Below are 131,054 nucleotides of genomic sequence, written 5' to 3' on the forward strand. Positions count from 1 at the left end.
GGCCCGGATCAAAAGAAAGACGCCATACTTGAGTTTCACTCTTGTACGATAAATGACTTTGTTACATTAGTACTTTGTTACTCACAGATTACTGTTACTTTGTACTCACAAATGTCTTCTTACTCAGAGCCTGAAATGCTTTAGCTAATAATAATCCTAAAACATGCTACATGCGACCTAAACTCCCGAAGTTAGTCGCGTCACAAATTCAATACTTGAATTGGATATTTAAACATAAGACGACTCGTCGACTCAACAACAAAAGATCACCACAAAAAGACATTTTAAATGGAGTGCAGCAGCACTGCTACAACATATTGTATGCTGACCAAACAAAAAGGGTGTTCACCAATGCACAAACAACAAACCCATGAATAACTAATACAAGTACGTTTGTTTCTCTGCAGTCGAGTGTGGTAACTGGTAAGTACGGTTGAATGAAACATGTCTGCAGTGAGGCGCCCAGTGTCAGCACTTAGCCAAAATATGGCTCTTTTTGTGCTGATTTAATATCTGTAGACGTTGAATCAATGGAAAAAGAACCGATTCCATGGCTGAGCAATAATCCGTTCAGTAAAAAGAAAACTGGCATGTGTTTACTGTGAAAAGAAAATTAAACTGGTAATTGTAGACGCAAGGCAGTGGACACAGCACTCCATTAAAACAAAAATAGTTGGTTATTCAAACAACGCAAAATCGCTAAATAAATGGCATCGATCTCTTTTTCTCCACAAACAGCAAATCAATCGTTTTTTACATTAATTCAACGTCTGCAGATGAGAGTATTGACCCAATGCAGACGCTGGAAAAATGTTTTACAAGATAGCTTTCCTAGCTGGCTAACGTCTGACAGCACTACCTGCAGTATCTAAGCATATAACTCACAAAAAGTCCGAGGCATGGTGCCCCAACACCAAGTACACGGAAAATGTAGAGACCCTTCTTTACTTAGGCTACATTCTACTTAACATTGACACTATAGCACGTTGACATCAATGTTTTGAGCAATGTGCGTATTGCAGTTTTGTTTTGTCTTCCTGTACAAACCTCTAGTCAAGTTAACCAATGACAAATACTTAATACCTGGACTACATTTAGTACTTTTACAATGTAATCATGAAGTATAACCACATGCGATATCACAAGAATAATTTTCAACTGCACTGCTTTAGTTAAAGTATTTTATACGACGGCAGCGGGTTTCTTCTACTTTTATCAGATTGAAAGTTAGACTTTACAGTGCTATGCCCGGTTTCTATCAAGACCTTAAAACAAAACCTTTCGATTTTCGCTGAACTGACAAACAAGAACACAGCAAACAACTGAGACTTTCACAACTCAAGTCTACATCCGCGTAAAACGAGTGCTAACGGTGCTACATGCGGGTACGTATGCCACAGCACTAACAGCATGCCTCAAGCCATTGCGCTTAGTCAATGTTGAAAAAGAAAATGACGTATGTCAACTATACGTCATTCACTCTCATCTCATTGTTAGTAAGCTTGGCGCTGCCATGCGGTGATGGCACTGCTTGAAGTTGTTGGCTTTTTGAGGCTTGAATATCTGGATAACAGTTGTGCTGTGTCTTGAGATTTGTGTGTCACGAACTTCTTCATACACGATGTCTATTTATTAAAATACAAATCATTAAGACTAATTAGACTAGTAAGCGAAAATAGCCTTGGCAAAGCAGGTTGTAAGGTTGGCCATAAACGAAATATCGTGCAAAAGTTGAAGCTGAGACTACGAATCGCTTGTTTTCGTTTTGGCTAAAAATAATTAGGAAAGAGAGAAAATTTTTATTTCGTCTGTTGCAGGAAAGATTAAATTGTTGTTATCTTTGTTTGAGCTTCTTGGAGGGATTGTAAATTCTTTTATCAGTCTAGATCAGATTGATCGGAGTTTTTCAGACTACACTAATAGTCGAGGCCCACTAAGCGGCCAGTCACTTCCCTCATCATTCCCCAAACGGCAAAATCCGTCATTTTTACATTGATTCAACGTCTGCAGACGTTGAATCAATGTAAAAATGACAAATTTTGTTGTCTGAGTCAGACCTTTTTCAAAACACGCAGATCTTCGGCTTATTTTTTGGAAAACGGAAACAATAATAGTTGATGATATGGTTTGCAGTCTGTTTCTTCAGCCCCGAACTTACGGGAAGATGCTACTTCTTATTGATGTACCGTACAGTTGAGTAGGCTACAAAATAACGACGCTCGTGCAAAAATAGTTGATGAAATTAGCCTCAGAGATTTTTTCCTTGTCATCTTCATTGTACCATTGACTGAGAACTTTCAGTTCAGTTATTTTTCCGACGACCAATTTTGAAGTGGGACCTTAACTTAGCTCTACGTGAATCCTACCGAAAATTTGCGTTGCTAACCAAAGTTATAGGCCTACTTTTGCGATTGTAGCTCTAAGAAGACAGTAGTTATCCAAATGAATCAATACGGTAACTTAGGTTGCATTGTACTTGTGGGCCAGCCGCTCTATAATGTCAAGCTTGCTATAGTCGTGAGCCCTTCCACGTTCAGCTGAAGGATTCGGAAAGACCCCTGCTGAATCCTCCTCTCTCCGGTCTTTGTCCCAGCTGGTACGATCGTAGCCTATGCTCTGAAAAGGGCTGTTTTCGATGTGAAACGTCGTGAATGTAGTTTTTTCTCTGACTTGTTGATGAGCTTCGTTTCCCCCTTTCATTTGTAATTGAACTCGGCTACTCACAGGAAGGACCACGTGAAGGTGCTCATCATCCATCATCTATGCTCGGATGCGAGCCTTGTCCTCCTCCAGCTGAGCTAATCGCTTTTCTTGCTTGGCAAGTTTTTTCTTAAAGAAAATCGCACCACATGATCCTTCCTGCATCATTCTTCCACAAATTCCATGACATCGCCAATCATCACGACTGGTCATATAGACCCATCATGTTGCAAAAGTTAACTTTTCAGGCCAGATTTTATTGCCCACGTATTGATTTCAGCTCGGCTTTAGGCTAATTTAAAAAAGTTGGAAGCTTATGGAAGCAGAGATTCGTATCGCATCCCTTGCTTTCGTTTTTGCTATACGAAAAAACAAAGGAAAAAAGCAGCGCAAAGCTTACGCGATTTACGTTTCTTTTAACTAATCTTCCAGGGAGCATGCCCCTGGACCTCCCTAAAATAGCACGCTCTAATCCCCAACGAGTTTTATTGCTTCTCTTGCTCAACCCACCAGGATACGCCACTGCTGAACTGTGGAAGATTCCAACACCACTTGAGCAAGATATATCCCGAGACTTCACCTTCGAAGAATTCCAGCATGCTCTAAACATCCTAAAGCCAGGCAAAGCACCAGGTTCAGACCATTATATCCTCAGAATTCGTCATCTACGACGGCAAAGCACTGAAATCTTGGCTGCACGCTTTCCTCTCTTCCTGTCTGCACCACCTAAAAATACCCAAAACCTGGAGACGAGCTGACGTCATAGCCATGGCCCATACCCAAGCCCCTGGATGACGCTAGGAGCTACCGTCCAAATTCGTGTGTTTACTTTATCGTTTATTTTATTTTTGCGCAAGCAATGAAAAATAAAATTGCTTGGCAGAATGAAGGTTCGAATTCTTAAAGCGTTGTTATCTGCGAGCTATTTCATTCACTCATCATCAGTCGTTATCTCCGCCTGCGGCAGATTGCGCATCAACATGGGTTATTTGTTTCCAAGAGTGGCGATTTTGAGCCAACTCGCCCAGTGTCGTCAAGTGGAGTCCGGTCCATGATTGGATGTTGTCTTGCCATCGTTTTGGTTGTCTGCCACGTTTTCTTTTTCCTTCTACTTTGCCTTCTGTGCAAACTTTGCTGATTCCGAATTGTGATCTTTTAGTGTGGCCGAACAGTTTTAAAACTTTTGATTTTATTATTGCTGCAATTGGATGTAGTTTTGTCATAGTTAGAAGATCTTCTATTTTTGTATGATCAAGTAGCCTTTTGTTGGTCATGCTTCTCATGCTGTGATTTTGGAAGGTAGTGAGTTTTTTCATTGTTGATGATGTCCAATTTACGCATTCTAGACCGTACAGCACGACTGGTAAAACGTAGGTGTTGAAAATTTTGCTTTCAGTTTGATTGGGAGTCTATTGGATGTTAGAATCTTTTTGTTCTTTTCAAATGCTGCCCAGCCTAAGCCAATTCGGTGTTGCACTGCAGTCTTTCCATCGTTGGTTGCGGATAGTCGGTGGCCAAGATATATGAATTCTGGTACTTGTTCTATTTGTTTTCCATAGAGAGTGAGATTGAGTGTGTTGTTAGTTTTGTCGGTTGTCATACATTTGGTTTTGGACACATTTATTTGGAGGCCGAATTTAGCAGCATTTTTTGACAGAGCATCTAGGTATTCCTGCATTTTCAGTTTAGAATTATTCAAAATGGCCATATCGTCTGCGTAGCTTAAGTTGGATATTACATGACCGCCGATGGTGAATCCAGTTGTACACTTATTTTCTGTTTCTGAGATTATTGCAGCCGCTACGATGCAAAACAGGATAGCAGACAAGACATCTCCTTGCTTAACACCTTTTATAATATCAATTCGTCTGGTTGTTCCGATGTCTGTTTTGATTAGTGCTTTAGAGTCGTCGTACGTTGCTTTCAAGAGGTTGATGTATTTTTTGTTGATGGAAGTTTTATCTAGAAGTTGCCAAAGGTAGGGTAATTTAACACTGTCAAACGCTTTTTTGAAGTCAATGAAGGTGATATGAACGGGATTGTTGAATTCAATAGACTTTTCTATGATTTGTTCCAGCGCTAAGATTTGCTCGATTGTTCCTCTTCCTGGTTGGTAGGCTGCTTGTGTAGGGGGGAGGGATGCATATAGGTCATTTTTTACGCGTGCCGCAATGATAGTGATAAAGAGTTTGTATACATGACTGAGTAGACTTATTGGACGGTAGTTGCTGCAGTCGAGTCTATTGCCTTTCTTGTAGATTACAATTATTAGAGCTTCTTTAAAATTGCTGGGTATCTTTTTCGTTGTTAAGATAGAATTGAAGAGATGAAGCAGTGCTGTGATTAGAGGTTCGCCTCCTGCTTTGAGGTATTCCGAGTAAATGCCGTCTATACCGGGAGATTTGTCATACTTTAAGTTTCTTATAGCATTAGATATTTCGCTTCTTAAAATAGATGGGATTTTGTCAGAGGCAGAGTCATCGATGAGTATCTGTTGCGGATTGTCGTGATAGAGTTCTTCATAGAATTTTGCCCATCGTTCGAGGATACAGCTTTTGCTCGTGAGGATGTTTCCTTTTGCATCTTTAATTCCCCAACTGATATTTTTAGGTTTTGTTTTAAGTTTCTTTATGGCAGCATAATAGATTTTATGTGGAGGTAGAGTGTTGAGTTCATCGATTTTATCTTCTAATTGCTTCATTTGGTCTTTTTTCACGAGCTTCTTCGACTCAGATTTAGCGATTTTGTATTGAGTAGATGAGGATCCATGTTGTTTTCTAATTTTATGTTTAGATTGGATGGCTTTTTTAGTTTGTTGCGACATCCAGTTCGGTTGGTCTTGGTGCATATTTCTGGGAAGAACAGCTTCTGATTCTTCCGTAGTCCTGCGGTTATAGCTTCTTGAATGGACTCTGGGTCTGTCATTTGCTGTAAAGTCGCATATCTGTTTTGTAAATTTACTTGGAAGTGTTCAGCGACTTCTTGTTGTTTCATAAGGTGGGGTCTCTGGATTGGTTTCCGCTTCTGCTTCTGAGGCCATGAGAAGCTTATTCTGAATTTTGTACGTATCATTCTGTGGTCTGATATGTCGGGAGTGTTCAAGGTAGAGCTGTTCAGGACGTTTAGTCTAGAAGACGAGGTGCGTGATAGGATAAAGTCTATTTGGTTTTTTGTCTTCCCATCAGGAGAGGTCCAAGTAAACAACATTTTCTTTTTCTTTTGGAACCATGTGTTAGTGACTTGGAGGTTGTTTTTTTACGCAGAACTGGCCCAGTAGTTCGCCTCTTGTATTTCCGGTCGCCAGATTGTGTTTTCCAATTGATGACGGGAATGTTTTATGTAGTTGACCTAGTTTGCAGTTGAAGTCTCCCATAATGAAGAGGTGATCTCTTTTTGGTACGTTGTCAATGATAGCTTGGATTTTGTCATATAGTTCATGGACTTCCTCATCGCGGTGGGATGAGGTAGGGAAATAGCACTGTATGAGAACTAGTTTTGAGAATTTTCCTTGAAGACGTAACACAGCAAGTCTGTCAGATATAGGTTGGTATCCTTCCACAAAGGGAGCATAGGATTTGTGTACCAGGAAGCCGACTCCGTTAGATCGAGAGGTTTCATTACTTGATAGGAACAGTTTGTGATTAGAGGTGTTATGAGTTGTAATTTGGCTTTTCATGACTTTGGTTTCAGCTAGGCCGACCACATCCCAATTCACATTTTCGAGCTCATGGAACATTGTTTCAAGTGCGTGACTGTTTAAGTCATTGATTGTCCTTGGGTTGTATGTGCAATTGTGCATAGGTTGAAAATTTGTTTATTTTTCTTCTTGTTTCCTCTGTTCACTTGTCTTACATCAGTCCGAGGCTGCTGATGCAAACCCCTGGTCGTAACTGTCACATCAGTCCGGGGCTGCTGATGTGCCCTCCTGGTCGACATGCGAGGATCCGGAGGTAGCCTCCTCTTAGTTGCGATACTATTGGTTGACATATTATTCCATGTGATTTCACGAGCCGTACTGCTTCCATGCTGGCTCATGGCAGGTTGGAAGAGAGTGGTTTGATTTTGTGACACCATCACTAGGAAATAGTCTTACTGGACTAGAGGGCTCTCCTGCCCTGGTCGAGGGACTACGTTTTGTCTGGCCTCTACCTTTCGACCAACCTGGCATGGGTGACCCTACCAGGAGCAGATGCTCCTGCCAGTACAGCTCTAGAGGTCATCGAGGCACTGAAACTCTCTCACCGCGTTAAGGTAGTAGGCCTAGTCCAAGAGAGAGTAATTCATTCACTAGGTGCCACTAAATGGGGAGAAGTCATGAAATCAGCACATAGGCGTAGCCAGGGGGGGGGGGGGGCGAACGGGGCCATGGCCCCCCACAAATTTTCAAAGTTTGGGTTCCGAAGTTGAACCCTTTGTTGAAAATATAATATAATTTGTATAAATTTATATCGTTTTCCAAGACATCTGGCTTTTAACACCCCCCAGGACTTCTTTTAGACACACAGAAAGACACCAATAAATTTTGCAAATCGTAAATCGCGCAAAGTTTACGCGATTTACTCTTCTTTTAACCAATCTGTGGAAGCAATTTTAGAATCGCTTACTCTGTTGGGTTTTTGTGTTCTCTAATTTTAGCCGCAGTTTTACCCGTTCGTGTGTAACAGCTACCTTTAATAAGTTAATAGCTGTTTATCTGTCTATATATTTCATACAAATATTACCCTGAAAGTGTTTCCAGAAAGCGCTATAATCCATTATTTGAGTGCAATTTTGCAAAAATTTTCCGGGGGAGCATGCCCCCAGACTCCCCAAGAATACGCGTGCCTTCGGCACGCCCTAACCCCCACCAGCTTTATTGCTTCCCTTGCTTAACCCAACAGGATACTGCCACTACACATCAGGTGGCGATGTCGTGAATCAAACACTTCGTTGTTCTCTTCAATTCATTAACTATTTGGCCCCCACCAAATTTTTTTTCTGGCTACGCCACTGATATCAGCACACTCGAGAGCCACTTGACCTTGAGTCGAGCGCGCAACCACTGAGTTAACGGAGCAAGCTCTTCAAGAAGTTTCCGCATGAGGGCAATCATGTCATACTCTGATGGCAGAATTGAGTTTACAACGTCGTCTCGTACCAACGCTATCGATTAATTGATTGGTCCCTGCACCAACAAACACAAGGCAACACAGGTGATAACATAATATATATTTTCAAGCACTGAAAGATGGTCAAAGTACGAAATGCAAAAGCTGAAAACAATCAAGTGACGTCATTCAAAGTGAGTAAAACTTTTTGATTTAAAATCGATTCAAATTCGTCGTGTAATTCCACGCCTACAAAACAACCACTTACGGAGTCACAATTTATTTCTCGTGATAATACCAAACTTAGAAATAAAAATATGCGAACTTACCCTGATCCATCGTCAGCAGACGATAAATTAATACAAAACGATGCACTTTGTTAGCTTGGTAGCCACGAGCAGAGACACATGATGTGCAAAAATGATTTATCAAAAAACTGAGCGTAGTTCGTTGCAAGTCAGAACTACTGTATATTACTGCAACTTGTTTCTTGTAACCGTTATGTCATTGTTAAAAAATCATCAAAAGAAATCGAAGGACATAAAAAATAAATAGACAACATAGCCTCCACTATTTTTTAAGAAATTGAACGAAATGCTACAACCGTGTAAAATCATTACATTGCAGGTCTCCTATGGACGGCCATGGTTAAGAACACACCAAAATCAAACAGCTATCTGCTTTGGAGGTATTCACAAGTACATAGGTAACTCAAGAAAAAATGTATCACAGCTTCAAAAAGAGCCAATGGAAAAGTGATTTATTATAACTCCTGGATAAAGCCTATATCTATTGTTCCAGCAAACGCAAAACTGTTGTTTCGTTGCTGATTATAGTACACAATAAAATATAGCACAAAACAACTTATTCGGTATTTTAGATTTGAGGTCTGTTTTGACTTTACAGTCATCACAACGTTTTCGTGATTAAAAAGAAAGCACTGGAATGGTGCCATCTAAAAGCATGGGTAATTGGGTAACAGACTCCATAAAGATTGGTTAAATGGGTTCTATATAAATGACTTCATTCCAGATTTCATAATCGCACTTAAAAAGCAGCAAAACATCGTTCCTTCGTGAGTGGTGGAACTGGCGCCACTTGTAAACGATGCAGTTTGGCAACAATTAGCTTTCTATAGAGAAACAAGAAAGTTTCATCACCCCAAATAAAATAACGAATCTACGCGTGGAAATGAAGGCTCTCCTGGCACCACCCAATACGTCATACAAATATGGCTTGCCATCTTATAGAAACCATGAATGGCTAACGGGAAGGCATGTACCAACAACATAACAGTACATCTATATGCGGGTAGGCAAAGGATGCGGATATTTGTTGTTCACTTAACTACTTATCACTGCCATCTTGTGGGGTTTTTAAAAATACAATTATTCGATCAAGTGCAATCCATATTTCATTAGTTCTAAATCTATCAAGAATATTACGAGTCTCGCCGTGTTAATTCAGTACAATTGCGTGAATTTGATCGTAAACGTAAAGCTAAAATATGGGAAGGCTCTGTTACAACAAAAAGTGAGTATCAGAACCAGATTGAGATGCGCGCGTTTCCCGATTCCCGCTGCATTCCTCAGCTAATATTATTGTGATCGGACATACCGTTATTTGCTTGGTATATTTGCATCGCTGTATGAAAATTAAATTATCATGATACTTGGCACTTTTAAGCCGCCGTGTGTATTACGGCACAAGGCACGCTACCGGGCGGATGCAATGGCTTCTGTGAAGTCACAGTCGCTGTTTGAGCAAGCCCATTATGATGTTCATCAACATATCGCCCTCGTTGGATCCGTCGCTCTGTGAAACGCAAGTTGTGTTGTACAAGGTGATGTTGGAGACGCATTTCTTTGAAATTTCATCAAGGTATTTCGAAGAGACGATTTTTCCAACTTTACAGGCATTCTCAAGATCCTAAAAGATATGCGTTTGAAAAGCACAACATAAACCAACTCGATCAACGAAAGATAATAATAACAATGCTCTCATGTTTTTATAAGCAGACAATTGCAGGTCAGTCGCATAGAAGCGCAACCGAATACTTTATCACCCTGAATCTATTCCTTTTCCGAGTACCAGGTAGGAATAATATTCAGTACCACTTTGGTATGGCCCGAGTGGGTATCGAACCCACGACGAGCGAATCAGAGACGGGCATTCTAGTAGTCACTAAGCCTAAAGTCTCAAACAAGTTAATGTTGGGCGCCGTAAAACAATATTTTGGAAAATGAATGCATTTCTTTACATATGTAGAAGGAATTCTGAGTTTTAAATTGAAAACCTTGCAGCATTTCAGATCAAACAGAACAGCCCTTCAACAAACAAGCAATTGCATGCTTGTCGGGTTCCTGCCCGGTTGTGCTTACAAGCAGGTAGGGAAATGCGAAATAATTTATTCGAGTGGAAGCTTTTAATGTTGATAAATTTATGTTGAGGATCTCCGGGAAGTCGAAAGTGTTTCATTAGTTTTGTAGTATATGCGAGTACTCAAGTAAGATTATACAAAACCATATGTGTTACAGTAACACTGTTAACACATATGTAACACTGGTAACACTCATCATCATCATAATCCATCGTCGGTTTGTTCCCCACTAGTGGGGGTGGCCGATCTGTTACTTGATTTTACAGTTACTTGATTTGTTACTTGATTTTACAGTTTGATCCTTACAAACTAAACCGTCTATCGAAAGTCTTTCGCTTTATTGTAACAACTCTCAACAAAATGGCAAAAGCGAGTTAACCCATTTTTACACACTTTCCTCTTCCATACATGGAAGACCTTAAACCTAAGCAATAAATGGTAGGCTACAATGCTACATATTTTACCTGTTTATTAGCTACAAGCAGGAGGTCAATATTATCTAATTCAGAGTTATCCAAGACTTCTCTTAATGCCAACTTGGCTTCTTTAAATCGCTTTGTGTCAGCTGAATCTATGAGGTAGATGAGCAAGCTCGTTTCGTTTGTAAAGTTTTTCCAATAACTTCTGGTCGCAAATCCGCCCCCAACTGCAATGTCATGTTATTAGCGTATTATTGTTAATTTGTCGACGCTCTACAATGCCATGCAGTTATTACTAACAGTAAAAACTAAATCTGTCTTCACTTCTGGCATGCGATAGTGGTGGAACTGAAAAACAGCTAAAACAATAGCATCGGGAAATAGTACAGCAAGACATCACAATGATCCCTTGTTATAACAAGAGCCGTCAAATACAGTGTGGTCATGCAAAGATATGTTCTGTACATAGGGCGTCACCATTTCAAGCATATGTGGTGTCATCACCAGTGCAGTGAACGCCTGTATTATGGTTTTATATGTAACAGTGACTTTCAATTCGATTTGAATAAGGACCTTCTGATGATCCTCCTTTTAGGCTGTCAAGGGTTTAGAGCAGTGGTTCTTAACCTTTTTTCTATCAAGCCCCCCTTCAATAATGGTCATGTGCCTCGCGCCCCCCTAGATTTTAAATAACTATCATACCAAAAAAAAAATGCATCTTTGTCTGTTTATTGTACACATCAGTGAGATACTTGACACTGCTTCTTAGCGACTAGATTTTTAATGCGAGGTTTAACTCCAGAGAGTGAACAACGTAAGTCTCCTTCGACTCTCAGCCTGTTTCTGTACTTAGTCTTGATAGCAACAAGAGCAGAAAATGCAAAGAATAGTAGGCTACCACTTGACTGCAACTAGGCTGGGGATAGGCCACTGAGCTAAGCACTCATGTGACCTGATAAGGTGATCAAGCATTAAATAAAAGTGTAAAAAAGCAATTGAGCATTATGTTAATAACCATAAACAGACATAGCTCAGCAACAACACTACATTTAACATTATAAAAACAAAAAACAAAAAGCGAACGTTTTCGGCTAGTCATATAGCCCTTACTGTAGAAAAAGCCACGAAGACTATACCTTTTTTGGATGTAGAAATCAAGATAAATGGTAATGGATTTGATACTTGGGTCTGGCGTAAACTGACAAACACTAAAAAAAGGGCTATATGACTAGCCGAAAACGTTCGCTTTTTGTTTTTTGTTTTTATAATGTTAAATGTAGTGTTGTTGCTGAGCTATGTCTGTTTATGGTTTAAAAGAGTTACCTCTCTACCCAAATTGTATTATGTTAATAAAACTGTAAAAAAGCAATTTGAACAAAAAAGTGAAAATGAAGCAGCGTCGAGAAAATTTGATACATCTGAAGGAGTTCATTGTAAAATAGTTTTGTAAAGTTTTAGTCTAACTAGCCTAATAAAGCAAGAATTACTGAACACAATATAAAAATAGGAAGTGGCTATTTTTCCACAATCAAGTGTTGCCAGAGTTAGGAAGGGTTAAGGTAAGGGTTAGAGTTAGGAATAAGATTAGGGTTTTGATCTTCCCAGGACTAAAAAAAATTTCCAAAATACAAGTTTTTGTTTTCATCAGCTTTAAACTTTTCTCAAATTAGGGCAGAATTCCTTATCTGGCAACACTATTCAGGCTATTATTACACTATATAGTGTAAATATAGCCACAGCCTATAAAATAAGATAAAATACAAAATATGACAAACAGCATAGGTCCTAGGACATTAAAGTAATTTAAAAAAATTGAAATTGTTGTAGAGCTCGCGCCCCCCCTGAGAGATGCTTCACGCCCCCCTAGGGGGGCGCGCCCCCCCGGTTAAGAACCACTGGTTTAGAGAGTAATAACTATATTTGATTTAACAGCCACTTTCAATATGGAATATAAAATCAAAATCTATTCAAAACACATTAAGTACGATACTACCTTCCATGATGCTTAGAGATATATCTTCCTTTTCTATCTGTACAGTGTTGAAGCCATTAGTTGGTGTGTACGCATTTGATCTTGGCTGATGTGCCAATATATTCAACATACAAGTTTTTCCACTACCATCAAGGCCGAAGACTAAAACTTTCATAGATTTCAAGATCGAGCGATCAATGTGCAAATTCAAAACTTCCCGATCGGTTTCAATTTCGCTCTGGGAAGTAATTCTATCATGATGATTTTCTGTTACTTCCACAGCTGTGGTGTCAGACAATGCAAGACGAGCGGTGCTTGATGAATTTCTAGACAAATGTTCACCTTCAACCTGCATAAAAACAGCATCACAAATATTTAGAATATTTTTTATGATTTACCACACACAATATATGAATCACACAGTTCATCACATTTTTATATATACATCATTAAAAATGGCAAAGTTACTGGTCATATGCTTATGTGAAAAATACATAATATGAGGGCTCCGATTCAAGCATTATTCTTGCCACGGAAAGGCAGGTCAGCCCCTGACATTGTCAGATTCATTGATTGTGGAAAACTTTATCCTCGGACTGGGAAAGCTTCTTTACAAGCTTAATCCTGGCAGTTAGCATACTTGCAAATACTTTAAACAACTGACGCAAGCTCGGCCATCGACATAGACAGAGTGAAGTTTCCTCTTGTTGTTGTCTGAGACATATTCCATGCATTAGTTGCCACTGAATGGAGAGGTGTCCTTGAAATTTGTTGCTCAAGCTCACACATTACAAAAGTCAAACCAACATTACTTGGTCGTGCGGTTTGTTTATTTGTGAAGTCGAGTGCTTAACCAGCTGAGCTATCAACGCAGACAAAACATACAAAAGTCTACGCTAAGATTCGAAAGTTAATGGCAAGATAATACCATTTCCAATTGAACAATAATTATATTTAAATACTGATACTTTATATATGACATATATATACTACGACAATTGAAAATGCACAACCCCACCAAAAATAGTTTCAGCAATACTGATTGTGGATTTGTGCTAATTGTTGCGGGTGAGTCGCTATAATAGCAACGTCCACAGGTGAGTACATAAATATGATGCTGGTGGCAACAAAGTAAGTGTAGGCTACACATCACAAGAACCTGGCATTATCAGAAAAATAGTATCGTTGAACAATCAAAGATTCAGCATCAAAGCAGCATATCAGTAATTTTGAACATAACATTGAAAACAGGTTTGTTTAGAGCAGCTTGTACAGTGTAGGCTACACGCAACTTTGAATTACAATGAAAGTATATAATATGTTAAATAAAAATAGCAAATACACTTCCCTATATTAATAGAAACAACGCAAACATTATGATACATATTTGTAATTTGAAAACCAAAATGAATGCTTGACAGCTTATACAATTTACTTAAAGATTTCTTTTTTTTAATTAAAAACGTATGTATATTTTATACATACAAAATATTACAGTACACATAATTGATATGATCAGTTGGTCAACATGATCCTGTGAAGCAGTACACATTTTCTTGTTTCATCAAGTTACGAGTCTTAAGAATATTTTTTAACTTAAAAAGTCTGTAGGCCTACTAAAATTACCCATAGAGATGCAAAAATTTTGTACATTAAAAGCATAGTCACATGATAATAACTCACTTCTCCATCAGATATTATTGAATCAACATCTCCGATCCCTTCATCAGGATCATCACTCAGCTTAGAACGTTGTTTGCGATACAAATAATATCCTATTGCAGCACCTAAATAATAAAAATTTTCAAGAAAATGAAGTATCTTCTGACTATATATATAAGTAGGCTATAATAAATAAATATATATAGTAAAGTAATATATATATATATATATATATATAGTGTGTATAGTGTGAGAATAAATTTCTTTGCATTAAAAATTTTCAATAAATTTTGTTTAAAGGTGGTTGGATATATATTTACTCTTGCAATGTTCATCCAATACCGTATACATTAATTAGTAAAGCAAACAAAAGTACTTAAAAACAATTCTGATCGAGTCAAATGATACAAGCCCAGCAATCACATGTTGTCAATAAACTACAAATATTCCTGAGTTTGATTTTTTCCATAATATTTTTCCATGACAAAAAGCATTGAAGTTAATGCTATGCAAATAGGCTAGGTACTGTATGCTTATGCCACTGTACACAAAGTTAATCCAATGGGACTTTTTAACTTTTACATTTAAATGATGTTTGTGTAAGCCTATTAGTTAATTATGCGGTCTGAAAATCAGTCTACAAATTGGAAGAAACCTCCTTTAATTCACGTTTTTATTACTTACTGATTGTAATGCCAGCAGCTCCTGCAACAACCACAAACGCTTTCAAATTCAATTTCCCCATTCAGCAATATAGTGATAGTCTTTCAAAATCAGCTCTTAACAGAAACAACATTGACAATGAGATAGCTGACCTAGCTAGATCAATTGATAAACAGTTATTAAATTATTCCGATAGAAAGAATATAATCATTAAGCTATTAGCTGCTGGTAGACAAATATAGTTGTATACCGGTAGGCCTTAGGCCTAGGGTGACCCAAAAAAAAAACTAAATTTTATTTTTTAGACTTTTTTTTGTTTAGACCTCTGCATTGTGGTCCAAAATGACACCTTGCCAAGTTTTGTAGAGATTGGTCCACAATTGACGCCCTAGCAGTGGGCCGGTGCCGTGGGCCGGTCAAAATCGGCCAATCTGGCCGGGTCAAAATCGGCCAATCTGGCTAAATCTCAGCAACTGGTAGACCTAGACAAAACAAACAAAATAAACTGAACTAGAATGCTCAAACTTGGCTTTGAAGAAGCAGAATGCAAGTGCAATCGCAATCCATTCATTGCAAGTTGCAACGCACTTCAAGTTTAGCTGTTAGCTAACTGCTCTAGGCTGCTGCTGAGCTGAGTCGGAGTCTGCCTCGCTTTCTGACCTAGTTTTGTTCTGGCACGATCCCTGTTCCATATCTCGAAAGCTAAAACCTCAATTGCTAAGGTAACAGGGATCAGTAGTCAGTAGATGTAACAGAAAATATATTTCGCACATGCTAGTGCAGGGGTGGGCAAACTTTTTATCTCGAGGGCCGCATTCAGAATCTGAATTGGTCCGAGGGCCGCAGTATAGCACAATTAAGATTATAAGCCAAAACGTCAAATCTAAAATAGTCAAAACACAAGCTTTTATTTATTTTTAAAGTGACGAAAGAAACGGAGATTTTATATACAGTACATGTATTACATAAAAGATATAAAAAAGGTTTGTCTCAATTATTTATTTGAATACAATCCACATCAAAGATAACACTTTGCCAGACGCACTTTGAGCGAATTAAACAGAATACATCTGTGAGCGAATTAAGATAATCAGAAAAACTAAAACGAAAAAGAAAGTCTCATGATGCGACAGGCTGAAGTCAGAAATTTCAATTGTGACGTAACCGGCTGTTTTTGACACTGATACAGGGATATCTAGAGAAGGGGATACGAAGGCTCGCAGCGATTGCCTTATTCTCATGACACTACCAGGGCGGCAGTTTGTAGTGCTTTAAACATGTGGTTCTTTTTAAAATCGTAGAAGGTTTTGTAGTGCAGCTGGTACAATGAGCTACAGAAGACAGTTAGCAAATGTTACATAGAGCATATTTAAAGAATACTTGTTTACAAAGACAGTTGAAAAGTTACCAGTAAGCTGTTTTTTTTTTAACAAAGCCTTTGCAGTAGGCTAGATGTAAAGCAAGTAGGCTATATGGGTACCGTAGTTGAATTAACAAGCAACCATGAGCATGCTGTGAATATCCAGGCCTGATGCTAAGAGTGCAATGCAAGTTATCATAACAAGATTTATTAAATCACTATCGGTGCCAATTGTCGTTTCACGATAAACGCAGATTATTTACGAAAAACAAAAGCCCTTCTATTGTCAGACGTAATAAAAGCCTTCGTATCCCCTTCTTTAGATACCCCTGCACTGATATTAGCCATCCATTCATGCAAGATCACAATGTGGCTAGGGAAACAAACTACTACAATGCGACAAAAAGACTATAATTTAATTTTATCAAGATGAAATATAGGAAGAAAAAGTTTAATTAAGTCATTGTAGTAATTAAAATTTTCAAGCAATTTTAGGATTATTTTATTATATATTTGCTTCAGGCTTTCGCGGGCCGCACAGAAAGTAGTCACGGGCCGCATGCGGCCCGCGGGCCGTAGTTTGCCCATCTCTGTGCTAGTGCATACTGCATCGTCAGTTCTGATCTTCAAGACTTCAAGTTTAAGAAAAACGCTATCTCAGTGTTGCCAGACGACACTAGAGAAGCTTAACACATCTCCCAACATTTAAGAATGCGAAGCATTAATGCTGAAGAAGAGACAATGTAATTGTGGTGATGAAAAATGAAAACGAGAGCATCAAAAGTGGTTTCTGTTGGTCGTTGGATCAAAAAGCGTTGCGCGAAAGAAGCAGTTAATGTGATGGAGGCTAGGAAAAAATCGATAATATTTGCTATATGCTACTTGTAGGCTAATTAAAACGCATTGCAATACAGCATACCATTAAGATTTTGTAACAGGCTGAGGCTACCACTGTTACCTACTGGTAGTATTTAAAATCATTTTATAGAAGTGATATCTTGATGATGAGCCTTACCTCAAAAGAAAAGAAGAATATTAAAGACTTCAGCAATTTGTTTTGTAATGGCCAAGACACAGCACTGACGAAATGCAATGTTAAAGGTGCTTGTATGATATGTGTTCAAAAACATTCTCTTGCCAGATGCAAAATCCTCTCACTTTTTATTATTATTATTTATTTGAAGTTATTTAGTTGGCTTTAAAGCATTCAATGATCACCAGAGCAGTTAATGTAAAGAACACGGTACCGGTACCTTTCAATCTAAATTTTAATTACACCTGAAAGAGTGAAAGTAGATGCTAGGAGTGGCTTCTTTAATATATCTGAATCATTGTTTAATAGGGAATATATATACATGATAAATTTCTGGAAAATAATTAATTGATTGATATTCTGCAGTGATTTTGCAACAATCACCCAGCCACTACATCATGCTGTAAACAGTATTGTATAATGCTATAGCTTATTAATTGCATGATTTACGGTAGTTTTAGTTCATCTGCTGTTTATGAAACTCAGGCTCAATTCCTTCTTGGTTGAGTGGTCAACTGCTACGAACTGGACCAGGTGAATTTGATGTTGGTAAAGAAACCTTCAGGCACTGGTTTGATGGACATGGCATAATGCACAGGTGATCTATTTCCCTTGTAGATCAAGTAGCACTAGGTTTAATATTGATTATTAGCTGAATGTATCATAGAGCTTCTGTATAATGCTCGAAAGGATATCAGCTCGATAACATGTTTTTAGGCACATGTGTCAAAGTCCTGCATCGTGGGCCAAATTCTGCCCATGATGCAACATCTTTTGGCTTATAGGATGACATGATATTAAATTTTTTGTGAATCTGATCCGCCGATATGAGGCACCATAAACAACTTGAAGTTATGGGCACGTTAGAACTGCTCTGCATTCAGCGACACCTAATGAATGGAATAACTTCCTGCTTCAACCAACAGAAATGGTATTTTTCAGCAAGGCTTCAACAATTGAACAACAACAATTAGTTTTTATAATTATATATACCTTTGTTTGCAAACTATAGGTTTGACATTGCCGATGGAGAAGTGCACTACACCAGCAAATTTCTTCAATCGGAAAGCTATAAAACAAATAAAAAACACAACAGAATAGTTGTCGGAGGGTACGGCACTCCCTCTATACCTGACCCATGTAAGAGCATTTTTGCCAGGTGGGAACAGCAACATAACATTTAATTATTCGTATTCATATCTGTTTGAATGAGAGAGTGCTGACTCAACGAACTCTCACGCCTACCCTGGGCTATGGTGTTTCGCACTCATTGAATGCACACTGTGTGTTTTTATTTTTTTTTAATATATATATATATGGTACCGGTACTGTACCTTTTTGGCATTCAAACAAAATAAATAAATGACTAACTGAATTATGTATTTTCATATTTTGATTTTTGCATTGAATTGCACTATTAATGACTTTTGGAATTTGTGTTGTGAATGTGAATAACACCATTAGTCCAGTACCATCGATCAATAAACTAACAGTGTTTGTTTTTTTACTCAGTAAACTCAAAGGTTTTGGTTGAAAAGCAAATGCCTCTTTGTTTTTGTTTCAGATTTTTTTCAAAGTTTTTTTCAGAAGCTCCGCCCTTCGACAATTGCAACGTAAATGTTGCCAACTTGGGCAACACCTTTTATACCTTGACAGATGCCAGCTCTGCAAATCGCATTGACCCTCAATCTTTGGATATAATAAAGTTCCACAATTCTGATGCTTTTGCTGGTCTGCCCATTGTCACTGCTCATCCCCACTATGGTACTTTACATTTGCTTTGTGACAATGATAAAGCTGCAGTCATCCTGTTTGTATTAAACATCATCAGATGTAATGTAATGTGCATTATCGGGGCGTTTAAGTCATGTCTTTATGGAGCAGGCATTTCAAGAACTGCTTTGATCAATTTATTGTTTGATGGCTCGTTATTGAACTTATTTCTATTAAAGGTTTCTTAATATAACTCGAACTTTTTAAGTACAAACATCGATTGTCTAGGGCTCTAGGCCGCTTTCATAATATGCAACCCATGTGATTTTGTCTGAGCGGCAAGTTTAAATTGCCATTAGCTCAAACTATTCTTTCATTTAACGTTTTTTTTCATCTGCATGATTAATTTTCACATGCATTTTAAACTTAACAAATAACATAAGATTAGAGAATCGTTGACTTTTTCATGAAATTAATTTTCAAATTTATGTTGAACAAGACACTACTTCTCAGACAGGAATGGTGACTATTACAACGTTGGCCTGCAGTTTGGGCGACACGCATACTACACGATAGGAAAGGTTCCAGCCACCAGCATGCCCAATGATGATCCTCTCCCAGAATATGCTGTAGTCGCTAAGATACCCGTAGACGAGACTTGGAAGCCCAGTTATTTCCACAGGTAAGCCCAATTACCTTCCTTACTTGTTAGTTGAAGTGGGATGGTGCAGCGGATAAGGCGCTCGCTTTCCAATCATGCAATCCTGGTTCGACTTCCGGCTTAAGCTGGTTGTTGACAAACACTGCTCACCTCCACCCATGGTCTAAAAATTGGGTGGTCGTAGTTGCTAAAGGAAAGGTGGCCGAGAGAAAGGAACTGGCCACTCTACTCTCGTTAGTGTCGAAGGCTTAGTGCAATGATAACCTTATCTTTTCATCTTCCAAAGTTTGGATCAAGTATGGGACCACCTTTACTTGGAAAGTGTGCGCTTGATTTGTTAAATGTCGACTGGCCTATTGTGTGTGAGAATGTGCAAACAAATAACCTGAAATATATATATTACAATGTTAAATATGAGGTGTTGTTTATCTTCCTGTTTCTGTCTTGTCACATTGATTCAACGTTTCTTGATATTGGACCATTGAAGAGATAGGCGGATTTACTGATTGCTGGAAAACACTGTTTTTTTGCTCATGATAGCAATTTTGTGCGATATTAAGTTTTATAGTTTCGGGAGAGATTTTGCTTTTTGTACCAAAGACAGGCAAGACGCAACAATACCACATGCTCAACCCTGTGGTATTGTTGTCTTGTCTGTCTTTGGTGTATTAAGATTTGTATACTACAAATTTCTTCACGTTTTCACCAAGTTTTTGTGTTGTGCCAGTTACTGCCAAACAGCTGTTTTCACCTGTTTCAGCCCCTTGATAAAGTCAGTCGACAGTCATGCTGACTGACGAAACGCCGGAAATAAAAATCTAGTCATTATTTCAACATCTTGTGGTAGCCTAGTTAGCAGTCAACAGAAAAACGCAGAATATTATTTGTAACAAGTGACAGTAGCCCATTGCATTTATACAGTTAGTAGGTATTTAAAATCGTACTTGTTATAAATCAATTTACCCTAAATATTGTCTTATGCTTACTGCAAATAGAAATTATGTTTCAGTTTTGCGTTGTCTGAAAACTACATTGCTGTCCATGACCAAAGCGTGCGTTACAATGTGGCCAAGCTACTGAAAAGCAACTTCCTTTGGGATGCCGTCATGACTGCGTATGAGCACGACAAAACACGTGAATCAAAGGTGGGTAGATTGAATTCTTTTGTAAGTGAAGATCAATGCTGTCGAGAGGCATATGGTTATTTTCGGTACCGTAAAACATCAAAACTTTGCCCAAAATTTGTGGAGTTAAAAGCATAGTAAATGAAATTTTCAAATGGGAATTAAGCATTAAAATGCGTAAACTGAACATTCAAGAAGACATTTCAAAAAAAATTACCGAAAAAAATTTGTTTTCAATGGTGCTGGCAAGGCCCAAAGTCCAATGTTTCATTTATTTTCATTTTTTTTCAAAATGACCAAAAAATGCAAACACTGCTCGAGATACGTCACAAAAGACAGCAATAACAAAAGCCACGTTACCACATCTGATGTTTTAACATCAGATCTGAGGTTTTGAGCAAACTGTCTGATGTTTTGATGTTGAAATCTGATGTTTTGATGTACATACATACATAGCCTACAGTTAAATCGCCAGCAGTAACAACTATTGCGCGATCAACTGATTGCTCGCCTATAGTGACGTAGACTGTACAGTCGCACGCTTCGCTGCTCAGGCCCATTCTGGTTTTGAAAGCTCTGACAAAAGCACGCGCGGAATGCTGATCAGACCGCAATGGGGCAAAATTTTATTGAAGATTGTTTTATGGTAGCAAGTTAAACACAAAGAACGTGGAAAATCGCCAAGTCAGGTTTTTCCTTTAGTATCCCTTTAAAGTCTGACCACAATATCGTCTTCATGTTTTAGTGGATTTGTCTAATGGTTAAAGTTGAACAATATTATCCACCATACATTACACAAACCCAATCAAACATGAAGACCATATTGTAGTCAGACTTTAACTCACAAATTTTGGGCAAAGTTGTCCGCCCGGGCAAAGTTGTGCTGTTATACGGTATATTTATTCATCTCGTTTACCATCGTTTGGAACACTGAATGACGTAGGGAACGCTGAAAAAGTTGACGAACTGAGCATCTAGTTCATTAAAGGCCACATTGGTTATGATGCAAACTTACATACCATTGATTACAACCGACGTATTACAAGCAGGGTGAAAAGGCGTAGGTTCGATACCCTGTTGGCCACACTTTTTTCTTTGGCCCAACTGCATTTACATTATGTTACCGAAATACCACTTGCAAACAAAACATTTTTCGATTGACAAAAACTGGCTATTACATTCCAATACTGCACTTTTAAACCAATTAGGAAACGAATTCTTCATGATTTAAAGCAAGATTTTTTACCACTTGACCTGCTCCTGAACATCACTGAGCTTGAATCGGTGTTGTGTTATTTGCAGTTTCATGTTGTTGACAAACGGACGCATGAAGTGGTTCCCACCAAGTATGCATTCAAAGGAAAGTTCACTTTCCACCACATCAATTCCTATGAGGATGAAGACGATGATCATAACAAGTTCCTCATCATTGACCTGCTCTGCTCTGATGGGGCCACCTTCTTTTGGTAGTAAGTGGCAATCTAAATTATATTGCCGTTGTCAGGCTGATGTCTTTTTGTACATTCAAAAGTTGATAGTGTCTTAGTAATGGAAGATGTTTTGTATATGAGGGCTGTCTTATATTCAATCACTATCTTCGCTTGAAGCAGATTGCGCATCAACATGGGTTATCTGTTTCCATGAGTCACGGTTTTTAGCTAGCTCGCCCAGTGTCGTCAAAATTGAGTTCGGTACATGCCTGAATGTTGTCATGCCATCGCCTTGGTGGTCTGCCTCATTTTTTTCATTAACTACTTTTCATGCAGAATTTGCTGACTCCGTATTTTGATCTTTTAGTATCGTCGAACAGTTTTAGAATTTGTGATTTTATTTTTGCTGCAATTGGGTGTAGCTTCGTTATAGTCAATAGGTCTTCTATTTTCATGTGGTCAAGTTCAGCTTTTTCTTGGTCATGCTTCTCATGATGTGATTTTGAAAAGGGGTGAGTTATTTCACTGTTGTGAAGGTCGAATTTACGGATTTTGTTTCACAGGTGAATGTTAATAGTTACTTATTTTGTGTTGGTTTGCTTCTTTTTTTTTTTTATCTGTACTTCAAAAATTAAAGTTTTACGTTATACAGCTGGATCGACAATCTTCGATATGATGGTCCTGAAGAACGAGAGAAAGTTCCATCGATGTGGCCACTGCGATTCGCTCTCCCGCTAGATGTCAACAAAGATTCACCTCGTGGTGAGTTCACTTTCAGATTTCATCATGTTCTGCGAGCAAATTGCTCTTCTATGCCGCTTTTTAAATCATTGGGTTTTATTTTTTGTAGTCACAGACTTGTAAACTTCCACGAATGACTTTTGGCGAATATTTTCATATGCATTACATGAATTTTAGTGCTTACATTTCTTTAATAGCAATGCATCCACAATTCTGCATTTCAAATTGCTATGTGTTCAGTTGTTCACGTTTGGCATTTCCAAAGGTGAACTCAGGTTGGGATGTTCGATTCAAATTGGTGCGAGAAGCAAAATACTTGTTGATGGAATGGACTTATGTGTTCCACAGGGGTCAACATTGTGACGCTATCTGGTTGCCAAGCAACAGCAGTAGTGAGAGACGACGGATCTGTCTATCTCACCCCGGAAAATTTATTTAACGAAGAAATTTGTAAAAACCTGGATTGCCACGGTTTTGAGCTCCCCCAAATCAACTACCAGGAACACAACGGAAGAAAATACAAGTTAGTCACACTGATGACTTCTAGTTGGTTTGATTGGTCAGATTTTGCTGTTAGCGCTAAACTGACTACACTTATAATTCTCATGTTTGATCTGAAAAAAAAAGACATATTTTTGTGATTGGGACATCAAAACTTTCATGCAATTAAATTTAACCACTTCTCAGAACAATATCAAGTTCCTTGTGGCAATCTTAACTGCTGTTTGTTGTCAGATATTTTTACTGCGCTGGGAATGATGGACGAGCGTGGATTCCTAGCCGACTGGTTAAGGTTGATGTGGTTACAAAACAAATGCTCCAATGGAAGGAGAAGGTAGGTGTCTTCGGTTGGTCGTGTCAGAAACCACTTTATATTCAGAGACTTTTAGTGCCGTCGCTACTTTGGTGATGTAATCGAAGGGATGACATTGACTCATTATTGTTATCGTTAAGAGTCGGGCTGAATGTTTTTAATGCAAGTGTGAGAAGTGTGAATTATATACCCAGATGGTGGTGGCAGACCCAAGCCGCATTTCTTGTGGTGACGATTATAGAGTTTGTTGTGCAACTGAACCCATTGGAAGTCTAAAAGCGAACGTTAAGTTGCACCTATCTGGTTAGTGAAACGCAATGTACTGGTTGTGCTAGCTGGTGGGTACTCACTACTCAGCTTAATACTGATGGCCAGGAAGAATTTACTGTTTTCATTGTGATAGAGAATCATTGCTTTATTTTTCGTCATTAACGCGTCCGAAACAAAAGATAGAGCTATAATAAGCGATATGCCACCACACCATCTTCATCCATTTGTCTCTTTTTTAGTAGATAAGACCTGGCCCCTTTGTTTGTCTCCGCTAGCAGTGAGTCCTCCAGTTTTAGCCTCCCTTTCGCCATACTTCCCGGTTATTGAGGTTGATTCTATCCAGATTTCTTACACAGGTCTTCTCTCACTAACCCTAGCCATATCATCACATCAATGATCAGGGAAAGGTGGCAAAACTTTGAAAGGTTTAAGAAGTGCCCGAATAGTTGGTTCAAGCCGTGTGTGTAATGTGTTTGTGTCTATAGCTAGAACAATCATAAAAACATGTGAGGTTGGTTGGCTTGTCCGTCGAATGATTATAGTTGAATTTAACAAATAAAATGCCGCCACCGCTCTTGTAGGGCCGTCATCCATCGGAGCCGATCTTCATTCAGCATCCCGATACTACAACAGAGGATGACGGGGTCATCCTGTCAACAGTTCTATCTGAAAATCCTGACGATTCAATATTTCTCCTCATTCTTGATGCAAAGGATTTTAAAGAAATTGCCAGAGCGGAGGTAAGGAGTTAAACTCTCAAATATATTAAGAGTTGAAACTATGCTTGCCGAAGTTGTTGAAGTTTAAATTAAAAGCAGAAGGGTATTGGATGGAGGGCGAGCAGCATGTTCCGAGGCTTCGTTGGATCCAATGCCACTGATGCACCAGCTATGCACAAATTGAACAATGTGCTTTAGAACTTTTTTTTCGATTTATGACTGTCAGAGTCAGTGGCTCCGAGAGGGGGGAAGTCAAAGCAACTGAACCAAAAGTCTCTCTAGATCAGGGGTTGTTAACTAGGGGTGCACGCTTCACTAAGGGGTGCGAAACCTGTACCTAGGCGATGCAGGGATGCTGAATTATCAAGGTTTGTTATAATATGACGTAAGAAGCAAAGTTGTTTTACCAGATTTCAACAAAAATTTCGAACTGTAGGCGACTATTACTTTTCAGCCAATCCTAGGAGGGGTACGATAACTGGTTGGTAATTTCAAGGTCAGGCCTTAAAACTCGTGTTTTTTTCTGGCAGCCATCGTGGCCTACCGAGAGCTCCTTCTCGGCGGCCAAATCTGCGTGCTTGGAGGCCAAAATACAATAACGATAGCACAAGTAAATAGCATTAAACTTGCAACAATGTTAAAATGATCACTTAGCGTTGTTGAAGTCTGGGCGACGTCCTGCAATAGAATCGTTGTACCACGCATTAAATGCTTTATCGGGATTGTAATCCGGTATTGCGGGACCATCTAACGACCCTAAATTGTTTTAACTGCTCGCAGCTCAGTAAATTGTTTCAACTGCATACTGCCTTTCATAAAACCTGACCATTTATTCCGTTATGATGTCACCTTTGAGGGTGTGAAGTCACTAACCCACAGCGTTCTCAACTATTAAGACACGTGTTTTACCCACAACGTCCGACAACATTGAATCGATATAAAAACGACAATATTGCCAGCCGATGTAAATTAGCACTTCGGATTAACACTTCGTTAAAATAAACATCGGGAATTGCAAACAAGACTTACAGCGCTGGTGATCGCAGCTGGATGTATTCAATACAACAGTAGTGACTATGATGCGCTGACCTAATTCTGCGTCACTCTTTGATGCTACCATGGCCATCTCCAGGTGGCCATGATGCTACATATTTTCGACATTTAATCCACGATCACTCTATTGCGAAATTAAATAATTGGCTAGAAGAAACCGGCGGCCAAACTTGGCTGACGGAGGAGGTAGCACCGGCGGTCATTCAAACACTACTTAGAGGCCATGGCCGCCGGCTGCTTTAAGGCTTGGAGGTAGTGCCGACAAGGCCAAATGTTAAGAACCACTGCTCTAGATAATGCCACTGACCTATCTACAAATTCAGGAGTATATTAAATTAATCGTAGAAACTATTTGTGTCAACTTGCGTCTGCTAAAGTAAGCAATCTAATCACGTGGCCTACATGCCACTTCGGGCCCCATGCTGTGCAACTGCAACACTTGGGCGTAGTTTATTTGTTTAACAACAGTATTGAACTTAAAAATTTTTCATTCCAGGTTGAGACAAAACTCCCCTTTCCTTTGCACGGCTGCTTTATACACAAAGCCGAATGTTAGACGTTCGTTGATGCACGAGATTGAATCTAACAAACTGATTTTTGTTTATTGTACTCCGTTATTTAATGATGTCATCATTTCTAGTCTGTGATAGACCACCTCAGAGCGAAATCCTTTCTTCTCAATCCAGTCAATTGTGTGTTTTTTTGTATCATATGGTTGTTGCACATTCAAAGAATGTAGGTGAGAGATACGTTTTGAGAAATGCGAGAAAATGGTTTCGTTTCATTACCCATTATCTTCAGTTGCCTATCAGCATGCTCGTATAGCAGTGGTACTCCAATCACAAATGCCAAGTCAACGATGTTTTTTTTTTAAACGATCAATTGCGCAGGAACAATTGTTTTTGTATGAACGAACACTGTACAGCTTATCTTTTCAACGCCCTTTTGGTTCGTGTGTTACTGGTATATGTATTTTTGTATTGCTCCGTACCTAATTATTGTTTCACATGTTGCAATCGCCATCTTGACCCGTCCACCATGACGTTTTGTTTACGCTCTTGCCCGCAAACCATTCTTAGTTGTATTGGACAATAGGGCATTGTAGCGTCTATGACGTATGTGTCCGTATGAACACCTCAGGATTGTGATTGTCAGAACACGTGTTGACTTTTCAACAACATCTTTTATGCAACTAAACATTCTAGAGAAAAGATTGCACTTCCCAGACTGCAAAATCGGTCATTTTTACATTGATTCAACGTCTGTAAACTTTAAAGTATTAGAGCCAATAAGGTGTCAACGTTTGCTTTCAATGCTTTGTTTTTTTTTTATTCTATTTCTTGTAAAGCGATGACGTTTCCAAGCTTATACTTAACTGTTCCACATCAGCCCTTTTCTTACATGTAGCGATGGGCAATGTTACATGGTAGACTCTTTGACATGGGACAGTTTTCCTTGCGAATCAGCTGATTTCAGTCATGTGACTCAGCACGTGATATTCTGACCGATCTACTCGAAGGATTTTTAATACAAAGAAAATTAAGTGAATGTATCGCCACAAGCAGCGTGGCCTAATGGGTTAAGGTTAGGGCAAGGGAATAGTCATTTCGATTGCGTGGGTTCGATTCCCACCCTCTGCTAATACTCTTTTTTCTTTGAGTTTATAAGGAAAATTGTCCTACCTTTCTTAACCGATGCGCCGCGGCGCAATGGTGGTAGCTGGTTCGCACGGAAAACTGTCCTATGTGAAAGTGCTTACCATGTTACATATAACTGTAAAAAGGCCTGGTTTTTGTGGCTTCCAAGTTTGGATTGTCCAGCCGTATACACGAATCTTTGTTTGGAATTGTGGTTTATTCCATAAGCAAATACAATGTATGATTGCTAGTTTCACTTATAATAGATGGGTTGCTACAATTCTGGTAGAGAGGTTGCTTTTTTACATCACAAACAACAATTCGGCAAACAAATTTTGTTTTCTTTTACGAGTGTTCTGTCTTCGTATGTCAAGCTCAGTGCTGTGTTATTGCTTGGTTTTGTTTGCTCGTGGTTTAAATAGATGCCAACAATAGCGGCCTTTATGTTTTGAAATCGTGCTAGAACGAGAGCAGTGTTAATTAAAAATTGATCCAAAACCTTATGAAATTGTTAAAGTCTAATTAGAATCATTTATTTTCTATCAGTTCAATCAGCATTCTCTTGTAGTCTCCATCCAGTCGCCTTCCCGCTCCCTCAAGCTCGTCTTCTAATGTGGTTCTGTAAATCTGTTTGTACTTTTCCTTTATCTGGGCCATGTCAACCTAAAAATTACATTCAGTTATTCCAGATAAAACATTTTTACTGTAGCCTAGAGACCCTCGAGAGTCACTGATGAAGCGCCAACTCCCAAGCGAATCGTTCATCTGGCACAACAAATATAAAAACCGGTACCATTTTTTGAGCTGATATTTTGGGAAAAAACTTGAACACTTTTGAATTGTGTCATAAACCTTTAAGTGTTTCAGGGTTCAGAACAAGTGACAATTGTTGTTTAGAGAGAAGACTGAACTCTGTCTGTTTGGACAAACCTCGATTGACAGCAACAATCTTAAAAGGCTCACCTCTGATCTTGTGACTATTATCCCAGTCAATGTGAGTTCATCGACGAATAATCCTGTCAGAGCTTCATGGAGTAATCTGGCCAAATAGGCCGGCTTGCATCTTGTTGATTCCACCAATGAAAAGAGCCCCTTTCTTTCATCTCCAGAGAAATCTCCTCTTATGCTTTGCATGATGTCTCTACCAGTCAACTGTAGAAAAACGAAATAAATTTTTCTTGTATATTTACAGTCGTTGCCATTGATAGCTGGGCCAACTCGGGGAGAGCAATGCAGTAACTATGCAGTTGTCCCAGTTGTACAAAAACTTGTCTAATTAGCAAAATCTGGCCTTTCCTAATCGTTGTTAGATTTGTTTAAATTACGTATGAACCCATTATGAGAGACTGTCAGTCGTCATTTTGGATCATACACTGTACAATAGCCTGATGATAGTATGCCATTTTCCGTTTAAACCAGTAAAAAAAATTAAGAAAATGTCATATCATGTTTGCACAGTCCACTTGTTCTAGATATAATTGTTGTTGTATAAGGTATTGACTGTTACAATCTCACCAGGAAATAGGAATGATTTTTGAAACGCAGCTTTGGTTGTTGAAATACAATATCATGATATCGATGTGGCCAAACTACGGGAGAAGTGTACGATTCGATATTTCATCATGGTACGGTACAATGACAATCGGAAGTCAAGTCTCTAACATTGTTTTGTAAACGTAAGCGCTGCCATGCATTGTCGCAGTACATGCCTATGGGCAGGGCCAGATTTACCAGTAGGCAGAGTAGGCAGTTGCCTAGGGCGGCAAAATATACGAATATATTACATTGATAATACTGTACGGTACGTGAATATAATAATTTACAATAGGTATATTCAGATATATAGCAATTAATAAACATGTCACATTTACAAACAGTGCGGCAAGTCATAGCCCCTAAAGTACTTCACGTTTGATTGGTTTTCAAGAATATGTGCTGCTTAGCACTTCTTTTAGTTATCTGTCTCGCTTAGTATGGAGGACTAGGCTTTGTCTGTGCAATTTTTATTAATCTTTGTTCGGTTTGTTTTACTGTTAGTAAATTTAAAGGAGCCTAGAAAAAATGTTTTTAGTCAATGTTAGGTTGATGGAAAAGTTGCAAGCTATTTTGTGTACTTGCCTTGATGCTTAAAGTATGTAAACAAGCCAAAAAGTAAGACTATAGTTTACGAAAGAACTTTAGTTTCATAAAGTTTTATAAAAATGGCGTCATTGAGGACAAATGAGAACAAGTGCCTGTGTTGTATCGAAAATCACCATCGAAAAAATTTTGGGGGGCGGCACTTTTCTCATCTGCCTAGGGCAGCACTTAGGCTAAATCCGGCCCTGCCTATGGGTGATTAGCCAAAAAAGTTGTATGATCAACTTAAACATCGACCTGTTTGTATTCCTCGAGAATTAGTCTCAGCTGGTCTGGATTTCTGTTTGTTATGAGACAAAAAAAAGCATCTTCATCTGTGGACCATCCAAACAATCCATTGTCGATGGCTCGTCTCAGTCCTTGTGCGGCTTCTATTGCTTCGGTTCGGTCCAGGGTTGGCAGAGGATCACTTGACAGCTTACTCTGCAGTTGGATTACGTTAAAAGTGCATTAAAAACGCGAACATAGGTTGAAAAAGTTTTTCAGCACGTTTTTATGCGATATAATACTAAGAATTTATCAAGATGATAGAACTTTCACATTACGTCCGATAAAGGTTAGGGGTTGAGAAAGTAAAAAAAACAATCTTCGAGTTTGTTTCCTGAGTTGGTGTTTGCCTTAACAACCCAAACTAACTTGAAAAACCGAAATCAGCAACAAGTCTTCATATTTATTGTAGTTGCGTTTGAAACACTATTTTTTGTAGAAACTTGTTACACCAAACTTCACCAGATGCATTGACTCCAGCAACAGTCGCGGTGGACAATCACATCACGATCTGTTTCCGAAATAAAATTAACAGCTAATTTTATGCAATTCAATGTTAACCTTGATTAATTTTGTAAGAAATGCCTCAAAGTCTCCACAAGTGTCTCCAAAGACATCCGTTAATATGTTGCTGAAAGATGGATTATTTGATCTCCTGTATCTTTGATCTATTTCCGCTAACTCCGCCGGTGATCGCGATAGAAGAACTTGAAGCACAGTCTGGAAACGCAGACAACCTGGTTGATAACCAAGAGCATTGCACCGACGTCACTATTGGTTAAAGAGCCCATCACATTACTGCTACAGAGTGTTGTCTAATCCCAGACAGCAAAATCCGACATTTTTATATTGATTCAACGTCTGCAGACATTGAATCAATGTAAAAATGACAGATTTTTCTGTCTGGGATGTCTACTCTATGCATACGACCAAGTTCTAGCCAATCAATTCTTTTCCATATTGATTTAATGTCTAAAGACGTTGAATCAGTGCAAAAAGCAACTGATTTGCTGACGAATAGGTACAAAACTATGATTCAAATACACAGACTTCCAGCTATCGTTGTCAGATAGCCTACTTGTAGTAGTTCATTTGATGTTATTGGACGTTTAACTAAAGTAGTTTGTGTAAAAAGGCGCTGACTTTTCAATATTACAAACATGGTTCGACACCCGGCTTAAGTAGTTCATTTGATGTTATTGGACGTTTAACTAAAGTAGTTTGTGTAAAAAGGCGCTGACTTTTCAATATTACAAACATGGTTCGACACCCGGCTTAAGCTGGTTGTTGATAAACATTGCTCACCTCTACCCAGGATGGAGTAAATTGGGTGGGTGTAGTTGCTGAAAAACAGGCGACCGAGAGAAAAGACCTGGCCAGTGGCCACCCTACTACCGTCAGTGACGATAACCTAGTAGCCTACGATGAAAACCTTATCTACTCATTTCCCAAAGCTCTGTAATTGAGTATGAGAGCTTTAGTTATATTTGGAGCGCACGCAGCTTCGTTATAACATTGTGATATCAAGCTATACTTTGTATTATTTTGCCCAACGCTTACCGCTTCATTTGTGCCGAACTCTTCAAGTATTTCGCCAATGGAATTTGCTCCGTTTTCTATTGCGTCACAAATATCGTCTATTTTCTCAACCTAGAAAAGGTCAAAATCAAGCACTGAAAATTATTGGTCTGCTGCGGATATCGATTTACGAACCACCGTCCAATAATATTATTTATAATAATAATAAAGAGCAACAACCATGCTTTATTTGACGACGATTTTACACTGCGATTACAAATCCAGCACAACAGAAAGTAGCAAAGATACAGGGAGTTAGTTCAGTTTCAGTTTGTTTTTGACCATCACAATGAAAATGGGTGTAGTCAGATGGTTGTAATGGGTGTAATTCAGATGGTCAGAAATAAAAAAACAACTGAACTGAACTGAACTGAAAAACAATAAATGTCAAACGTAGTAGAGGTTTAGAAAACGTCATCGAATCAGTTGCTTCCATTATTTCTCATGTCTTCAACAAAATGCCGTTAATTTGCCGAAACACAGTCGCTTGCTCTGGCGTGGAGCCGAATCAACAAATTCAACGTCGCGGTCAATCAACGTAGGCTATGGTTGCCAATAGAAAACGAAAATCCAAGAAATATTGACAAAAGAGGGTTAACTTTAATGAGTGCGTAAATTTATTCAGAAAAAAGAAAGTTTTGACACTTAACAGCGATAAATTTTAATTTACTTGGCAAAGTTTTCATTCAAATATTTTTCGTCATTCTTTACCTTCAAAAGTGAAACAACAGCTTCTGGCAAACCAGTAAGAGTAACCATTCCCTTCTCCTTGGCTGATTTAACTGCTTTCTGTAGAATAATCAAAAGTAGTTGACGAAGTCTGAGCTATAATGTCATGCGATGTGTAGTCTAAAAAATTGCCATAAAGATTTTCAAGTCTGCCTTACAAGTAGTTTGGTTGCAGTCAGTTTTATGCGTGACGTCAAGACAGGGTCAACTTTATAAACAATACAATCCTGGTTTGAAGGGAATTTAAACTACCGACACAGGTCGGGTGTTGGTTTATTGAACTGGTTTGTCACGTGACTTTCTTACCACCAATGCTGCTGAAGCAACTTCGTTGTTCAAGATCTCTTTCAAAATCTGCAAAAAAACTGTGGTGTGAGACATTGGAAAGGGTAGGCTACTTAGAAAAAGGTAACAACGATCACTTTACAAAAAATAAAATAAATAAAAATTTGACAGAAAAATTTGAAAAGTGTAAGCCTAGTACAGTATTTGTAATTAGCCGTTATCGTGATTGCTCTCCTTGGGAAAGGAACGCGCGACTCCTCTGTCGCTGCAGCTGCAGCTGCAGGCAACCTTTAGTTTTAATTGCCTTGCCACCGGTTAACGTAGCAGCGAATATGACCAGCCGGTCGAATGGTTGTCGACTTCAGCTTTAGTGCTGATAGATCTGGCTTTGATTCCAGGCCGGGTCATACCAAATACTTTCAAAAAGGGGACCGATTGTGTTCTTACGTGCGTGACGCAGAGAGAAAGAGTAATTGAGTATGGTATGGTAATGTGGTAATGTTGTGATCTGATGCAAAAATAGAAAAGCGTTGTGCAGCTAAAAGACATTAGCTTTTGTAGAGCGACGTTAAATAAACCGTAGCCTACCATTGTGAATAAACTGGGACGCAAATGATGATAAGGAGTTGGACTTCAATAGGCTATACGTATTGCTCAAGCAAAAGCCGCTCTTTAGCAAATGAAATCAATATTATGCAACAAGTAGGCTACATAATATCATTCTCAACCAGATGCACAGTAGCCTATTAAAGTTTTCCGTCATGTATCCAATTTTTAAATATAATTCAGAAACCTGGACAATTACAAAACCTAATAACAAAAGAATAAATGTGTTTGAAATATGGGCATTCCAAAAAATGCAGAGGATTTTTTGGACTGACAAAAAAGCAACCAAAATGTTTTAAATCAAGTCAAACAAACAAAGAATCTAACTTACTAAAAAATATCGAAGAAAATCAACTTCGATTTTTAGGACACGTGCTGCGAAAAGGAAAATTAGAACATCTCGAGCAAAATTAAAGGGAAGCGTGCCCAAGGCAGACAAAGATTAACTTACTTAACCCAACAAAACCAACACTAACATACACCTAATAGGCTACACACAGCAAACAACTGAGAATCTTGAAAACTTTTCATGCAAGAGGCGGTCAATGTTTGGAATCAAGTGAGATAATAAAACAAGTAGAAGAGCGTGTAAAGAACTGTGAATGAATTAGTTTGTTAGCTTTGGAGATAACTTTGCTATGTTAGGCTATATAGCCTATTGCTCCTAGTTGTTTGTTGTTTCAGTGAGTCAAGTCTGGCTAGCTTACCACAAACGTAAAGGTTTTTGGTTGGTTTTTATCTTTATCCTCGGACTAACCAAGCTTTGATAGGTTATTCCTGGTAGTTTCGCATACCGTACTTGTGGAGATGTTTGACGCAGGGCCGGTTACCGAGATATGCAGAGTGAAGTTTTCCGATTGTTGAAGTTTTGTTGCTAGAAAATTATTCCATTCATTAGGTGCCGCTGAATGGAGAGCAGTCCTTAGAATGCGTTGCTCAAGCGCGAGTCGAACCAGCGCCGCTTGATCTTGAGTAGAGCGCGTAACCACAGCGGGCGAATATGAGCTATCGGGGCGGACGGAGGGCGAATAGGCATATCAATTTATGTGTATCATTGTAATTCCTCTTCTTTTAAACAACACAACACCCTTTTTGAAAGATTTAATTTTATAACAAAATGAAAAGTAATTAGCCTAAATATGTCTTTAATCACATTTCCGACACGCCTATACTTACATTAGTGGCGCCTCTAAATGCAAAACGTAAACGTTCGGTTTCATATTCCACGTCGGGTGTGAACAAGGCTACGAGCAAATCCCGAAAATAAATTGAGTCTCCGAAATGGATTTTGATGTCTAAAAAAATTGTTCCACCCAGTGTTAAGGATACATCCTAAAAAACAAAAGATTGATACGGTAAATCAACCAAACATATTTCAAAGATTTTAGCACATTAATTTAACCAGTTCTGCTTGTTTTTACTTGTAAGCTATACACAGCAAGCGAAATGCGTAGCCTACCACTGCTCAGTGACAAGAGTTTAGAAACATTTCTGGAAAGGCAAAACATTGAACGTTTAGTCGAATTCAAGATCAAAGTTTTGTGTTGAAATGTGAGCCTGCTGTGAAGCTTACTTACAACTCTGGAACAAACATTACAAGTTAAGTATTGATTTGATCTTTATCCTCGGCCTGGGAAAGCTGCTTTGAAAGCTTAATTCTGGCAGTTTCGCATACTCGTAAAGACTTTGAAATTCTGACGCAGACCCGCTCACCGAGATTGACAGAGCGAAGTTTCCGATAGTTGTTGAAGTGATCTTATCTATAAATTATTACATCTGTGACCGACCAAGTTCCCATCTACATTGGTGACCGACCACTTAGCTGACGGGGCTGATCTTTAATTATACCACAACAAATAAAAGCTAAGGAGTAAATTAAAACTCCAATGTCTTGTGGTAGATTTTGAAAAGAAAAAAGTTTTTTCTTCTTTCGAAGTTGGAGCAACTTCAGAGCGTAAAGTTTGCTGGTCGGCTAAACCATGGTGAGATTGGGAAGTAAAACAAGAATTACTTTGTAAGCTTCAGCGATTTGCAATCTTTGACTTAAACTTCTTCTGGAAACAATTTCAAAAATTTCCGGATAATTTCTTCCTGAAAATGAACAGAATTTTGAATAAATGGTGAAATGAAAGAATAGGCTACTAAATATTGCCATAACTGCACCAAAACAAAATCTGTTAAAATCACTAGGCTAATGTAAACCTACGCGGCTGCACATTATGTTTTTGTCAGGCCATGCCGAAGATTTATTAGCCTACAAGCACCTACACTGAATTATATTTTTTCTTGGTATCAATCAAGCAATCAATAATTTATTTGCCAGAAATAGGAACAGTGCATGGTGAAAATATGCAAGCTTCATATACACTGCAAAACTTGCACAAGTTCGCATACTGACAGAGAGACAACAAAACGACCATACGGTCTACCAGTCAATTGCTACCCTCAGCAAAGAAATGGATTTAAGATAGCAGTTTAATCGGATGCATCTCTATACGACTGCACTGCTTGCTTTGTAAAGCAATGAGAGTGTGTTGGATACAACGCTATATCTAAACGCATATTTTTATTATTTTATGTAAGCTATAGAATGTGTAGTTAGATTTACTGTGATGGGGTGGTGGCTGACTAGATGACTGCTTATGGTCTTTCGCTACCATCCTGATTGCGCCATAATCTAACCAACAGTTGTACAATGCATTGTTTTGACAATTACATTTTACTCTGATTATTTGTTAATATATGGCGCTGTTAAAACAAAATAAATTGACTTGACTATATAAGTTAGATAGCTTATTAACATAGCTTATATGTGCTAACACATCTTGTTACTTTAACTTATTGAATTTTTATTATTTATCTTATTTAATAACAACAAATCTGACAAAAAAACTTTTGTGCCAGGCTCCTTACGGTTTTACGGTAAAATTAAAACATGATGCAAACTTATTCAAATAGAATAACAACTCCATTTCAATATGTTCGCACCTAACGATTGTAAGAAATCCCAAACCTTAGAAAGGGCATATAACTTAGTAGCTTATGCTGTAAGGTTAATATATTTGCTGCATTCAGTGCTTTTATTTGCAATTGCTGAATGTTATTTCAGACATACGGTAGGCTATTACTTATTTAACAGCATTCACTCTGTGTTTCTCAATCTCGGCAGTCGAGTGTAGCAAGAACTCAGCGATAGACACGTGTTTCGCCCATGAGGCATGTTCTATAGTGAGTAGTCAGGTAGTGCTGACGCCAGAAAGATCACTCCTTCTCAACTGAGCAGTTACTTTATTGTTAATATGGTTATTAATTTATTGCTTACAAACCTTCGTCAATTTTTCTTATAAAAGCTCTTCGCAGCTCTCTGGCGTCATCTGCTGGATCGAACGTGTTAATAGGTTTAGGAAACACTGTGCCACTTGCAGTGCTGCAGGCGTTGTCCATGGGAACTTGGCTATCTTTTCCGGGAACGACTCTCACTAAACAACAAGATTGCTTCAATAAAACAAAGTCAAATTACGATGACTTTGCAGTTTGGGAGGAACACGTTAGCTGCCAGCATTTTGAGCAATTTAGAGGCGTTTGAAATTACAGATCTGATCTAGGCTACATATCCCAACATCGAAAACATATTTTTGTGTATGTAGATCAGTTTTGTAATTTCAATTTATGAAGAACATCAGTCAGTTGGTTACTTGAAAAGGGCTAACATGAGTATGGCCGAAAACGTTTGTGATTTTTAGTTTATTTTCATGTTATTAATGTTAAATGCCGTCTGGCTGTTAGGTTTTATTTGTCCATGGTTGAAAAAATCACCTTTCTACCAAAATTTTAATTTCATTAAGGTGATAAAGCACTACTGTGCTTACACTATCACTAGCCTATTATTATTATTATCATCAAATGGCCTACGTGAAATGATGTATTTAATGCGAAATACGAAGCAAAAAGTTGAAAAAAAGTATAAAAATACACCAGTCTTGCTTTAGCTTATTGTCTAAGTTAGCACAAATTTTGAATCTACAGCTTTGCGAAACGCTGAGGAGCAATGCGTATCTGCGATAGATAGTTACAGCGCTATATAAAAACAAGCATCATTATTATTATTACCTTCTGACACCCAAGCATGGAATCCTCTAAAAGAAGATATTTGATCGGACCGGAACTTTACTGAAGCTCGATTCCCGAAAGAATAGACTTGTCTTGCGCCCCCATATCCCCGAAGCACTTGGATTCTTCCGTCTGGTTCTGATATCTGTTTGGCCACAACAGGTAAGAAAAGAACATGCAAAGAAAAAAAGTTTTCAAACACATTTACATGTATTTACCTCTGATCGACCTTCTACGGTGGAATATTTTTCAAAATAATTTTTCTGTAACAGCTATTTCTTTATCACCTATTTCAACTTCAAGAAATTTGCTAACATCGAAAAAAGATATTTTTTGTTGTTAAAAACTCTTACTAACAAAATTCACACCATAACACACACAATTCGCGTTATCTGCATTTTTTGTTTAATTTTATGTTATTGTTAATTTCGTGTTGCAACACATCTGATATTCTGCCCGTATGAAACCTATTGAATTAAATTATAATTTATAGTCTACATGTAGGTCTACCTGATAAAACAAAAAGAATCAATTCCAGGAGATATTTATTCCTAGCCAGCAAAATTAAACTGTTTCATTTTGATCCAACGCCTACCGACTGTCGAACGAATCCACATTGGTAGATAGTTGTATTAATTTTAAAAACGCGTTTGACTTAATATAAGCTCTTTTAACCTGAAATATATTTTCAGAACTCTGAGCTTTGCACGAAGAAAAAATATATATTTTTTTTTCAGACAATGACGTAGTCAGGTGGGTTTGTAAACTCGAAACCTTAATTCTATGACACGTGTGTGACATCACAATAATTGTAACACAATCATTGTACTGCAATTATGCTGACATCACATAAGGAGGAAAAGGGAAATTAACATCTCTCTTCTGGTTACGCTATAACAAATGTTGATCTGACCTCTAAACTATCACAGCAGGCTTCCACGGAAAATTCCTTGAAGTCAAAATGAATGATTGAATCGTCAGAAGCAAAAATGTTCCATTCGCACTCAGCGTTGTTGCAATATTCTCCTGGCCAGTTTGGGGATGAGAAGTTTTGTGGCTCGCTTGTAGCCTCAATATTGAAGCCGCATCCACAATTTGGATCTAAGATGTAAGCAACAAAATCTAAGTTTTGCAAAATATTACCACCAGATGAGGCTAATAACAGACCGACAGCGTAAGAAATAATTTGTTTTTACTTGTTATTAGCAGAATTGCGTCACTTACCGCCAGGTAAAGATGGAGGAACAGCAGTCGTTAATATATCTGTAAAAGTAGAATATAATTAAGTTCAGGCTCAAATTAGCGTAAAAATATATGTAAATGTTAATAAGCACAAAAGACAAATTATAAGAAGGAAGTATTATACTTTTTAATGAAATAAAAAATGTAATAAACACAATTACGTCGCATCACGTAACATACACGTTTTGCAGTTGGCTCGATGGTTTTATTTGAATAATAATTATAAATCTATGATGTAAGACAGAAGCTAATTAAAGTTCGTAAACATGCTGAAACAGAACAATAGACCTAAAGTTTGCGACAAAACGATCTTTCTGAAACGATTTGTGGTGGCACTGCTTTGATCTACCAGACTACAAATGTAACTCTCATATTTATCATCATCATCATCCTGTGCGTCTCCGAGCCGAAAGTTGGCAGTCGTTTGCTTCCAAACGTCACGTTCCTCTTCTGTTCTTTTGAATTGAATTTTTGAATCTTCCTCATACTCATCAGAATAGAAAATGTTCTTATTCCTTCAAACTGGTTGTGAGTGATTGATAGTTCACAAAACAGGAATAGTCTATGTCTTATAAAGTTATACCTCTTTTAATAAGGTTGAATGAGTTTCGCTTTTAGCAGCATGATCGTTGCTTACTTCACAGTGTAGATTCAAACGATCTGTTATAGCCTGATGCTGCGGGTTCTTTTTGGCAATATCAAATTACACTAGCTTTCGGAACACAGTTCCCTAGTCATGTGCTATGACGAATGGTGTTGAAGTCAGTGAGTGGTTTTTTAAAATGGCTCTTTGTTTTAGCTTGAGGCTGCCGGCTGTTGAATTTCTGTGCTGTTAGGCGTTATTGCTGTGAGGTTTTGTTGGATCAGTTGATTAGTAGATTAGGTGACGTAGTTCTTCCCTTTCGGCGCGGTTGTTGATTTTAGGATTTTGTTTGCTAATGAATATGGCCTCTTTGAAACGTAATTGTACCGCGTCATTTTCTCTTCCAATAATTTTAAATTCAAAGTCTGCTTGGCATTGTTGTTGGTGATCAAATACCGAACTTTTATCCGAGCTGAGATGTTCTTTGAGGCGGGAATGGAGTGGGCGAATCGTGCTGCCTATGTAGCTTTCCTGGATTTTTTACATATAATCTTATAGACACAGTTCTTGGTGTTGCACATGTTGTCGTTCCGTAGTTGGCAGTTTTGCATCCGGCAGGGTTCGGGTTTTTGTGGTTTTTTAACTCTTTTAATAAGTTGATAGCCTACTTTTTTATTGACAAAATTGACGTCAAATTTACCGTAAAAGGACCCAACAAAACCAGCACTGTCCACCATACTGTCAGATGTAAAGACTAGTTTCAGCGATCCACTTCTGGAATAGATGTTCGAAATGTCAAAATGAATCCCTTTCAAATCTTTGATTAAATCGTCTCCGTCGTAAATCTATGAATTGCAAAAAAAATTATTGGAAGCACTGTTTACATCATTCATCAATATTTTATAACTCTGACGCAACGTCATAACAAATGGGTTAAGTTGAGTTTTTACGTCAACCCACGCATGTCACTTCTACAAATCAATCTTAATTTTTTGCTAAAAATCGTTTTTAGTAGGCCTATTATCTTTTAACTTTCTCTCTGGTGAATTTGATGGTCAGTTCAGTTTGTTTACATTTATAATCTCAAACACTAAAAACAATAGGTCTACACGTCATAACATAGTAGAGGCCTATAAAAGGGCAGAAAAACTAAAGAAATTGTAATTTGTTAAATTAGTTGTTAAACCATAGACACACGAAGCCCAGCAATGCAATCAAATTTAACATAATATAAGTTTATTACAATGATAATTACAAAGTCAAAAAAGAACACTACATGGAAACAATTTTCGAAAGTTATTCACATCACAATTCACAAGACGTCCTTTTCAGAAATAACGTACAGTGCTTTTTCATCTAAACAAAATACAATGGTTAGATATTAAATTTATCAACAAGAAAAAAAAAAAAAAATTGCACAATGCTTCTGACTAGCTCAACACTCAGCAATAAACACGAGAATCTCAAAAGTCATTGCAAGTGGAGTCATACAGATCACATGATGTGGTGGTACGATAGGCAAGGTGTAAAAAAACTAATTCTAAACTACACAGAGCAAAAAGGCAATCATGCAACTGTCTGTTTAAAGGTGGATTATTATGTTTGATTTGTAGGGCTTTCAAATTTTTGGTTTGATACTCAGACCTGCTCCTGGACATGATGTCAAACTGCTTGATAAAAACATTGTTTTGACAAATAGCATATGAGAAAATGTGATCTTTAACTGCACTTTTTTGAAAACAGTTCAAATCCAGGTGTTCCCTCGCTCCAGTCAATAAACGTCTCGTTGACATACCGATGTATGTCAGGCAGTAGCGGCGCTACGGGGTGGACTGGGGTGGACATGTCCACCCCAGTCATATTTAGAGTCATTTTCTAATTCGTCGAGATCCGATGAGAAAACTTGGGGTGGGGGCATGCGGGGGGTTAGGGGAGCCTAGTGACAGCGTCATAAACTAATTTCAACTTTTTGAATTAGCTACTATTACTTTTGCAGCATTGACTTATGCGAAGAAATGAAGAATCTTCACTGTTATCGCTCTGTTGTATTGATTGATGATTGTATAGTTTAATTTTACCATTTGGAGGTGATGGCTTTTGTCACGTCACAGCTGAGACACGAGCTTTTGTGGTATTTGCTAGTTCACTACGTTTTTTTTTGTTTTTTTTTTTGTTCCGTAATTGTGACGTAACAATCAACATATAGAATTAATGGAAAGAATCGATGCTGGCCACCCTCAGAAGTCAAAATTTTAAATCAGTAATCATTCATGAGTTAAGTTTAAGTGAAGGTCAATTTTATTTGGCTCGAAGAGGTAGGCTAATTGGAATATTGCTGTCTTGTTATTTATCGAAATGTCTGAAAGGGATCCGGCGTCTGAAGTGATACACAGCGATAATCGCGAATTTGTTGTTAAATCTGGCCCGATTCAGCCCTGATAGTTTTTCCGCAGTCGGAGCAGTGCAAAAAGAATTACCGATTTCAAAAGAAATGGTATTCAGACTCAGGGTTTGGGTGGGTGGAGTACTCGACTTCGAAAGATGCTGCATTTTGTTTTATTTGCCGATGTTTTGGCACGCTTGGTAAGTTTATCGCTTTCTGAGGACTATGGCATTGAGTTATCCCAGTTGTAGGCTACAGTAATGTTACAGTTCATGTAGCAGCATTCTTTTGCTCGAGTTTCAATTTATCGGTAGGCCAACCTCCCTACCTGAATTTAGAACAAACTAATGATAGGAAACTGTAAAGCATTATAAATGCATTTAACATTTTAAAAGTCATGAAAGCGAAGCTGGAAAGTTTTATTTTAGTCGTCGAAGAAATTTAAACCTTGCACATGTTAGCCTAATTTGAATGGTTTAATATTGCTATTATTATTCACATATAAAGTAATAGTAGTGTAGTAAGTGCGAATTCAGTAGACCTAAGTGCGAATGCAGTGATTCTTAACCTATGGCTATAGGTATTATTGGGTAATAGCGAGGCTTTTTAAAATTCTGTTTAAGGGACCACCCAATAAATTTTTATGAGGCCGCCTATCATTGCAGCAGCTCCATCACATGAAATAACGAAATGTTTGCTAACATCAACATCGTATAGTCGGCAATTCTATAGACCGCAGAGGAAATGTATGGCAGCGTTTGGCCCCATAAAACGCCTTATAAAACACTGGTTATAACCAGCGAAAACTGAATTTTGATATGTCACCAAGATTTTGGTAATTTTTGATACCTTTGTAGGCTACTTTATAAAACGGATCATTTCCATTTTATCTATTCTATTGTAGCCTACATAATTCAGAGTGCTCTCAATGGAAAACGAGCTTTTGCCCCCTTGCAATTTCTTTTGCTTATTTTTCAATAAATTTCACAACCGAGCTGCAGTGAATCACATCGCAATCGGTAATATTAGTGACCATACTTTACGGTAGTATATTACCTCGAAATATTTTTGTCCACCCCACTCATTTTTGGCTGGCGCCGCCCCTGATGTCAGGTTCGCATCAAGCAAATTTATAAACACTAGAACATAGAATGAAGAGAGTAGGCGACTTTAGCTGAAAATTTCTGCCTACTTTGAACGTTTTATATACAGAATAAATATTACAATCGAATTTCTGTTTAAAAGGTCTAGCTAGATTTTTTGAAAATCTTATTGAATCTTTTCCCAAAAATGGTACATCAAAAAGTTGCTAAAAAAAGTCTTCTTTAGATCCTGCAAAAGACATCTTGTGATGTCGAAAACGTTCGAAATTTGTTTCTATGTAGTTTTCTTTTGTGACTTGAGTAATATCATTGTAATAAACATAAATAATTATGATAAAATTTGATTGCGTTGCTGGGCTTCGTGTGCCTATAGTTTAACAAGACAAACTCTCTACCAAAACTCTATCATTCTATCAGTTACATTAGTTTAGGTAAAAACAGTTGTCGGTCGAAACTTGTTAAATTGGAGACGAATTTTGAAAGTAAAACATTCAAACAAAGATAATTTGAAGCAGATTTTATTTAAGTTGTTTTCAATTCCAAAACAAAACCAAACAAGATATTTTCCAATCCAGTTAGGGTTACTTGAAGCCTTACCTTTAAACCATCGCAGCACCTTTCAGTTTCCACAAAGTCAAAATCCAGTACAACTTCGCGACCTGCTCTCGCGTACAAATACCACTCGCAATATTGGAAGTTGCCATAAGGTTGAGGGAACAATGGGGAAGTGATTTCTTGTGACGTGTCACTGGTGGTTGCGTTGTATCCACATGCTCCTAAGTTGGAAGTTACAACTTGTCAGAATTTTCACTTGATTGTACAGTACAATTCGTCACCTCAGGAGGATTTGAAAAAAAGTGACGAATTAGGCGAACTGACGAATTATATAAACAGGTCAAAACTACTGTACACCATAATGGGACCGACGAAAGTGTGACGAATAAGGCAAACTGGCGATTTAAGCGATGGCGAATTAGACGAGTTTTACAGTAATTACTCATGCGAGTGACAATCATTGAAATAAAAATATTAGTCATATGCCATGTAGGCCTACACATGACGGACTGCAAGTTTTCGGACCACGCTATCAAACGCGAAATTTTTCAACGAAACGATTGTAAAAAATAGATTTATTTATCGATTATGACAAGAAAATTGATTTAGGCCATATTCTAAACCAGGGGTCCGCAAATAGTGGGTTGCGACCCAAGTTTGGGTCGCGAGATCATTTACTTTGGGTCGCAAAACAGTTTAAACTTACTATAAATAATAAATATACCAGTGCCTAGTTTGGCAAAAATAAATGAAATGCAATCGTATACTTTTGATGTGCTTAGTTTCAAATTATTTATATTTCCAATGGTAGTACAGTAGTTCCCGTTTATTAAGCCCAATTTGGTCCGTTCCGGAATTCCTGAATGTATAGGAGTGGCAGAGAATCGTCCACCCTTAACAGGCCCTCTCAATCAACCCTCAATCGACCCAAAATCGTCCAGTTTCGATGTAGGCTGAATAAGCAGGGACGACTGTATTGAAATTGATATTAAATTGCAAAGTAGTTTGCTCAAAATTATATACTTCCGAAACGTTTGGGTCGCGAATATTTGGAACAATTGTGTTTTGAGTCGTGCCAACAAGTATTTGCGGACCCCTGCTCTAAGCAAGTGAAATTAGTGTTTATTCCAACTAAAAAATAAATAATGTTTTCTATTTGCTTTGTATGTAGCCTATACATAACGGCATGCACAACCGACATACTACCTCTTTTTGGTTCTCCAGATGTTGAAGTAAATTCGGCTTCTAAAAGAACAAGTTTAAGTAATTTTTTAGTCCATCCCACATAAAAAGGTGTTTTACAGTGCCTAATATCATCCAACTGTGAAAAATAAGGAATGTAGTCCAACAGAGGATCTAGGCTTGTTAGGTTATGTTAACTGTCTTCTTTAAATATTGCAGAGTTTTATAGGTATACTTTTGTTACTTTTATAGTTTTACTTTAGTTATCCAGGTATACTTTTGTCGGTTGTTTAGCAGGAATTCAGTACAGCCAATCTGCGCAGATTAGGCTTCAAAGTGTCAAACCAAAACTTAACCGCTTGCTTTCAGCCGGTGATGAACCGAGAACGTTTTGAGTGGGGAGATTTGCCAACTCCAAGGCTACGAGTTCAGAAGCGTTGATAAGGGGGTTCGGGAAGGCATTTTTGGACTCGGGCCTTGGGTGATTTTATAAGCCCAGAACATGTCTAATAGCCCGAGAAGTTACAAAAAGCCGCAATTTTGCTGTGATGCATTTGCATCGAGCTCATTTGTTTGGAGCTCTTGCTTTATGGAGATGAAAACTATTTTTTTTCCATGATTTTGTAAGTATTTTTGCTTCTTAGGAAGTGTAGTATATTTTTTTCGTTTTAACAGAGAATTGTTTTTACGCCCCGGAAATGTGATTGGTTCAACACCCTAAATTAGTTTATTAACGGCCCTGGCTACGGATTTACTTTGGTTCAGTTTGCTAGACTTAGGCTATCTTTACACTTCTGGTTGCAAGTAATAGTATCCTCACATGCAATATCATACTGTATCTTTATTAGTTTTAGTTTTTTCAATAAGTGCGCGTATTCTTACCCACTGATCTGTATGCGATTCGGAAACCAGTTCTGTTCGAACATTGGGCAGCACTGGAAAAGTAAATTTGTACAGAACTCGCCATGGAATGATAATTTCTTCCCGCGACAAAGGACGCCGAGTATTGCGTAATAGGAATAATTCCTCCTGACTCAGGAATGTCATAAATCTGAAAGAAAAAACGAAAATGTTATGTTTTAATTTCATATCAATGGTAGTACAGATCTTTAAAATTCGCTAAAAGCAACCTATTGCACTCCAGCAGTCGCTTATACTTTGTAATTGAGAGCAGGGTTGTTAAGAGGATGATTTGCGCCCGATAGCATATTGAAAAGATCCTTGGGCCCTTAATCACCACACTTCTTAGAAAAATGCGCTGTATCCAAAGAATACGCGGGGGTTTCTTTTAATTCCTGGATCCTTTGGAAAAAATACAATCCCTAATTTCAACCCGGGCCTGATTTCAAAAGTAGGCCTACCTCGATTTTCAAAAAGAATTCCAACTCTAAAAGAGTTGGAACTGTGTTCAAGAGAAATCAAGAAGGTTACAATGCCGAACCTTTGCAATGAATTAGTGACCGGATCATTGATTTAACAAAGAAGTCCTACCAGAAGAGAATCAATGCAAACTTCCACATCAATTGTCTCAAATGATAATTCAATCCTTTGTCCAGGTTGTGCGTTAACTCGCCATTCGCAGGAGAGATCAGATGGATAAGAAAATGGATGTCCAGGAGATTGAATGGTTTCAAATTTAGATGATGCCTGAAGTTCAATCGGTTCCGCGCAGACATTTTCTGAAATAAGTTTTAAAAATAAAAAAGGACTATTTGATTTATTCAAAAAATAAAAAGCACAAATGAAGATGCTAAACTCATGTTCAGCAAACATTTCGAAAACTGAACTGTCTTCATTTTTAGTGCTGTTGAATGTCAGCGTGATTGTCATTAAAAACAATGTAGCCTAATTAATTGTCACTTTGATATGTAATTCATAGAAACAAAAGATCTACTACATCTTTGACAAAGATTTTTAATGCGTCAAGAGAATTGATTTTGTGAAATAATCGAACTAAGCAACTTACCTTGTCTGCAGAGGTTGCGCGGTTCGATAGAAGCTGCGTGTAAAAGATAAAACCTTTAAACAATATAAAACTTATTCAACACCCCAAATAGCATATCTACATTTAGTATATAACTGCTTCTTCTAAGTCGGCTTATCATTTTGAAAAAAAAAATTGTTTATCTAACTCCTGCAAACGAATGGACAAGGTTTTAGCGTAAAGTATTGAAGTGAACTATGGGAAGGAATTCTGCTTTGTTGGAAGAAGTGAAACCTGTTGCCAAAAAGTAGCCTACTTATGTAAAATTTAGAAGAAAACGCAAGTTGGCTGAATCAAAATAGAGTATCACTAAGAGCATTCCAAACTACGCCTAAACATGGTAGGCTATAATATGAGACGGTGAAATTGAAGGTCGGTTACGACCAGAAACTCTAATTGGAATCCAATAATTTAGTTCAAGATATTGCAGTTGTCATTAGCCACTGCTTGGCGTTCCACAAGATAACCTATCCCTTGTTTTATATCATTCCAGTTGCCTCCTGCATTATCTCCCATTTACAACATTTGAGCATTCGACCAAGTCTAAAATCTAATTTAGATTAAAATCGCCTTACCTTCGCAGTTTTGCGTGTTACAAAATTCCGAATCCCAATAGGTCCCCCTGCATCCACCGATTAAGTTGCAATTTCGATATCTCAGTCGTATTCCTCCGCCACAAGTCAAAGAACATTCGTTCCATTCACTCCACTCATCGTAAATTGGTGCTGAAACGACATGCCAATACCATGAAGGAGGAGAGGTTACTACATATTACGAGTCAACATAACTGAGCCTGCGTTAGTTAGTTGGTTTTGAATCTTTATCCTCAGACTGACAAAGCCTTAATAGGTTATTCCTGGTAGTTTTGCATAGCCTACTTGTTTGTAGAGGCTCTGGACACAGGCAGGGCCTACGAGAGGGGGGTACGAAGGGTACGGCGTACCCTTGAGGGCCCAGGCCTGTGGTTGTTGGGGGGCCCGAAATTGTGATTTTATAGTTTACGCGAAAAAATGTTTGGTTAAAACCATCCTAAACGACTAAATTCAAGCATAAATGTTGTTATTCGTTAGTCCTTGGGGGGCCCGTAATGTAGCAAAAGGGCTTAGAAAGAAATTAGGTGTCTAAAGTGGTGACTTAATGCCTTACGTGCAAACATGTTCTGTTAAAAGCACCCTAAATTAAATCACAAAAGTTGGTTATTCTCCTGTCCCGGGGGGGAGGGGCATAGTGTAGCAAAAGCAGGGTTGAGAAAAACCCGGGATTTTTTTAAAAATCCCAAACCGCTAGTTTTTTTTAATGCCCGGGTGTTTTTGGGCTTTTTTGTGTTTTTTAAAAACTATTTGAAAAAGGAGGCAAACTTGGTTTTGAATCTTTATCCTCGTACTGACAAAGCCTTGATATGCTATTCCTGGTTGTTTCGCATACTTGTAGAGGCTCTTGACGCAGGGCCGGTTACCGAGATTGGCAGAATGAAATTTCCGATTGTTGAAGTCTTGTTACCTGGGAATTATTACATCCATTAAGTGCCACTGAATGGAGAGGGAGAGCAGTCCTTAGAATGCGTTGATCAAGCGCACGCCCCGAAAGTTGAACCAGCACCGCTTGATCTTGAAGCTTCTTCGTTCACGAAGTCACGCGCTAACCAATTGAGCTATCGGGGCGACTTAAACCTTACATTATGTCATTATTCAGATGCATGGGATAGAATTTAATCTAGGGTAGGCCAATGCCATTCTCTGTTGTTACAAACTTGCATTTGATGATGCTCAGTCTTATCTGGCAGCAGTGCAAGATAGGCCGGTACCCGGTCATTTGGTCGACAAGATGTTAGGTCGACAGAACGACTCATTTTAGGGTTAGTTAACAAGCCTTTACCCTAACCCAAATGTCCTGTCGACCAAATGTCTTGTCGACCAAACGACCGGCTACGGGGTAGGCCTCATATGAGGGAAACGACATATTTATCCTCTTTCATATTCAGTATTATTGTGCATAGCTTATTAAAATTAAAGAATAGTTTTATTGCAGGTTGATACTATTATTGCGCACAAATGTCCAATTCTGCAGTAAAATGTTGTGTGGTGTGCAATACGCCTAAGCAAACATCACACGTTTTGCCCAAGACAAAGGAGGCCCGGAGTGAGAGGGGGGCCCGGAATGACTCTTCGTACCCCTAGTGAAAATTTCTCTCAGAGGCCCTGGACACAGGGCCGGTTACCGAGATTGGCAGAGTGAAGTTTCCGATTGTTGCAGTGTTGTTGCGGGTAATTTTTCCATCCATTAAGTGCCGCTAAATAGAGAGCAGTCCTTAGAATGCGTTGCTCAAGCGCACACCCCGAGAGTCGAACTAGCGCCACTTGATGTTGAAGGTTTTTCGTTCACGAAGTCACGCGCTAACTAATTGAGCTATCGGGGGCGGACGATGCGTTGGGCAGGCTGAGCTGAACTGTTGATTTGTGATTTTTAACTGTTGCCCTCTGTGGAGACCCAGCCAACAATTTCATATCCTTTAATTTTTACTGTGATCGTGAAAATGGAAAATACGGACAAGCTTATCTAATGCAAACAACACGTACAACAACAGTAGAGATAGTAGACATTATTTCTATAAGGACAAGCATTGAAACTCAATTCTACCCAACATTTGATAAGTTGATGGGTTGGCATGAGGTAAATCCCGTTGACAGGAGGGTCCAGGGGGTACTTTTGCATCCGGGTTCAGGGTAAAATTAGGGACCCGTGATCGTTCCAAGATGCGCGAGAACTGAAGGAAACCACCGCACATTCTTTGGATACCATACATTTTTTTAAGTATCTTGTATCTTGATATGGGGCACGAGCATCTTATTGGTACCAAGCACAAATTATCTTCTAAACTTCCCTACGAGGGGCTTTTACTGTTTGACAACTTTCAGTGTCTTATAAATGAAAGTAGACCAACAAGAAACTGGTTTCAAATCGTTCAATTGCTTTCGAATAGCTTTGTTCAATAGCTAAATAGGCATAGGCGACGTTTTTCAGGGTTTTAGCTTTTTCAAAGTAGCCTACACTTTTCGAAAAACTGTTCGAAAAAGTTTGTTTGTTTCTAGATATAAGGCACCTGCAGCTAATAAGGCCCGGCCAGTAATAAGGCCCACCCTCTGGATCTCCGTTGTTACAAATCTTTTGAACAAAATTGGATGCTCTGATTGCTGCTATGGTGAATTGAGACTAACTGGTAAAGTTTCACAGCCTAAAGTTGAGAACTTTTTGAGTTATGGAAAGTTGAAGTTTGGGGGACTGAAATTGAGTGGTTTTATTAATTTTCACATATTTTAGACTGTTCTGCAGTTAACAAACCGCTTTGACTTCCGTTTTTTTGCATTTTATGTGAAAGATATGTGCATGCTGATGCAGTAAAACCAATAAATTTGAACGTTTTTTCTAATTAAACCAAGACTGATAATGAGGATCAGACTAGGCTAATTTTGGTAATGAGGCCCATGGGCCCCTGCGGTAACGTTGTGCACCCCTGGTTAAGAAAGTGAGGGTTAAAGACTTGAGTGACCTAAACAATTCTTGTTACACCATTAATCCAATCTGTTATTGCAATGGAAATATCATAATTTCAGAATCAAAATACTTTATCATCCCTACCATATCTAAAAACACCATGTCGCTTTTTAAAAAATGGAGCATGGGGCGGGGGAGGGAATAGTTGTCTCTGTGTATTTAATTATTAGTTATGTGCCTGTGTTGTCGATTAGAATTTGTTTTGTGGTGTTGTTATTGTGAAAATACACCTTTTCCATCACTTTTGGTGCTAATTCAAACCGGGCCTTATTCACAACACGTGCATCTAATAAGGCCCGCTTGAGATTTTTTTTATTTTTTTAATATTTTACAACCCCTTTTACTTAGAAACTTGTTTCATAGATATGTTGTTTAGATAGACCCAAAGTATCCTCATTCCAAGTTTCGTTCAAAATTATGCAGTATTTACAAAAATATTGAGGTTTGAAAATTAGCGCCTTATTAGCTGCAGGTAGCCTACATTATGAAAGATTTAAAAGTTAATTTTTAGCAAAGTTTTACCGGTAATAATTTGCTAAAAATCAATTGCAAGTCAAAAGCACACAAACTCATTTAGATTTTAAGGTATTTATTACAATTTTGTAACTGTAGGCTACAAGAATTCAAAGCTTTAAAGGTTTGTCTGTAATGTAGCCTAATCGCTTAAAATCTTTTATTATTTGATTATACGCTACATTTGTTAGCAATTCAAGGTGTCTGATAGATCTAAAAATACAGTATTTTTTTTATAAATAAAACACGAAGTATTTAGTCCAAAACTTTTAGATAGCAAGTAGAATTTGCTTGTATTATAGTAATGGGAATGCCACTTACAGTAGCGTAGCCAGGAATTTTGAAAGGTTTTTTTTTTTCGACCCAGCGGCGGGGGGTTTGGGGGGCCACCCCCAAAAAATTTTTAAAAATTACTTTGAATTTGGTGAATTCTGAGAGCATTTTTAACAAAAATGGGAGTATGAATATTCCTGTAAAATGGTGCTGTCCGGTGGCATAGCAAAAGGATAAGATCATGTTTTCTTCGGCATTTTTCGGAAATAAAGCTAAGTCTCTATGTTGTCTTGTCGCTAATTCCTGGCTGAGATGTTTGAATGTTTGGTATTGCCAAAACTCGCTCTTTTAATGCAGTTTCGTTTAAAATTAGGCAATTTTTTTTTAGACTGAAAGCATCATTCTCAATATCGTGACGTCACACGCGTGCCAAAGTGGGGTTGCAACCCCCAAAAAACCCCCTTGGCTACGCCACTGGCCACTTACCGCATACTGGACAGACTTCACAAGCTTGACAACTTTTCTTGCAGGCGTGAAGCGTACGGCCTTGACACCAACGCTTTCTGTCTTTGGCGACGCGTATTGTGCAGTATGGAATGTATCTTTGATCGTCTTTGCATTCACAGGATGAACACCTGATATTAAAAAAAAATAACTTCAAGGTATGAGGGAGCAGCTTAACAGTGTTTTGTCTTTATGAGAGAGTGCTAGAAACGATAATTATTCAGATGAACATCCATACTTGTCAGTAGCCTATTTGGAAGAACATTTTGCTGCATCATGCTTGGGATAGCCCCAATAAATTGACAACATCAAAGTTTTTGGGCTCAAATCTATCATTCAACCAACTAAACAAAGTTAAAAAGTTTTTGTTTTTTTGCATTGCGCTGCAGATCAAAAAGGCGTAATGCTATTAACTACAAACGGCTTAATGCTGGAGGGATTCTCTTCTGCTCAGCTCAGCGTTATATAAAAGTTCATAATCTAGAAACATTAAATAATATGAGATGTTCTACTGGTGCAAATTAAGCTAAACTATCACAAGATTTTTCAGTGAGAAATCAATTTAAATGTCTTTTAATTTTATAAGCTACCTTCAAATTAAAGTCTACGTGAATTTTTCTACCCACATTTTGACATCCGCTGCCAAACATGCCTGAAAACAATAAAATCAATTTGCGCATTTCTCTTCCTTTTTTTTGAGGTAAGTTTATATAGGATACCTGCAACTTTGGCCACTTTTGCTTTGGCATGCTTCATGGTCGTAATTGACGCAATATTCTCCACAGCTTCGCATTCTAGTTCGATACCCTTCGCCACAAGTCACGCTACAACCTGTCCATGGGGTCCATTCCTCTGCATGAAAAAAATATAAACAAAGTGATAAAAGTCTACTTTAATAAAAGAGGCTGCGTGGTAAAAGGTTACACAAAATATTCCACCTCACTTCATATAATAATGATAATAAAATGACATTAACTGGCAAAATAAAAATAATAATAATGGCAGTCGACAGATACGTGCTTCTCAGCGCTGTACAAAGCAAACAGTGTCGTGATGAAAAATTCAGAGGAAGGAAAACGTTAAAGTGGTCCAAAAATAGTTGATGAATTTTCGCCTCAGTGTTTCATGTCTCATCTATTCATGGCTTATGACGTCAGTGTCGAAGCCAGATGAGAGCATCGTTTGTATGATGCCTCTTTAAGTCGATGTCATCACAGAGAGGCTGTAGCGTTGGTAGGAGGTCCAGGAAGTGCTTTTGGACCAGCGCTCTGGATAATTTTTGGGTACCGGAATGTTTCAAGGAAAGATAAGAATAAAACATCATCATATATTGTATGGAGTCTTATTGTTTTCTTTGAAAGTTTCTAGTTTAGGACTTGAATATTATACGTTTTGAAAAGTATAAGTCGAAACTGCAATACATTTAATACTCTTTCCTAATTACCGATGCACTTTTCAGTGGCGCACGACCGACGTTCTTCAGCCTGTCCTGGGCACAACCGGATAAGTGAGCTGCTCATACACTCTCGACTACGCACCTGGGTGCCTCCTCCACATGTGGCGCTACATTCGCTGTACGCCCCCCAAGAGGCCCATCGGGTTGCTGTGAAATTAAAACATAAAACACTATTGACTTTTTTTTCATCTTCACAGTTGGTAGACTACGGTGATTGTTTCTAAGAATAACAAAAGAGAATTTTATGTTTGAAGACGACGTTGTCTTGGCAACGGTTGGCGCCACAAACATTTTTCAGAAATTACACGAAATTTTATAGATGTCCTAGCTCGGCAACGCAGTGGATCATTACTTAAAGTAATAATCTGATGGATTGGTTAAAGCAGGGGTGTCCAAAATTTTTCAAAGCGAGCTAAATTTGGTAATGCGGAAGTGCCCGCAGGCCAACAGTTTCAGACAATCTTGTTTTGCGTAAAAAAGGTGTAGGGGAGACCGGGGCAAGTTGTGCAACGGAGCAAGTTGTGCAAGTCCCCGTTTGAAAGGAAATAAAGAGCGTAATGAATCTTTATCGCCATTATTATATTTTACCTATAATGCCTTTGAAGCACGTGAATTGCAGTTATCAGTTTTTTGGGCAGGTTAGGCTTGATCAACGATATAAGGTGTTTAGGTCTTAGGATCTAAATTCGGATGCAAACGAAATTTTGATATTTTGGCTGCACAATAGAACTAGTCAAACTTTAGCAGCTGGGGTCAGTAGACATGTGATGTAGGCCTTGTTGTATTTTCGCAGGTAAAATTTTTTTGTACATTTGTCAGTTTTCTTGAAATTTTTTGTTCTTTAAAAAAAGTGTGAATGGGGCAAGTTGTGCAATTGATAACGGGGCAAGTTGTGCAATTGTAATAGTCGTAATATGTTGCTCAACTTGCCCCTGGCACTAATGTTGCTCAACTTACCCCATGGTGCTACACAGCTTGCCCACCATGGTGTTGCACAACTTGCCCCGGAAAATAATCCGGGGCAAGTTGCGCAACCGTTACTTAAACTTGAATACAGTGCAAAATAATAAATAAAACCAACCAGTTTTTGTCTTAAAACTTGGCTTATTAGCATGTTTTTGAAATGCAATACTTGAGTCTTCGAAAAAGTTATTAAAAAAACAAAAAATTAGATTTAAAAAAAAAAACTGCTCAACTTGCCCCGGTCTCCCCTACATATAGGAATGTTGTATTATTTAATGCCATTTTCATACAACAAAGCAATATGTAGGATAAAGTATTTTGTATGATTTCTGTGTGTCTGTGCAACAGGCGGGAGCCATACAAAAATGTCTCGCGGGCCGGATTTGGTCCGCGGGCCTGACTTTGGACATCCCTGGGTCAAAGGAATATTTATTCTCGGACTGAGAAAGCTTTTTTGACTAGCTTAAACTTGACGGTTTTGCATAGGCTACTTGTATAGGAATTCAACCATTGACGCAGGCCCGCTCACCGAGTTTGGCAGAGTTAAGTTTCCAATTGTTGATTGAAGTGTTGTTGTCTGTGAGTTATCCCATCCCCTAGGTGCCACTATAAAATGTTTGCTCAAGTTAACAACCGGCAACCAGTCTGTTTTAAAGTTTCTTCGTTTGCGAAGTCAAACGCTCAGATAACTGAGCTATCGGGCGGACAGCGGACTGTAGGTTGGTTTCGAATCTTTATCCTCGGACTGACAAAGCCTTGATAGGTTATTCCTGGTAGTTTCGCATACTTGTAGAAATTCTTGACGCAGGCCCGGTTACCAGCACCGAGATTGGCAGATTGAAGTTTTTCGATTGTTGAAATGTTGTTGCCGGGGAATTGTTCCATTCACTAGGTGCCGCTGAATGGAGAGCAGTTCTAAAATGCGTTGCTCAAACGCACACCCCGAGAGTCGAACCAGCGCGAATAATCTTGAGCCAGGCGCGTTACCACCGAGCTAACGGGGTGGGCTATGATTACAATATATGTTAGGCTACAAGATACGCATGTAAACTTTGTGCGACCACAGCTCCTTAGCTTAAATGCAGCCTATCTGGCTTACTTTTAAAGTGTTTTCAATAATGTATTGTGCAATGTGCGTAGACTATAGCTTTCTGTTTCAGCCTTTTGTTTTGTGTATTAGCACGGAAGATGAAAATCCAGTTAGACGTGAGTAAATGTTGGCACTACCGGTACTAACGTAAAAATTTAAATGCATTGATTCTACCTGGAGGGCTGTCGCAAAAATTACAAGTAGATCTGCAGTTTCTCATTAGATAATCCTGTAAATTGGCATCTCCACATCTGGCTTTGAATACTCGGCATATATATATCTCATCGTGGCAATCTAAAATAATGTTACTCTGATTAATACTTAATTATTATGCTTAAATATACACCAAAATAGCCATAGTTTAGTCTCCATTCACGTGTGCATGCGCAAAAATCAAAGCGTATGATAAGCCAAGCAGAACAAATTTATATATGCCATCACTCATCAGCAGTGCCTATCGTAGCCAAGGAGTTGATAACTTCAACTTCGTACTTCTCATGAGTTAGACCCATAATATAATGATAGTATTTTTATGGATTTAATTATCGCAAAGTTAGATACGCCTCAAAGAGGGGCTGGGGAAAATTTCATACCACCATCTGGCTACGCTCATTCTCAACAGTGCCACTAAATGGTTATAGTTACCCTTTAAGTTCTCATTTTAGTTTAAGCATACAATGAGAGTTGAACTGTCATCATTTGACGTTTGAGATTATAACAGAGCCAGCAAAGATAATAGCGTAACTAAAGTTGGTTGTATGGTAGACAATATGGACTAACGTACAGGAAATATTATTAACATTACAAAAAGAGATCTCAATGCCACGCATAAAGCTAAACGGAGAAAATTCAAGTAAACATAGTAATCTTCTAGAATAACGTGCAGCAAATCGCTGAGGTTTTTGGAAAGTAGTATAGGTCTCACAATACACTAACTATGCTTTAATGCAGGGGTCACCAACCTATTGTGCATGCGGGCCACTTTGGCACTAAGGAGAGCTGTGGCGGCCGCACCAATAAAATTTTAGGTGGGTTGACTCTTATGCCAGAAAAGAACGCATTTCGTACCCAGTATCCAGCGTTACATGTTGTTTAATATTTATCTTAGAAAACCGCAGCAACAAAATTAGTCCAATAACGCTACTGTCAGGCTAATAAGCTCCTTTTAACAACACTTTTGACTTCTAACGAGGCCACTTATTTCGCGCACCTATAGCGAGGCGAGCGGTTTCATCAGAATATTCATCGCCAAGCAAGAGTGGTGTTGTCACTTTGCTTCACAAAAGATATCTTGCAATTAACAGTTTCAGTAAACAAGGAAATGTTTGCCACATCGCAATACAGGCAACAATAGTGACCTGCAAACATATCAGCGAAAAGTAGGCTTCAATAACAGAGAGAAAGAAACCAGGCACCATGAAACAAACGCTTGTGGAAATCACCGAAAAAACGTTTCCATCGTAACTCCATCGTAACTCATGAACAGTGTTCCCTCTAAAAAAGCGATTAGTTTTTTTTGTGAGAGTCTATACTGAGTCTATAAAACCGCCTTTCTTTGATTTATAGACAACTGTCACTTGCGGTGCTTCTCAGCATGGCAAGAATTGTTGATTAACAACATTTTGCAGTAGGCCTGCTAAGCTAAATATTTTCATAATACAACCAAAAAAGTCTTTAAATTTATATATAATCTTTTGCCAATTTATTATAAATTGAGTTGGCACACCGACCTATTTTGCCAAAAAAAACTTGAATAAAGGGAATACTGCTCGTGAAACACAACAACGGTGAAAAGTACACTAGTGTTGACATGACATTTACAAACAAATAAAACAATAAGCAACCCTATGCTCACAGACAATTTCGAAATGCGAGAACAAACGTTTTAATCAAACACTGGGACAGTGTGGCTGGACATCTCATTAGAATAACTTTAAGCGACCCCCACCTAGAATTACAATCTGATTGGTCGGTCGGTGAAATCGTATACAATGCAAAAATATGCTTTCCGGAAAGTATTTTTTGCCTTCATGCACTTTAACTCCTCAAGAAAAGTATTTTTGGTTGTACTTGTACGCTGATACCTTCTGCGGGCCGCACATATCTGCGTGGCGGGCCGCCGGTTGGTGACCCCTGCTTTAATATAATTATAGACCTGCAATAACTTATCGCTTAACTGCTATTTTATATTAACTATGAAATTACATCTACCGTCCCATTAATTGTAATACTGAAGGCAGTATAGTGTTGAGAGGGAGGTCTAGGGGATACTTTTGGGCCCGGAATGATTTTAGGGGTTCTTAACTTTTACCACAGGCACGGGAACTTGAGAAAAAAATCGCATATTCTGTGGATACAGCAAAGTGCATTTTTTTTAGAAATGTGTGATCTGGGGCCCTAGGATCTCATTAGTAACCTACCGGGGTGAAATTATCCTCTCAACGGCCCTGGCTGTTATTATTATTTTTATTATTATTATTTTTGCCTATTATTAGTTTTGAGGCCTGATTAAGAAAGAACCTACTTTTCTTTATTCAACACTGTATTAACTCCCACAACAGTCTCATAATGTCTTTGATGATTTCTGACTGTTGATACAGATCAGACTAATTCAAACATTATCAGCAGGCTCTTGGTCATTGATCATAGCCTACTGTCTAGTTTGCTTGTTTTATCGTTTTTGTGTGGTTATGGACAAAGTGTTCTCTGCAATAAAATTGTAGGCTAATATTAATTTTAACCTTCTATCAACACTTCACAAAAAAAAAAACTTAATGAAAACCTCAATTAATTCCATAGAACGCTTTATAGAAACAAGAAGTTCAATACAAAGCTCAAAATAAGTGCAATCCAGTTATGGAAATTTCCTGACTTCTCTACGCAAGAATGACCTTTTTAGTAATTTTTACTGCGCAGCCCATCTATGGCGATTTAGTCATTTCATTAGCCTTAAAATGCATAGGCTATCTTTGGCTTACCTTGACCTGTAGTCAAACTGAAAGCACACAATCCTGTAAAAAGAATGGCTTGCCATAACAATCCACATCTTGATTTAAAAGCGCATTGCATACTTTTTGTTAAAACTTAATTAGCCGTCTCCCAAAGAAAACTAAAGACGCACGTGGAACAGCTAGCGGATCACTTCTTCACATGCATCAATCAAAATGCTATTTGTGTTTTCACGCTATGCAATCTGATGCGAGCTACTATCTTCAGTAGGCTACGATCTTTTTAAGAAAGATTGAAAATGTGTTTATGACACAATTCGGAAACGTGAATGAGTTTATTGAAGCAGTCACGTCTTTGTGTTATTGATTTATGTCTAATCCGACTTACAGCTTTAATTTACTCTCTCCAGGAGCGAGTAAATTCGTAGCACGCCCCCAGGCTTTGTACCAGGCATAGGTAACGTTATGATTTTTACAATTGCAACGAACAAGCTTATTTTAAACGACATCGACAAAACTAAAGATCAGTGCGCAATTATGTATCAAAATAGCACTTAATGAATTTGTTTGTCAGAGAGAAAAAATTATATTCCGGGAAAAAATTATCATAAACCAAACATAGTCACTTGTGTCAAAATAGCGCGATTTTGATATAAACATTTTGCCAGCAAAACGTACAAAAACAAAATTGGCAAACGAAATAAAGTAGGCTCGCCGTGAAACAGGTGAGAAACAAGTTGCGAAAAACCACAGAGACAGACTGTTGGTTTTGCAGAAGACCGTTGCAAGGAATGAAAAACAATAAACACAAGTAAATAGGCTAAAACATTAATCAAATCGATTTATCAACAAGTTTCTAATGACGGCAAAACGTGTCAAATTTTATTTACTGTAGAAACACGATATTTGTCAATGTTCGATATTTGGTAAGCTTCCAACAACTAGTTTTGAATCATTTTTTTCTGGATGAATAGCCTAAGTTTGGTCCTTTGCCTTTCTAAAATACAAGCAAAAATTTTGCATCCGGAACGCATTTCGGTTAGACTTAAAAATAGCTTGGTTGGTTTTGAATTTTTATCCTCGGACTGACAAAGCATCGATAGGTTATTCCTGGTAGTTTCGCATATATTGTAATTGTAAACAAGGCCTACGAGAGGGGGGTACGGAGGGTACGGCGTACCCTTGAGGGCCCAGGCCTGTGATTGTTGGGGGCCCAAAATTGTGATTTTATAGTTTACGCGCAAAAATGTTTGGTTAAAACCATCCTAAACGACTAAATTCAAGCATAAAAGTTGTTATTCGTTAGTCCTTGGGGGGCCCGTAATGTAGCAAAAGGGCCCCGAAAGAAATTAGGTGTCCAAAGTGGTGAATTAACGCTTTACGTGCAAACATGTTCTGTTAAAAGCACCCTAAATTAAATCACAAAAGTTGGTTATGTTCCCGTCCTGGGGGGGGAGGTATAGTGTAGCAAAAGCAGGGTTGAGAAAAACCCGGGATTTTTCTTCAAAATCCCAAACCGCTAGTTTTTTTTAATGCCCCGGTGCTTTTGGGCTTTTTTGTGTTTTTAAAAACTATTTGAAAAGGGGAAAAACTTGGTTTTGAATCTTTATCCTCTGACTGACAAAGCCTTGATAGGCTATTCCTGGTAGTTTCGCATACTTGTAGAGGCTGTTGACGCAGGGCCGGTTACCGAGATTAGCAGAGTGAACTTTCCGATTGTTGAAGTCTTGTTACCGGGGAATTATTACATCCATTAGATGTCGCTGAATGGAGAGCAGTCCTTAGAATGCGTTGCTCAAGCGCACACCCCAAAAGTCGAACCAGCACCGCTTGATTGTGAAGCTTCTTCGTTCACGAAGTCACGCGCTAACCAACTGAGCTATCGGGGCGACTTAAATCTTACATTATGTCATTATTCAGATGAATGGGAATAGAATTTAATGTAGGGTAGGCCAATGCCATTCTCTGTTGTTATAAACTTGTATTTTATGATGCTCAGTCTTATCTTATCTGGCAGCAGGGCAGGGTAGGCCTATATCATATGAGGGAAATGACATATTTATCCTCTTTCATATTCAGTAGGCCTATTATTGTGCATAGCCTATTAAAATGAAAGAATAGTTTTATTGCAGCTTGGTAGGCCTACTATTAGGTATTGCTCACAAATGTCCAATTCTGCAGTAAAATGTTGTATGGTGTGCAATACGCAGCTAAGCAAGCATCACACGTTTTGTCCAAGCCAAAAGGGGGCCTGGAGTGAGAGGGGGCCCGGAATGACTCTTCGTACCCCTAGTGAAAATTTCTCTCAGAGGCCCTGCTTGTAAAGACTTTTAACGCAGGGCCAGTTACCGAGGTTGACAGAGTGAAGTTTTCGATTATTGAATTGTTGTTGCGGGGGAATTATTCCATCCATTGTAAAATAAATTGAACATTAGGTGCCGCTGAATGGAAAGCAGTCCTTAGAATGTTTTGCTCAAGCGCACACCCCAAGAGTCGAACCAGCGCCACTTGGTGTTTAAGCTTCTTCCTTCACGAAGTCACGTGCTAGCCAACTGAACAAAGCTGTGCTCAGAATTAAAGTGAACTTTTGTTCTTTGGCTGGAAACACTGGGCTGGAAATTTTGAATGTTTTTCCAGAGGTCTTAGAATGCCCTGTTGTATGCTAAAACCAGGGCTAAGTTGGATCTGAAAATAAAATAAAAAACGATTATCCCCCCTCCCTAATTTTGCAGTTTCGTAATCCATAACATAGTTGCTGATAGGTTCATTCAACAAGGTTGGTTGGTTTTGAATCTTTGTCTTCGAACTGACAACGCTTTTTATAGATTATTCCTGGCAGTTTTGCATAGGCCTACTTGTAATGTAACGTTTCGCTTTGAACAACTGACGCAGGGCCGGTTACCGAGATTGACAGGGTGAAGTTTACGACAGTTGTTACCGGGGAATTATTCAATCAACTAGGTGCCGCTGAATGGAGAGCAGTCCTTAAATGAGCTGCTCAATTGCACACCCTTGGAGTCGACACAGCGCTGCTTGATTGTGAGTCGGGCGCTTAACCACTGAGCTATCGGAGTGGACAACAAAACAAATTAACAAAGTGAGTTTATCTACGAAATAACTCTTCCAACATGTAGCCTGTGTGACTATTCTTTTTCTTTGGGTGGTTTTGAATGTAGATGTGGGCCATCCTCAAAAAGCCCTGTACAGAATAGGGCTACAAAACCGATCGAAAAAATTTACAATTAGGCTACAATAGAAAATTCCATTTTACCACAATTTATTTATTTAAGTTCAAGCTATACCTTATAGGCCTACAATTTGTATGCTACTATATAACTTACTATATTTTAATATTTTGCATCAGACGCAATATGGTCCATATTACAATCAAACATAAAATGTAGAAACAAAGCAGATATTCAACTCCGAAGAGCTGAGTCGTAATGTACTAAATACAAATATTGATAGTAACAGTCTGTTCGCATTAATTTATATATTCATTGCTTAGAAGACAAGTCACATCGGGTTACAAACTGATATATATTTAGCTTGAAATATATGTAGCCTACATGGCATAGCCTACTATATTAAATTATTATTAGCGTTAGGATGGTGCAGCGGATAAGAAGTTTACTTTCCAATTATGTAAACTTGGTTCGACACCTGGCTTAAGCTGGTTGTTGAAAAACACCGCTCACCTCTACCCAGGGTGTAATAAATTGTGTGAACATAGTTGCTGAAGAAAATTCAATTCAATTTAAGGTGGCTGAGAGAAAGGAACTGGCCACCCTCAGGGATATCTAGAGAAGGGAATATGAAGGCTCGCAGCAATTGCCTTATTCTCATGACACTACCAGGGCGGTAGTTTGCAGTGCTTTAAACATGTGGTTCTTTTTAAAATTGTAGAGAGTTTTGTAGTGCAGCTGGTACAGTGAGCTACAGAAGACAGTTAGTAAATGTTACGGAGAGCATATTTAAAGAATACTTGTTTGGAAAGACAGTTGAAAAGTTACCAGTAGGCCTAAGCTGTTTTTTTTAACAAAGCCTTTGCAGTAGGCTAGATATAAAGCAAGTATATGGGTAGTTGAATTAACAAGCAACCATAAGCATGCTGTGAATATCCAGGCCTGATGCTAATAGCGCAATGCAAGTTATCATAACAAGATTTATTAAACTGCAAGCGGTGCCAATTGTCATTTCACGATAAACACAGATTATTTACGATAAACAATAGCCCTTTTATTGTCAGACTAATAAAAGCCTTCGTATCCCCTTCTATAGATATCCCTGGCCACCCTACTCTCGTTAGTGCCGAAGGCTTAGTATATTGAGAACCTTATCTTCTCATTCTCCAAAGCTCAATAACTAAGTATTGGACCTTTACTATATTAAAATAAAAGAAACATAAATTGCATAAACTTTTTTTTGGGGAAAATTATTACTATTGAAGTCTTAACGTGGCAACACCAAAGTTACCATAGTGATGGAGGCAGAAATCAAGACTCAAGAGCAGAAGGCCAGAAGCACTGAAAGTTGGACGGGCAGTAGCCCAGCTATACAAAACTTTCTTTAGGTTGAATAGAAAAATCTTTTTGTTGCCAGGTTTACTAACTTTATATCCAAATAAATAATCATACAACTACCTCTTTCAAATCAAAAGGACCAGGGCTATATATAAGAATGAACAGTAGGCCTACCAATATCTTATCTATGATGCAACAAACACTAAGTAATAAGCAGGCCATTGTACGGTCCGTTTATTTTTGTAATTAGTTAGGAGTATTTATGTTATTTGGAATTAAAAAAGCATGTCTAAAATTAAATCCTTTTAGTTTAGTTTTGCCATGTTTTTATTTGGCGGTAGGCCTACAAAAACATCCACTTTCAAAGTAGATACTAAGCAGGTTTTCCTAGTCAGGATACAAATAGCACTATGCTTAGGCACTTAGGCAGTCAGGATATCAGATGGAAATTGGAATGGAAGACATTTTTTTTATCTCTGTAGTGAGATTTTCTTTGATTTTATCAAGTAGATCATCAATTTCGTCTCAATTTTTTTCTATCTTCACCCTTTGTGACTTTTGTAGAATTGTTGACTTCTCGCTCTAGAACAATCATCTGGGCAACATGGTCGTGTTGGTTCCATACCAACCAAAAATCAAATTATTTCATTTTAGGAATATACTAAAACAGAAAATTTTAGGGGCGTGTTGTCACAGGGGCGTGTTGTCACAGCGCGATTTCCATGTGATAACTCAAGCGTATAACTACGAGTTTTCAATGGAAGGCATAGTTTTCAGTTCTCTTTCGCACAAGCAGTGAAGATTAATAAATTTGTCACCACAGTAGAAATTATGAGGAGTGCCATTGAATTTTGGGCAAAATCAGGTTTTATAACTAAACTAAAAATGGTCTGGCAAACCAAGGTATGATCATAACTGATCAGGAAAGATACCATTCGTTTGCTTTAAGCCTGCTCTTTTCATCATACCAAACAGATAAGACATGCAAGTAGAGATGTACACATGGTTGTTGAAACCACGTGATTTCATACCACGGGGCGTGTTGTCACAGCTGTGACTACACGCCCCATGGTGTGCATTTTTGATGTAAGAAACATAAAAAAATATTTTTGCTTATACAACGAGGTAATATGCGTATTTGTTAAAATACAACGCTTTTTTAGAAAAAAAATTTAATATTAGATAAATGATACACACATAGCCTATATTCGATAGTGACACATAATTCTCAAGATGACATTTTTATTGCTTTTGACAATGGGCATAAACTTTTTACCAATATGTTGTAAATTAATTTCTTTGCATTTCGCATATTGTTTTATTCGTTCAGCCTGTTTTAAAACCATTTTTTATTGGTTTCTGTCATATTTTAATCATAAAGCATGTGCAGAAATTTTGTGACAACACGCCCCGTGCTCTGTGACAACACGCCCCAGGGTGGGTGGGGCGTGTTGTCACAGCCCATTTACTTGCATTAAACATGCATTTACGTAAAAACGAAATAATCTAGAAAAACTTTAGCTGTAGCTAAAAGAAGTCAAATGATACCTCTTTCAATTGCACTATCTAGCATCTCGATACCATTGGCACAGAACGAGATATATGCTGATTTGTAAAAATTGTGACAACATGCCCCACTTTGCCCTACCAGTATGCCTAACTTCCATCATCTAACTCTTTTCATTCCTAAAATTTGATAGGCAGCTATGATATCTCATTTTGTTGAATGCATTCTTCAAATGACTTCGTAACATTAGCCTACTGTAGGCCTAATCAAAATATTTTCAACACCGATTGTGCATCAGGAATGGCCGGAAAGGGTCGTCTACATACTGCATATACAGAAAGTATACAGAGGCCACTATGTTTTTAAAAATGTGTTTTTATCAGAATAGAACATTTTTTTTTCATGTTTCTTGAACAACTATTGCTCAGATCATGCCTACTTTGATGCATGCTTTGGTTAAGGTGGCAACTGACTTTCGTGACTTTTTGGTCTTTCATTGTCACCCTTATTGTGCAAACTATTTGCTATTTGTATTTTGTTCTCTTTCTCACTACTGGTAACAAAAACAAATAAACTATAGCGATACTGGTAGGCTACCAGCTGACTCAACTTGTTGATGATAAGCAAATAAACATAGCCTATCTTAAATTGAGTCATTATTACTAATGAATGTGGTAGGCTATGCATCTTTGAGTTGGCTTAATGTGAACAGACTTATCCTATCCAAACTTACAAAGCAAAATTTAGAGCATTTTGAAAAACCTTTTAACAAATAGTTTTATTTTACATTTTTGTTATCATTCTATAGGAGGTATTTAATTCGCAGCTTCAAAACTAAAAAAGCATTATTCCTTTTACCTTAGACTTATTGGTGCGCCTAATATCAATATCACAATTTTTTTGTATTAATATTGGAAGCAGCTGACTAGATAACTGATATAGTCTTTTGCTGCTTCCTGTCTTTCGTGGTATCTTAGATTGCTATAGTGTTATGCGTATTGTGTATAATTGTACCATACTATTCTTGCAACAGACAAAACAAAAGGTTTCTCTCTCTCTCTATGTGAAGCCTGTTTAGGTTTATTCGTTGAATGAAACCTGCAAATGATATGATCAAATAAAATAATAAAATTATATTTTTGTTTAATGTGGGGTAGGTTATTTAAAAATCTTATGTGAGGTTGTTGATGAACATAGCATTATGACCAAACAAATTGCACAACAATCTGATCGAGATCAACAATTGTCTGAATCTGAGTCTGTTCTTCCAACTACTGCCCAGGAAGCATTAACACAAAAGAAAGTCAAGTTGGTTGCCAATCTTGGAAATCCAGTATTTTCATGTGGTAATAAAGTTGAAATAGAAGAAGACAACCTGAGAAGAAACCAGGATTATAAACACTCTCATCCACTGTACAACACCTCATCAAGTGCATATGGCCAGTTTCCTTCCTCTGCAGCTTCTGTCCCTTCTACTTTTCATGGAAAAGCGCAGACTTTTTCACAACATTTAGGTGAATGTGGAATGTATAGAAACCACTCCCTGAATACTTCTATTGAAAGAAACAAATTTTGTGATGGTTTGAAATCCTAAGATACATTTTTACAAGATCAAAAACATTTTGTTTCTCATACAAAATTTGTTATTGAATTCAGGCTATTGAAAAAGAAGTAAACATGGTTCCAGAATCCAGAGACTTTCTTATGTTTTTCTTTTAGATTATGTTTCATACAAAATGTAATTGATTTGTTTTATGGAATACTGTTGTGGATTTTTACTTCTATTTGTGCAGTTAAATCATGATTTACTGGTTATTATACTGTAGCCTACCATATGTTTAACTTTGAATCAATGCAAATAATCGAGCAGGCTTATATGAAAAACAAACTGAACTGTCACTGTAGGCTTAAATCTTGATCACAGTACTGTATTTATTTATTCAGCTTATCTTACTTTTGTGTTTTTTGATCACCGCCAGTCTGCAATTGTAGTGCCAGCTAATGACACAGCAAGTTTTTTAAATTATTTTTTACAAATACTGTCAACTGTCATGCTACACATAGTAGACATTTTAAGCCAACATTTAATGTAAGGTTTCTTTTTCGAGACATATAGGCCAAGCTCACATAATATGCCATTGTTTTTACTGAGATTAAAATTCATTTTGTTTTTATGTAACCATGGCCACCTGGAGATGCGGCCTGATTTGTCACATTTTGCAGATTTTGATTACAGCTACTGCTAGTGCTTGACTGACATTTTTTGAGATGTTTTTACTTTTTGCGGTTTCCTAATGACATAAAACTTTTTTGTTGCCTTGGGGAAGCAGTAGCAAATGAGAAAAAGTAAGTTGAAAAACGCAAAATCAGACTGTTATTGAAAATTAACAGTCTGACTAAAATCTTCGAAATCAAATTTTCTTTGTTTTTCAACATGTGAGGATGTTAAAACCTATTGTGTCATCTGGGGAAAAGAATAAAGAAAGCGTAAAAATCTAATTTTTAGAAAAATTTATTTAAACGTTCGCCCAAAGTTAGAAAAACCTGGAAATTTCTGCAAAATGTGACAAATCAGGCCGTATCTTTAGGTGGCCATGATGTAACTTACTACCGTTGCAAGTTTATCCTAGTTGAGTGGAAGTTGTTTACATAGATTAGAATCATTAGATGATTGGTTTTATTTTTTGGTCAATAAATCCAGCACTGTAACCCAGTGGCGGATTCAGAACGTAATTTATGGGTGGGCCTAGGAAATATCTTGGTCACTTGGTGGGCCTTGCCTTTACCAATAATGCCACAGCGGGCCAGTAGGCCCACACAAAAGCTTAGTGTTACCGAATATCTCTTACAAATGCTGTGAAATAGTGATGCCGCAAACAATTCAGTGCCACTTGGTTGTTCTAGTGTTCAACATTAACATGTTTTTTTTCATGAGTCTGATTTTGGGTGAGCCCACTGTCAATCTTGGTGGGCCTGTACCAATCAGGCCCACCCGGTAGATTCGCCTCTGCTGTAACCTATATATTGAGGTTATTTAATTACTGTGACTTTTATCCCATGGACGGTTTCATTTTGGAAGATTAATACGTTACCTTTCTGTTTGCACTCTTAGCCTACGTGTCTACGTGATGTATCGTCTCAACTCTCAAGACTGCTTTGTCGGGGAAAAGTAATCTAAGAAATTTATAAATGTGTTTACTTGTCTGATATAAGTGGTTGCTTGGATACTTCAATAAATGATATTCATTGACATAACTTCAACGTAAGTTTTGTTTTTTTGATTGATTGATCGAATCTTTATCCTCGGACTGAGAAAAAGCTTCTTGCAGAGCTTAATTTTTATTTATTTATTTGCATCAGGCACTGAAGAGACAGGCCCAGATCATGACAGTTTCGCTTATGCCTACTTGTAGAGGCTTTGACTAGATGACTGCTTATAGTCTTTCGCTACCATCCTGATTGCGCCATAATCTAACCAACAGTTGTACAATGCATTGTTTTGACAATTACATTTTACTCTGATTCTTGTTAATATATGGCGCTGTTAAAACAAAATAAATTGACTTGACTTGAGTGACTGACGCAGGCCCGGTCACCGAGATTGACAGAGTGAAGTTTACAGTTGTTGAAGTCTTGGTGCTGGGGAATTATTCTATCCATTAGATGCCGCTGAATGGAGAGCAGTCCTTCACGTGCGTTGCTCAAGCGCGCACCCTGAGAGTCGAACCAGCACCGCTTTATCTTGAAGCTTCTTCGTTCTAGAAGTAACGCGCTAACGGCTAACCAACTGACACTGAGCTATAGTCTACTCAACCTAACTCAACTAGGTGCCGCTGAATAGAGAGCAATCCTTAGAATGCGTTGCTCAAGCACACACTCCGGGAGTCAAAGCAGCGCTGGTTGATCTCGAAGCTTTTTCGTTTAGGAAGTCACGCGCAAACCGATACACTTTCCGATTGTAGTTGTGATAAACTCTATAAAACCAAAACAAGAAAAATATACACAAAAAGTAAGGAACATGAAAAACTTTGTTACTGATGAATTCGTTTGTGATTTGGAAAATAGCTTGACCAACCAATACACAGAAAGGAATGATTCAGTTCATAGCAAATTTCATCGACACTTTTAGTGAAACTTTAAACAAGCATGCACCTTTACGATTGTTGTCTCGAAGAGAAAGAAAACTCAAGACCAAACCATGGATAACAAAAGGAATTTTGAGCTCCATCAAAACTAAAAACAAATTATATCACTTGAAAATAAAAGACCCAACAAACACTTCTGCACAAGCAACATACAAAACGCACAGAAATGTACTTACTCATACCAAAAAGCAAGCAAAAAAATGCATTACAGTTTTCTTATTACGCAAAGCAAGCACAACACTGGAAAAATATGGAAAACCATAAATGACATCATCCAGTAGGCCTACAAACATAAGCACACAGCTCACATACCAGAAGAAATAATTAGCACTGACAATGAAAAAATATCCTACCCTGCACAAATAAGTAACTGTTTTAATGATTATTTCAAAGAAATTGGTCCTTCCATGGCATCTAAAATCCCTCTACCGTCTCCTGGCTCATTACTGAAATTGCAAAGTGTCCCATTCTCCTTTTTCCTAAAACCTGTCAATCAAGAAGAAGTATTAAAACATCTTAATAATCTTTCTGTCTCTAAAAGTACAGGACATGATGGAATAGCCTACCTATAAGATTTGTCAAACTATCCTCACCAATAATCGCCCCTTTCCTCACCAACTTATTCAATGAGTGTATCGATAACGGTGTATATCCTGATGTAGGCCTACTAAAGGTCGCTCAAGTTACCCCAATCTTCGTGGCTCCAGGAAAAATTGTTCCAACTATATTATAGGCCCATATCACTATTGTCCCCCTTCACCAAAATATTCGAAAAATGCCTGTATGAACAAATGTACAATTATCTAACAAAAAAAGACCTGATCACACCACATCAGTATGGATTTAGACCACAATATTCCACTTCGTTAGCTGTGTCAAACGTTTGTGATAACATCTTAACTAACCTAGATAATAAAAATACAACTTGCTCTGTATTTCTTGATTTAGCTAAAGCCTTCGACACAGTTGATCACATTATTCTCATACAGAAACTGCAAACATATGGTTTTCGGGGCCTTCCATTACAATTGTTAAAAAGCTATATCAGCAATCGTCTACAGCACACGGTCGTCAATGGAATCTCTTCAAACTCAAGACAGGTTACCTGCGGTGTGCCCCAAGGATCGACATTGGGACCCCTTCTTTTCTTACCGTATATAAATGATTTACCAAATTCAACAAACATGAATGTTAAACTATTTGCTGACGACACCAATCTTACGATGAGCGACAAATGTGAAATAAATTTGCAGAACAATGTGAATGCAGAAATGCAAAAAGTTTACAACTGGTTGAAGCTTAATAGATTATCGTTAAATTTCTCAAAAACTGAATACATGCTAATAACAAATAAAAAACACATAAAAAATTTTAACATTAACATTGGTAACACAAGCATTCAACAAAAAGATCAAATAAAATACCTTGGCGTTTACATAGATAACAAATTAACATGGAAATATCACATAGATAAAATTTGCGGAAAAGTAGCAAAAGGTTCATGGGCGTTGCTTAAACTCAGAAATTATGTCAACACAGACACTTTAAAAGATGTGTATCACGCTTTGATTTACTGTCATTTGCAATATTGTATTTCAAGCTGGGGAAAGGCCTGTGACAGTGCACTGGATCCTTTAATAAAATTACAAAAAAAGGTTATAAGAATAATTACGAAACAAAATTACTATGTTCACACTAATTTTTTATTTTTCAAAATGAACATCTTGAAACTAAAAGACATACATAACATTGAAATAAAAAAACGTAGGCTATGTACAAAGTTCATATGAATGAGTATCCGTCTACGTATTGTGATTTATTTACAAATGCTTCATCTATTCATCAGCATAACACAAGATATCAAACAAGCAACAACTATTTTATAAATAGATCAAACACAGAATTTGGCAAGAAGTCCATGCAGGTATTGGGACCAATGCTCTGGTCAGAGGTTCCAAGTAGGCTAAAAAACTTATCATTTCATTGTTTCAAAAAAGAGATCAAAACGTTAATTTTACAAAGCTACAGTGCATCGTAAGTGATATGTTATGGAAACCAACTTGTCAGTTTTTTCGGAAACTTGATTATTCTCTGCTTGCTTCATGGAATTTTGTGTTTTGGCCTACGTTATCATCAATATGTTTGTTTGTTTTTTTTGTTTTTTTTGTGCGTATGTTGTTGTTGAAGCGCGGAAACGTTTCAATTATTTTATTTTTTCTCTTGTAAGCTTACTTTAAATGGCAAAATCGTAATTTCCGTAGGGTGGCAATTGACTAGTACAGGGGTGTGCAACGTGCGGCCCGTGGGCCGAATGCGGCCCGCGAAGAAAAATTGTGAGGCCGCAAAGATGTGCCAATTTTGAATAGTGTGCGCCCGCGAAACGTGTTTATAGTTTAGTCTGGTATGTGTGAACAATTCATTGTGGAGTGGATTATCATAGATTTCGCACCTTCTGTTAACCATTTTAGAAATCTCCCACCGGCCACCTCTAATCCATTGTATTTAATTATTTGGAACGTAAAATGTATGGTCACATAAAAGGCATTATGAACAAATTACGACTTCGGAAAGCTCACGTACAGACAAGAAATCTTTTGGAAAGCCATTCAACACAGACATTGACAAAGCACCAGCAGATGTAACTTGAACTGATTGATCTTCAAGAGAAAAACGGATGTGAAAGCAAAGTATTTAGAATTGAACTTTGGCGATTTTTACCGAAAACATCTCAAGTAAGATGACTTTCCACATTTGAAAAAATCCATGGTTTCAAAAATGGCACTTTTTGGCTCAACGTATCTGTGCAAACAATTTTTTTCTAAAATGGGCGTCATGAAATCTCCCTATCAATCGGTTCTGACGGACGAACACTTGAAAAACGGACTTCGAATTGCGATTGCACTTCTATTAAAGTAAATTTGGAAAGAGTCGTCGGGAAAAGAAGCCAGCTGCAAATTTCTCACTAAACTCGTTTAAAGTCGATGTGACAATAAATTTGAATAGCAGTTTTCTTCAGAAATTTATGGGTCTTAACTTATTTCTGCAAGGAGATAACCCCTAATAATGCCATCAGAATAACATGAATAACAAAAAACTAATTGTTTGTGCCTGCAAGTACTAAAAATCATATGTTAAATAAAAGTGCGCCCGCGGTTTCACCCAGTTATTAATATCTGGCCCTCCTGTAATAAAGGTTGCACACCCCTGGACTAGTAGACCGTATGGTCGTCTCGTTGTCTCCCTGTCGGTACGGGAACTTGGGTAACTTTTTTATTGTGTATATTGCACATTTCAAACATGTAGGCCTACCTATGTTCCTGTTACTGACAAATAAAACATTGATTGATTGATTGATACAGTTAGGCTATCGGGGCGGACAAGAGCCAACTTGAGCCACTTGCTGAAGTGTGGCTAGCTCGGTTGTCATTTGCTCAACTGCCATTTGCTCAGTTCATAACTGCTGACTTGTACGAGACTCTGCTCATAGTTTCTTTCAGGGATTTTCTTTGCTTACGTACCTTGTTTTACGTGATGAGCTAACGCATCAAGAGTGTTCCCCTCAAGACAGGGCCGTAGCCAGACCGTAGAGCAAGGGGGGGCCAACTTTTCGTTAGGGGGGGCCGAAAAAAATTGAATAATTTTGGCATTTTAACCTCTTAAACACCGGTATCCACAAAAATTGCAATATGTCAGTTTAGTGTTAAGACCAGTAGCGTAGCCAGGAATTTTGAAAGGAGAGGTTTTGACGACCGGCGGGCGAAGCCCGACGGCGTGTTCGCCTAAAACGACACTCAGCGACGGGGGGTCTGGGGGGCCTCCCCCAAAAAATTTTGAAAAATTACTTTGAATTTGGTGCATTCTGAGAGCATTTTCAACAACAATGTGGGTATGAATATTCCTGTAAAATGGTGCTGTCAGGTGGCATAGCAAAAGGATAAGATCATGTTTTCTTCAGCATTTTTCGGAAATAAAGCTAAGTCTCTATGTTTTCTTGTTGCTAATTCCTGGCTGAGATGTTTGAATGTTTGGTATTGGCACAACTCGCTCTTTTAATGCAGTTTTGTTTAAAATTAGGCAAATTTTTTTAGACTGAAAGCATCATGCTCAAGCATAAAGAGACTGAAAGCATCATTCTCAATATCGTGACGTCACACGCGTGCCAAAGGGGGGGGGGTTGTAACCCCCCCCCCTTGGCTACGCCACTGGTTAAGACCAACACTGGTCTCTTATCACGGCAACCATATTACAATGACCAACATAACAAAGCAATTGTTGACTTGTTGTATAAATAGCGGTACTTGTTACGAGCAAAAACTTTAACTGGCTCGAAGAAGCTATAGTGCCGAGGATTTTGATATAACTTATATGATTACATTCCGCCTATACAACCGTGAGCTAGTCTATTGCAATTGCAGTCGCGGATGTTTGGATGCAAGCCGTCTCACAAACAAGTCTAAATCGATAGATTTCGATACAGAATGTTCAAAGGCCATAAGCACCAAGTTTGCCTGTCTTGGTTGTAACATGCTCCGTCTAGTGGGAGCGTCAGCCCTTGTTAACACTGAGAATCCACACTCACAAACGGCAGTGCTACATTCAAATGTAGCAATATCTGCTGCAAGGTTGAACACTTCACAGATCAGAAAACTAGAAACAAAATTTATTTACACTGATTGGATTGAAGAAAAAAAATAAATACTGCTTAACTGCACAAATTTGGTTTATCACTGCACAAATTGGTTATCACTGACCCTTAGAATTAAGTATGGTAAGTAATGGGTATGAATTAAGTATGAATTAAGTATGGTAAGTATTTAAGAATGGTAAGAATTAAGTATAGCCTAATTTGTACCGGTTTGTAGGCCTGCTGGAAATCCATTCCCTTTTTGTTAGGTTATCATTCTTTCCCAAAACATTTTTATTTTACACAGTTTCTGACAATTTTTTTACCGACCTAACACGTGTTGGCCTTGGTTGAATTGAACCTGTTGAGGTTGCCAAAGGAAGAGTTAGGGGGGGGGGGCGAAATTGTTTGATTATCATAGCTGTTAACTAAACAAAACAATTGTAGTTAATTGGGCCAGTTGGAGCTCTGCAACGGGAAAATGGGCAAAATCAATATAATTGCAGCTGTTGCTCAAGAATGTTGGGATTTTGCCAGGGGGGGCAAAATTTTTTTCAGGGGGGGCGAGGCCCCCCTGGCCCCCGGCTGGCTACGGGCCTGCCTCAAGACCATCAACACTTTCGATAACCCACCAAGGTCGATCAACATAGCAACTGTCTTTTGTCTAGTTTTTTTGTTTACTTTCTTTACTCATATAAATTGTCAAAAAAAAAAATCACTAGCCTAGTCTATTTTTTTTTTTTTTTTCTAAATTTATAAAAAAATTATTGAGGTGTTGCGACCGTGCCATATTTTAAACTGATTGTCCTGCTTTGGTATCATGCACGTTATAACGTCCGCGTTTTGTCGCTTCTACCTTTTTCTAGACCTCTGTTATGCTTGTCAGGCGCGGATTTATGGGGGGGGCCCAGGGGGCCCGGGCCCCCCCGAAATTTTGTGAAAAATTGTATGTTTCCGCATCAAATGGTTTGATATGCTTTTAAACAGCTGATATTAGTCCCTCGGAATCACAATTGATGAAAATGGTTGTTTTAATGTCTATTTTCTAGCATATCGTATATGTCGTAGTATCATTGTTCATATCTGTTTAGCTTTTTCTTTCTTTTTAATTGATTTTCAAATTTTCTGGCCCCCCCCGAAAAAAACTCTTAGATTCGCGCCTGATGCTTGTCATATATAGTTTTTTCGTTGTGATGGTCAGAAATAAAAACAAACTGAACTGAACTATTTAAAGAAATTTCAAAGTCGAAGAAAACAAGAATTTGGTAAAAACTTCAGGTTCTAAGCTTTATTTTTAAACCGTTGATTGATTGATTATTTGAGAAGTCGGCAGAACCAGACTTACCAGAGAAGATTTTTTTTTAGAAATTACATTCAAATCGACAAAAGAAATTTCGGAATAGATTTGAACTGAAATGAAAAAAAGTCGGTGAAGCAGGTGGAGTTGCCTTTGCGGAATTTACGAGACAAACATGAAAAAATCTCTCAGTGATCTCTGGCAACACTGATTCTAAGATTGTTTTGAAATTAATAGACCTTTTTTTCTATCAAACGCAAGATCAATTTGTTGCATAAAATATGCATGCGTTGCTAAATTAGCCTACGTGCGTTGCTTGCAACTGGCAGCGAGCTTTGTTGATCTTAAGTATGTGTTTTCAAAATTTCTTAGCTGTTGTCACACCACCCTAATGCACCAATATTAATTGGCTTAAAAATTATTTTGTCTTGGGAGCAGCTGCTCCTGCCTAATCAGATTGAATTGTTCAACACTATTTAAGGCTTTCGCTACGTTTGTGCATTGTATGTCATTGTAAACTTATTGTGTACTGTTATAGAATAGTGATACTCATTGAGACAACACAAGTAAAATTAAAAATGCAGTACAAGGGATAGCTGGAAGCATCAAAAAAGCAGATTGGTATTGAGTTGCTTCGAATTCATTCATTTTACTTTTGTCATTAACGCGTCCGGGATGAAAAAGATACTACTAACTACAATAGTCAATATAGGCTTACCAACACGTTAATTAACAGGAAAAGGTGGCAAAATCTTGAAGGTTTAAAACGTGCCTGAATAGGGATGCAACTTACGGTATTGATTGATTCTTTATCCTCGGACTGGGAAAGCTTCTTGAAGAGCTTAATCCTGGCAGTTTCGCATACTTGTAGAGGCTTTGAATCACTGACTCAGGCCCAGTCACCGAGATTGACAGAGTGAAGTTTTCGATTGCAGAATTCTTGTTGCTAGAGAATTATTCCATCCATTAGATGCCGCTGAATGGAGAGCAGTCCTTAACGTGAGTTGCTCAAGCGCACGCCGAGAGTCGAACCAGCGCCCCTGATCTTGAAGCTTCTTTGTTCCCTAAACACATTGTACCCCCATTTCGTCCCCTGAAAAGATTAAGAGAAAAAATAGAACAAAGCCAAAGTCGCTAATTGGAGTTTCTGCAAACATTTTCAAATTTTTCCCTCGAAAAGATCGAGAGAAAAAATAGAACAAAGCCGAAGTCGCTGATCGATGTTTCCGCAAACATTTTAAAATTTTTCACAAAACAAGTGTGATTTTTTCTTTATAATTTTGTGTAGAAATGTTAGTTGGAAGTGAATAGATCATTGCAGTGTGAGTGTGGTAGCTCATGATCATTTGTAATGGAGGGGCTACAATCTTAATTCGATTTACAGTATATACTATGTATTGACCGGTAATGATTCTAAACAAAGAGAAGCACACTTGACAATACTGCTGATAATCTTGAACTGCCCTCAGTTTTAGGATTCTTAAAGGGATACTAAAGGAAAAACCTGACTTGGCGATTTTCCACGTTCTTTCTGTTTAACATGCTACCATAAAACGATTTCCAATAAAATTTTGCCCCATTGCGGTCTGACCACCATTGCGCGCATGCTTTTGTCAGAGCTTTCAAAACAAGATTGGGCTTGAGCAGCGAAGCGTGCGACTGTAGTCACTAGAGACTAGCAATCATACAGTCTGCGTCACTAGAGGCTAGCAATCAGCTGATCTCGCAATAATTGTTACTGCGGGCAATTTGACTGTAGGCTATGTATGTATGTACATCAAAACATCAGATTTCAACATCAAAACATCAGATGTGGTAACATGGATTTTGTTGATGCTGTCTTTTGTGACATATTCTCGAGCGGTGTTTGCACTTTTAGTTATTTTGAAAAAAATGAAAGTAAATGAAACATTGGACTTTGGGCCTTGCCAGCGCCATTGAAAACATCTTGAAATGTATTCTTGAATGTTCAGTTTACACATTTTAATGCTTAATTCCCGTTTGAAATTTTCATTTAGTAGGTCTTTAAAGACATTTTGGGAATTCTAAAACTAACCATGTTATTTATCGGTGTAATTTAGAAATGGGTGCCTTTAGTAGCAATTTTGTAGTAAAAGAATCAGAGCAGATAAAAAATTTGAAACCATCTAATTCTCAATGGATTTTTAAGCATGCCGAAGTGCATGGAATGCCTTTTTCCGAGGTAATTTGAATGGATTTCACCCTATAGTCTACTTAACTACAGTTTACCCTACCATATTTCTTTGTAGCATCTATTGCAAAATCAAACAAATTTATAGAAATGTTCAATTGAATTGTACCTCTGACGTAATTTTTGCTTTTGGCTGAACAGTATCTTACATTATTATAATCAATCTTCGAAATTAGTGTTGGCAATTGCCGAGGTAATTGCATGTTGAGTTGAATCAACTCAAAATTAACTTACTTCTCCCCCCGTGAGTTATTTAACATAAATTACCGTAACAGCGTATGTATCGCGTTGCTCGCATTGCTACTTTTGGTATTATTACATCACAACAAATCAAGCAATGCGGTCATGATAGACTACTCTAGTATATTTTTCGCCTCTCGTTTTACAAGTACATGTTTTGGTGCAATCTTTTCGTAATAAATGTTCACAGCAATTGCTGAGGCAATTTCAACTTTTTCCGTTTGGCCTCGGCAACGTTTTTGCCAAAGTAAAGATATGCTAATTTCGAAGACTGTATAATAGTGTTCTTGGTTCTCTTTATTATCCCCATCTAATGCAGAATACAACTTTTTACCAATTGAAGCGCTGGTAAAAAATGAGAAATGTAATTTCTTTCAGTTGTTGACCAGAGTGACAATGAAGGAATCATTTTCAGTGACTTTATTTATGCATTTGCAATATTTAATAACAGTCAACTAAGGTTCGACTGACCTCAACAAATTTAGAAGTTTTGTCCTTGGAGCAATGGTAATTGAGTAGCGTTTATCTGTAAATCCAACCATGTTCTTAATTTCAAAATTCTATATTATTACGTGCAATGAAGAATTTTAAATTTCACTACTTGAAAAGCTTTACAAACTTGCACCAAAATCTTCACTGTATAACAATGTATCAAATGAAACGCAGGTGCATAGATGTTGGAGAAGATTTTTACAGTTGGGCCCTGATAAAAAAGGTGTTTTAACGAAAGATTCTTCCATATGGCAATCAGAGGATGTGTTTGCTAAGCAGGTAATTTCTTAAAATAGACATTTTTTCTGGTTACCTACTTGAAGTGCTGTCTGCACTTTTCTGAACATTGTTGTAGATAAACATTAGGGTGCATCAGGAGCCCCGACCATGCAATTTTTATTTCTTCTATTGTTTAAATTGTTAGGCTATATGAATTAGAATGTGTGGTAAAATATTATTTAATTCTTTCAACGTTTAGGTATGCCACACAGAACATAAAGATTGATCCAGTACAGGCCATACAGGGTTGCCACTTAGCAGACTTTATTGCAAAATTTGAGAAATTTTGCAAAATTTTTAACTGTTTGGATGCGAAATTTTGAGTTGGCAGAATTTTTAAGTTTGGCAGATTCACAAAACTCATAAGATTAGTTGAATTCCATTGAATTTGTGACAAAATTGTGGTTCTATCTTGTTGTTTGTGAAGTAAATGGTGGTTATGTTTTGGTTGTAATCATTTGCTTTTAACAAAGTAACTATGAAATCTAAAAATAGAAAGCATATTAGTTCATTTTAGTGGGTTTCATTTCAGTTTATCTTAGGAGTAAACTAGGCATAATTGGTTTGGCAGATTAAAAATGATTTTAAAAGATTTTTGGACACTGTTTGGCAGAACATCAAATTTTTATCTGGCAACCCTGATCCAGTAACTGTGTGCAATTAAATTGCTAGGTGCTCAGATAAACTGTACTAAGGTAATATCGCTGATTTTCGTTGTTATATTATATAGTGCAAAATAGGATAGGTTCAGGTATGGTAGATACCAGTTTCAACATCCTTTCAGCATTTTCTGTTGCTTACAATTGCTTTTATTGTGATATCAGGTAAATTTATAACTAACAGTGATTGAAGTAAATTTAATATATATATATGTCTTTGGATGAGTCAATTTCACCACTAACTCTGTTGAAGACAAGTGGAACAGGTGTGAAATCACCCACTCAAACACCAAAAACTCGACAATGTTCAAACATTTTTGTGTAGGTAAAGGACTGTCTGTTAATGCTGCTAAAATTACAGGGAGCAAACTGCCATCGTCTATGCAAGTATAACGTTACATGCTGTATCACATTGAAGATGAAGCCAAAACCAATCGAACTAAATTTTAGGCTTCTAAAATTGTTCTATCAAAAATCATTCCATTTTAATATAAAGCCAACATTCCAATGGTAACCGAACTTTATGCCTGTAACAAAATCATTAAACTTTTCGACGGCAATAAGAAACTTCGTGCCATTCCAGCTAACAGAAGACAAACTCCATTAGTGATGAAGAAATTAGGAGCCAGTATTTGAGTTTGTCAAAGACTTTTCGACTGTGGCCTACAGATGTTGAAAAACTGATGAAAAATGAAGATGACATAAAGTTCCTAAAATCCATGCAAACTGATAGAGTAGCCACTTTTGGGTCGTGTGATAAGAAACAAGCTTATTTGGTTCAGCGCTGCCAAGCACGCAAGGTAGGGTGTTGCAAATTTTACAACCTATGTTGGAAGTATGATTGTAAGGTGGGAAATCTTCCAAAACCACACCAAAAAAAAATTTATTTAAAAATATTAATATTTAGGGGTCCCACGCTTACCCCGAAAAGTTCATTTTTGGTCGCAAATGGCAACATTTTTAAATTGTTGTGAAATCTACATTATAAATGATAGATATGTCATGTTACATATCATTTTTGTCGGAATTGAATGTAGAATGAGCTGCAATAAACAAAAATGAGATTGATAAGATTTTGAAAATTTTTAGGCAACTGATTAAAAGTAGATTTTTTTCTTATTTTGCAGAATAGGTTAGAGGCATTCCATTTATCATCATCATAATCCATCGTCGGTTTGTTCCCCACTAATGGGGATGGCCGATTGTTTCCGCGCAGCAATTGTTTTTATCCCTCTTCTCCATTTCACCCTGTCTCTTGCATCTTCCTCCTTCAGTCCGACTTTTTTAAATTCATCCTTCACTTGTTGTTTCCACGTTCTTCTTGGACGACCGCATTTCCTCTTCCCATCCACCTTTAGATCTAGTGCCTTTCTAAGAAAACTTCCTTCCTCCCTCCTTATCACATGTCCATACCATCTTACTCCATTTGCCCTTGCCATTTGGTCTATGGTCTCTCTCATCTCTAGCATATCCAACAATTCTTCAGTCCTTTTTTCCCTTCTCGTTTTCACCCCACACATTGCTCTCACCATTGACCTTTCCGTTCTTCTCAGGATTGCCAGTTCACTCTCTCTCAATATCCATGTCTCGCTACCATATAGCATTGCAGGCCGCACACAGCTCCGATATACTTTCTCTTTCATCCTTAGTGAGAATTTTCTGCCATACAACATTTCCCCACATTCCCTGAACTTTGCCCAGCCCAATCTTGCCCTTGTTGTCACCGCTGCTTCACATCCACCACTTCCATTTATCCGATCACCCAGATAACAGAAGTCTGTCACTGTTTCGATGCCATGGCAGAACTCATCATCATGGCCTTCCACTTCATTCCTTCCTTTACTGCATTTCCCACAAACAAAACACTTCGCCAATCTTGTTGCGGCTCTCTTGACATTAGCACATCTTGCATGTACCCACTTTCCACATTCCTTGCATTGCATTGAATTTCTCATCACTCTCTTGCCACATATTCCACAGGGATCTACTTTGCTCTCAACAACTGTTCCTTCTGCTCCACTCACCATCACTTTTGTTTTTTCAAGATTCACCTTCATACCCTTGGTTTCAAGGTGAATCTTGAATATATATCACAAACCGCAATTAACAAAGCTCACTCTAAAGCAGTGGTTCCCAAACTATGGGTCGCGACCCAAACATGGGTCGCGAAGGGTCAGAAAATGGGTCGTGCAGAGACGATCTAAATCTGCCAAAATCGGACTGTTGTAAATTAATTTATAAATAAACTTTTTTTTCTTCTATTGAGCATCACACGCTTTTATTCGGCTTCTCTTATCAAAATCAATTATGGCAAGCAGTTTTACTGGCATTCAAGTCACTTCCATCAATAAATCACAGTACACGTAAATTATTCTTTAAGTTGACAATTTAAGATTTCTAAACTATTTTTTTTGATTTAAAGTTCATTTTTATCTGCGACCCAGGTGCTGCTGGCAAGCCGCTATGTACAGTAGGCTGTGTTGTAAAATGTTGTCAAACGAATCCTTAGAAGAACAAGTTAAAGAGACATCCGACGCATGTAAAAAATGAGCGCATTTTTAAGCACCGAGAAGAGGCACTGGAGCCAAGCCGGTTTGACTCAGCAACGAATCTAGCACTTTTACTTAGACTCTGAGCAAGAGGAGCTACAGTAGACCACCCTTCAACTGGTTGTCTGTGTCTTGTTTATAGCAGGCAAAGATTGCAAAAACAGTGGAGTGGTAAAATTGTTTATATATATAGGTTGTCTGTGTCTTGGGTCGCGAGAAGTTCACCAAACTCAGATTTGGGTCGCGGTCAAAAAAGTTTGGGAACCACTGCTCTAAAGGTTAACGCGTTAACCTATTACTTACATGTATTCGACGTCTGTTGATGTTGTGTGGTTCGTTGTGAAAGCGGCGAGATCGTTTCTGATACAGCTGGACGAGATAACGGAAGGCGAAGCGCGATAAGGAGTAAATGCTTACAAAAATTTGACGTCTACTGGCGTTGAATCAATGCAAATAGGGTGATATTTCTATAAAAGATTCAATTCTGCCAGCTGGCAAGCAATAGTAAGATTAAATTAACCTCCTAGTCTAGGGTTATTTTTGTAATGTTGTGGTCCTTACAAGCGCTCGTGTGGCCTCGGCATTTTTATTGCCGAGGCTAATGGGCCATTCATGCATCTGCCTCGGCAATTGCCGATTGCCGAGGCTAATTTCGATGACTGCATATTGCATTGCGGCTATGACTCCTGCGGCAAATATCAGGTTAAACAGTTGCTCAAATAAGAAAATGAATGAATTGTTCAAGAAATGTCACCAGTATTTGAATATTAAGGTGACCCAAAGTGGCATGCCGTAACTTTTTCAATGTAAGCAAATTTAATGAGAGAAATGAAAGTAAAAAGATCGTTTTTCGTTTTTTTTTCTTCCAAAATTCATCAAGGTAATCATGGACTCGTAATGTTTTCTCACGGCCATACAGGGGTCCGCAGACGACAGGTTGGGAACCACTGCTTTAGGAATTGATAACTGTGATCTTTTAACTACAATGCTTGACTGCTGGTTGCTCATCTAACAAACTTTGAATAGCCGACTTTCAATGTCATTGTTGTTGCACTTTTATAACCTAAAATTGTGGCATGTGTAAATAATTTTTTTTTTAAACATTTAAAAGTGAATGTTACTTTTACATCAGTTTATTCCTCATAAACTTCTGATTGCAGCAATATGTTGCATACCCTATTAAATCCAAAAAATACGTATTTAACTAAAATATCCAGATTTCACTAGTCGCGAGCCCCCCAAAATTTCGGGATGAGCGTGGGACCCCTAAACTTTAATATTTTTTTGAAAATTTTTTTCTACCTCATATTTTGGCCATTTCCCACCTCCCATTTATATTTCCAAAGTTAAAATCAAAATTTTTTTTAAAAATGCAACACCCTAACGCAAGGAGGCTGAGACTCGACGTCATGAAAATCCACTTTTTGATATGAGTGCAAACACCAGCACAGCAGTCTTAGACGATAGTGAAAGTGAAAATACATGTACCTCGTCCGATCAAGCAAAGGCTAGCCGAAGCCAAAAAGGTAGCAGGTACACAGGCATTTATACCTCATTATATATTACAGTCCCAAAGCTAGTACCTATTGCGACACGCATGAAAATGAATTAATGATCCCAGCTCAGCAGGTTGCATTTGAAGTTTTTATAGAAGAAGTTGGAGGTGACACATCGAAGGTAGTGACATCATATTCTTTAGCGGATTGCACCGGACAAAAGGTGGGAAAAAAATAGCAAGTTCTGTGAAAGAAAAATGGAATCCACCAAAACTGTTATCCCTCCATTGGGATTCGAAGCTGCAATGCAAACTAACTTATATAAATGAGAAAGAGGAGCGAGTAGTTATAGCAGCTGGCACTACAAAGGAAATGAAAATTCTGAGCATCCCTAGTTATGAACCTCAAACAGACCGTAAAACAGGTGAAATAGTTGCAAAAGTTTCAGCTTATTTGATTAAACAATAAACAATGGAACTGTTTGAAGTGCGTTGTAAATTTAGTGTTTGATACCACTTCAAGTAACACTGAACATGTATTGGCAGCATGTATCAGCCTGCAGCAGCAGTTGGATCGACCGATTTTATGGTGTGGATGCAGGCACCACATAGGTGAAGTGGTGATCAGTCATGTTTTCAATGAGCTAAAAATAGAGACATCAAAATCCCCTCATGTGATGTTGTTTGTAAGACTACGCAAAAACTGGGGAATGATTCCACATTGCTCGGCTGAAAAACTAGCTAGATTGGACCTATCTAATTTTGATGAACAAGCAAAAGTATTAGTATTACAGCTTAAAGAAGATGTTCTCAGGTTATGCACAGCGCAGGAGAAGTTTAAACGTGATAACTATGTATAAAGAATTTATTCATTTATGCTTGGGCTACCTTGATCCAAATAAACCAGTCAATTTCATGAGGCCGGGTGCTTTAAAGGCACGTTGGATGGCCAAGATCATATATATTCTTAAACTAAGCTTACTGGAACACCAGATTATTCAGAGCCTAATTTAGCTACCCAAGACTGTGAATGTTTGTGCATTGCATGATTTTGCAGCCTACCCTGCTATACAGGATGGAACCCAATCATTATGATGTTCTAAATATCAATTAGTATAAAATATTGTTCCGTACACGCATACTATAGTGGCACTAAATTCAGAGTTGTTAACTAGAATGTGACTTTTTGAGTTAAAAGAGATTAAATTGCACAAGAGTTACCGTTCAATAACATTAGGGCCATGTGGCATACCTAAATGTTCACGAAACTTTATACCATTTTCACACACTGATTTTCTCACCCAGTCTAACAGTTTAGGCAATAGAAGAAATGCGATGTTAGTATTTTTCAAAAATATGGGGCAGCTGATGCACCCTAATAAACATTGACAACAAATTTCAAGTTATTCTATGTCGTGAAGAAGATCAAGTGCATCTTGGTGCTTTCTACATGAACACTAATTGCTTCAATTAATTATATTGTGTGCTACTTGGAATTTCTTTTAAATTAGCTCAAAATCGAATATATGCAATACTAGCCAGTGGTTTTAGCTGAAAGAGTGTGATACGTATTAACAGTTGTTTGTTATGTTATTGTCTTTCACTTGAATGATAATTTTTTTAAAGGTTGTTGCTACATCTATTTATGGAAACCCATTTTTATACTTTTAATATTTTTCTTGTTGCAGATATTAAAGCGCCTTCCATGGTCCAACAAAACTACATTGTCCTTTCAAGTTTATTTAAAAATGTGCTATTGGTTTGAAAACATAGATGAAGTAACTAAAATTAAAGGTGATATTGTAATTGTAATATATTTCTTTTAGTATCAAAATTGGGAAAAGCTAACTGAAAAAGGCGATATGGTACTAAGACACTTCTTCAAATGGGCGATCTACCTTATTTATAACCAGAAGCAATCACTAAGAAAAACAAATCGATATTCTGATTGGGGTGTGCAGATGATGAACGTCTTTAAAACTTAACACAATTGCATGATATACCAGTACACTTATCATTTAATGACGTTTATGTTAATTGGTCACTAGAGTTTGTCATAAAAAAACTGTTTCATTTTACAGCCTGTGGCTTGAATGTCAGTTCTGTAATTGAGTTGTTAATGATTTATTAATTGTGTTCATTTATAAGCTGTGCTGACTGTGGACGGTCTGGACACCATTGTTGTACTACACAAAATCGTATACTGTCAGTTGTCACCCACTATTTGAAAACACCTCGGTGCACTCAGTATGTCCAGTTGTCCACGGTAGTCTGCATGGCGCTCATTGTCTTGATATTATGGCTTTTAAGCGTTAACAAATTCATCACTTGTAACGTTTGAAACACAGATTCTGTATACATATTATATGAGACACTGGAATGGAAACAAAATTATTATTTTTTCTTTAGTTTTCCATAAACAAATTAATGCGGGTGATGTGTTTATTTTAGTTATATTTGATATGATCTACCAAGGACGGCCAATGAATGCTGAAGTTATGCAACGTCTGTTGAAGTATGTTTATCCTGGCAAACCAGAAGAAGAACTGAAAGAGATTGCCTCATCTGTAGTTCAGGAGGTACTGGACACATTCTTATGTTAAGCTTGCTGATGTTATGAGAGCAGTTTTGTGCAGTTGAAATTAATTTTTCTTCTGCTCTGAAAGTTGCACATGAACAATAAAAAACAATGAAAACTATTAATACTACAAAAAGTGCTCAATGCTAAGCAAAAAGGCAAAGCAGAGCAAATTGAATCAAATATAGTAATAACTATATTTGATTGAACAATAAAAAATATATTTTATTAGAAAATGCTTCTTATGTAAAAGCTTATCCACGAATGTTTGCGGTCCTAGATATAAAAGTTAGTTTTGCTTCATCAAATTTCATCGCTTACCTGTGGAACTTTTTGCCGCCTTGTTTGATTGGACAGATATCAACAACAGCTTTGATACGAATTCTCTTGTTGGAAAAAATATAACTTAAGTGGCAATATTTACACTGAAAAAACAGCCCAATGAAAATCCTATATAACTTGTATTTCGACCAGCCGAATACTTTTTGCAAATTGCATCAAGCCGGGTCAGTAAGCACATGCAGGTTGCTAGTTTTTAGTGGTCATCACTTGAAATATTTTTACAGGGAGATTATAAGAAGATTGGTGCAATTGATGAGGAACAATTTATCGAGTTGGCCAAACATGTTCCTTTTGAAGATATGGCCAGCATCTTACGCTTTGACATAATACCAAAAGAACTTCATTTGAGTTCGCAATAGTGTTGTTATCACGCTTGCAAGGCTTCACAATCTTGTGTATTGCATCAATGAAATCTTTGAATTGTAATTTGAAATTGCAGAATCGTTGTTTTAACGAAACTTTTTAAAGAAAACAAGTGTTGTAATGCTTACTTGCCTCAGCTCAATTTTAATTACACTCAGAACATCCTTTTTGATATTAAAGTTTGAAGTCGAAAGCAAAACAAAGACACCTGTTAATTATTTTTGATACGATAAAGTATTTTGCGCTTCAGAATTACTGAATTATTCTGTTCAATCAAAATCGACACCAGACCGAATAGATTGTTAAGCTAATCGGCATGCCATTTGTATGTATCATATATGATGGAGTTTAGCTTCCCAAGGTTGTTTCAACCGGGCGTTGTTTTACCATATAGTTCGCTTGGAGGTAAATGGTAACATGTTAGTTAACTGGTTCACGATACTGTAACTTCTGTCTGTCGGACTCTGTTAAATGGTGTACCTTATATTTCTCAACACCATCCGCATTCTTCGTATGCTTTGACTGTTTGTTCGAAGTTTAGCCATTTCGCAAGTTATCGAGTTACTTGTTGCAATTTATTTTAAAACATATTTTTAAATTCATACTTTCTTCAATTTTACAATGTTTTACTTTGTATCTAAGACCTTTCTTATGTTTGCTTCTTGCACTGAGCTGTATTCAACATATTTTGTGACGATGGAGATGTTTAAAACGGATCCATTTTCAGTATTATGAAATGTTGTATATTTTACCTTTTTGAAGTTTGCTGTATTTTTCTTAAATGTTTTATTCACAGTAGTTTGGTGCTTATGTTAAATTAAACGGTTTGTTTTGTGCCATGTTATTTTTCCCACCTGTCTAGCAACGTAACCCTCATCCTACCCTGGCGTTCGTTTGTCGCTAATTTGATAAATCTTTGTTTACATTTTCTAGCCTTGTTTAGTTGTCAGCTTGAAGTAACAATATGAGTGCCGCATTGGGATATGGTAAGCTGAAGAAGCGTAGATGTCTCCAATTGCAAGACATGCGCAATGTCTCCACTTTGGAACGGACGTTTGAAAGCAGGAAACACACACTGATGAGAAAGGCATTGCAATTGGAACAAGCTTGTGGTGTGGAGGTATTGGAATCATAAATGTATTCTTAATGCCTCAACATTTATTTGCAAGACCCATGTAATGTAGATTTACATCTAGGACGTTGGCTTGTCACGCGCTGCTTTGCGCAACTTGATATTATTTTTGTTCACTCAGACAACCTACTAACGCAGTTGCGTCCTGGACGCGTTAATGACAAATAATAAAATGATTTATGATAGATTAACGCAGTTCTTTTTTTTATGAATCCTGTTTGGAGAATAAGCTTAAATCTCTATCTAAGGAGCTTCAGCTTATTTCATCTCTACGAAATCGGAGTGTCAAGGGAGCTGACTTTGTTCAGCCCCCATCTTATGGAGATGCCTCAACGTGGTGTAGAGGTGAACCCAGGCTGAAAACTAGGCTCACTCCTAGAAACTCCTGGGGCTAATAGACACACGTTAAAAGTCCTCAACGGCAATCTCTTTTTGGCGGAAGAGGGCAGTGTCTGACGGGCAGGCATCCTGTAAGGCGGGTCTCAATGAACAGAGCACCCGGCAGCCCGTTGCAACCGGTTCCCTTGAATCTGCACGTTTCGATCTTATTGGACCGCAGTGGACATGGAGCTGGCCAAGAGTGTGTGCGTAGCTCTCTCCTCGCGTAGTCACGACCACATTAAACAACCACACAAGCGAATGGCCTTTGTCTCAATTTGGACCAGGACCGAAACAAAGCCCAATGGCGATGTAATAGGAAGAGAACTTTAAGTTTTGGGTTTTTAACTCTTACTTTATTCCTGCCTTGTTTCAGGTGCTTGTTACAGTGAAAATGAAGAGCAATGTGACGTACTATTACTGTTCGAACATAAAGACTATAGAACACTTGAAAAGTTGTGGAGTAATTGGAGATGTGTCACAAAACGCCGCTGAAGTGCTGATGGTGTTACCAGACCCCCAGGTATGGTTATCTCTGGTTTTATTTATCAAAATTTTGTACCATTGCAATTTTCTAAACAAATTATTCAACGCCCGGTGCAACCAAACATCAGATATATTTAAAGCGCTTTACTTTTGGGACCGACCCAGCATTAAGTTTCCGGTGTAATGTATTAACCAGGAGTAGGAATCATGCACGTTTTGTGAGATTCCATTGAGGCTACTTCCTACATTACATCGTCTATCTCTGGTAATATATCTTTATTAAAAATTTGCATCATGGCACCTTTCTAAACATATTAACGCCCGGTACCATTAACACATCAACTACCTTCAAAATGGCCTCATCATTGCAACCGGCACAAAATTCAAGTATCGTTGTAATGGAATCACCCAATGGCCAATATTGTTATACGTAGTCTAATTTTTTATCATAAACAATAAGCTAAATAATCACCTGCTTGCATAGGCCCCGACTTTTATTTTTGCACGGGGTGGCGGATAGCACAATATGGCAACCTAAAAACTTAAGCCAAGGGAATTGCTCTCCCACGATTTTTGATAGCTTCTCCCTTTAACAGCGATTATCCTGCTCGTGCTCGGTTCTTCCACCTCCTTGATCGTGCTAACGCCTTTTGGCAGTGGCACACTTTCGTTTCGTTCAGGCGTTTGCTCACTTTCATGCTGGCTGAAATCCTGACAAGGCGCAACAAAAAATGACTCAATGGAGGGCTGCAATTTTGAACGCTTTTTCGGTGGCATCTTTAAGCTGAATAAAACTGGAATGTCGGCGAAAACTTTTACTGGACTTTTCGTAATTTTTTCTATGATGTAACAAGCAACTCCTAAGTCAGACCAATAAATTCCCGCCTCACAATTGGTCACGCATTGACACGCAATATTATTGCATGAAGTAGATAACAAAGTAGAAATTAAAGCATGAAGTAGATGACAGTACACTCCAATTGAAATCGGAAAATAATTCAAAATGCAAAATCTTGAGTAATTGAAAAAGGTTGCTTTTATTATTGGGAATTGGCAGGGGTGTAGCTTTCCTCGAATAGAATCATGTAAACGTGTACATTTGCAGAACGTTAAAACTGCTCCTACTTTACTAAGTGCACTTTTTAAATGAAACTCAAAAAGTTTCGAAAATTGCAGTTTTTTTAATGAAATTTGAAAATAGATATTCATTTATTCATTTAGGGAGTGGAGCTATCAGTCATCGAGATAATTTTATTTCCAAGTATTTTATAGCTGTCATAATTTATAGCGATATTATAAGCAGTTTAAAATTTTTCAAAGAAAATTTTGAGGGAGGCAATGGAAAGATCGTATTTTATTGATTAATAAATCCCATTGTAAACCTAACAAATGTAACAATGACTTATGACAAGTAACAAATAAAACGATCGCAACAACAACAAGGAAAAAACTCGTAGCCACGTGTTGCGTAATATTCACGTAGCTTGCTTAATGTTCCGCGAGTATCATGCTTGTGACAAAAACAATCATTTTCTTCGCAATACTGTATTGGTTTACCTCTTGCTTTACGTTGACTTTAAGCGAAAACCAATGATCAAAAAAAGATTGAAACGTCCGTTCAAATGACATTTATTTGCAGTGAGTAATGTAACCTAAACGGGTTGGCTGCCACCCCGCCACAGCGGTTACGGGGTGGTGTGGCCACCCCGTAACCCCTGTAAGTCGGCGCCAGTGCGCTGCTTGCAAATACTGGTGAATATTCTAGAAGAACGTATCATGGCTTAAGTTAGATGCCTGGCCATCGCTCTCATTGGATTACAGGATTGTAGTTTTGTGTTATAAAAAATATTGGGCAGAATTGAACAATGCTCTTATTTTTACCCAGGTAGATACCATGCCTGCTCCAAGAGGTGAAAAAGAACGAAGAAAGGTATTGTTAAAAGAAAATCTTCTAGTGCAATCTCCTAGTGTGCCGCGGAAAGCTGGAAGTGGGAGCAAAAAGATTCCGACTTCACAAAATAATCATCAAACTTCGAACGAAGCCAAAAAACTGAAAGCACGATCTGAAATTTACAAGAAGACTGAAAAAACATCAAAACCTCTTCGGAAAAAGTCAAAACAAAACTTAATATTGTTGAAAAGCTCGACGCATCCAACAAAAGAGATTCGCCAAGATAGGGATCATTGTAATGATTTTCCACGGGTGTTGGCTCCATTAAGGGGGCATCAAGCACCCAAACCCAGTCCTGACATCAGTTTGTTTGTCCCAGTTGCCCCACCAAAGCCTCGCCCTGTCGCTCGTGTGAGACCAAGTCTAAATTCCGACGTAGAATCAACGTCAGATGACGACAGTGATGATTCATCAGATGATTCTGACTTAGAAGCGGAGGTTTCGGAATCAAGATCTGCTAAAGCTGGATTCCATAAATCATCACTCGGTGGCAGAAAAAGGCTTGATGGAGGCAAGCATTCCGCGTCACTTCCAACTACTGAAAGAAAAAGATGTAGAAGCCTCTCAATGGTAACGGTGAAGCCGGAAAAGCGCTTTTCTGCCTCGACGTGTGATTCCACCGATCCATTTCCAGTATCGGCTACGTCCGCCTCCGAGATTGTCGAAAGGACGTCTGAAGCTGACATTTTTCGTTCTAAAAATAGTAACAAATGTGTTGCCCCGTCTTCTCAAGCGTCTGATAAAGATGCTCTGGCATCTTCCATCCATTCTTCGACAAAGCCTAGTTATTGCACTTCTACTTTCACCACCCAGTCGGAGAGGCGTCACAAAACAGCTCTGTTACCTCCATGTCCTAGGTCCACTGCCAATCCATCCCGTGGTACTCGCTTAGCGGGGCCACCAAGATTGCATCTTTTGACAACGCTTTGTTCAAAGCCTTCGCTTGATGGTAGCCATTCTTCTCCAGCACAAAATAAACACCAAAGCCGTCACAAAAATGCGACTGAAAATTCCTGTGGCACTATTTCTGAAGGTCCATTTCTACATCCAGTTGTGAAGAAGGAAATTGGCGATCTTTCGTCAAGGAAACTTACCTCTACAGACCGCGATTTCTCGAGCTGCGCTGTAAACAGAGAAGCAAATTCGATGCCAGAAAATCAGAAACGAAATAGAAGCTCAGAGGTTAAAGACTCCGGTTTATTGTTTGTTATCGATAAGACAAAGTCTACGGTTGGATATCACTCACGAGCATGTAACGAAACACCTTCAACTTGTAATGAACTCTACGCTGGTGTAAAAACAGAAAAACTTGACGGTAGCTCAGCTTCTTGTTGGCCATTAGGGGAGATTGAAAAACTGCACGGTCTTGAAAACCAGAGTTAGCCTAAAGCGTCCACTGGGATTAAAAATTGTATCAATGGCATGGCTGGAAAAACTATCTTCAGTTAACCTCCATGGTCTGTTTGCATTGCGCAACTCGTCATCTATTGTTTCTTTTTTTGGCCAGAGATTTGTATTTAGTTTGTTGAGAACAGAAAGACGCACATGACGATTTTAAAGAAAAGCTCAGACACAAAAGTACCCAGACAGCAATTCAGTCGTTTTTGCATTGATTCAATGTCTGCAGACAAAAAACGCCTGATTTGCTGTCTGTGTAACTGTAACAGATAGTGAAATCTGAGTAAATTGTTTGGTTGCTACCTGACGTTTAAAACTTTTTCACTGCTTTAAAATTATGCAAACCATTTGGAATAACAGTTAAGTTTATTATGGAAATCATTGTTTTGAAATTGTGAAGAGCGAACTGACTGGTCTCATTTTCCAAGAAATTACATTTTAGAATAAAAAGTTGTGGTTTACTGAACAATATTTTCACCTTACTGTGACAACACAATAGACTTCTGATCTGTGCTTATTCTCGATGTTTCACTAGAATGATTTTTATTGTCAACCCGCTCAATGAAGATGAAGCCATCAGACCTTTGTGCTCACAAGACCTCCAAAAAACCTTTACCACTAGCGTATGGTTGAGTCTTTGTTTCCTACCGCCAGATGGGGGTAGCTTTCTAGTCATCTATTTTCCCGCTGCAAACTGAGTGCAGTAAATAAAACATGAACAGTTTGATGTGGCATGTGTTGCTTTGTGTAGCCATCAAGCGGTTGAAGTCGCAATCTCACAAGCAGGTGTTATCTCAGTAAGAGCTATCGCTGCACAGTGCACCGTAGGCTACAGCTTTCGTTATTTTCTTGCTTTTGGGCTGTTCTTTTGGCCATCGGTAAAAACTTGAAGACGCTTCACAATTGACAACAAAGCGAATTTGTCTCAATTGCCATCTAAGCAGGCTGTAAAAGCCTTGAAATAACATGATATTCAACTGGCCAAAATAAAGCTCTATTGAACGATTCGATGGCAGTAGATTATTATTAACAAACTTACTTGTCTGGTAGATAGACTGTCTACGTGTCTGACCTAGGCCAATTGCCAACAACATTAAGCGTATGGTAACGGTCTCGTTCAATTTCAAAGAAATCACTTTGCGATATTGATGTGATAACAGTTTTGTGCGTAAAGTGATATTTCCTGTCTGAGGCCGAGTAAGTTTCCTGTGTTTAACAAAAGTCTGTTTGCTTTTGTTTCCAAAATATGATCACTATTTTTAAAGTAGGCCTATACTTTCTCAGAGAAAGAAACTTTATTTTACTGTTTTGAGTTTAAAGTTTCTTAGTTGAAGAGCGTTAAACACAGTTTCTCTTGCATAACTCAATGTATGCAACAAGCCAGCAAAAGCAGAACTTACGACTTTTTCAAACCGAATATTTAGCACTAACTATGAACTCGTTTGTAGAAATTACAGTTACAGGCTAGCCAAGTGAAAAAGGGCATTTGTTTTAATGTTTGATTCAGTTTTTCTTTGATACTCTTAATAGGAATATCTTAAACAGCTCTCTGAAAATTAAACATGTCAGTTTATTGAAAACAAGCCTGTAACAAATCAACCTGCCAGCTGAACTACTACCAATAAATCTTTGTTTTCAACATGGCAACACTTCCTGGATTATTTTGCTTGAGGCTGTGCAATGTTCTACGTCACGACTTTTGCTGTTAGCGGCTCAATAGCAGAAAGAAAATCTCTTTCTAAGTTGTTATGGCAATCTACATGACTTGATTTTCAGATTTCAGAGAGTAGCCTACCTACTGGTATAGGGTGGTCTGCGTTTAGATGCCCGTTTTATAAAGTTATGTTTATGAAGTTGCCTCTTAGAAGCACGATTTTATTCACTGTAGTTTTATGTCTGTTTCTATATGTAGCAAAGTGGTCAAAGCGAGACATCGAAAGGACCAACTCACTGCAGGAGAGACACCAGAGACGCATCGAAGGCAAGAGTGCTTCGTTTAACAGTTTCATAGGTTATAACAAAAACTTAGAACGGTATGGTGATTTCAAAAGCACGCAAGTGGTGGAAGCAAATAAAGGCCAACCCGTTAGAATTGACAAGAGACTAAAAGCAAAACTGCTTAAAGAGCAAAATAGGAAGAAAAATGCTTATAAGAAATGGAAGTCACATCTTTCGTCTGATTTTGAAAGTAATTGGAAAAATAATGAAGTTTCAAACGGTAAGTTGTCTGAGTATAGCCTGCTGATATTTCAACTATTTCATTTTTACAACTCACTGGTGAGAAAAAAAATCAACTTACTGTAGGCTACTGTAAGTCGTTTGTTACTTTAAGCCAAGTCTACTAGCCGGTGGAATGACGCTGCATCTACCCTTTAACTATTCTAGGATCTTTCTAATTTAACAATCTGATGTCTAAAACGTTTTTTCCCTAGACTGGATAAAGTGCAGGCCTTACTTATTAGAAGAAATGGTGTATTGAAAACGACAATAATAAAACGAAACAAACAGTTGCTTACCGAATTCTTACATATTCCCTAGTCACTCCAAATCTCCAGTTCTCCAGGAGTGAGTGTCGTTTGTCGGCAGGAGTGGCCGAGTGGTTAGCGCGTTGGGCTCACAGTCGAGAGCCTGCATGTTCGACTCCAGCCACCCGCACTTGCTGTTGTTTCTCTGGGCAAGAAACTTTACGATAATTGCCTCTACCCAGTGATCGATTTCGAGTAATGGGTAGTACCAAATTTCAGTAATAAGTAGAGTAGACAACCGGAAACAGACATTGCCGTCGGCTGCAGCGTGGGTCAGGTGTACGTCGGAAGGCGTACACCGATGCATAGCGCTCAAGTCCGCTTTCCCGCAATGCAGGATAAAGATAATAAAACAAAAAATCTGATATTGATGCAGGGGTAGCCCATGGCATTGTAGACGAGTGCAGTAGGCCTATAGAGTAGGCTAAAAGTAATTTGTTTTGTAGATTGCGCAGAAACCAAGTTTTTATCTCCAAACTTGCAAAGTAGTGATCGTAAAGTGGCGCTAGCGAGCTTTCCCGGCTCTGGAAACACTTGGTTGCGACATCTTCTGCATGTGGCCACTGGGGTTTGGACTACGAGCGTGTATTTTGATCCAAAATTATTTAAAGGCGGTTTTATAGGAGAGGCAGTGTAAGTAAAAACTTGAATCTATGCTTTGGTGAACCCGACGCCGGTTCAGGCCGGTAGCAAGAATAAGTTCATTCTTTAATCATTGGAACATTTAGGCTGCCAATGATTGAACACAATGCAATAAAATTTTATTTTAATTGTGTAGCCTGTACCAAACTACTGTAAACTATAAATTTTTTGACTTAAAAATTAAAGCTCAACTAGAAGTTTTCTAGCGTCTTGTATACAGTAATTCAGCAGTATTTGTCGGAAAAGATCGTTCTTAAATGTTCGCCATCATTAGGCCTAATCTTCGGTGCACTCATCAGGTCTTGCAACAGCTCACTAGCCGTTGGAATTAAAGCTCACACATTATATCACGCGGATATGTTGGGCTGCACGTTTGATAATGCTGTGCTGCTACTGAGGAACCCCTACGAAGCGATTTTATCGGAGTTCAATAGAAAACGAGGAAAAAGTCATGTGGGTTTTGCCAAGAGTGCCGAGTTTCATTCCAAAGGTAGCAACATTCATAATTTATTTCGCTGTTTTTGGTTTAAAAAGTTATTGCGATTTGCTTACTGTATAGCCTACTCTTTTCACATGTAAGTCTATTAGACTACAAGTAGGGGAAGGTCGGGTTAGTTGAGCCACTGGGTTAGTTGATCCACCCCTTAAATGTGGTGAGGTAACCACATTTTATCATCACGTGATCTTAAAGTTTTTCATAGCGTGGTCTCTCATCTGGTTTGAGTTGACGAATGATATTATATGTGGTGCTGAAGTTAAAAAGTTGTGTTTTGACCTTGGAAAGTAGATTTTGAAAATAGAGGTATGTCCAATGATATTTTTTTATACTTGGTTAATGCGACAGTTTCATTTAATTTGTTTGGTAGCTTACCAAACAAGCTACGTTCTGAATAAAAAGCGACATAGTGTGCCATGAAGTTTTGCTGTAGTTTTAACATTTTCATGGCGGTATAGTTAAGGTGTTAGTTGAGCCACTGCCTTCGGTGTTAGTTGAGCCAGTGTAAAAAGGGCGTTATAATGCTTACGAAACCTCCACACACCTTACCTAGATTGCAGCTGATGGATAAGTCTGTTTACGGTTCAATAAATCTCTTTGAACTACAAAAAACTCAACAAAGGCACATGGACTTGGTCAAGCTTTAATAAAATGGTGTTATTTGGACGCCGTGGCAATACCTTCATTGTTTGATGTGTACATTGAGTTACGAGCGGCTCTTGGAATAATTGTTAACCTGTTTTCATTTATTGATGTTATTACTTTAAATATAAGCTAAGGCTTGGAAAAGAAACGTGGTTAAATTTGTGTTTTCAGAAATAATAAATGAGGCTCAACTAACCCCAGTCTGTGGCTCAACTAATCCTTACTGTGGTGTTAGTTGAGCCATTTGACTACTAGTTTTTAAACACCTGTGGACCCGGTTGTCGTTGTTCGATAAGGCTTGTATTTCCTACAAATATTGTTTAATATACCCAGAAAGTAGAGCTTTGTGAATGAAGAAATAAAAGCAACTCATATAAAAAAAATGCAAAAAGTGGCTCAACTAACCCGACCTTACCCTACACGTAATCTCGCCTAAACCACAAAATGTAATGCCGTAGGATTTTTATTGATGCACACTTGACCTATACAGAAACTATTATGTATGCCTATTTTCTAGGTTTTCTAAAAAGATTAATGGTTAACGGTTGCAAACTATAGGCTAAAGGCTGAATGTTGGGATAAACTTATCATCGCAAATTTTTATTGTTTGTTGTTCTTTTCGATGATTAGTGGATTGTTTCAGCTTGGAGTGAACATGTGACAAGCTTGGCGAACCATTTCTTCCAACTCGTCTCGAAATGGCTTGAATTTTGCGGATTAAATGAAAGAGGAAAATCTCGCTGTTTGATTGTTGATTATAAAGACTTGGTTGAGAACACGTCCCATGTTATAGAAAAAGTGTTGACGTTTATGAAGATTCCTCAGAAACGAATGAGTTGCATTTCAAATGAGAATCTTGCACAAGGAAACTTTCATCGGACTCATCAAAGTTTTAAAAACAAGACTTCCACATCGGGCTCAAAACCTCCGTTTTGTTTCTTAAGTGAGCATGCAAAGAACGGTTTGCACAAAACAATAGAAGACCTATCAAAAATTTTATCCCTAACAGATGATAGTAAGGGACACGTTTATGAAATAAGCAGAGATCGTCCAGTCTGTTGAGTTGGAAGGGATTTTTAGCTGTCAACATTTTCTTTGATTTGAAAAGTAGCCTACATCTCGTATATTTTTAGACGCCATTGAAAAACTGGTCGTTTCGTAAGCTAGGTTATTTAAATTAAGTTCGCTTTAAATCAAGGGTCTCAAATTGCTCTGAGAGACAAATAAATACTTGGAAATCAACCCAAGGGTGCAATACCTTTTTGCATTGCGGAAAATTAATAAGGCCGTTTCCCAGGCCCGCTCCGTCATTCTAAATTTGGGGCGGGCCCTACAGAGTTTTCGATCTTCGCGAGCCGCATGCGTGTTTGAGTCTGAGACAATTGCTTTAGACTTGTTCGATAGTAAACGCATTCATGCTTTTACTTTAAAAATGCTGGGTATAAAAAACAAACAAACAATAACTCTATATGGACAACTAGTGGAATTAAAAGCCCTTTATTCGTCATATTTTTAGTGTTTTTGTGATTATGCAAGTCTTTAAACTGAATTAGACTGTTAGAGAACAGAAACAAAAGAAGTACCACTTAGAGATTTTTGTTTTCAATTAAAGAAAAATTTCTTTAATGGAAAAGAACGTAACTTTCCTATTTTTGCTTGGAAATTGCCTCGTTTCCTGTAATTAGTTAGTTATGTAAAGAGGAAACTACAACAGATTCTTATGACGTAGAAAAAGGGGGCGGACATTAAAAGTGGGCGTAGCTAATGCCTTCGTCATATGACAGGCAGGTCTCATTCCCTTTTTCACGTTATTTGTGACACGAAATTTATGAACTTATTTTGTTATAGGCGGAAATAACTTTTAGTTGTTCTTCCAATCAAATGTTGTTGATTTAAAAATGAATTACGTACACAAATAATTTTCTTGGAAAGATGTCGTTACATAACTATTGTGACGTAAAAGAAGGGGAACGCAACCAAGACCGTGTTCTAAATTTGCAGATAGTGTTTATTCTTAAACGGTTGCAGAAACAGAACGTTGTTTTTGTGAAATCTTTTATAGGCATCTATTCTGCAAATGCTTTTTTTTTACCAATGTTAGAATTAAAAACTTTCGAAGGGGTTTCGTCAAAACAATTATCATTTTCAGCATCGGACACTGACTGCTAGGTGAAAAAAAAACAGAAAAAAGCTACTTTACGACCGACACTTTTTATTAAGCAGTGGTGTGGCATTGTGGGTGGAAATCTATCTTCGGATACCGGAAGCCTCTTCTGAAGCTTAATCCTGGCAGTTTTTCATGGATTTTTAAAGATTACGTTTTGACATACCCTGAGAGTTGAGCCAACGTTGCTTATTCTGCAGTTTCTTCTCTTTACAAAGTCGAGCGTCTATTGAGCCAAGTTATAGGAGCGGAATTGAACTTGAAATGTTAGTGATGATAAAATTTCAAGAATATCTCTCCCAAACGAGGTGCATAGATGGAACTCCACGCCTAACAAAATGGCAAGTTATTGCGTCATTTCTTTAACCTCGATCATATTCTCACGTCACCATCAAGTCTAACCATGAAAAGTTTCATTTTACTAAACGAAGATAAGTAACAACAAAACACAAATATCGTTCACACGAGACAAAAGCGAGATTTATGAACTTAAAAACGCTTGTTTTGTAGGGGGCTAATCAAGCGTCATATGACATCATTTGTTGCTTTTTTATCCCCCATACATACACTTATGAGGGATTCGTCCAATCTATGATGTTTATGGAAACCCCACCCAAAGGTGTCATATCTGAGCAATATTTTGCAATTGTGATATTTCCAGTCGGTCAATGCCAGATAAAGCAAGCAGACCAGAGCACAGAAAAACATTCGATTCAATTTATGCAGTATTATGTAACGGGGGGGGCATTCGATTTAATTTGATACTTTTGACAAACTATATGTCAACGCACTTTAATATCTGATGGTCTGCACAAGTTTTAAGGTATTTATTAAACAAAATTTGGCGGTTTGGCAAAGCCCCCCCCCCCCCCCGCCTATGCCACTGACCCCCTTGTTATAACAATATCAATGATTCGAGACTGATCATTTAGGTTTCTTTATAGTAGCGTAAGCTGTACCTTTCTCTTGAAAAGCTTTATACACAGCGTTAATGAAACATTCGTCGTTTATGCTCTGAAACAAAATTGGATGGTTCAAAATAAAGTACAAAACCCCCGAAGAAAAGCTTGTAACCAACTCTCAAAAACTTTACCATTGTAAGCCAAGGCTTAAACACCCAAGACAATTTTAAAAGTCCCTATCTCCATAGGATTAACCTCAATAGAAGAGTAGAGGGTCTCCAGTCTACGGCCATCGTGTCGTAAGTTTAATGACGTGTGGTAGGCGTCCGAAGCTGAGAAAAGCGACGCTTTCCGAAGATTCAGCGAATCATCGACGCTCACTTCGCGACAAACAGGCCTAAACTGCTTTGCAGTGTCGAGCGAGAAGTCTGCGACTACTCTGTGGACAATCAAAGCGGCTTCAGTCGTTGGCACGTCACAATCATGAGAATGCCGAGAGCGCAAATTCACTAAATGGGCCTCACAAGGCCACAACACGTACGCGTTTCTCAGGGGATCAATGGATCTTTTCATCATAGAATCTCGATATGTGGCCTCTCTTGGCATCATAACAATAGGATGAAGTAATTCCCATGACAACTGGTGAACCGCGAGAGAAGGAAAAGAGAGACCTCTCCAGGTTCGCTCTCGGGTCCTGTTACCCCAGCTCTCCAACACAATAACAAAGGAATGCAGCGCGCGGTTTAATGGCTGTTTGGGGTTGTTGTTCCCCCAACTTGCGTTTTGAATGACGACGCGATCCAACACAACTTCGAGCTGTCCTTCCTCGAGAGATGCTGCTCCTGTTGGGTGTCCAGTGATTATGGAGAGTCTGAACAGTTACAGCACTTTATTGACGTCATAGATATAGCAAATTGAAACCTAAGATAGTTCATACAGGGCGAGAAACATAATCTACCGATCTTGGGAACCATTATTGTGAAAATACCGTTTCATATTTTTCCACTTTTGGCAAAGTAAAGCGGCTATGGTTCAAATCTCGGTGGGTTCAGCTGATTAGCGTTCAAAATAATGCTTTGTTTAGTCATTAGAGCAACTGAGTGAGATAATTTATTTTCACCACAAACGTTACTTTGGTATCAAGTTACCTAGACAACAAAATCCGTCATTTTTACATTGATTCAACGTATGCAGACGTTGTAAGTGCGATCATATTCAAGAATCTGCTTGCAAATTAGTGTAAGAATGTGGAATATGTAAGCATATACACTACAGTCGTTTAACCACTATTGATAAACAGACTATAGCTTTTGTTTTTTCACCTTGTTTCTGAAATATTGATTTAGACAAGGTCGACGTAAGCAATCAGGCAGGTCATGGCGTTAGTTACTAACAAATGAAATTATACATTTGCAAAAACTTTTTATCTAGGGCGGAGGTTTAAAGGTCACTATCTTCGACCAGACGTCTTAGTTGACCAATCAGATGCCTTGCAGACGCGTAAGAAGAAGGTCTTGGTGGGCACATGCGATATTGAGGTGGATAATAAACATAATGACCAGTCAACGTAAAAAAGTGTCTTATGCAAAGAAACGAAAGACTCAAATACCAAATATTTTGATCCGAAGTGCACCATACCTCGACTAGTAGCCTAAGCTACAGTTCAAATCTCAAATGATGCGCGTGAGTGGGTAACAACCATTGTGCTCCATAATATAATAGATCGAAGATGAATTTCTTATTTCGCGTCACACAGGCGGGGCAGTAAAAATGTACAAAATTTACGTTGTAAGCATTTGAACAATAGCGATTTGTATGCACAGGCCCTGCCAACGTGCGAACTGGAAGCCGATGTAATTTTAATTTTAAGCTCTAAGCCTAAGGTAATTTTACTTTATATCCCTTTGAAATGATAGTTTTGAGAGAAAAAAACGAAAGAACAGACCCCAATACAAATGAACTAATGTCTTCCAGAAGCAAAGAATCGATGTGATGATACCGCAGTGCCAATGCAAGAACCTGAGAGTTCATTCGAGCTTTGACTCAAATGTAGCCAGACACAACGTCCAGGCCTCAGCACTACATTAATTCAATTAATCAAAGTATTGGAAAATAACAAAATGTCAAACTATTGAACATTTTCGTGGGAACAGAAAGACCAACAGCTCTGACGCACAACACCATTTGCAATTGCTTCCGTGGTAAGCAATTTACAAACAAACGCTGTGTTATGGCAAAGTTGGGTTTTTAGGGTTAAGCTTAGGCTAAAGTTTGAAAGGATATTGAGTAGTAATTATGACTAAATTTCATAGATTTTGTATATGGTCATATTGATCAGGTGGTCTGACCAATTTCATTTATCTACACGATTGGTTTTAAGGCCTGTCTCGGACTTAGACCCAAGCCGAAATTTCGGATTCGACTTGGATCTAAACTGAACAGTAAACATGCTATGCGAACAACTCCGTCACTGCAGCAATCCCATTTAAATAACACTAAATTCAATGCTAAAAAGTTGCTTATACTTTTCAAACTAACTAAGATGGGACTCTCACACAAAGTATAACGACTTATTTGACCACAATGGTATATTATCACTTCTAAGCTAATCGACGAAGTCATGCATCACTTAGCGCTGACATTCAACTAACTAACCTTTCTTTTCCTTCAATATAAGCCATGGTGGTGATGGGATGGAAGTTTAGTGATAGAGGTAGATCTTCTGAGTATTTTCTTTTCCTCATCTGAAATCCATTTTCATCAACATAGACTTCCTTATTAGAAGCAATTTTCGTCTTCAAACGCATAGTTATTTCATTCTTGCTGGATGGTTTTCTTGTGAAGACGTGGTTGTTCACATGTAATCCGAGAGGCTGACATCCTATGTTCTTCTTTCCAGTGGTGTAAACAGTAACTCTGTGAAGAAAATAGATTCATTTCACAAATGTCGTTTGCATCCACACTTGTGAAATAAATAACGATCATGCCGCTAAAAGCAAAACTCAATTTATTCCTTAAAAAGATTTATAAAAGGCCTCATCACCTTTGATTCATCTGCAAGGTAAATAGACGAAAAAATCCAAACTGATATCAGTGATATGAAAGAATTGTATGAGTGAAAACATACAGCATGTAGCTTTGTGAAAAGATAGAAAAGTATGTACAGGCATGCAATACTAATTAGCGACTTAAATAAAGGTGAGTGATGAAATAGGCGCTGATGTATCGCAGCCTCTGTTTCGGTTTCTTGATGTTTTTGAGAAATGAAAAATCAGATATGGATCCATTATTTAAGATGCAACTGAACAATTAAACATGACAAGCGAATGAAATCAACCGGCTTCGGAAACTGCTTCAAGTAAGCAGACTAAGTAATATCTTACTCATGCAATAAATCAGGCAGCAGAACTTGAATGGAGCTTGAAAGAAATCCTTTTATTACTCGTATGACAGGCCTGGCTCTGTAACGCATGTATTGCTTCCCTGGGCCAACGAGGAAGAATCTATAAACTCCGCTCTTGTCTTTGGCTATCAGGGATTCATACGTCATAAAATCAAGATTAACCTGTGGAGATATACATTACGTGATGCAAGAGATCGCTAATCGAATGATTTTGTTTTCTAGTTCAAAAATGCTTCTGCAGTATGTGTAGCGATCCTGTGAGATTAAATGCTTAGTAAAAAATGTTCGTGATCGTCGTCGTCGTGTGAGCCTCTGGGGCCGAGGGTCTATCATTTTACCACCCTAGATTCACGATGTTCCCGGACTACACTGGAAGGCTACTAGAGAGTAGTATATCCGTGATAAAAGGACTACACAGAGTTTCATATGACCTAGTAACTTGTAGGCTTACTAACTCCATCCGTCATACTGGAAGCTTCACGACAATAACGAACTAACCAAAAAGAAAATACTAAACTTAATCAGCTGCTTGCGCAATAAACGTACAATTGAACAAAATGATCATTTTTAGTTTATATTAGCTCGTATGACAAAATCTTAAAGCTAAACAAACAAATTCTATCTGTAACAGTCCAAAATAAAATTTCGTCACTGAACTTTTCATTAAAAACCTTTCTTTGAATTCACCAATGATCCAACAAGATGTGTAGTGTCACAAAAAAAGCAGAGGGCATCACACTGAATGGATGAAAATGCAATGAAAAAAACTATAATAAACTAACAGATGACATTAAAATTTGCTGTGATTACCATCGTAGATACAAGAGAGCGTTTGTTGGTGATAGATTGCAGAAAGCCCGTCTCTGGTGAAAAAGAAGCAGACATTTTTCCATTCCCTATTACAATGGTGTCCTTGCTGTCTACCGCCACCACGTTGAAGGGATTCATCTTCTTTTTCAGGGTCTCTGGAAGTTGGGTGTTGTACAAGGAGACCTGTGACACTTGTCGTGAATACGCCCATAAAGCACCACCTCCCGAATCAGTGCTGCAACGATATATAAAGACATGCAATAGTGACATATTTGTGCAGCGACGGATCAAGGGGGGGCGACCGCTTACCCTAAAACACAGAAAAGTAACTTTATTCACTGAGGTGTTACGACCGTGCCATATTATAAACTGATTGTCTTGCTTTGGTATCATACATGTTATAACGTTCGCGTTTTGTCGCTTCTACCTTTTTCTAAATCTCTGCTATGCTTGTCATATATTGTTTTTTCGTTGTGATGGTCAAAATAAAAACAAACTGAACTGATTCATGGTGTCATTGTGTGAGGTCAGATTAATGTCGACCTACACATTGAACATTGTGTTTGTTGAATTCGCCACTCCCTTAAGGCTACAGGCCTGACCTGCCCCTGCATCTGTAAATACTAGTTGAGTCTTCCATAATGCTTGGAATCAATATCCCCTTGGGATAGTGGCTATAGTATAGCCTTGTCTACACTCCAGTAAGGGATTGTGTCTACACTCCATATGGTGTTTGTGTAATAAGGGATATGAGCTACTGTTTCGTTTTCATTGCGATCATAAGGTTTTCAACAGCAAGTGTTTGTATCTTATAAGGTGTGAAATATAACCTGATAGCCAATGCTTTATTAATTTTGAAACAGATTATCTGTAACAAATAACGAAGTAAAATTGCATTAGCAATCGTAACGTTATTCTACCACGCATTCCGATTCGTTAGATTACTTATTGACGAAACCTTTTTGACAAACCATCATTAAGGTTTCTCTGCTTGTTCGTTATATGGCACTATCGAAACAATTCAATTGATTTGACATGACTTTCAACATTTTGTATTTTCCAATCAGCAATTAGCTACATAAAAATTGTATAAATACACGTTGTTTATTAACCACCCACCGAATCATGTACGTTTCCAATCCAGAGGGAGGAATATCAACATGGAATTGAACTTCATAGGCGTCATCTCTTGGCACATTACGATCAGTCCAAAGCAGGTTGACTTGGCATTGGACAGCCTTCTTGTCAGGGGTGATCACCACTACAAATGGGGTCGACACGTGGACACTAACAACACCTGCGCCCAAACATGAAGTCAATCTTTTGAATAAGAACATTCTGATGATACCAATTAGGGTGAAATAAGCTGTAAAGATTTTTTTAGGTGAACTAGCAAATGTATTTGATATAATTCGCTCTCATTTGCCTTTTTATTTGGTATTGAGCACTGTTTGACAGACATTGAGTCGTGTTTCCCAGACAGCAAATCAGCCGTTTTTTATATTGATACAACGTCTGCAGACGCTGAATCAATGCAGAAAACAGTTGGTTTGCTGTCTGGATTGGGCAGGGGTCAATCTTCTTACATTGCATCAACGGCATATAGACGTTAATAACGTTGTACACGCAGACACAGAGAAAACAGCAAGGCAGTGCGCATCAATAGATGAAAATGCAGTTTCACCATACAATAGATGTACTTTTTTGTGGGTTATTGTCACAGAGAGACATTGGTATGCCACTGACAGATGAATGATAACAACTTGATAGAATTGAATTGTATGATTCAAAAACAACGCACAAAACTAACAAATTATAAATACGAACGTTTTCGGGTATAGGTACCTGATCGTCTGTGTGTCAAAGAATTATACACAACGATATGACTGGTGGACACCACAGAGTTCAAATTAATGACTTTCTTTTTAGCTATTTGAGTTTTTTCAGAGAAGATCTCGTCAAAACTGAACCAATTAGCTTTGATTTGGTTGGAAGAGCGGTTGCGAGCCAGCAATATTTGAGCACTCAGCTGAGAGATCTGCAATGTACAAGTTGTGCAAGTTACCAAACTGGCTATGGTTTAGTAGGAAGTTATGAAGAAAACGATACGTGATTCTTTCTCTGCAAAATTTAATTTCAATCGAATCTAAGAACAAAAGAATTTTGGCGGTCATCGGTTTTTGAATATTTATAACGTTAAAAAATGTAAAAAAAATTTGGTTCCCACATAATCACAATTACGTCATAAAATTAAGATAAACTTTCACCAATTTGAGGTCCATGATGGATTTAATCATCAGCTTCCGGTTTTCCACAGCTCTCGAGTTCGCATCCACAATCGCTGATGCATCATCGCGTTGGAACAAGGCGAGCGTTTGTCGGGCTTCACTCAGCAGCCTGAACAAAGGAAGATGTTTATATATTTTTTTAATAATCAGGCTTACACATTGGTTAAACGTTTGCAGACGTCGAAAAAGACGGATTTTAGTAGCTGGTAGTCACACGGGAAATGATAACCCAACGTTCCAGCCCGTTTTTACATTATTTTTACAAAAAAGGACTGATTCGCTGGCTGCGATAGCGCAGGCGCGAAGGTCAAGAAAATGGTAAAAGTGACAAAACAGAAATGTCGAGAGGTGCTTGAAATCGGAACAAGGCAATACGTAAAAGTTGAGTTAATGTAACAATTTACTCCTCAACCTTTCTTTTATGGTGATCAAAGCTAATAATTCACCAGATTTAAAGTTATACTTACGGGAACATGTGTACTGAGAATTCGGGCCATATTCCCGTGACTTTAGTGACGCTGAAAGCCATTGTGAATAGAATTTCAGTACCTCTCAAGTGAGTTTCCAGCTTTCTTCTCTGCATGACAAACAACACTAATGCGTAAGTTTTTAATAAAAAATATCTTTCCAGTGACAAGATCATCCCAGCAGTGGCAAGATCATCCCAGACAGCAATTCAATCATTTTTTACATCGTCTACAGACGTTGAATCGATGTAAAAAGCGATTGATTTGTTGTCTGAGATTTGACTTCCAGTTCAATTTACAGCTGGATGTTGAGCAGTGACTGAGACGGAGCTAACCAAAAGATGGTTTTATCCACAAAATGCATTGCCACAGAAGGTCGTTTATTGATTAGTTTCTTCACCTGCTAGAGAACTAGGGTTGCCAGAGGTTAATATAAAAAAGAGCCCAAGCTTATGCAAAAAGTAGCCCAAAAGTAGCCCAATTTTTTTGGGGGTTCTAAAATGGAGCCCAAATTGGAGCCCAAGCAAAGAGATAGGCTATTATACAAAATTCTTCAAGAACGCTTGATCATCAGTCCCAAATTATAAGTGTTTTTCCAGTTCTTCACATCTTTCAGACAGATTGGCAACCATGCATTCACCTAACTGTTCGTTAAAATAACTACAAACAAGTACCGGTTCCACACCAAGCAACACAAAAAATGGTTTAATTGCTTTTCGTGATGAGCTAACGCATCAAGAGTGTTCCCTTCAAGACCATCACTAGTTTTGATAACCCATCTTGGTCGATCAACGTAGAAACTATCTTTTTTTTTTTACTCATATAAATTGTTAAAAAAAATTTCACTAGCCTTTCTTTTCTCATCTTTCTACATTTGTAAAAACTTTATTAAGGTGTTGCGACCATGCCATAACTGATTGTCCTGCTTTGGCGTCATGCACATAGCGTCCATGTTTTGTTGCTTCTACCTTTTTCTAGACCCTTGCTATGTTTGAAATATAGGCTATTGTTTTTCGTTGTGATCGTCAGAAATAAAAACAAACTGAACTGATGTCCACTGCATTTTCATGAAAACCTGGATCCACTGTTGCCACTCTCTTGTCATGGAAAAGTACTAGATTTGAATAAAATGACAGCCACTGGCGTTAGTGACAGTGAGTGCTAAAAGTTCTTAAAATTCAAAAATAGAACTGAATTTCCTTGAAAGTGGGAGCCCTGAAGTCATAGCAATAGGAGGGTAAAATATTTTGAGGGGGCGAACAAAATTTTCCCAAAATTTTCAAATTTTTCCCAAATTTGGCCTTTGCAAATATGTTGTCAAAAACGCAAGCTTACTCACAATCATCTCTGAGGTAGAGTAGTCCATAAGAACTCCACACTCATCAAATGTAAGCTGACGAAATGAAAGCCTAACCTATCATGGTAGGCTACGCCACTTACTTCAGTCTACTTTGAACACTTTTCACAGTCATTTGTGTGTATTTTTTAAAGTGTTTATGCTAAATATCTCAAATTTGGTCATCAATAGGTGTAACCAGACAAAAACTCGTGTCCACTTTGAAAAGCACTACAAACACATCGATGCAGTCAAACAAAAAATAGGTAAGGCTACTGTGAACACTGTCCAAACTTATGCACACAACATAGCGGTAAATCGCTAAAAAACACTAGATAGCAAAAAAAAAAACACTAGATGCAATCCAAAAACACTAGATCTAGTGGAAAAACACTAGGAGAGGCACCACTGCCTGGATCACTTAAGTTGCCAGGATTGCCAGATATTAAAGCCTATAAACATTAAACATGCACATTTTTGAAAATTGGCATCTTTTTACGTACCAAATTGGTAACCCTGCCTGACCGAGGTCTCCAAAAACGCTGCTCCTCAATGAAATAACTACGAATTAGGTAAACATCTTAAACATGATACAATTTTTGCATAAAAAGTTATATTATATTTAAAAAAAAAAGTAGCCCAATTGGGCGCCAACTAAAAAAGCGCGCCTAACGCGAATTTTTGGCGCCTGGAGAAATCAAAAGTAGCCCAATTGGGCGTAAAAGCGCCCAATCTGGCGAGAACATGGGTTCAATTTTCAATCAGCAAAACATTAAAAGATAGAAACATTAAAAACAGCATCGATTTTACTCTTTCTTGAGTCAAGCAGCGAGAATACGTCAGAGGGGTCACAAGGCGAACAGTGATGCAGAGCTGGTAATTATCGCGGACATACAAAATACGTGACGGTGCAAATTCACGTCATCATTCTTCAAAGTGACCAAGCACTACGAGATGAAATGCATGAAGCCATGATGAAGCCGTAATCACATTTATGACAAATTTATTGCCGAGTCATGATTACAAGCAAATATTTTCAAAACATTAGATCACGTTCCAAATTTTTACATCTCTATCTACTGTGCATATCATCTATATCTATAACAACGGAGTCGTAAAATGCATTGTTGTTCTAAAACTACAAAAATAAATAGCATTAGAAACCGATGTACTGAAACAAGCTACTTTCATTTCTCTCGTCACTTGGAAAAACCTCGATTTAAAAGTTTATCTCTGTAAGTTTCGCAAGCCAAGTTGGTTCGTTTCCAACGGCTTGCAGTTTCTCTTTCGGTCAGCTGCAACTTTCGGAGTTTGGCGTCCACAGTAGCACTGGATAGTGAGATTTTCTCTCGCTTTAACGAGCGAGTTTGATGTCTTTTTACATGAAATCAACGTAAAAATTGATGTATGGCGTTGTATTTATGCAAAAATAGACTGAGTTGCTGGCCAGGTCTGGTGATGTCGAAAGTACTTGGTGAATGTCACGTTTTTGTAAAGTAGAGGAGTGATTTTATACACGTTAAGCCATGCCTTACGGAAACTACCCAGCCAGGAAAAGTTATATTTTGCACGTACAATGTGAGGGTGATACAGGAGACACAGTGTTCACTCAATCCAATGACCGAATAGTGGGAATATGTTTTATAGTTCTAGAAAGACCCGCGTAAGATTCCAAGTCATACATACAAAAGATGTGATAAGTGAACGTTACCAAATTTTTGTGGTACGTCCGGGACACGTGGTAGCTCTTCCAATACACATCTTCAAGGCTGGCGTCAGGTAGATCCAATATGGGGTCATCGGTGAGGACTGGCATGCTGAACAAGAAACCTCACATTGAAGTGTCAATCATGAAAAAAACGTGGCAGAATAGTGAAGGGCGGTATGATCAGACGAGGCTAAATTGTTGCTGATGCATATTACCGAAATAAGTGAGGTCACTGCTGAAAAAAATGGACAACCCTGATAATTGGGGATGGTTCCCAGATTCGTGCCGGCGGTAGATGATTGTTATGTTACTAACCATAAAATACATTTGAAATCACTTCAACAACTGATGTGAATTAAAAAGTAAATAAAAATGTACAACCACAGCGTCTAAAACTATAATATTTCATAACTTTACCTCTCAGAAAATGGCAAAAAGACTAATTCATCAGTTCTCACTTTATAAACTTATTTTGAAGGAAATCATTTGACGTTATTAAACTTAATTACCAAACTTTGAGCTTAATTTTACAATAAGAATAGCTGGAGTAGGTATTTAAACTATAGCAATCAAGTTTAATAACCGTTTGAATGTACTTTCTTTTTCTCTCGTGTTGTCGCTATATGTCAGGGCATCCGTTGGTTAGCCACTGCCTGGTGTCGTCATCGATGGAAATTAGGCCTTCCATACCATGGGGTGGTCTGTATAGCCGGCAATCCTTGATAATGTGGGCTGCCGTCTGCATTTCGCCACACTCACAAGCAGCACTCTCTGCCAAGCCCCAGCGCAACATGTCTGCACCATAGCGTCCAACACCAGTGAGCAAACGGTTACGCCTTGATGAGGCAAGTCTAGAGAGGCCATGTCCCAGCTGGTTTTCGGACGGGGATCTGAATACTTGGCGAAGTGGGGACGTGCTGCTTGACCATTGTTCACACCACGCCGCGTGGCACCACTGTTTGCTAGGGCTTCCACCAGAGGCTGCCAGAAGGTCTTGTGCAGCGCGTACAAATGGCTTTCTTGATTTTAGCCGCTGCTTTGGTGGATATCTCAGTTTGAATGTACTGATCAAACCTTTGTATGTCAGGGGTTGTTAAGCCTATGCCTCAAATATATCCGGCAGACAAAACAAACGAAAATAAATTAAAGTCCTTCTAATTTACCTTCTTATTTTGGTTCCACTTGGGTCGTTTCTAACGCTTGAAAAATATTCCGCCATTGTTCCGAACTGGATTTTCGCATTCAACACAGGCCGAGTATTGATATAATTGAATAGGTCCGTGTAGTTATCAAATTGGGCTGCAATCTCGTACAGCTATAGAAAAGTCATAAAATCATGCGGTTTTAGTGAAGAATTAAAACATTCAATAGATGCAAACACAGGGGTTCCGGATGCAACAATAGAACCTGTCACAGTCGTTACAACAATGGGGTGTAAGAGTTTTGTGACTTTTGGGGCTCAGCAAAAATCTGTTGCAAATTAAAATTAAAAAATTTAACTATTGTTTTGAATAGCAAAGTCAATTTTTTTACCGGAGCAGTGTTAGTTGTTAATGTACATCTGCAACCAAGATGTACATCTACCAACATCTGCTCCAGCCTAACCTCTCATTTGTGATCATTGATCGCGCAATTTACCCATTTTGAACATTGCTGAAAGGGACATAGGGTTAGATGACAGCAAATGACATGCTAGCTAGCAAAAATTGTCCCTTTACAATCATTTAACGACTCCAGACGATGAATCAATTTAAAAAGAACGGATTTTTCTTGCTGGGAGGTTTCTGTTACAAATGGCAACCTTCACTCACGTTCGATTCTTTGTAGTCATCGCCCAGAGTGACGAGTACAGTGTCGGTCTTAAATAGGTCTGCTTTCTTTCTGAACTGGTCCAGCAGCACTGCCGCATGCTTGACAAAGCCATCATGGGCAAAATTCAAAGGCACTACACTGCACGGGCAATTGTAGTGGGGTCCTCGTAAACGAAAAAAGTCAAACTGAAAATACGATAACATCATTGAGTTAATTACCTTCTCGTGACAAACATCTACCCCAGGTAGCAAAATCCTTCTTTTTTACATTAATTCAACGTTTGCAAACGTTATGCCAACGTAAAAGAAAGGATTTTGCTTGCTGAGATGCGGCAGTACAAAGAACAATGTTAGTGTGGCTTCTCCAGCGTATAATTTGTAGGCTGGATGAGTGGTGTGAACGGCGCATGACGATCATAAGAGCTTTAGTTCGACACCGCTAAAGAGTACGATGCTGTGTCCAGGCAAGACACATAGCCTAACAACATCACAACATAGGTGCAGCTGACTCAATGGCTGTGTTGATCAGTGATTCTCAACCTTACATGGTATGTAACCCCCTTGCATAGACGCTCAACGTTTGTGGCCCCTGATCATCAATAAAAGAAACCCTGGTATGGAGTCGCTGCTTTAGCTGTCTGTTGCGTTGCGTTTATGATATGCGATAAACAAGTAGGTTGGCTGTGTAATGATATATTTGAAGGTGGACAGGATGGTTGGCTTCCTTGTTTTAGCCCCTGAAAGGATGTATAATGATTACATGAATCATTGTAAGAATTAGTTTGATTATTCGTGACTACAATCGTATGATTGTGCACAAACAGTTGAACATTGTTGTACTTGACAACAAATTCTTGGATCCGCCCCACACGTATTCGGCGAATCATAGGACTCCACTGGCATCACGTGACGCAGCACTTGACTAGTTCCACGGGTGTCCCAGGATTGTCTCCACCTGCGTTATGATACGCTAATTAATTATTCATAAGTGTTAAGCACATAGTGATGTTACAATCAAAAGCAGAAAACAAAATGCGGAAATGTGCCTTGCTGAAACTGAGAATGAAACTGACTTATACGTCATTCCTAACTGCAAAAAATCTGTGCAGAAAAACAGTCAACTGTGACAAACTTCAAAATTACTGACAATTTTTGTTTTTTTCTGCAACTTCCGACAGTTTCTGTGGCTCACAATACATCTACATGGCTCATACTGCAGCTTTAGCCAATGGCCTATATACATAATTTCTTAAGTTTGTCTCGCCCTGACCTAAACTGGGGTCTTCAGAAGGTCTCACTTAAAATTGCTTTTGGTATTGAACTCTCTTAGTCTGGTTTTAATTTCGTAATATAATCTTATAAATACTGTATACTTATGTTCAAATGATGAATCTGTCGCCATCTCTCGCTTGACATTGTGAGGAACTCGCTGGACCACGACGCTGTCCGATTTCATCTGGTGAGCCAAGTAGGAGAAGGTTGAAGTGTGGCCAAATGGGTCAAGCAACCAACTGTTCTGAACAGCAACTCCCAGTGTCCTGGACAGCCATTCATTGCCTTTCACAGATCAAGAAGATGTTAATTACTCTTTTCTTGACACTTTAGCATGATATCAACCAAGCTTCCTATTTTACCACCATGAAATCTCTAATTGCAAATCAAAAGAAACAAAAGTTAGTCAGTTAGCGAAAAAACACTACAACAAACTGGATAAAAAAGATAAGCCTAAATAAAAATGTTATACAACACATGAAAATTATAACAGTTGTAATAAACATTCATTACAAATTGATGCTTGAGCCCGAAATCAGCCACAGGTGCTGAGCTGCTTACCGTATGGTTGACTTGTACACCCAATGTACAGTGGAAGATAAAATTGTGTTATATTATTGTTACTCCACAATTCGTGACAAGTTACATTTTACCCAAAAAACTGTGACAAGTGATTTCTTTAAGAAAAGTTCACTTCCACTTTGTAAGAGGTCAAAACTGAATAACTCGGATAATTTTTGTCAGAGACTTGGTGTTGTATTGGCTAAGCAACTGAAACAATATAGTTTGATCTGATTTATTCTCATAATAACTTATTTTTACGTTTACTGCCTTACCCTCCATGAGCTGATCTATCATGGAATAGTAATGAGTGTGTGGCGTGTTTTCCATAGCAGCCCAAGCCCCAGTCACTATCTCCAACCGTCCATTAGCAACAAGGTGCTTTAAACGGATCCGCCTTTCTGGGGTGGCCGATTGCCACCATTTCGAGAGAAGAGCAACATCTGACCAAACAAACCGTCTGAAAGATAGAAATTGAAAAATACCTTCAATTCAAAAGTTGAAATTCGGCCACAGTCTTACTCAGTTGCCACCTATCTTGAAGCTTTTTCAGCAAGCAATTTTTTAGTAGGCTACACCACAAAGAGTAGGACTGAACAGTGGTTTCTCCCAAACAGAAAATCCTTTTTTACAATAATTTAACGTTTGCAGACGTTGAACCAATGTCAAAAGAAAAGATTTGCCAGCTGTGGAAACCACTATTAAATCTCACCCTTCGTGGTGTTGAAGATGATTTTGTTGGCTACGCTTGACGATCAAATGTTATTCTACTTCCGCAAATAAAACTGAACAAGTTATTTCCGTTTTAAAACATTGTGATTAGGTTAAAAGTGAACTAAGATAAAAGCAAAAAGTATATTCAAACCTTTTGTGATGTCTTGTAAGCAAATCAACTACCATGTTCAAAATGTGGATATTTTGATTTGAAAAATACCGATCGTCTGTTGACACCCAACCCATGTCACTGTGCTGATGAGGAACGACAAATACTGAAATAACACAGTAGGCTACTTATCACAATTTTAGAACTTTCTTCACTGATCACTTTTACTTGGGACAAACCACGCAATCTAGGCTTGCATCAAAATGAAATCAAATAAAAATGATTGTGAGTAAAAAGCAGAAAACAAATTACGTAAAAAATGTTAAGCTCTGTAGATAATAAACCAGAAGTAGATAATAGACAGCCACTGAAAATGCAATTACGCATTACGCAATACACATAGCCCATAGGATACGCGTGTACATATATTGTACAATGTACACTAGTGTGATAGTGAGTTACACAATCAGAACCGAATCTTGATGGTGTTTATCATAGGTAGGAGATTGGCAATCAGCCTATTGCATTTTAGGCTGATTTTGTCAACAGCATGATTACTAACATAGCCTAAGATGTTGCGAACGTGCCATATTTTAACCTGAGAATCTATTAAAAACAAGTCAAATTTCTAAAAGCTGGCATTAAAACCGCCAATATGGCAATCCTGTTTGCTGCCAAGATGAGGCCATGGACTTCTAAATAGTAGCATCTGGACTGGAAACTCAGTGGGCAACATGAGGCCAAACAGTTGGTACACAGTTGGCCAACAGCCAAGTAACTAACCCTGTTGGCCCACTGTTGGCCAACTGTTGTACCAACTGTTTGGCCTCATGTTGCCCACTGAGTTTCCAGTCCAGATACTACTATTTAGAAGTCCATGATGAGGCCTAGCGTTTGGCTTCGTCCAGATGCTATTATACGCACTCACTGTTTAATTTTTTTTTAGTGATTATGCTGGTGGCATCCTGCAATTTTGGCAAACCATCAGGCTGGAAAGTTTCTGGAGTTAGCTTCGCTGCTTTAGCGAAGATGTCAAAAGCGCTGTTTGACCTTACAGCAAGCTTGTCTCCCCCATAGGATATGACTTCGCAAGAATTTCGCATGTCCAAGGTCATATCAGCTCTGCGAGATTTAAAACAAGGAAGTTTTAAGCTTTGTCCTGCTCACCAAAATCCATGTTTTATGGCCTACCATCAACGGAGCTGATGATATGTGTTTTTTCAATGTTTCAACTCAAAGCAGGAGTTTGTTGAAGCTCAATACAGTAACCATCAACGCCAAATCAACATTATAAGTGAGTTTCTTCATTCAGATTTAGAATAAGTTATACAGAAAAGTGGACAAAACTGCAGCAGTTGAAAGCAACATTGCGTACTATTTTACAACGAGTAGCTTAATAATCTTTGCAGTGGGTAAAATTAGTTTAGAAATACTGTAGCCTATAGCGCAATCGATTCTTAATAAATTACACTAAAAGGTTAGATTGTTGTGCAAATGCCAGCATTTAATAAATGCAAAATAGCAGTACCATCTTCAGAAATTGTTGTAGCGTTTTGTTACATGTTAGAAAAAATTCATACTTCAACGTCGGTTGAGGAAATAACTCTTCAATTCTTTTCATCAATTTTTTCAACGTGAAACCTGTATTTTTGTTGAACTCAGTGCGCTTCTGCAGCTGAAATGTGAATTACAGCAACATTAGCTTGAGAGCTTACGGTGTATTTCCGTACTAGAAACGAAAGTTCACTTATCATATGTACGTCCCGGTTAGCTCAGTGATTACACGCTCGACTCAAGATCACGTGGCACTAGTGCGGCTCTCGGAATGTGCTTTTGAGCAACGCATTTCAGGATTGCTCCCAATCCAGCGGCATCTAGTAGATGGAATAATTTTCCGGCAACAATATTTTAACAATCGGAAACTTCACTCTGTCTATCTCGGTAACCATCCCAGCGTCAAAAGCCTCTACAAGAGACAACCTCTGCAAGGCTTTGTCAGTCAGAGGATAAAGATTGAAAACCAACCAAAAGCAAGAAGCTAGATCAGTGGTGCTCTTTTAATTTCCGCATCTGAATCTGATTTTCCATTTCTGGTCGGGTTATAACATAGACGTGATACCAATGGTCAGTGATGTACGCGCACACAAAAAATATTGACGCCGTCAGCGTAAACGCAAACGTTCAAAGAACCATACGCCGTATGCGTCAACGTAACTTGTAAAAAAGTTGGCGAAGTCAGCGTCAGCGCATACACCAGCGTAAACTCATTTTGTTTGCTAGATGCCAAACATCCACACGGTATAAACCACTCGAAACAAACAAGTTTTATTTTAAATTTTCGCGAAGAAACACAAGCATTTGAAAGTGTTCATCTGACATTTTGCTCCGTTTTGGTTTCAATATATCTTTGCCCATTGAAAACATTCTTTCAACTGCAGCGCTGGAAGGTTTTAGCGTGTTGTAGCGAAAAAAAGACATTAAAAAGTATGCGTTGACGCTATACGCTAAAAATCCGCGAAAACTTTACGGCGTAGTCTCAAGCGACAACTATCCAAAAAATGTGGCCGTAAAGCGTTAGCGTAAACAAAAAGTCTACGCGCAAGTTTACGGCGTATGCGTACATCTCTGCCAATCGTAGGCCTACAAAAAAGAATAGGCCTATGGTAGGCTTATTCTTTTTTAAGCAAAGCTTGAAAGATACGTCGAGATCGCAATGCATTTTCAGAGTTGCGACTTTAAGTTGGCCTAGCTTTATGGATTACGGTTAGGGTTACTCTGAGGGGTTATGGTATAAAGTCTGTGGTCTGGAATCGCCTGATAATGCCTAGGATTGCCAGTCTCACGCTTCACGCCAGCGAAACTGTGATAGTTTTGTTTCCCGATTGCGAGAATTTTTAGAGCTTGTATTATTTCGAACCGTCTTTCATAGAATACATATCATTTAATAGAATACATATACCGTATTTTACGGACCATAAGGCGCACTTTAAATTATTTTTTTTCCTCATAAATTGATCGTACGCCTTATAGTCCGGTGCGCCTTATGGTCCGTAAAATACGGTAATTTAATAATAAAAAAAAAACAATGAAAACTATTAATACTACAAAAAGTGCTCAATGCCAAGCAAAAGGGCAAAGCAGAGCGAATTAAATCAAATATAGTTAATACTATCTGAAGCCTTTACAAATTGTTTCACCTAACGGATCATCAGAAGGTCTGAAAAAACATGCAAACAGTAAAGAATCGATAATTCTGAAAAGATATTAAGTATTACAACTGTAATTTAATCTGCCAACAAAAATCTCAGGAAGTACAGGTTTAGAGATTTTTGTTGGCAGATTAAATTACAGTTGTAATATTTAATATCTTTTCAGAATTATCGATTCTTTACTGTTTGCATGTTTTTTCAGACCTTCTGATGATCCGTTAGGTGAAACAATTTGTAAAGGCTTCAGATAGTAATAACTATATTTGATATAATTTAATAATAATGCTTGTTTTTTAAATAGCGCTGTATCCACCGCAGAATGCATTGCTCCTCTGCGCTTTACAAAGATTTCTATTTAAAATATTTGGCAACACCGACAATGCCCGGCCATGACTGACTGTGAGTCTGTGACTATAAGTGCATGTGCATTCACTACCCAACAGAATAGCCTAGCAAACTTTCTGACTTGACGACACAGTACAGTCAACTACAATTTAATCAAAAGAAAAATCAGCTACCGCACCTTTTTCGCTGCATATGCATTGTACTCTGGTTGCCGAAGAGGACCTTTGACTTTTTGTTTGTGTGTGCTGGCATCTGTGGGACTCAGTGAATCTGTGTTCAACTGCACTTCTTTATCGAGTTCTTCACTATCACTTGTCAACTCATCGTCATCAACAATAGAGAAACATAACATACCAAATATGATAACAGCAGCAACACTGAGCACTTTTCTTTTCGTCATGTATAGTTTGATTTCGTACGTTTTAAAATGCATTTGGGATTTTGGCAACAACTAAAAATTACAAGCATCAAACCTCGATTTTTGTAGATCTTATTCTACACCAGGATTGCCAGATGGCCTTTTTTTAGGCCAAATTCCAGAAAACTGGCCTTTTTAAATTGCAGTTGGCCTAAAAAAATTGATGCAAATAAGGCCAGAAAATCTGGCCTTATTTGGCCCTTTTTATGGCTGCAAGTTTTGACCGGTTTAGAAAGTATTATTTTAAGGAAATTCAATTTCAATTGTAATATAAAAGTATCACTTATCATCACTTAGTCTTAGAGCCTGACCTATATTCGTTTTAATTTTAATTAGTGAGTAGAGACATAGGTAGAGAGTAGAGAATGTGTTAGCGGTGGACAGGGCGGTTCTATAAAGTTGCACCTGCCGTAAACCGTAAAGTATAGGCTACACTTGCCTTGTTTGTTAATGTGATGTGTTTGCATTCCATTTGTGCAATCTTTTGCTGCTAAATAATTTCAAAACCGAGTATTAGTTTTAGTTCTTATGACATCTTAAACGTATTGATTTCGTACTGGGTTGGTCTGTGAATAAGTTTATTATAAAAGCCTACGACAACACATTTCACTGATTGTTGAACACTCCACGTTTACTTCTGATCCGGTTTGCAATACGCAAAATGCTACAGAACGACAGGGAATCTTTGCATTCGTTTATTTTTGATTTTTTAGATTCGTGGTTTTAAACTTCTATACATCAAATACGTAAATAAGTTTTGATGTGAGTGAAGGCTATATTTTATATTGTTATTGCGAAATTGAATTTTATACATTCTTTAGTTGATACAAACAGTGTTTTATTTTAATAATTCTTGTGTAGTCATGTATAGCACTGAAAATAGTTTCCAATCCTGTAGTTGTAGACATCCCTGGTACATATACTCAATAAGACAAATTCATGCTTATTGCTTAGCTAGATATTCCGAATAGCACTGTTCATGAATTGAAGTAATAATGGTTTCTAGTTTATCTGCTACTACAGTAATTTTTCATTAATCAAATTATGCAAACGAACTGGTCGTTATGCTCTGACAGTGCTAAATTATTAGGCTATCTGTCATATTTGATCATAAAATGGCATTTTCAAAAAATTATTTCAATTAAGTTGTTAGCGTTTATTTAGCCTTAGAAGTAAATAAAAAATTTGGCCTTTTTTTGGCCTTATTTTATAATGGATTTGGCCTTACTATAGCTTGAGTATCTGGCAACCCTGTTCTACACAATAATTTAGTCTAGCATTAAAAAGCTAAGTTATCTGGTGATTTATGAAGCACTGTTACCTAGCCTGGGTCCTACCTTGCCAAACTGCACTCAATTGTACTTTTTCAAAGCTGTTGATAAAATATTATTTATTTGATTACTGTGCAAGCATTATTCAGGCAACTTTCATTCTCTTCCAAACTAAAATAAAAAACAAAAACGTAACATACCTAATCAAACTTTCAGCCACTACAGTCAACCAACTTCCACTATTTTGCTTTCATCAATGGCTTTGGCTTTTCGGTGTTGCATAGACTTGCATCAACAATCAGGAGCTTGTGACGAAACTATAAACAAATTGCAACAAGCTACTAAAAATTTGTCACAATAGAAATTTGTAGTACAGAGAGACTGAGATGTAGGCTACACTGTAGTGTACAGTCCTCCACAATAATACTTGTCCAGTGTCCCCTCTACCACCCCAATTTGGTTGGTTGGTTTGGTTTTAAATCTTTATCCTAGGACTGGCAAAGCCTTTGGTAGGTTATTCTTGATAGTTTCGACGGAGAGCAAGTTACCGAGATGGACAATGAAGTTTTCCTATTGTTGAAAAGTTGTTGCCCGGGAATTATTCCATCCATTAGGTGCCGCTGCATTGGGAGCAGTTCTGAAATGCGCTGCTCAAGCGCACACCCCTATAGAACCGAACCAAGTCAAGCACAAAAGCTGTGAATACCACTTTTTAAAGTCTTTGATATGAAACGGTCTAGGTTTATTACAACAACCGGCTCTAGTCTAGTGGAGATAAAAGATCATTGGTCTGCCACGGGGTGCCACAAAATATTGTTATCTTTTGAAGGGTGCCGGCCTAAAAGGGTTGAAAACCACTGTCATAACATAAACCACTCCAACGTAGCTAAGATTTTTAAATCCAAATAAGCATTGACAACATGATTCTAATTTCGTGTCTGTAAATAGGCTACGTTGCTGTAACATTTTTGAGACAACGGAGCAAGAAATTGCATGAAATCTTTTATAGTTAGGCTACCGCCTAGTATAGCTCGTTGTTTATATTTTATAAGATGGGCAGCAATCTACGCTGTCAGTAGCCAGACAACATTTTAAGTTACGTAAGCTTATTTTTGACAAAAGTGACTTGACAGCGATAACGCCATTTATGGGGACAGTGATTCAATGAGGTCACTTTTACCAATCTGTGATGCGACAAATAGTGCAAAGTGAAGTAGAGGAGGTCTAGTTCAAATTGCGAAACAACGCAGAGTAACAGCAAATGCTGTGAAAAAGTAACTTGGTAATGCAAAGCATCATTTGAGAAATGTTTTTAAAATTTTGTAATTTAAAATTGGCTTGTAAACTGACAAAAAACAATCCAACTACATCTCCAACCAAACCAAACTATAATTCTGAATTTCAGACACGACTGATGGATGCAGAGAAAGCGTTTTTTATTGTCTAACAAAGTCATGTGACGTCCCGTTAGTTTAAAGATTTATTGATGTTGGTGTGTCAAAGTGGTTAACAATAAATTTGAAATTAAGAGGTCACATGAAAGCTTCACTTAATTACAGTATAAGTCAAAGAAAATCTGTGAAGCCAAGGACATAAAAATCGCACAATAGATCACTTCTTCACATTTTCGCGCAATGCAAACGCAGTTTCCTTTTACGGTAACTACAAAAAACAAAGGCGAAGTGTGGCTTTCAATTTAATAGCAAAGCAATAAAATAAACGACCTCACGTGTTAAAACTACGGCGTACGTCACACTGACAGTAACTATTCAACCAACAAATGTCCTTTTTACATTGATTCAACGTTTGCAGATGTCGAATCAATGTAAAAGGCTCATTTGCTGACTGGGTACACGTTTTAGTACCTGACTTGGGCAACAAAGTTTAGTTATTATCTGTCCCTACAGACGTAATTTGTCCGTGGGTGATTTATCTTTTGTAAATAGTCATGACCGTTTTTTGCATCACGAGTTGATGAGACCTAAAAAAGCTTTTGGATTGAAACTTCTGACGCATGGTCTACTGTTTTTACGTGGCAGTCTGGTGTCATGTTTCAAAAACAGTTCAAATTAGTTTGTTTTCTTTTCTGACTATAGAGAAATTAGAGACATTACGTAGATCCACAATGACAAAGCAGAGATGCAGCCCAATATACAGAAGTCATGTTCTCCTGTCATTAATAGACGAAGAAAAGAATTGTTTTTGTTCTAGAATTTATGATTCATATTGCTTTAACGAAAGCATTGTCATGTTTCAAGAACAATTCAATTTGTTCTGTTTTCTGACTATTGCAACAAAAACAACTCGTACGTCTGCGATGACGCAGCAGGAGTCAAGTAAAATGTAAAACATGATGGCGAGAAAATGCGAACGAAAATGCTCAAAACTGAAATCCATAATCAGGGCCATAAAGAGGACAATTTGGGCCTGGAAGTAACAAGATATGTGGGTTCCAAATAAAGACACTTCTAATGCACTACATCTGAAGAGTACGCGGTGTTTCCTTCAAACTCTCGAGCCCGTTGAAAAAGTTTCGAGCCCTAAAATCATGCTGAGTCCAAAAGTACCCTCTGAATCCCTTGTCAAGGCTACTGCCAATAACCGTAGCCTACTCAGGGCCTCAGGGGTTATCCAAATTATGTCACTTTCAAGTGATATCAAAGCTCAAAACCGTCATAACGGCAATACAGATTGGCAACAACGTCAGACTGGGGAATAAAAATGCAATGGCGCTGTATGTTTGAACACCCCTGAAAACCCAAGCTACTGCGGTTGCGATTCACGTCTAAAGCATGGTCTTGAATAACCATCAAATAACACACTCATGTTGTTTCCAGATTGACTTCTTCAAATATTTTATTCAAATAGGCAGGTCGACTGAAAGCCTACATTGCGCCCTGTGCCAATGACATTACCGGGCCACCAAAAGAACCCATCGCTAAACAATGGCACACTAGCAAAAATCGACCCGTCGTTTTCTTAAATTTTCCGTGGCTCTGGAATGGTATCCGACCAATGCGTTTATTCCTGGCCGAGTGTAAAATTGTCCCCTACACCCTTCTGTCAACGCTACTGCAAATAGCAAAGTGGAAAAGTTGCTTCCTTAGCAACGAAATTTTACCAAACAAATATTAAAGTTCACGAATGTGACTGCTTTCATTTGCGTAATCATGGGGTTAAAGGTTAATTGATGGAGTCTGATAAATTTCATCATTTTCCGTTCGAAGAAACTCAAGACGGATAAAGGGGGCCTACTTCAACTTTCAAATGATCATGTTTCATTTCACCGGACATCCACAAACAGGCATGCTATGGGTGATCTTCTTGTCTCAAAAATATCACTTTTCGTGAAAGCTGTCATTAATTTTAGCAACCCAACTGGTGGACATCCTGGCATATTTGGTACGCTACTTGGAAGCCTAGACAAAAATATAAAGCAGTAGTAGCCTTCTATGCCGTTTACGTCTTGTACCCATGGATTGAATGTCATGCTCTATTGGTCTTGTCACGAGCTTACGTTTACCCAAACAAAAATAAGTTGTTCAGGTTGGTTGCTGCTGGGCAACAAACTATATTTAGTAATTTCGAAGCAAATCATTGAAAGAAAAGCTAATATATTTTTATAAAACAAAAACTTGAAATAAATAAATACGGTAGCAAAGAAATTTATTTCCACACGAGTCAGTTCAATCATATATAGCTAAACATCGATTTCAATCCGCTAGAAGCTAGATCATCTTGTGCTGTTTGCTTTCAGCTTAACTGAAGATGATCTAGCTCAGAGGTGACGAACCTGCGGCCCGTCAAAGAATTTTGTGCGGCCCGAAAAGCAAACGCTTCGAAAATTAAACTGTCTTCATTATCATTGCAAGTACTGTTGCTCTATCCTTTTTGCTCAAGTTGATTTGTTTTTATTTTTTACTGTTGTATGTTTCAATTCTGCATAAGATAATTTCAACTGTGTGGGTTTCTTAACTAAAAAATATCATTATAAATGACTTAAACCTGTTAATTTGGCTATGTGGGCTATCTTCAACTTAATTCTTTTGACACAGCGGATTGTTGATCAATGCTTAACTTAAAAATATAAATGTTAGTCAGCAGCCTATACCGCTCACAGTTTTGCAATGATTGTGATTAAAACGAATTAATAATGATTGTAAATGAAAAAAGAGAGAAGTTGTCTTAACGGTCGCAAGTATTCTATTAACTTTTGACAAAATTGATAGAAAAACATCAAATGAGCATATAGATTACCGATGTTTGATCCTGTGAGCCAACATATAGCTCATAACATAATTTCGTCAATCTCATCAATCGTCAAGTGCGTTGCGAATTCAGCAAATTCTTTTAAGTGTCTTGCTTTGAACTTATGTAACATATGATTCCATAAGGAGACGCGATATACCAAAATTTCAAATATAAATTTTTAGGGGTCCGCAACCAAGACAAAAAGGTTGAGAAGCACTGCTATAGAGGCAAATACAAGCTCATGCAAATTGTTGTCGCCTGATGACACAATCATTTCTTTTATCACTGTAAAAGTACAAAAAACAAAGTTTTGTGCAATGTCCTTTGCAATTTCAAACGACGCACCAGTGCGTTGCAACTTACAGTTTGAGAATCACTGCAGACTAATACAGAAACAAAGCACAAACAATTTTTAAATTTTGCAATTTACCAATCATGCTGAAACCTCGAAAACTTTCACAGACCCCCTGAAATCGCTTCACGCACCCCTTGGGGTCCGCGGACCCCCGATCGAGAACCACTGCTCTAAAGGTCTCGTATGATCTGTGTATTGAAAATATTGAAAGTTTGCGGTACTTTAAAATGTAGCCCATTAATGTTACTTGGAAAATCAATCAAATGAATTGAACATTTCAGTCAACTTATTTTACCATTTTTCCTCCTTTGATTTTGTGATTTTTAAGAAATGTTCTTCAGAATTTGATGAAGCAAAATTAAATTAGTATTCAGTGATAGGCTATATAATAATAAAAAAAAGATAAAAATAAAATTTGTTTTGTTAAAAATGAATTCCTAGTTCCACCCGTGAACTCACAGCCGTAGAGGAGAAGAATATAACAAATGAAAACTTTAATGTACAACACAATACCAATGTAACGTGGACACAGGAAAATAGCAAGAGACTTTGACTTTCGTGTCGTTATCTTGAATATTTTCTATCTTTGATCATGGTCTTTCAAAATTTTGCCGAACGCTCCTTATAACTACTCAAAATAATGCTCAACCGAACTGGTACGCTTATGTACTGTAGTTAATAATTGATACATTAAAATTCTGATTTTCGCTATTTGCACACATTATTGATTGAACGAAAAGGAAAGGTTCGAATGATAGCTTCATTAATGTTTAAACCTCATGATTAAGCAAACGAAAGCAGTCACGTTCGTAAACTTTTATATTTATTTGGTAAACCTTCTGCACAGACAGTTGCCACAGAGTTTATGTTTTTGGTGTGAGCAGCTGTCGCAATGTTGCAACTGCGTTGAAAACCGATCAATCCAACCTATCAGAATAAAATCTCTTTAAAAAAAAATAGGAAAATTGTCAAATCAGAGACTTTTGAAACGTTTCTTTCATTATTTTTTAACAAGGCTTTGTGTTCGTGTCTTGAAACGTTATTGCAAACTGACAAAGCTACACTTTGCATTTCGTGCAGTGAGTTTCGTCATAAATTCACAATTTGCAGTTTCAAAGCTTATTTTAGCGAAATCGAGAATGCACGAACGTAGAACCGAGGTCTGTCCATTATTAGACGGCGACCGGGCGAGTGTTATCAAGCGCAACTGACCGTGGATGGCGGCTTGGGCAAAAATAACCGGCTTCAGGCTGGCTAAAGTTTATAATTAAATTGCTCTTACAGTTTTGAGACGAAGGAGCAAGAATTATTGCTAACACTTCAAGCAGATGATCATTATATTGTTATAATAAAAACACAAGTCGCTTTCGATCGATATCTTCTGCAAGACCTTTGCATTTCAGTCACGCCTGAAGCTAATCGAGTTCATTCTACACAAATGCTAATTGTCATTTAATCTGACGTCAGAAGTAGTGCTAGATTTTCATGTAACTTTTACAACAAACTAAAGTTGGAAGTTTCGTGTGTTGTTTAATTCTCAGCTGAGCAAAAACAATAAAACAAAAACAAAAACAATAAACAATTTACCGCAACATAAAACAAAAGTACAAGTAAGCAACACAGAAATCACAGTGATAAGTTACAGAAATGTGTAAGCGTACGGAATGCTGGTTTAACACAAACAATGCATCACGAGAACTATGTTCAATGCGACTAAATTAAAGTTGTCTTGGTGATAAATTGCCTAATTAAAGTATAGTCCAGACAGCAAATCAGTCGTTTTTTACATTGATTTAGCGTCTGCAGACGTTGAAAAAGTACCCTAGGGTGTTTTTTTCAAATTGGGGTCATCGTACGCCAGAAAAAATGAAACTAAGTTCAGTTTATAAGAAACTGAGGTTCAAGCTAAAAATCACCAATTATTATTGGAAATCGATTAAAATCACGATCCATCTGGCATTCCTCATAAATGGCAATGATACATCACACATCCTGAATTGTGAGCGACATATCAATCCCGATTCTTTGCCACCATATAAGTAAAAGCTGAACTAAAATGTTTTAGGATAAGTCAGTGTCGGAATAACAGGAAACATACAGTTTCATTGTTACTTGTTAAAGTGCACATGTTTACTACTTTTCCAAAAGCGCTTAAAAACGTCAAACAAATGTACTTTAAAAACACGCGCTATCGGTTTAATTAATTTTTATAGTGTAATTTAGGCACTTAACATATGAATTGAAAGACAAATCTAAAAAAAAAATTTACCACAACTAATGTAGTTTAGTCACTACGAGTAGATAAAGGTGGCATAGAGGTGCGAGTAAAAGTAGAAAAATAACGATTAAAATGAATACCGATGCATGAATTGCAATTTGGACAGTTATGCTCTGTTCCAACCAAAGATTTTGTTTTTAAAACGTATGCTGATACAGGTTTCATAACCGAATTTGTGGAATTTACGATCGTTTTTAACATTGTTTGTCCATCAACTGATTGCAAAAGCTCTTTTGCAGTAATGTTCGTGATTTTCGTTATAATTTGGTCACTACAGAATTGGCATCTCAAGTTCACAGGTTTCTTCTTCAAGTGTCTTTTGTCCTCGACTGGAATTATGGCGTTTAGCTTGCCGGATCGCAGATGAGAGGCAGGATGCGTCAAGGCGGATACGCGATTGCTGGCGGTAACTTCAGGATCCTCTTGCTGAAGAGCATTGAGCAGTTCTTGATTTCTCATTGTCAGATGTTCGATTCCGCAAAACCCGATTGTGACATCAAGACTTTGGTATGACGGTGGTGAGATGGGGGTGCACGTTTCATTGCTCAACTTTATCGCTTCGTCATAGCTCGGTAGCTCATGGTATGATAAACGAGACAACATAGTTTATTTTTAATTCTTGTTTAGAAACACGATTAGAAACAACGAATTATTTTTTCTGAAAAAAAAGTAAAAATAAATTTATCATTTACGAAACAAACGCTGATTCAGCTACGCATGTTTGAGCATTATTGCGTAACATAGAAACATATACATTGCATTGCTGCCACTCTTTTGGTTGGGCAAAAAGGCAAGGCAGGGGTGTGGTCTGACGTCACGTCACGCTTCACTTGAAAAGCGTCTAATTTCAGCTTCATTTCTATATATATAGGTAGCTTGCTTTGATCGAACCCAATTTCTCCCTTTATACATACGTAACTTTAATTTTCGTGGGTTTCCTCCCTCACAAAAATTATAAATTACGTCACTTTCTAACACAATGGCTGGCTGACAACAGACTAAATGTCGTATATTGATCTAAACATTGTAAGAACACTAAAACCGATCTGAACTGCACCTCTTATTTTAACAAGTTTAAAATTGACAAGTAGTCAGATCTAGGCTACTTCATCAAAACCATCAGACTCGATAATTGTTACAGTGTTTCCTTGACTTCTGTTTGCTGTAAAACGAATATTCGATTGCGCTTTATGCCTATGAATGCAATTCTCTGTCATTTCATGCTACAATTGGCTGCAGAGAAACAAACGATTCCTAGTTAGGCATTTTTTCAACTTCTTTTTACGTCAAAATTGGTGAAGAATCAGTGCTATTTTCTCTGTGTGTGAAGTGAAGGCGGAGACCCATGTTTTGAAAAGTTAATTATCTACAATGGGGTTCTGTAAATTTAGGTCAATTTGTTTTTATACAAAATCGCACTTTAGGCTGGACTAAATTATAAAAAATCTTGTTGGCTTAAAGTAGAGATTCGTTACAACAAAATTGTCTTTTTGTCAACACGTAAAGAGTAAAAAGCGTTTGCAAGACCGAAGACAGATTAATTGTCTAAAAAAGTTTTTCAGTAATATCTTAGGCACGATAACGACTTTAAAATAACTAAAATTTTCTCTGCTCAGCTTTTCTAATCTCGCCATGAGCGTTTGCTTTGCTCTCAGAACACGCTCGTTGCCGAATGTTGTCTGAATGACTGAGTTGCAGAACAGCTCTTGTTATATATACGCGGGAGAACTGATAGCGATTTCAATGAATTGCCCTATTTCGCTTTAGTCATTGCACGTTCAGCTGTTTATATTGTTTGAGCAGCATGATTTCCTGATTGTTTTTGTAGCCCACCAGTACGTTACACAACTGTCTACACGTTGAAATGAAAATTTGTCACTTATTTGGCAACACTCACACAGTCTTGAGAATTCAACACTTTGGCTCTATTTCAAAGAAGAGGCACTAGAATTAAGGTTCGTACAAGAGAACACTTCCAGCAGCAGCTGATCCTTACCACTTTCTTGCTAATATGAAAACTATTTGATATGATTAGTTGGCATGGGCCTATTTGTGTAACATGGTGTGTAATTATCACAAAAAAAAAACAGTTACTAAACTACCAGGAATATAGAAAATTTACGTTTATTGCCTGTTTTATATTTTCTTCCATCTCCATGCGGTCATTCTTTCGGCTTTTGATCGATCCTAAACCCCTGACGAAATGAAAATGGAATTTGGTCAAAACTGAAGTTTTCAGTAACAAAAGTAAACATTTTTCACTGAAGGAAAGTCATATTTGACCAATACCAAGCGTTCTCTGTCATAGCTTGCAGATTTACATTTATTTTGTGTAAATTATAATAAAATGACGAATACCCACTGTAGAGTAAGCCATGGCCACCTAAAGATACGGCCTGATTTGTCACATTTTGCAGAAATTTCCAGGTTTTTCTAACTTTGGGCGAACGTTTAAATAAATTTTTCTAAAAATTATATTTTTTCGCTTTCTTTACTGTTTTCCCCAGATGACACAATAGGTTTTAACATCCTCACATGTTGAAAAACAAAAAAAATTTGATTTCGAAGATTTTAGTCAGACTGTTAATTTTCAATAACAGTCTGATTTAGAGTTTTTCAACTTGTTTTTTCTCATTTGCTACTGTTTCCCCAAGGCAACAAAAAAGTTTTATGTCATTAGGAAACAGCAAAAAGTAAAAACATCTCAAAAAATGTCAGTCAAGCACCAGCAGTAGCTGTAATCAAAATCTGCAAAATGTGACAAATCAGGCCGCATCTCCAGGTGGCCATGAGTAAGCCATAAGCCTATAGTTAACTGCTTTGCTGTGATGCTTCGTGAAGGAATATGTTGAGCTGTTAATTGAAGAGGTAACTATACTAAAAATTTTGTAAATGGTTAGCCTACTCTGAAAAATCTTGGAAGAACCCTCCATCCAAAGTTCATAAACAACCCTCGAAACCACATTTTGTCGAACAAGCAGTTATCAAAAATTTAATTTCCGCAATAAGTTGCAACTTTTTGTGTCTTTTTAAAATTACACATTTCTCTTCACCATTCGCAACATGAGGAGTTGCATAAAGAAAAATGTGTTTGCTTTTCTAACAGCACTCTTCGTGCCCATGAAAGTGTGACCAGGGGTCGGGAACCTTTCTAGTTAAGAGAGCCATAAAAACTACATTTTTGAAAGTATATTTCCATGAGAGCCACGTGTAGTGGCATCTAGTGACTTGTAAAAAATGAGGCCACGTTTTAGCTAAAGTTGAAATAAAAGCAGGGGTCTGGGGAGTCTCCCCCAGATAAAGCTGAAAGATTACATTTCGCTTGTCTAGCTCTAAATTATAAATGAAGTCAAGATAAAATTTTCGCGTTTTAAACTTTACAAAGTCAGATTTATCTGCGAGCCAGGTGCCGTTATCAAAAGAGTCATAGGCTATATGACTTCCGAACCATGGGTTCCCGACATCTGGTAAAGACATCTATTGATTTCAAGTGTTTTGCTTTCAGTGGTTTGGTTCGGTGTGCACAGTTGCGTAATGCGTACGAGCACCAGGAAAAAATAAATCGAAAAGAAAATTTTGAAAAATTTCCCAAATCCAAGTTTCAGAAACCTATCCTGCGTTCCAATCTAATGTGAGGAAGCGTATCATAAGCAATAACATAAGCAATAATTTCAAGGCCAGTAGTTCCCAAGCTGTGGTACGCGAACCACTAGTGGTACGCAAAAGTCTTCCAGCTGGTCCGTGAGAGAACTTTCATATCACACAATGTGCATGATATGTGTCATAATTGCTTTTATTGGGGGTTCACGCGTTTATGACGCAACAAGGGTTTTTCGGTTTTGATGCCAATCTCATCGAAAAGCAGGAATTCTCGCTGCGTTTGGACAAGATTCTAGATATGCTGTTAAGGAAGTTATTTCTCGCATTGACCAACTGGTAGAGAAAAACCTTTTGCTTCTAAAACCGAGATTTTCACAAACGTTAAAACAACTTTTCTATCGAAACAAAAACGAAATCAAGACAAAACAATTGCGTTGAAATCCGACATTTTATATTCCGCGCTTAAGGACCAAAGACTATGTTGTATGCTGAACACTCGTGGGTCTGAATAATTGACAAATAATAACGCATTAACTTTGCCAACAATTTTTTTCAATCAACCTTGTCAATCAAACAACAAAAAATTAAAAAGAAAAGAATTTTAAGCTTTGAAACTCACCCCACAACTGAGTCAATTTTCAATTTTACACATTTTTTTTCAATTATCATCCATGCTGTGATTTTTCTGTTCCATATTTAGATATAGTTTATGCGTCACACGAAAAACTGCGGTTACTCAAAAGAGAACAAAAAGAGTGTATGGATACAGCCACGAAAGCAGAGTTTTCAAAAATATCATTTCAATTGCTTATTTCTATTGTGTGTAAAATTTCAGCCATTGTTTTGATTTCCTATTTTTAGTTGCTGAAAATTTTGATTTCTAATCTATCAATACACTGGTTTCTATTAAAACACAGATTATTTAAAATATGAAATTATGATTAGAAAAATGCGAAAGGAAATTATGTGGATGGAACGAATTTCTTCAGCTGGAACGTCGAAAAGCTACAAAATTAAGACAAAAAGGCATCTTGTGTTGGAAGGAAATTTTGTATTGAGGAAAAATTATAAACAAAAAAAATGTTTCGAACGGTTCTTCTATAAATTCTCTATTATCAGGAATTTATAGCAAAAGATAAGCAAAATTTTTGTGCGCGTTTCTGTTGGACCGAGTCTGGTTCTACAGCGGTGACTTGAAAGCGGTAGGGCCTATATAGAATGGCTCCATGTTTTTGTAAGATATGGGCTCCGGAAGCTATAGGCAAGCTTGGATATGTTTTAGCCAGTGAGAGTTTTAAAAGGAACTATAGGCCTACTAAAAACTTATCTTTATATCCCTTATGTAAGCCTACTACATTTCCATCACACCCAAAAAGAGGACATGTTTCGTAAGCAAGTAAACTGCAATTAGATTTTGAAAGGTCAATGCAGCAAACTTTTAGAGCATCATCAATGCTAACATTTTTCTCTGGCAGAAAATTCACACACAGCTGAACTTCATCCTATTTTTTTGTTTGAGACAAAAGCATTCAATCCAAACATTTGAACTCGACAAACAAAGTGGTCTATTAATGCAAGTAGACAACCACTTTGTCAAGCACAAATCTTCATCAGATAGGTTACGGATCTGACCAGATCTGGTAAAGATATGTAGACAACCTGATAAAGTGGCCGGCACAGGAGTCGTACAATTAAAATTCATCTGATAGGCTCTAGTAGTCGAGATTAACACTTCCTTTGTTTGCCACAAAAGCAAATGTAGTCTACCAAATCCACAAGCAATGCATTCAACTTCAAAGTCAATAAGACTTTTTCTTAAACAAGGGTAGCCTACTTCTGCCACATCTCACAGACGTTTCCTTTTCGATATTATTGCTTAGCCTTTGCAAAAAAAATCACACAAAACTAAAATCCTGTTGAAAATATAAGGAAAAAAAGCAACTGAAAATGCAAAAAAGGACATTTGAGCATTTTCCAATATGACCTCGGGGACAATTCATATTTCTGGTGAAAAGAATACAAATCATGCATGGTAGTCGGACCACTCGGCATGCGACAACTCAGCAAGTACATTTCAGCCACTAAGTCACCAAATAAAATTTCATTTAGTATCGGACTTGCTTGGTCATCGCTTGCTAGACTGAATTTTCTGATTTGTTACATACCAAGTATCAGCTTGGTCAGTTTTTACTTGCTCAGTTTCATCATTTACCAATCTCAGCCACTTGTTGAAATGTTGCTAGGTCAGTTGTCACTTGCTTAATTGCAATGCGCTGGGTTCACGACTGACGATTTGTGTGTTAGCTCGCCTCTACCTTATGGAGATAATATATTTATAAACGTGTCCCATGGTGGGCACTTTTCAAAACGCTGTTTGAACTCTATGTCAATATTCTGAAGATAGTTGGTTTGTCTGCACTGTTTAAGTAGTAAAGGATTGGTCAACAGTCTCAATATTTTAATAGAAATCGATTTCATGAGAGGCCGTATAGCTCTCACATCTTCAGGAGACTGAAGATGTGAGGGCTACGGCTACTGTTGACCGATCCTTTGGTAGCCTACTTAGACAGTGCAGACAGACCAACTAAGTTAGTAATGGACAAAGGATCGTCGCAGCATAGCAGCCGCTCAGATAGTCAGGCAGATCGCCTCCATCAGTTCACTGCTAGAGAACTTCGAAGATATTCTGAAGATATGTAGAAATATCTTTCGTTTTGTTTTTGATTATATTTAGCACGTTTACTTTTGTTTCTGAATCGTTTTGTGCTGCTTTTAAAAAGGAAACATTTCATTAAAATGTTTTATTATTTATTTTTTTCCTTAATAGGCTACTAATCATAATACATTGTACAATGTGTTTTTTGGAAAGCATTTGGAATTAATTGAAATAAATCATAGCCTACTGTAGTAGAGTAAATAATTAAAAGACCCCAGAGATTTTTGAAACAATTAAAATGTATTACGTCATGCAATAACTCTTTTAAATATTATATCACTGGATTAAAAAGAAATTTCAACAAGACAATATAACAACGGTTTCTAATTAATTTTAGTGTGCTGATGAGCTCGAATTTGAAATCCACTTTTTTCCTACAATAAAATTGTAATTTATGCAGTTAATTGTTTCAACATAACACTTATTACGTAATAATTAATGTTTTTAATATGAAAACAAATTAATAGTTTTAATTCGCAAGTCTAAACTAGGACCAGGAGTCCCAACCTAATTACCAAACAAAGTTCAAAGTAATAATTGTCAAAGTGCCTTCCGTAATCAGCGCGACTCTGATTGGTCAAATTTCAAAGTAGGGAACTCCTTTTGGTTGAACGTTTCAGCAGTG

At 37.9% G+C, this 131,054-nt stretch overlaps 9 protein-coding genes across 10 annotated transcripts; 5 read left to right on the plus strand and 4 right to left on the minus strand.

Moving 5' to 3' along the window:
- Positions 1-2,760: 2,760 nt before the first annotated feature.
- LOC145778415 (uncharacterized) lies at positions 2,761-6,436 on the minus strand. The gene is made up of 3 exons (XM_082589894.1): positions 5,960-6,436; positions 4,704-5,644; positions 2,761-2,905 (listed from the first exon to the last, which is right to left on the minus strand). Exons 1-3 carry the CDS (start codon positions 6,434-6,436, stop codon positions 2,761-2,763), a joined length of 1,563 nt encoding a protein of 520 aa, XP_082446020.1.
- A 1,457-nt stretch (positions 6,437-7,893) lies between these two features.
- Positions 7,894-15,041, minus strand: LOC145778604 (ADP-ribosylation factor 4-like). Its single transcript, XM_082590129.1, has 5 exons — positions 14,905-15,041; positions 14,242-14,345; positions 12,580-12,907; positions 10,632-10,813; positions 7,894-9,716 (listed from the first exon to the last, which is right to left on the minus strand). Exons 1-5 carry the CDS (start codon positions 14,963-14,965, stop codon positions 9,534-9,536), a joined length of 858 nt encoding a protein of 285 aa, XP_082446255.1. The 5' UTR covers positions 14,966-15,041; the 3' UTR covers positions 7,894-9,533.
- Positions 15,042-17,246: 2,205 nt separating this feature from the next.
- On the plus strand, positions 17,247-27,673 carry LOC145778121 (carotenoid-cleaving dioxygenase, mitochondrial-like). Its single transcript, XM_082589535.1, has 12 exons — positions 17,247-17,344; positions 17,763-17,874; positions 18,289-18,435; positions 18,841-19,040; positions 19,503-19,671; positions 20,660-20,795; positions 22,077-22,243; positions 22,857-22,966; positions 23,294-23,468; positions 23,681-23,780; positions 24,611-24,769; positions 26,298-27,673. Exons 1-12 carry the CDS (start codon positions 17,248-17,250, stop codon positions 26,355-26,357), a joined length of 1,632 nt encoding a protein of 543 aa, XP_082445661.1. The 5' UTR covers position 17,247; the 3' UTR covers positions 26,358-27,673.
- Positions 27,656-51,871, minus strand: LOC145778120 (uncharacterized). Its single transcript, XM_082589534.1, has 22 exons — positions 51,746-51,871; positions 51,009-51,157; positions 46,760-46,909; positions 46,167-46,199; positions 45,692-45,879; positions 45,083-45,251; positions 44,225-44,263; positions 43,061-43,239; positions 39,678-39,822; positions 38,377-38,415; positions 38,066-38,253; positions 37,153-37,297; positions 36,369-36,521; positions 35,054-35,133; positions 34,219-34,374; positions 32,458-32,505; positions 32,134-32,211; positions 31,405-31,494; positions 30,406-30,564; positions 29,815-30,000; positions 28,402-28,590; positions 27,656-28,101 (listed from the first exon to the last, which is right to left on the minus strand). Exons 1-22 carry the CDS (start codon positions 51,817-51,819, stop codon positions 27,967-27,969), a joined length of 2,772 nt encoding a protein of 923 aa, XP_082445660.1. The 5' UTR covers positions 51,820-51,871; the 3' UTR covers positions 27,656-27,966.
- A 12,843-nt stretch (positions 51,872-64,714) lies between these two features.
- On the plus strand, positions 64,715-65,107 carry LOC145778416 (piercer of microtubule wall 2 protein-like). The gene has a single exon (XM_082589895.1). It carries the CDS (start codon positions 64,715-64,717, stop codon positions 65,105-65,107), a length of 393 nt encoding a protein of 130 aa, XP_082446021.1.
- Positions 65,108-75,296: 10,189 nt separating this feature from the next.
- Positions 75,297-84,792, plus strand: LOC145778725 (uncharacterized). Its single transcript, XM_082590284.1, has 5 exons — positions 75,297-75,782; positions 76,698-76,802; positions 83,194-83,299; positions 83,957-84,084; positions 84,650-84,792. The coding sequence occupies exons 1-5, from the start codon at positions 75,663-75,665 to the stop codon at positions 84,782-84,784; spliced, it is 594 nt and encodes a 197-aa protein (XP_082446410.1). The 5' UTR covers positions 75,297-75,662; the 3' UTR covers positions 84,785-84,792.
- Positions 84,793-85,752: 960 nt separating this feature from the next.
- On the plus strand, positions 85,753-90,860 carry LOC145778724 (uncharacterized). Its single transcript, XM_082590283.1, has 3 exons — positions 85,753-85,908; positions 86,675-86,821; positions 88,670-90,860. Exons 1-3 carry the CDS (start codon positions 85,753-85,755, stop codon positions 90,116-90,118), a joined length of 1,752 nt encoding a protein of 583 aa, XP_082446409.1. The 3' UTR covers positions 90,119-90,860.
- Positions 90,861-91,916: 1,056 nt separating this feature from the next.
- On the plus strand, positions 91,917-96,367 carry LOC145778758 (sialate:O-sulfotransferase 1-like). Its single transcript, XM_082590332.1, has 4 exons — positions 91,917-92,351; positions 93,105-93,291; positions 93,600-93,790; positions 95,085-96,367. Exons 1-4 carry the CDS (start codon positions 91,976-91,978, stop codon positions 95,501-95,503), a joined length of 1,173 nt encoding a protein of 390 aa, XP_082446458.1. The 5' UTR covers positions 91,917-91,975; the 3' UTR covers positions 95,504-96,367.
- A 584-nt stretch (positions 96,368-96,951) lies between these two features.
- LOC145778757 (alpha-mannosidase 2x-like) lies at positions 96,952-116,031 on the minus strand. 2 transcript variants are annotated; one of them, XM_082590330.1, is made up of 18 exons: positions 115,719-116,031; positions 113,567-113,661; positions 112,915-113,108; positions 112,029-112,152; positions 111,439-111,623; positions 110,704-110,887; positions 110,171-110,285; positions 109,331-109,516; positions 108,683-108,834; positions 107,523-107,628; positions 104,476-104,585; positions 103,988-104,117; positions 103,566-103,758; positions 102,840-103,017; positions 101,721-101,955; positions 100,891-101,072; positions 100,163-100,423; positions 96,952-98,378 (listed from the first exon to the last, which is right to left on the minus strand). In XM_082590330.1, the coding sequence occupies exons 1-18, from the start codon at positions 115,971-115,973 to the stop codon at positions 97,715-97,717; spliced, it is 3,549 nt and encodes a 1,182-aa protein (XP_082446456.1). In that variant the 5' UTR covers positions 115,974-116,031; the 3' UTR covers positions 96,952-97,714. The 2 variants fall into 2 exon arrangements, with proteins under 2 accessions (XP_082446456.1, XP_082446457.1); XM_082590331.1 differs by lacking the exon at positions 113,567-113,661.
- Between the last annotated feature and the right edge of the window lie 15,023 nt (positions 116,032-131,054).

Source organism: Aplidium turbinatum, chromosome 10 (genome assembly GCF_918807975.1).
Source record: "Aplidium turbinatum chromosome 10, kaAplTurb1.1, whole genome shotgun sequence".
In the NCBI taxonomy this organism is placed as follows: domain Eukaryota; kingdom Metazoa; phylum Chordata; class Ascidiacea; order Aplousobranchia; family Polyclinidae; genus Aplidium; species Aplidium turbinatum.

What these genes read in the sequence shown, in the direction of transcription:
- LOC145778415 (XM_082589894.1), bottom strand. Translation starts at nt 6,436, where the DNA reads ATGTTCCATGAGCTCGAAAATGTGAATTGGGATGTGGTCGGCCTAGCT. An exon ending in AACTACTGGGCCAGTTCTGC is followed by an intron (nt 5,645 to 5,959) that starts GTAAAAAAACAA and finishes TTTACAAAACAG; the next exon opens with ATATGCGACTTTACAGCAAA. An exon ending in TTCATTGACTTCAAAAAAGC is followed by an intron (nt 2,906 to 4,703) that starts GTTTGACAGTGT and finishes CTATATGACCAG; the next exon opens with TCGTGATGATTGGCGATGTC.
- LOC145778604 (XM_082590129.1), bottom strand. Translation starts at nt 14,965, where the DNA reads ATGGGGAAATTGAATTTGAAAGCGTTTGTGGTTGTTGCAGGAGCTGCT. An exon ending in CAATAATATCTGATGGAGAA is followed by an intron (nt 12,908 to 14,241) that starts GTGAGTTATTAT and finishes GTTTTTATGCAG; the next exon opens with GTTGAAGGTGAACATTTGTC. An exon ending in TGCTTGTAGCTAATAAACAG is followed by an intron (nt 9,717 to 10,631) that starts GTAAAATATGTA and finishes CATATCTTTTAG; the next exon opens with GATCTTGAGAATGCCTGTAA.
- LOC145778121 (XM_082589535.1), top strand. Translation starts at nt 17,248, where the DNA reads ATGAGCCTTACCTCAAAAGAAAAGAAGAATATTAAAGACTTCAGCAAT. An exon ending in GACGAAATGCAATGTTAAAG is followed by an intron (nt 17,345 to 17,762) that starts GTGCTTGTATGA and finishes TATGAAACTCAG; the next exon opens with GCTCAATTCCTTCTTGGTTG. An exon ending in GGGGCCACCTTCTTTTGGTA is followed by an intron (nt 22,244 to 22,856) that starts GTAAGTGGCAAT and finishes TACGTTATACAG; the next exon opens with CTGGATCGACAATCTTCGAT.
- LOC145778120 (XM_082589534.1), bottom strand. Translation starts at nt 51,819, where the DNA reads ATGCGAAGCTGTGGAGAATATTGCGTCAATTACGACCATGAAGCATGC. An exon ending in AATCGCATACAGATCAGTGG is followed by an intron (nt 44,264 to 45,082) that starts GTAAGAATACGC and finishes TTGTTCTTTTAG; the next exon opens with AAGCCGAATTTACTTCAACA. An exon ending in CTGTTGTTTCACTTTTGAAG is followed by an intron (nt 31,495 to 32,133) that starts GTAAAGAATGAC and finishes GACCTTTTCTAG; the next exon opens with GTTGAGAAAATAGACGATAT.
- LOC145778416 (XM_082589895.1), top strand. Translation starts at nt 64,715, where the DNA reads ATGACCAAACAAATTGCACAACAATCTGATCGAGATCAACAATTGTCT.
- LOC145778725 (XM_082590284.1), top strand. Translation starts at nt 75,663, where the DNA reads ATGGGTGCCTTTAGTAGCAATTTTGTAGTAAAAGAATCAGAGCAGATA. An exon ending in TGAAGTAACTAAAATTAAAG is followed by an intron (nt 83,300 to 83,956) that starts GTGATATTGTAA and finishes TGTTTATTTTAG; the next exon opens with TTATATTTGATATGATCTAC. An exon ending in CCTCATCTGTAGTTCAGGAG is followed by an intron (nt 84,085 to 84,649) that starts GTACTGGACACA and finishes ATATTTTTACAG; the next exon opens with GGAGATTATAAGAAGATTGG.
- LOC145778724 (XM_082590283.1), top strand. Translation starts at nt 85,753, where the DNA reads ATGAGTGCCGCATTGGGATATGGTAAGCTGAAGAAGCGTAGATGTCTC. An exon ending in AACAAGCTTGTGGTGTGGAG is followed by an intron (nt 85,909 to 86,674) that starts GTATTGGAATCA and finishes GCCTTGTTTCAG; the next exon opens with GTGCTTGTTACAGTGAAAAT. An exon ending in TGGTGTTACCAGACCCCCAG is followed by an intron (nt 86,822 to 88,669) that starts GTATGGTTATCT and finishes ATTTTTACCCAG; the next exon opens with GTAGATACCATGCCTGCTCC.
- LOC145778758 (XM_082590332.1), top strand. Translation starts at nt 91,976, where the DNA reads ATGTTTATGAAGTTGCCTCTTAGAAGCACGATTTTATTCACTGTAGTT. An exon ending in GGTTTTATAGGAGAGGCAGT is followed by an intron (nt 93,292 to 93,599) that starts GTAAGTAAAAAC and finishes TGCACTCATCAG; the next exon opens with GTCTTGCAACAGCTCACTAG. An exon ending in TGCCGAGTTTCATTCCAAAG is followed by an intron (nt 93,791 to 95,084) that starts GTAGCAACATTC and finishes GGATTGTTTCAG; the next exon opens with CTTGGAGTGAACATGTGACA.
- LOC145778757 (XM_082590330.1), bottom strand. Translation starts at nt 115,973, where the DNA reads ATGCATTTTAAAACGTACGAAATCAAACTATACATGACGAAAAGAAAA. An exon ending in CACTAAAAAAAAATTAAACA is followed by an intron (nt 112,153 to 112,914) that starts GTGAGTGCGTAT and finishes GTGTTATTTCAG; the next exon opens with TATTTGTCGTTCCTCATCAG. An exon ending in CTGCCTGATTTATTGCATGA is followed by an intron (nt 100,424 to 100,890) that starts GTAAGATATTAC and finishes TTTTCTTCACAG; the next exon opens with AGTTACTGTTTACACCACTG.